We start from the raw sequence: 124,847 nt of genomic DNA, 5'->3' as shown, positions 1-124,847 counted from the left end.
GCCCCCTGCTAGCACACATCCCCAAGAACAAATCCTCTCATCACCAGCACAAATGATTGTTACCCCTCCCATTGTGTCCCCAGTACAATTTCCCCCTCCCACTCAGAAACTTACAAACCTAAGACCCCAGATGTGACAGTGGGGGAAACATGTTACAGGAAACATGACAGCAGCAGAGAGGAGGAGAAACCCCAGAGGAGGTGCTGACTGTGCTCTTCATCCTCCATCTCCACCCACCTGTCAGTAGACAAAAACCCTGTCAGATCGGGGCTGTGCAGGGTTTGATTACCAGCCCCTACCCACATTTTTTATGGTCTGGAGAGGAGCAGTCTAAGGAGGAGATGGGGTGGGTAATCAAACCCTGCATAGTTCGGATCTGACAGCATCCCTGTATCGATGAGTGCTGCTGTGACAAGAATCAGGAGCTGAAGGAGGGAAAGCATAGCCCACATCCCCTTCCAAGCTTTCTCCTTCTCTCTGCTGCTCTCCTCCTGTACAGCTCCAGTAACTCGCCATGCAGTGCCTCCCTCCCTCACATGTGCCAGGGGCAGCTGCCCCTCCTGTTCAGTAATGCACATATTATTTAATTTATTTTAATTAATTAAATAGTAAATATGTTTTATATTAATATTTTATCTGTAACCACTTTCAGCCAGAAGGTGGGGCACTATGCAATTGGAGGAACTCTGTGAGGGATATCTCTGCAGCTGTTGTGCTAAAAATAGACTTAAATAGCAGACGCTCCTCCTTTCTTTCTGAAAATTCTTGTAGCCTTGCTGTCATGCTGATCCACTGGCTCTGGCGCTAAACTTGTTTGGTGATTAGAAGTGCTGGCCTTAGTCTGACTTTCTAATATGCATGCCTGTTCTGGATCAGTGACTCAAAAAGTATTGAAGCCAGACACATACAGCAGCCCAGGACTGTACATATGCTGTGGCAAAAATTAAACTCCATGTTGGGTTTGACGAGCAGTACAGCCCCCATAAGTGACCCAATAAAATTATTGAGGCCACATATCAACCACCCTGCAGTGCGATGGGTTGGCTTTTTACAGGGTAAAACATGCGCTGAAGAGGTGACATATCACCTCTTCACTGCCTGCCAAACAGCTTCTGAAATGTATTCCACCAAGGATCCCTTTTTATAGGGAAAGCAAGGACTGCTACACATCAATCAGAATGAGCCCTTAGAAATAATATTTTCTTATGTTACCAGTCCTAATTTCACATTTTTCAGCAATGTATAAACAAAGTTATATTGGATTACTGTATCCCACCCCTGATGGGAAAAAGAAGTGTGGATGATAACGTAGCAGAGAAAGGCTGCCCTTCCAAGGGCTCGTTCACACGGATAGCCAGAGTGTGGTAAAATCAGAACCATGGTTTTACCGCCTGCCAACTTGAACAAGGGCATGCAACCACTTTAGTGTTAAAAGAGGCATTGAGGAGGGCATATATTGGATCCACGATTTCCAAAAGAGCGGCAATAATAGATGCAGGAGCCCTAATAATAAATTTGTCTTGATTGTAGTAGCTAAGATGTTAAAGGGTGGATGTCTGTAGATTTAATCAGATTTCTGCATAGAAGTCACAATAATAATAAACCAGATTCTGTAGTAGAAAGGAGTGACCCCTATTATAAAATACTTACTGGCCATGATGTGTGGTCTGTTCTTCACTCTTGCTGTACAACGATGCAGTGGTAAATTTACCAACACTGGTACAATATTTATATATTTTAGACCGTTTAGTATAAAGTTGTGAAAGTCGGTAGGTGCGTCTTTGGTTTTTATTGTGGTCTGCTACTGTGTAATATCTTATGGTTACTGAGCATGAAAGGGAATTAGCAAATACATTGAAGGAGATTAAATCGTTAATTTCCTTATGCAAGAATCTGTAAAACGATTTCCTAAATTTAGATAAACATGCAGGGATTATATAGTTTAACCAGTTTGCTACAGGGATGTTTTTTTTTTTTTTATTTCTCACACATGTTAAAATCTGAATTTTGGGCTAGAAATTTGTACAACTACATGATTTTCTCCAGAACAGTCAGTTCAGAGCTTCCTTTCTCAATCATATGATGCCTTTGGAGGAGATATGCTAATGCTAAACACAAGACACTTGTCCATAAAACTACTTCTTTAGCACACTCCTAGTTTATACAAGACAATCCCAAAGAAAATAAATAAATAAAAAAATCACGGGAACAGGAGCTCAAAATGCATATCTCAGACGCTCAATGGGAAAAAGCCTGTGTCTTTGCCCATAAATGTTCTTTGAGCACAAAAATGCAGGAAATCTCATACAAAATCCTTACACAATGGTACGTTACACCACAAAGAAAAAAGAGAAGCTGGTCTCCATCAGTTCCAGATACCTGCTGGAGATGCCACTCTAGCATAGGCCCATTTTTGCACATGTGGTGGACCTGCCCCCCCACCCCACCCCCATGTTTGATTGTTGGTAACAAATCATAAAATGGATTAAACAAATCACAGGAACTACTTTGGTCTTAGATGCAACTGCATGCTTACTGCACATAGACTCGTACCCCCTTGGTAAATACAAGAGATCACTGACTAGGCATCTCTTAAATGCAGCAAAGGCAATTATCCCTATACACTGGAAATCCACTTATGTCCCGACAATTATAGATTGGTGCACAAAGGTCAATTACATTTATACTATGGAAGAAACCTTAGCGATGCAAAAGGAATCTCCTTCCAGATTTCACAAAGCTTGGAGACATTGGTCCTTGTTTACTCTATCTGATGATTTCAATTAAGCTAACAAATAAATAATCTTAGAATCACTAACCCTTGCCGCAGGTGATCGTGAACTTTAGGATTTAGGATACCGTGTATGTAAAATATTCCTATAATTTAAGACATCATTCGAGGGCATGGAGAGAACGAGCAGCACTGTTTAAATAGCTAAGGCCCCTTTCACACATGCTGTCCGTTTGTCCGTTTTTCATCCATCCGTTGACGGATGAAAAACGGACATCAATGCATCTCTATGTAAAAACGGATGACAACGGATGATCATCAGTTAACATCCGTTTTCATCCACTTCCATCAATGTCCGTTTTTTTGAACGGATGAATGCCCTATTTTTCATCCGTCAAAAAAACGGATCGGACGAAAAACGGATGACAACGGATGAAAAACTGATGTCAACTGATGACAACGGATGACAACGGATGAAAAACTGATGTCAACTGATGACAACGGATGAAAAACGGATGAAAAACGGATAACAACTGATGAAAAACGGATGAAAAACGGATAACAACTGACGAAAAACGGATGAAAAACTGATGACAACTGACGAAAAACGGATGAAAAACTGATGAAAAACTGATACATTTGACGTGACTGAACTGATGAACTGAACGGACTGTATGTGTGAAAGGGGCCTTAAAGAGGCTGTCTGCAGGTGGGACTAACGAGGCAGGTAATGGTAACCTGGTGAGTCACTGTGGAAACAATCAGTGGCTGGTAAGTAACCGACAGTTGAGCAGCCTTGCACTGAAAGAAAAGAGTTGCTAATAGCTAGTAGGGATGATCGAACTGTTCGGGTCGACCATCGGTTCGGCCCGAACATTGGGTGTTCGAGGTTTGGCCGAATTTAGAACTTTTTGCCCAAAAAGTTCGGAATTCGGCAACCAGAACCGCCCAAAATGCAATGCTTCAGGAAATGGGCTTTACAAGCCCGTGATTGGACCAGAACCATTAGCAAAAGCCAATTGAGGGGGCATGAGAATTCTAGGAATGTGATTGGAGGGACTAGGGGGTCCCTAGACCAATCATTAGTGAATACATACATACATACAGTATATAAGATCGCCCCCGCCATATTCCTAGCATTGTTATACTGGACATGGAAGAGAGTGGAAGCAGTTCTGTTAATTTTACTTTAAAAGTGTAATTTAGCTATTTTTAGTGTGAGGAAAGGGATATCTAGTGTAGTTAGAGTGCTCCTTTACACTTAAGTTAGCTTCAAAAATTTAGTTTCTGTAGGGAAAGTGTTAAGTGTAAGGGGACCGTAGTGTAGTGTAGGGTTAACTGGCAGTGACTGCTATGGCAGGGTGACAAAACCCTTCCATAGCAGGGTGACCGCTATAGAGAAATGATCATTTCTCTGAATTGCTTCGCCACACCCATATGGCTTCTCACCAGCCAAGCATTTTTTATGCTGCAGGGGCTGCCACTGCCAGTGCTTTTTTGAGGACATGTTTGATGTCAGACATGACATCTGAACATGTGTATAGGGGGTATATATACACATATATGTCTGAATATATACCCCTAGACATATATAGGTGTGATAGTAGCAGAAATAAATGCTTGCGCTAAAGAAATCATTTACAGTAATATATTTCTGCTACTATCACACCTATATATGTCTAGGGGTATATAGTCAGACATATATGTGTATATATACCCCCTATACACATGTTCAGATGTTTTGCCTGCCTCAAAAGAACCCAAAAAAATGCCAAAAAAACGCTAGCGTCAAAAAAAAATGCCCAGGTGTGTTTTTGCTGGCATTTTTTGGGGGGTTTTGGAGGCAGGCAAAACATCTGAACTTGTGTATAGTGGTGTATATACACACATCCATATATTTATATACACACATAGACATATATAGGTGTGATAGTAGCAGAAATAAATGCTTGCGCTAATGAAATCATTTACAGTAATATATTTCTGCTACTATCACACCTATATATGTCTAGGTGTGTATATAAATATATGTATGTGTGTATATATACCACTATACACAAGTTCAGATGTTTTGCCTGCCTCAAAAGAACCCAAAAAAATGCCAAAAAACGCTAGCGTCAGAAAAAAATGCCCAGGTGTGTTTTTGCTGGCATTTTTTGGGGGGTTTTGGAGGCAGGCAAAACATCTGAACTTGTGCACAGTACCATGTTTTTCCTGACTGCAAAGAACCCAAAAAAATGCCTGCTTTGAAACCGGCAAGGTGTGAAAACCGAGGAGAGAAGCTAACCCCCTGAGCTGAAAGTTTTCTAATACATACAATCCTTTTTTTTTCTGGTTCTGGACATGCTACAGAGCTGAAACTTCACAGGTACACCTTTTAGACCCCCCAGACACAAAATCACACAAAAAAAGTTCTTAAAAATTGTCATTTTTGATAAAAAAGCCAATTATTGAAAAGATTTAAAAAAAAAAAAAAAGAGATTTTTTTATTTTTACTTTGGATTTCAGATCTGGGGGGTCTAAAAAGTGTACATGTGAAGTTTCAGCTCTGTAGCATGTCCAGAACCATAAAAAAAAAAAAAGATTGTTTGTATTAGAAAACTTTCAGATCACCAATATGGCTTCTCGGTTTTCACACCTTGCCGGTTTAATAGAAGGCATTTTTTTGGGTTCTTTGCAGTCAGGAAAAACATCTGAACTTGTGTATAGTGGTACTGTGCACAAGTTCTGATGTTTTGCCTGCCTCCAAAAACCCCCAAAAAATGCCAGCAAAAACACACCTGGGCATTTTTTTTTGACGCTAGCGTTTTTTTTTTGGCATTTTTTGGGGTTCTTTTGAGGCAGGCAAAACATCTGAACTTGTGTATAGTGGTATATATACACACATAATTATATGTTTATAGACACCTAGCCATATATAGGTGTGATAGTAGCAGAAATATATTACTGTAAATGATTTCATTAGCGCAAGCATATATTTCTGCTACTATCACACCTATATATGTCTAGGTGTGTATATAAATATATGGATGTGTGTATATACACCACTATACACAAGTTCAGATGTTTTGCCTGCCTCAAAAGAACCACAAAAAATGCCAAAAAAAAGCTAGCGTCAAAAAAAAAATGCCCAGGTGTGTTTTTGCTGGCATTTTTTGGGGGTTTTTGGAGGCAGGCAAAACATCAGAACTTGTTTACAGTACCACTATACACAAGTTCAGATGTTTTTCCTGACTGCAAAGAACCCAAAAAATGCCTTCTATTAAACCGGCAAGGTGTGAAAACCGAGAAGCCATATTGGTGATCTGAAAGTTTTCTAATACAAACAATCTTTTTTTTTTATGGTTCTGGACATGCTACAGAGCTGAAACTTCACATGTACACTTTTTAGACCCCCCAGATCTGAAATCCAAAGTAAAAAAATAAAAAATCTCTTTTTTTTTTTTTTTTCAATAATTGGCTTTTTTTTATCAAAAATGACAATTTTTAAGAACTTTTTTTGTGTGATTTTGTGTCTGGGGGGTCTAAAAGGTGTACCTGTGAAGTTTCAGCTCTGTAGCATGTCCAGAACCAGAAAAAAAAGGATTGTATGTATTAGAAAACTTTCAGCTCGGGGGGTTGGCTTCTCTCCTCGGTTATCACACCTTGCCGGTTTCAAAGCAGGCATTTTTTTGGGTTCTTTGCAGTCAGGAAAAACATCTGAACTTGTGTATAGTGGTACTGTGCACAAGTTCTGATGTTTTGCCTGCCTCCAAAAACTCCCAAAAAATGCCAGCAAAAACACACCTGGGCATTTTTTTTTTTGACGCTAGCGTTTTTTTGGCATTTTTTTGGGTTCTTTTGAGGCAGGCAAAACATCTGAACTTGTGTATAGTGGTATATATACACACATAATTATATGTATATAGACACCTAGCCATATATAGGTGTGATAGTAGCAGAAATGTATTACTGTAAATGATTTCATTAGCGCAAGCATATATTTCTGCTACTATCACACCTATATATGTCTAGGTGTGTATATAAATATATGTATGTGTGTATATACACCACTATACACAAGTTCAGATGTTTTGCCTGCCTCAAAAGAACCCCAAAAAATGCCCAAAAAAACGCTAGCGTCAAAAAAAATTTCCCAGGTGTGTTTTTGCTGGCATTTTTTGGGGGTTTTTGGAGACAGGCAAAACATCAGAACTTGTGCACAGTACCACTATACACAAGTTCAGATGTTTTTCCTGACTGCAAAGAACCCAAAAAATGCCTGCAAGGTGTTACAGCAGCGAAGCCAACCTCCTGTGCTGAAAGTTTTCTAATACAAACAATCTTTTTTTATGGTTCTGGACATGCTACAGAGCTGAAACTTCACATGTACACTTTTTAGACCTTAGATACTAAATCCAAAGTAAAAATCAAAAAATCTCTCTTTTTTTTTTTTTTAATTTTTCAATAATTGGCTTTTTTATCAAAAAGGAAAATTTTAAGAACTTTTTTTGTGTGATTTTGTGTCTGGGGGGTCTAAAAGGTGTACCTGTGAAGTTTCAGCTCTGTAGCATGTCCAGATCCAGAAAAAAAGATCATATAGGTGTTAAAGGAGGGTCCACATCCCTGTTCTACTGAAAAATTATCTTTTTTTTTTTCATGGTTCTGGACATGCTACAGAGCTGAAACTTCACATGTACACCTTTTAGACCCACCAGATACTAAATCCAAAGTCAAAATCAAATAATCTCTCTTTTTTTTTTTCAATAATTGGCTTTTCTATCAAAAATGACAATTTTTAAGAACTTTTTTTGTGTGATTAATAGTTAATGGGGCATGACCCAGAACCCTAGGCACTTTTTAGGGGCATTTATTGGGTTTTAGGGCTTAAAAATGTTTTTTTTTGATTACCGAAGTTCGGGTCCCATTGATTTCAATGGGGTTCTGAAATCCGGGCCGAACTTTCGGGAAGTTCGGATGTTCTGGCCGAACCAAACTTTTCAAAAGTTCGATCATCCTTAATAGCTAGCAGAAGCCCAGCCCTGACAGTGGTTCCCTCTCTGCTCGGCAGAAGCCACCATTTGATCCCATTAGGGAACTCCCCTGCAAAATTGGCCTTCTTGGTGACTATCACATCTCTCAGACATGTTTCAGAGTTATCAACCCTCTTATAAGCAGCCCTGTTCATTGTTTACAAAGATATGGTGGTGTTATTTCCAAAACCCTGTTTTCTCTTTAGTGTGGTCAGCCTTCCACCCTAATGAAAACCATTTTCTTCCTTCCTTATGCCCTACTTCTAAGTATCTCAAGGAAATTGCCCTTCATTCTTTGGACATAGTCAGAGCTGTGCGTTGAGTTATTTTGAGGGGACAGCAAATTTACACTGTTATACAAGCTGTACACTCACTACTTTACATTGTAGCAACGTGTCATTTCTTCAGTGTTGTCACATGAGAGATATAATACAATATTTACAACAATGTGAGGGGTGTACTCACTTTTGTGAGATGCTGTATATATGTGTTGCAAACTCAATAAAATATCAAGATTGTGCAATATTTCAATAAAGAAAATCTCTTGAAGAAAATCAATATAAATTCAGTCCAAAATCTAAATTTTACAGTAAATAAACTTCTTGCAGAATAAAGCCTCACGTACACTGGACGTTTGAAAACATCTACCGAACGCTGGAACTTGACAGCTAGTAACTGTTAAAAACATCTGTTTTGACACTTTTACATGCTGCATTTATGAGCGTTTGCGTTTAAAGGGTTTTTTACAGATTACCTCAGTAGACCCTCCCAAATGCCCACAATGCAGGTAAAATCTCTCCCTCTCTCTTTCACTTTTCCCCATTCAAAATGCCTACAAATGAAAATGCTTATAGATGCGAGTTACCACATTTCGACAGATTTACACTGTGTTTCAAGCATTTGGCGTTTCAAATGCCACTTAACTGCTGTCCTGAAAGCATTTTTTTGCTTTCAGAAAAATGCTTCTAACTTCAACGTAAACGTCCGTTTACCAGCTGCAGTGTACATGAGGCCTAAAATTTATAATTGTTTAAACTGATGCAGCAAAGAAAATAAAAAATGTGAAGGGGAAAAGAATATTTGACTTTGAATAATTGCTGACAATGACAAATATGTTCACATAGACTACATTTACACAAAAACTTTCAGTTCGTATTAGTTACACAATATATACAGTATATATAACTCAACAACAACTTTAAAATGAGGAGAGACTTGCCCATAAAGTGCTTTATAATCCCTGAGTCATACATCAATATTTAGCATTTATTAAGTGGTCTCAGGCCTGGTTCACACCTATGCAGGTTGTAGTTTGCATATTTCAGGTGCATTTTGCATTTTTTTAATACACATTTTTGATCCATTGAAGTCTATGGAACCAAAAACCAGAAAAAAAGTCCCTGGCCCTTTCCATAAAATGCACAGATGTGAACGTGACTCATAGGAAACCATGTTAAAAGGACTGTAGTGTGTTTCTGCAAAAATTAAAACGTGTTCTGCCCAGCAGACTTCTATTCAGTTTACTTGTGTTTATGTTGGCCAAAATTAACATGTTAGGTTTTCTTGAGTTACACCAAGCTAGTTATATGCAGATGGCAGGTGTCACCTACTGTTTCCATTCTGGTATAGCTTTAGTAGTAGTTACATATTGTAATCTCTTACAATATATTAATAAAGTTGTTAGGAACCAGTGCATTCTGGGAGAAATCTCTAGAGGAAGTGTGTCAGCCACCATTTTAAGAATCGGCAGCAAGGCATGTTTCTTCAATCCCTTGCTATCACCCTTGAGCGAGCTTAAAAAGTTATTGTTACCCCATTCTGTATTATAGAGCATTGTTTCTTTATTATATGCAGTTTTGTACTAATTGATGTTCATTTTATCAATTTGTAGTTTCACCTGGTTTGGTATAATAAATTTAGGATCAAAGAAATATTGTATCTGAAGTTTATGGAGCAGGAAGGTTTAACTCTCTGTCCTAGAGGCAGAAAAAAAACGCACTAAAAAATGTATAGGTGTGAACCAGGCCTTAAGCAGTAAACAGCATAAATCAGTAAATAGTTCCAAGCCGTAAACAATTTGAAGCAAGATAAGGCTTGGATAGGGAGATAAAAGAGCATATGCTCAATACAAGGCAACAGTGCCAAATTTGTATTGATTATACCAGTTCAGCTCCAAATACTCTAAAGCTGAAGTAGTTATTGTCTCAAAGATTGTTTTTTGGGGATCTGATACATCTATTGTGGAGGTGCCCGTAGCTTCATATATATTGGTGGGAGGTGCTTTGTACATTGTCGAGGGTGTTTGGAATTACATTGCAACCGGGTCCAAAACTCTGCTTGTTGGGTATTTTGGGGAAGGTACAGGTTCCTGAGATCACTAAACAGGCCATCCTGGGGGCACTGTTTCAAGCCCGGAAGTTGATCTTGAGACACTGGATCTCTTCAAACCCTCCCGACGGTCAAGGAATGGATTACTCAAGTGGAGAAAATGATAAGGTTGGAGAAGTACATTCATCAACATAGGGGAAATCTGGGCAAATTTGACAAGCTGTGGGCCCCCTGGCTAGCTATGCCGGGGTTGGCACCGATGGACCTGGTATTAGATAGGCTGCTGGTGGGTGATGGGCAAATGTAGGAGAAAACCTAAGTGAAAGAGGACGTTGATAACCAGGAGGGTGGATGGGGACTTGTGGGTCTCGACACTGCGGGTTGTTATTTGATAAGGCAAAAATATATATAAAAAAAAAAAAAGGGAAAGGTACTAATTATTGGTATTCTGTATAATTGCTGATTGGGTGTTGGAGGGAATTGACATCTGTATTATTTGTAAGCAATGAGGGGGTGTACCGGTCTTGGACTCTGTTACTGTTATGTTTTTTTATGTGAATGTTTAATAAAGTCTTTCTTGAGAAAAAAAAAGAAGAAAAGTTGGCAACCCAAGAGTTCCCAGCTAGACGGATCTTATAAAAAAAAAAAAAAATATATGTATATATATGGTTTTAATGTACAATAGGCTGCCCCTTCTCAGTTAAAGTTATTCAAGTTGTCATTTGTTTTTTCAAATTTTCCAACTAAAAATATAAATATCAATTAGTTGTGCAGTACAAATTTCTGACAAATATAGTGCAGCGTTACTGTACTGCTGCACTATATTTGTTATTAAAACAAATGAACAAAAATTCCCAGCGCTGCCCTAGCCTGTCTAGTGAAAGTCCAGTCCGGCTGAGAAAGGAAAAGTGCCTAGCCTCTGAAACAGGTTCCGATTGGTCAGTTCTACTTGAGGTCTTGACAGCGGTTCTCAGGCTCCGTGCAGCTTGTGCTTTCAGCTTTCTCCCTTCTCCGTTTGGCAAAGACTACTCCACGATCCTGTGCGGGATCCTTCAAACTGCCAATCCGGGCACAGACTGTCTCGCTGTACAATCCTGTGATTTTTATGTACACCTAATAAACCAATTTACAGTTTTGGTTGCTTTGCACCTGTCTCTCCTTCCCCTCTACTATATTTGTTCTTGTTTATATATATTTTAGTTTGGTGGAATAACTAAGGAGTGTACAGCTGCAACTAATTTATTTTAACACAGGTAGATATATTCTGGATCACGCTGCTATTCTATTTTATTTTACTTTATAGGAGTAAATGTAGCGCTGTTTGTATTTTACACATAGTACTCATTTTTGTCCTTTAACTGTTGAAAGAATTTTTTTTATTTTTATTATGAACTGTTATTTTATCTCTGATGGCTCCTTTTCTCACTTTCTTCAATAAACGCCTATTAAAACTCACAGTTAATGCCAACCTGAAACTAGTGTTCCTTTTTTAAATATCATTTATGAAGTGACTTTTACTGTTAAACTAGAATCACATCTCTGCATTTGGGGGTTTTGTGCGTGCAGTATATATATATATATATATATATATATATATATATATATATTATATCCTGCTTGATGCTTCTTTTATGCTGTCTCCTACAAAAACACACTTTTCATAAGAATGCTGATGTTAAATGCACCAAACTCAAACTGTCCACAAAAGTGTGATTAAAAAAAATATTTTGGATCATATACCACAGTTTAATGAAAATTTCACACACATAATGCTTTTGTGAATTAAATGTATTTGTCAGTTGTGATGAAAGAGAAAACAATGGCTTGCAGAGTTGCAGTCAAATTGTTGTAGTGCTCAACCCCAAAATGACCCAGGTTTCTCTGACTTGTTCAGAGGCTACCTGCCCTGGACACCAGCTCCAAGCACACAGACAAACACAGGCTCTGTCTAGTGGATTACCTTTTTGTAGATTTACTAAAATGATTAATGGGAGAGAGGGATGAGCGTGCAGGATTCTTCAAGTTGCAAAACAAAAAAGTTCAGGAGGACAGATTCAGAAGTACTGGTCTTACAGCAGTAGCCTTTGTGGGAGTAAGAGTGGATAGCCACCAGTTAATCTGAAACTCTTTGTGGCATTAATCCCTGATGCACATGCACACCTAAAGTCCAGGCAAAGGTCCTACTCACAATGTCCAAGGACAGCTGTTGCCCACCAGCTTCCAAGCAACACTCCTCAGCAATAAAAAGATCCTTCTTGCTTCTGAAAACATTTATCTCCTCCTCAGCCACCATCTGGGCAGCCCCCACCCAGGGATTGGCTGAGATGAGATAAGTATTCATAACTTCAGTGGCTGGCCCTCCTGCTCTATAAGTAATGTTCTCCAGCAAATGTGCAGATTCATTCAGGCCATCTGCCAGGCACATGCTCGGGCCTAGCAACAGCTCTCAGTACACAAGCTGCCTCCCAGGGGCAGCAACCCCAGGATTAAAGACCCTCTGACCAGGCCTCCCCAAACATGTATTTCCTCCACAGCCACCTCCTGGGCTCCCCCTCCCAGGGAACGGCCAAGGTCTGATAAATATTTATTATTTCAGTGGCTGACCCGCCCACTCTATTTCTGGAAGCTTCTTCCAAAGGCAGACAAAAGCAATCTAACACCAACCTTAGGGAAACCTTGCCAGATTTAGTAAATCGATTGCCACCCCACTGAGAACAGCAGAGCCCAAAAACTAAATTTATCTTGGCTAGGGCAGGGTGCTAAATTGTGACTGGCAAGTAATTTCATTCCTGCAAGGGCATGAAACTGTTTACAAATGTCATGTGTTTGCAGATACCAACTAATATCTAACTTTATCTGAAAACCTGTATTTCAGGTTTTCATATCAGCGTTGTTTTTTTTTTCTAGATTTATTGCCAACACCATATGACTGTTTGAGGTTACTGAATTTCATAAATATCTGTGCAACTTCCTTCATGTGACATGAGATTGATACAGTAGGTCTCATACTGCCTTGATTTACTTTTAATAGCCTGTGTTGTGTCAGGTCAATGAACAGAATTTAACAACATTACAGTCTGGTTTCTCATATCTCTATGGGACTCTGCTGGTAATTTATATTATGAATAATGTAACAGGAGGGACTGGAATGCACAAAGAGGGCAAGAAAATGAAAAACTTCCAGGTAGGAAGCAACAAAATGGGGAATTATGGTGGGAATATCTTGCTGTTGCAGTATCCAAGATATATAAGAAGACATAGACTGATTCAACTGACCAGGCTCTACCTATAACTAAAATCTATTTTTGGTAGACTGACTTAATTCCACATGGCTCACAACATTGATAATGAAAGACAAAGTGTCTTAAATAAATCACTTTGCAAATACAATAGAGTGTCATAACAAGGACAAGGCTGTGGGAAGAGTCTTTCTCTGGTGTCACCAATAAGGGGGGTATTGAATGCAGGTAGTTTTGACAAAATCCTTAGACGTATGTTCTCTCTACACATCCATCCCACATGAGGGTGGGTTAAGAGCAGTAGAGTACTTTCTTTCTGAAGCGGAATACATGCATCCGCCTCAGTCTGAATTTATATGCTCATGTACTAGGTTTGCGCTAGAAAGAAACTACTTCCAGTTTGATGGCTCATTTTATAGACAAGTTGCTGGCACAGCTCTGGGTGCTCATTTTGCGCCTAGCTATGCAAACTTGTTTATGGGTTTCTGGGAGAAATATTACATCTGGACCCAGACCCTTTTGGAAAGCATCTTGTTTATTATGGACGCTACATCGATGACGTGATTATCATATGGGATGGTGACCTCATTCAGTCTTTGAATTTGTGGCCTATTGTAACTCTAATCCCTATGGTATAAGTTTTACACATGTAGTCGATGCGCAAACGTTGGTGTTTTTGGATTTAGAGTTATCCTGGGATGTTGATGGAAATATCACCTCTAGGACGCACTTTAAGGAGACTGCAGGCAACTCATATTTACATTGTAAAAGTTGCCATTTACCTAAGTGGAAGGAGAATATACCCCATAGTCAATTCTGTAGGTTGCGTAGAAACTGTACAGAAGTTTCAGAGTACCTGGTTCAGGCTGATATATTGAAGAGAAGATTCTTAGAAAAAGATTATAGTGAGGAGCATATTGATGAGGCCATTGATAGGTACGCTATGGGTGGTGAGAGTAGAAGGATTAAGGGTAAAAGTGAAGAACCCTCTAATACTTTGTTCATTACTAGGTTTATCAACAATGGGCAGTCAAAAGGGCCATTCAAAAACATTGACCCATTCTTATGCAAGATTCTGCCCTATGTAGAGCACTTCCCACTAAACCTAAGGTAATTTTTAAGTGGGCTAGAAGTGTCCGAAATATTGTGGCACCTAGCCAAATTAAAAACAAGAAACAACTGTCAGCAAATAGTATCCCTCAGCTTCTTAATATGGTGGGTTCCTACAGATGTAGACTCAGGACGTGCATGACCTGCAACTTCATGCACCATGGGAAGAAGTACTTTACTGGTAAAGATGGGCGGACATTCAATATTCAACAGTTTATCTGTTGCAGCATGCAATTTGTTGTTTATGGTCTGCGGTGCCCATGTGGATTATTCTACGTGGGCAGAACAGTGAGGGCTATGAGAACCAGATTTGGTGAACGCAGCCGGTTCATCGAACAAAAGAAAGACAAACATAGTGTTCCCCGGCATTTTTGCCAAGTACATGGGGGTAGCACAGAGGGGCTAGAGTTATTTGGTATTGAAGCCATCCCTATGACATTATCAGAAGGTGAAAGATTTTCGCGTTTATGCATGCGCGAAACTTATTGGATATTCACGCTTAACTCTATGTCCCCCGATGGCTTGAATGAGGAACTGGAGGTTGGCACCTTGATTTGAAGTCTCATGTTTATATATCTTTAAGGTTAACGGTTCGTCAGCATACATATTCTCTTCTATTTTTTATGTTATTACATATACATGTGTGCATATGTGACCATTTATAGGCACTCAGTTAACTCATGTGGATGCGTGTTGAGATACACATGCGTACATGTACGGTTGGTGGGCGTTACACGCATATATATATATATATTTTTATATATCATGTAGTTTTAGGGCTGGTTCACATTTGTGCGAGTGCGGCGATCGCATGTAATTTGGATCGCACTGCTCCTTCATTGCATGTGATCGGATGTGCTGATGCGAATTCAGCCATACACTTTGTATGGCTGGGTTTGCACTGTATCCGCACCAAACACGCACATGACCCCCTTTTTTCCAGGGATCGGATCGCACAGTAGTTCACACTTGTGCGATCCGATCCTGTGCGAACTGTCAGTTCGCACTGCGATGTGCGATCAAACTCGGGGTTTCGTTAACATCTAATTGACACCCCCTGCATGTCGCGTGTGGCAGTGTGAACTGCCAGAGGTGCGTTTGCCATGCGGGAACAGGCTGCGGATTCGCGGCCTTCCCGCATCGCACAGGTGTGAACCGGGACTTTTTTTTTTTTTTTTGTTTATATACTTTTTGTTTTGGGTTCCACAGTGTCTAGTAGTTTTTATATATGTGTATATGTATTTTTATGGTACCGTATTTATTGTATTATGAATTTATTCATTAACTTTTATCAAAATTGTACAATTTATGGATACATATTAATGTTTTGATATGAGTGCCCTTGATTATAGGCTCGTTACTGTTATGTCCCTTTAGGAAACTGTGAGGGGAGGAGCCGTTATATTACTATATATATATGAGGGCATAAGAGTATTTGGGGTGTTGAGACCTGAAGAAGGAAGCCATGCCTCCGAAACTTTGTTTTTAGCAACCCCATGGATGTCATGTCCTGGATCCTGATCGGGGATCTCTCCTCTGTGTAACTGCACTGTCAGCTACAGTATCCAGCTCTTGCAGAGTGTGCAGTGAGCGGCTGGACCGTGCGCAGGCGCACTGCATTGAGCTACCTTGAGTCATCCGAGGTGGTTGCCTTAGCTGGACGTTATCCACGTACCACTGCGGGAACGAACAGCTGAGCCGCCGGCAAGGAGGAGAGTACCTTGCACACATCAGATCGGGGGATATCATTTCATGCATGACACTATACTTGTTTGTGAGTACCTGTTTTTATGGCTTTAATTATTTTTATTAAATGGTGTTACACTAGGGCGGTGTGCGCTCTCTTTCTTTTGTTTTCAGCCTACTTTTGACAAAATGAATCTCCTGTATAGTTCTTGTGCCAACATTTCTCAGCAGAGCCAGAGCTCCTGACTAGGAAGCAGAAGACCCTCTTTTCTCTTAGATACATAACAACTGACAACATTATCTGTTCAACTCAGCTGCCCATACAGACCAACACTATAAGGGGGCACTTAATGATACTGACCTCCAATGTAAGGGGTTACTTTTGCACTGACCACCAATATAAGGGGACACTTCTGCAATGATCATCAATGCGAGGAGGCCCTTCAACATGAACATAAGGGGACACCACTCACCCTCACTTACCATCAAGGCTAGAGGTTGCATCCCCACTGAGCACTAAGGTATTCACCTTTAGTTCTGTACTGACCACTAACATAAGGAGGATTTTCTTCTTTGGCCACCAATATAGGGAGCCACTAATGCAAGGGTGGACAGGTCACCAGGAGAAATGGGCACTTTACCACTAGACACCAAGGTAGGGGGGTACTTTACTGATCACCACTATAATGAGCTTTTATCTTACTGACCAACAATTTAAGGGGGCATTTCTCCACATAACATTATTGTAAGGGGAGACTTTTTCAGTGACCACTAAGTCAGGATCACTTTTTCCTTTAACCACCAATGTAAAGGACACTTTTTTACTGTGTTTATTTCTGGTCATTATTTCTCATTTACTTTCATGATTATTACTGAAATTTTTTTGCACCTTCCCCCCAAGTGTTACATACATTAGGTGTACCAACAATACAGTGTTACATTTCTTGCTCAGTTATCCCTGTGAACCCTTTTGTAGTTGCAATAGTAGCCTGTTTTAAAAGAATTAGTGAAATGACTGGCTGGCAGTTTTATGCTATGCAATTTCTCTAGCAGAGTTAGCTGTTCACAGTTTTTTTTTTTTTGCCCCATAGTTATTATACAGAAGAAATGCAGAAAGGCAAAAAAGGGCACTTCATACCACCACCAAAGCTCTACTCAGACAGTGGCTCTGAGTTTTAAATGTAATTTGAACTTTGCGATATGGCTGCAGAACAGCCTGTCCTCTAGGAATTCTATCTTTACCAACAGAGCTGTTTTTAGAGTGTGGAGCTTAACAGAATGGTTGTTTAACTTTAGGTAAATGGTGGGACGTTCCTTTGTCCACCTCCTATGTGCGTAGGTATTATTTGGTCCCTTGCAAATGTTAATTTTATTTTCAGTTAATAGTTTTTCTGGTATGTTATTCTATGCCATGTTGATACATTTTTCCATTAACCAGGTCCTGCTGCTTCTTTGGGGACCAAAGTCTCTTGGTGGTGGTGGTGGGGGGGGGGGGGGTTGGAGTGTGTAGCCTTGGTCTGCAGCACTGGCAGAAGAGGATTGGCTGCATTGGTCAGTTTGTCAGCCTTCCAATGATACTGCAGCTGCCCACATACAATGTCTCTCTCCCTCCATGTTTGCCATCAAGGAGTGGAGCAGCTGTGGGGAGAGAGTGCAGAAACAGATAAAGCACTGACCAGGACAGTATGCAGCCACAGGGGGAGCTAGAGAAAAACCACACCCATCTCCCAGGGAAAATATAGAAAGAGAAAGCTTAGCTGCAGTGGATTCTTGGATGGCCAGAGTCTGCTGAGAGAAACTATGTGGAGAATATAGTCCCCAGAGAAATTGAGTCTGTATTACAGATTGGTTTTGAGACTATATATCTCAGCATTACCAGAGCTTTGTGGGGAAAAAAGGAGGCACTTTTCTGGAACTCAGGACAGTCTCAGTCACCGTGTAGCAGGCTGTTGTCTGGTCATTTTGCCATAGTGTCAGGGACAAAGATGGGCTGAGTAGCAGGCATTTCCTGGTTTGAAGGAATGCCACCGTGGAGCCTGGTGTCACTGCTTTAACTTGGAGAGATCCTAACTGCAGCTGACATTGCACCAGGAGGTAGTGATAGGCTACTTGCCACATCCTACTTAGGGGAACAATATTGGTTACTGGGGACACTGTTCAGACACCTACACCCGAGTTCTGAGGGACCTAATCCTAAATACTCAATTGCCAGATTTGGGCCCAAATGCACTGGCCAGTAGGGGAGGGTTTGCCAAAATCTATCCTAGACCATTGCAATAGTATTGCCCCTTAGACAGGACCTCCTGTAATATAGGGATAAGGTGTCAGTCTATGGTCTGAGGGGGCTGACAACACACGAGGGGGAACACAGTGAGGACTCTATGTCTGCTTCAGAGGAGCAGGTAAGAGAATCTGAGCATGACGATCACCCTCTACAATTATCAGAAATGACCAAGATAGCAGCAGGTATAAAAAATACCTTTTCCATGGCAATCACAGAATGAAAGCAGAAATCCTTACACTGACTGAGAGGATCTCTGACACTGAATGGGCAGATGCCAAGAGAGACAGGGCTGTGGAGCATTTGGAGACAGTAATATTCTCACATTCTACACACCTTATGTTCATGAACAGACATTTGGAGGACTTAGGCAATAGGGGCAGGAGACAAAACATAAGAATCCGTGGCATTCCTGACTCAATTGAACCCTCCCAGACCAAACCGGCCTTACAGGCGATTTTCAATTAACTGCTCGAATGCTCCAATGACACTGCAATTGATTTTGTCAGAAAACACAGAGCTCTCAAACCAAAGCTTTCCACTCAAAGAAGAGATTCTTAGCAAAGCCAGAAGGAAGGATCAAATCCACTTTAACGACCATGTCATTACCTTATATCAAGACCTTTCTCCCATTACTTTACAAAACAGATGTGCTCTCTGCCCATTGTTAAACCAGCTCAGGGAGAGTGGGCTATCTTACCGTTAGTGCTTCCCTTTCACTCTGAATGCTACTTATAATGGGAAACAGTACTATCTGAAAATGCCAGACGAGATCCCCTTTTGTGAGCAACTGAATATACCACTGATTGATTTAGCAGAATGGTATAAGGAATTCCGCATTCCGAACCGAGTCATTACACCTCCACATACCCCTCAGGCTTCCCCGACCAAACCTCCCTCTTCCAAGAAACCAAAATTCAGGAAACGCAAAAGCCCGAATCCTGGTCACTCTTCTTGTATGACTAAAGGATCCAAATACAGAGATAACACTTGAATTGAACGTGACAATTTTCAGCATGCATTCTCTAACCTGGTAGAGAAATTTGATCATCCTTTTAGACTAATCTGGACTATGGATAATAGGGTATGATTGGACCCTATTACACTCATAGTTATAAGTTCAAAAGGTTACTACATATTCCTGTTAAAACTTTTACCCATCTTGGTTTCTACATTGCACTTCGTTTCGGTTCCTCTGCTGCCATCTATTGACAAGAGACCAGATGATAACCCACACAAGCTACTAAATACAGGTTAAGGTCTTAAAAGAAAGTTTTCCTTCCTATCATGGGTTGTCACCTCAGGGACACAGGCAAGGGATGATAAATTAGAAATTTACCATTAATCAACGGACTGCAATTAATGCTGAGTCACACAATACCGATGGATTATACCTTCTGAGCAATAATTCCATAAAACTTCCCTCAAGTATGGAGTGTGCCACCCGTAAAGATATTTGACTATACTTGCACCATGTTATTTGTCATAACTTGTAAATTTTTTCCAGCAGTACCACATTGAGACATACGTCCATTCAAGAGCCAGGACACGTACTTGCATTGTGAGATGGGACGGTGCCCGACTACATTTTGTTTTTGAGCACCATTCCCAGGGGGAAAAGGTCTGTACCCATATATGAAGACACCCTCATGGCCCAGACAGTCTCTTGGCCCCACGAGTGGGGGACGATTGACTGGACGGATGTTAGGTGAAGATATGTCTGAAATATCAGATATGCAGTTAATGATGGAAAAACTTCTAATGTTGAAAAGTTCTTTCTGGTTTTATATAGTTATAGTACTATCGAATTTATATAATGTATGTCTTTGCTGCCTCATCCGCAGTTCAACTGAGCACAGATCAACTACTTAAGCAACTGCCTATTCATTTAAGTAGTTGCATATTCATTTAAGTAACTGCTTATTCAATTCATGAACCTGGGTTCCTAGGATGGAGTCAGATGTGACGCAACCACTCCCCCACAGCCGGCTTCTTGCAAGTGTTCGTGGAGACGCCGCAACACCCGGATCTTCTGCGATACTATACAGATATACGCTGTTTCATGTTGTTTTACATGTGAGTGCACATCTTTGTTTTTAATAAATTTATTGTTTTATGTAGTTACGCTATGTCCCTATCATCATTTCTTTATATATGCCCATGAATACCGGACCTGAGTACTTGTCACACTTGGAGTGACACCTGGTGGATTTCCACATAATTACAATTAAGCCTGCAGTGGTCTATCCATTAGGTTGGGTGACCAACTCCTTCTGGTAAGCTGCTACATTGCTTCTTTTTGGTGATCCTTCACGAGTGTCCCTTCTTCTTATCCCTTGGTATTACTACGCGGAATAGGACCTGTCTGCTGGGACTTGTGGTTCCTTGGGTTTTGATATTCTTTTTGACACCATATATACTTTTTCCTCACCGTTTGGTCACCGTTTGATCTCAAGATTTATCTATTTGGTGTATGGACTATTGATTCGATTAATACATATGTTTTCAGTATTTTTGTCACTTTTATTTTGATGCACTAATAGAATTAAAATCACAGTGTGTTTATTACTATTTTCTGATTGCAAACCTTCAATATTATTCAATTGTTTTTGGTCATCAGCATTTTATTGTATGGTTTATATCAACATATCCTTTTTTTGATAGCGCTACACATATTGTATTTATAATTAATGAACCTAGCCTAAAGGCCCGTACACACTTGACGGAAATCGGACGAAATATCCTCCGATTTTTCTCTCTCTTGCTCAGTGTTCATAGCCGTTTTTAGTTGACAGTGCATAAATGTTCACAAAATTTCTCGTCCGATTTTTTTTTTTTTTTGGACATTTGTTCCTAGACTGCCGGGTCGTCAGCAACTTCAGAGCATGCGCGGTCTTTCGTATCCTATTTTTCACGGACGTACTGCATACACATTAAACAAAAATTAGTCGTCTGGGGACGGACGATAAAAATTTTGGTGTTTGTCCTTCCGTTTTTTTTAGTTGAAAATGTCGGCATCGGCTGCTGAAATTGTGTACACACTAGCCGAAAATCGTACTATTTTTCCTCGGACGGGAATTTTCGGCAGATTTTCTACAGGTGTGTACCCCACTTAAGGTCTGGAAATATGTAGAATCACATATCTTCTTCTGAATATTATATTTGCAGAGGCCGCGGGAGGTGATGTTGTATGTCCTCTAACAGTATTAGTACGGTGACAAATGCAGTTTACTTATCAGACTTTTCCATACATATCTCCTCCCACTACCCCCACAGGTAGCATCTTTGCTCATCTTATTAGGCTAGACAATTTACACTTTGTTACTCTCCACTGGTCATCAGCTGGAGACATTTGCCTATTCACAGTTTTCCTGCTGACAGATAAGAGTGAGAGCCTGTCTTATTGCATTAATTGATAGTATATTTGCAAATCAATCTTCTAACGGGAGCAACTCTCCTTTTTACTACCTTAATCTTTTGTATCATTTAATTTTCTTTCTAACTAATTTCACAGGCTCTCAGCACTCGAGAGCCTATTTCCACATCGGATATATCCATTCCGCAACCTCTGATCCATTTCGCAACCTCTGATCATGTCATACTCCTCACTGGGTAAGCAACCTTTTCTTATATCACATAATGTTAGGGGTTTAATATCCCAGAGAAAAGGGTATCATTGTTGAGAGAATTTGCTAAGTTGAAATAGTGTTCTTGCAGGAAACACATTTTAAAACAAGCGCAATACCCCAACTATAAAAGAATACCTGGTCACTTACTGACTCAAAAGATATCTCTGCGCTTCAGGAGGAGTCAGTTAATAACTGCAGAATTAATAGTACAAATTGCTGCTACTTAACCAAATAATGAAGATATTGACATCACGCCCCCAGTTGAAGTCGGAAATGACGAAACGCGTCGGGACGTGACCAGATGACGTATCCGGCATCACGTGGTACAGCGGAGGGACATCCCGGAACTAACTGGGCTAGCGTGGAGCTGGCTCGGCGTGTGTAGCGGTTGGTGTTCCCTGCCTTGCCTGTAATAGATGAAGTGCCTGCTTTTACACTACCATATGTGAGTGCATTTTATATATATATACCAATAAAGTGTGTTATAAGACGTTATTACACTATTGGAGCAATTCTTTTCTACATGTCATTTGGCTTATGAGGATTACATAGGAAGGAGTGGACAGCGATCATACAGCGGTGTGGACCATTTTATGTTTCCTGCTGATCCAGTATTAAACCCTGCGTTTTTGCTCATCTGTGAGAACATTTGAGCAACAACATCTGGTGAGTTGCCACTTCTCCTGACCCCTCTCTCGGCACTTGGTGGTGGTAAAGAGGTGATCCTGCTAAAACTTCACGAGCCTACGGATGTTTTAACCACTTGCCAACCGCCGCATGACTATCTACGTCGACGGTCAGCCCCTCACAGGCAAAGTGACGTAGGGCTACGTCACTAGCTTGTGAGGGTCTAGGGAGCGAGCGCGTGCCGCCGGAGGCGCGCTCCCGCTCCCGCATGGTCACGGACCCCCCCCGCTCGTGTGACCGGCGGACCCGATCGTCGGGGGAGAGGGAGAAAGTCAGGCAGCTTGTGTATTTTTACAGTAACAGTGCATATATATAGCACTGATTACTGTAGAAATGTCACTGGTAACCCCAAAAGTGGCAAAAATGTCAGTCAAGGGTCCGATCCGTCCGCCGCAATGTCGCAGTACCGCAAAAAAAATCGCAGATCGCCGCCATTACGCGTTAAAAAAAAACAACAAAAATGACAAAAATCTTTCCCTTTGTTAGTAAACGCGATAACTTTTGCGCAAACCAATCAAAATACGCTTTTTGCGATTTTTTTTACCAAACATAGGTAGCATAAAACAAATTGGCCGAAAATGTTAAAAAATTTTGATTTTTACATTTTTTTGGGGGGGAATTTCATATAAAAAAATGTGAAAAATATTGCTATTTTTGCAAAATTTTTTTGTTTATAGCGCGTGATCAAAAAATCGCACAGGTGATCAAATACCACCAAAAGAAAGCTCTGTTTGTGGGAAAAAAAGGACACCAAATTCGTTTAGATACAGCATTGCACGACCGCGCAATAGTCCGTTAAAGTTACGCAGTGCCGAATCGCAAAATACCCCCTGGTCAGGAAGGGGGTAAAATCTTCCGGGGCTTAAGTGGTTAATGGACTTTTTTTTATATATTTTAAAAGGACTTTGTGATATTTAGAGTGGTTACTGAGTGTCATTATTGTTGAGGACATAGTTCCTATGTGTCATATGTGGTCCTGGTGAGCCAATTCACATTGACTCTTGCGCTACTATTTTTTCATCTTCATGGCAATACCCCAACTGTTCAGTAAACATTACACACAGGCTTACCACTTCACTAATCACCTCAAAATCAAAAGGAGTAACAATCCTTCTTCACAAAAATGTGGGACTGGAAATTACTCAGCAGCAGGCTGACCCTAATTGAAGATTCCTTATTCTTAAAGGACATTGGCCAGGAACTCCCATTACATTAGCGAATGTGTACTTCCCAAATACAGCCCATGTTACCTTTTGTCAGCATGTTGTTGAGGAGTTGAAAGGATTTGCATCTGGATGGACAATGCTAGGAGGGGATTTCAATGTATCATTGAATTTATTACAAGACACGTCCAATGGTAAATCCAGCTTTCCATATAAGAAGCTACATAAAATAAATTCCTTTTTAGCAGAACTTACATTAGTCGACACCTGGTGTACATTCAATCCTTCAGACAGAGACTATACCTATTTTTCTCCACGCCATAATAAATTCCCCAGAATTGACTATATGTTTCTTACACAAAGGGATTTACCACTTCTGACAGATGCTAAAATAGGAATTAAAACTCCAAGGATATCTACTCTGAACCAAAACCCCAAGGCAAAATTAAAAATTAACAGCACTTTATCAGATCCAGTACACATACAAGGATGCCCACTCTCTCCTTTGCTCTACATCTTGACATTAGAACCTCTGATAAGAACAGTAAATGATTCCTCATCAATATATGGATTTAAGATAGGTAGTAAAAATTACAAATCTTCTGCATGAGCAGATGATTTATTATTTTTCATTACACAACCTCACATTACTATACCTAATCTGTGCAACGTTTTTAAACATTATAGCTATGTCTCAAACTTTAAAATAAACTATAAAAATCAGATCCATTAAATATATCTCTCAAAGCAGATACACTATCCTTCACCCGCACAAACTGCGCTTTCAAGTGGGAAGAGAAAGCACTCAAGTACCTAGGTGTGTCGCTCACACCAGATTTAAAATCCTTGTATGCCACAAATTTTAAACCTTTACTCCAAAACATAAACAAAGATCTGGAAAGGTGGACATGGAAATACTTCTCATGGTTTGGCAGGGCGGCAATAACAAAGATGACGATTTTACCTAAGGTATTTTATTTGTTCCAGACCATACCAATATCCATACCAAATAGTTTCTTTCAGGCCCTACAGTCAATGTTAAGGAGATTCCTTTGGGCCTCAAGGAAAACATGCATTAGCTTACTCCTACTTACACAAGACAAACAGACTGGTGGAATGGGCTTCCCCAACTTTAAAAACTATTATTACGCCTCCCACAGCACCAGAATCATAGACTGGAACTGTCATGCCGAAAATAAAGACTGGGTAGCCCTGGAGAATGAAACTAACGCAACCCCTGTGACTTACTCACCTAGGATTCCTTGGAAATCCTGTCCACCCACATTAAAGCATCACTCACTGATAGGTGCAACACTTAAGATATTCCAAAGAGTCATAAAGGAAACTGCCAGTTCATATTCACCAGGGCCCCTGACACCGCTAGGTTCCAACCCGGACTTCATACCAGGCTTCAAAACACAGACACAAGCTTATACATACAACTCCAAGCCACTTTTAGCTAAACATTGCATACAAAGAGGCAGAATGAAACCTTATACCACCTTAAAGCAAGAACAGGGTAGCAACGACATGACAAACTGGATGGACCAACAATTTCATAGTTAGATTTCTAACACACACAGACTCCCAAATTTTAACAGGAGTCTGACACCACTGGAAGCAATTTGCCTTGAGAGTTCTAAGATAGAAAAAAACTTTTCCCTGATATACTCCTGGTTGCAATCATCAAACATAGTGGGACTGAAGAGACATAAATCCCTCTGGGAAAAAAGCCTTGAATACAGAATTCAGTGACGAGCAATGGTTACAAACCTGTGTATTTGCCCATAAATGTTCCATTAGCACTCGCCTATAGGAAACCTCATTTAAACCCCTTACCCATTGGTACAATACCCCAGACAAACTCCATCAATGGTTTCCCAACACATCCGACAAATGTTGTCAATGTAGTCAAGAACTAGGCACCTTGTCTCACATATAATGGGAATGCACACTTATACAAACATACTGGCACAAAGTTATATCAACGATAAAATTAGTAAAAGAAACCACAATTCAACTGTCTATAGCCTGTTGACTTTTGCATATCTCAACTTGCACCATGAGGAAATACAAACGGTCTGTGACCAGACACCTACTTACTGCGGCAAAATCTTTGATTCCATGATTTTGGAAATCTACATATTCCCCCACACTTTTGGACTGGCTTCATTTTGTAGAAAATCTCTACGTGATGGAAGAGATAAGGGCCATAATGAATGAAACCACAGACAAATTCAACAAAACATGGAGGACATGGGTTACATTCAAGTATTCAAAAGAATACGAGGGAATCGTTAATGGCTGACATGCGATAATTTGATATATCTCAACATCATTAATTTTTTGCTGACGGCGTGGCAATATTAATGCCTCACTGCCATCTTTCTGACCACTCCTTTTCTTTACTTTTCTATACTCTATATTTGTTTGAGAACCATATAATTTATAAAATACAATGGAATCAATTACAAAACAAACACACGATTGCAGACCTCTGCACTCGTTGGTCATTTGAGGCTTACACACAGATTTATATAGTAATTATCTCTTCTCTTACTGTTAAATGTGCTCTTGTATATTAGTTTGATTGCTACCTTCTGCTCTACAATGATTGACCATTTTGTATGCTCTACATTGATTTACCATTTTGTATTTGATACAAGCGTTCTTCTATAACATTTTCCTGTTTATTACAAAATTCTTCTCAATAAACATTTATTGAAAAAAAGAAAAAGAAAAAAGGGGGCGTTGTCACCGGGTGACGTAGCCGGGTGGCCCCGTCCCTTGCCTATAAAAGAGCTGTCAAAGCTGAATATTGGGCATTCGGTGGGTAGCCTCTTAGGAGGCAAAGCATTTTTAATTGCTTTTCTATTTTTCAGATCCAGCGGGCATTGTGATTGATGAAGGATTTACATCGAGGGACACAATTTTTTTTTCTTTTTAATAAAGGACTTATCAAAAACTGTTTCCTGTGGTTTTACTTTTTTACACTTTTTTGGTGAATAGGCACGGGTACGATGTACTTGATACCTATTCACATGAAGGGGAGGGCGGGATCTGGGGGCCTCTTTGTTAAAGAGGGCTTCCAGATTCCGATAAGCCCCCCACCTGCAGACCCCCACAACCACAGCCCAGGGACAGGGACAAAGTGCCTTGGGGTGGGGGGCAGAGGGGGTGCTTGCTCGTTTCCCCCATTTACTGACCTGCCAGGCTCCATGCTCGGATAAGGGTCTGGTATGGACTGGGGGAGTATTGCCGGGAACTGACAATACATTACAGCCACAAGCAAGCAAGTTTAAATGACATTTTTTCCTTTAGAAATGTCAGTTTTGCTGTAGCAGGCTCCATATATTGTACAGATGCCTCACTTTACAGGCACATTAAGGGGACCCCTCAGGCACAATAGTTAAAGGAATTTTTCTTTTTTATTGTTTCACTTTAAGCATCTTTGAATGAATGAATGAACATCTTTGAACTTTAAAATCACTGCTCTTTTAAAAATGATTGTTTTTAAAAAAATGTGTTTTTGATACATGTCCCCCAGGGTAGTACCCAGGTCCCCATACACTTTTTATGGCAATAATTTGCGTATAAGCCTTCAAAATGAAGACTTGTGATTTTTCATGTTGGTGTCCCATAGACTTTAATAGAGTTTGCATGTTCGCTAGAACTTTTTCTCTGTTCGAGATTCTCTGGTGCTTACTAAAGCACGTATCGAGACTAAGTGTAGTTAGTTTGCGTGGTCCATAACAAATTGCTGAGCAAGTGACATACTAGCAGAAAGGGGGGTGCCAGTTATCCCTCTCCAGCCAAAGGTCAGGGTTGTGTTGGGACAAATATGCCCCAAAAGATATTGGTAACAGTGAAGTAGGTGAGGAAAGGGAGTGGGGGGTTGGGTCAGATCAAGCTCTGGAGGTAAGTATGGCGTCAATTCATGGCTGCCAAACTCTCTGGCATTTAAGAGCATTGCATAAAATATACAATTGAGTACACGCATGGTATGAATGTAATGTTATTATAACCAGGATTATGGATTTTGTGTAGAGTTTGAGAGCTGTGGGTTTATAAGCGGCAACTTTAGGTCAAGTAGAGCCAGACTCCAAATGTGCATTGTTTCTAAATGATTTTGCATAGTCAATTACGAGTCTGGTTTATGACCGCTATTAGTTCTTTGGTTTGATAAAGTTCTGCTAAATACTGTTTACAACAGGGTTTAATTAGAAACCTTTTGAACATCTACAGACCCTACTGAGTATGCATTTCAAACTGATCTGCCTGAGCTATGAGAGAGCAATTAGTCACTAGTGGGTATGTTTGGAAATTATCTTTTGCAGGGGTTCTCACATCATCGGATTACCCACAAAGTGAGTGTATGTGTGTGGGAGGGATGAGAAACTGAAATGCTGAGCAGCCTGTATGCACACCAAGCCTTGGGACTTATTTAAATCTATGCATTGTGATAATATGCCTTAGAAATACTTGATACTGCAATAAACAACAAAGCTCGTACCATGGTGTGGTGTGATGTTTTTTAAAAGACACCCCAGAGTACTACAACAGTTCAACTTAATGTTCCTGCATTGCAGCAAACCACACCACATACTTCAAAAAAGCGTTTACTCCACCTTTCTGTCAGTATGGCCATTTAAAAGGTTAATTTCAGGTAGCTTTACCAAAATGTTTAGCAGTTTCAGGAAGTTCTTAATAGCATCAGTGGTGCTATTACAGTGCCAGATTAAAAAAATAAATACTTCTAGTACATAGATCAATAGAAAGCTAGATAAAATCGGACTATATATATATGCCAAGTGGATCAACTGTATATATAGAGCAATGGTTATACTCCTGCTTGTTATATCCAATATATTATGAGGGCTTCATGTGTCAACACATTTCGCCAAGACATAGCTTCATCAGGGCGCATGAACCCAGCACCAAATGTTAATACCAAGTATTAACTGTGGAAATTGTTCACATGGAGGGCTGGAGGCACTGGTTAATTGCTGAAAAAATACAGCTCCCGTAGGGGTATATATGTGACTGGAAGAGAAGGCATGGATGGCTCTGTTTGATGGAAATTCCATAATATTGCGTTTCCCTTATAACCACTATAATGTGAATTCAGATTTTGAAGTCCCCTTTATGAATTTACTCCAATAGGGCCTGACCTCTTATATGTTATCCTGCTCTCCATCATCCTATATTTGAACATATAATACGCTATCTGGAAAAAAGTATAGAGAATTATCACTATTGTGGTGCCCTGTTTGGGCTTCCCCCTGTTTCTCCGATGCCCGTCTGGGAATCATGTACATTTGGTGCTGGGTTGCACCCAGGTAAGAAGATTATTATACTGTGTTCATGAGTCCTGATGAAGCTATATCTTGGTGAAAAGTGTTGACACATGAAGACCTCCTAATCTATTAGATATAACAAGCAGGAGTATAACCATTGCTCTAGAGATCTAGAGATATACAGTTAATCCACTTGGCACCAAAATAACTGTTTTTATAAAATGTTTCTGTTTTGATAATATGTATAATACAATTTATGATTTTATATAAGACTCCATGTTTTGGCATATATAGTCTGATTTTCTCTAGCTTTCTATTTATCTATAAAATACGGATGTTGGCCTAGGGTGTCACTTTTTTAATTTATTACCTAGTTCATAGATAAGAAAACTGAAGGTAATTAAGACCAGTTGTAAGTTGGCATACAGAGATAGGCAGATTGCCCATCTGTATGCTGTGTAGCAGGGCCGCATGTTTGCTGCTGCTTCCTCCTTCCCTCCCTACCTGTTAAAGCAGAACTAAACTACCAGTGAATGATTGTTAAAGCAAAGGTAAACCCTCCAATCCTTTACAGCCAAGGAAGCGGCTATCTTAGCTAGTGCTTGATTTGCAGTTGCTATGGCGCTACGCATATGATCCATTATGACATCAGTCATTGGATGGCTTGACAGTTCGGTTGAGAACACAAGCACTTGTGACAGTTACAATTCACACTATGTCTTGCCAGTAACTTTTTGGGGAAACAGGTGAATTCATGTTTTTTTTTTCCACTTTAAGGTTGCAGTTGGCTTCATAGCGGACAACCTCCTAGCAACCAGTGATGCTGACAGTGGGGAAAAACAAGATGGGGAAGCTGAGACACTAGTTCCCTATTAGGCCCACTCTCTTTGTGATTGACAACAAGCAGTGGGTAGATTATATAGTTAATAGAATACTTTTTGTCTTTTGGCTATGGATCCACCCACTGCCTGCTGTCAATCAAAAGGCGAGTAGACCTGATGGAGGACTAGTGTCTCTGAATCCTCATCATAATCTGCCCACCCAGCTTCAAAACTCCACACCACTTCTCTGTCTGTGTGACAGATGCAGCGGAAGGGAGTTCAGTTTCACCAAGTACGGAGTGTCTGTATGGACACTCCAGCCTCAGTATATCTTCATGCACAGGACTGCCCACAAATTCATGTAGCTATTTCCAATGGAGGCATGGTGATATTCAGAACTTTATGAATTCCCCTGACTGTGTGTTGTGTCATATAAAATAGTGCGTGTCCCAATTTTGCTGTGTAGTGGTGAGTGGGGAACCTGTTCAAATGAATATGCTACATTATTGCAGAGCAGGATAGTTTTCAAGATAATGTGAGTCAACACAGCAGAGCATATAGATAGGAATGGACCTTCAATGTTCAGCTTTTACTGGATTGTGTGAAAAAAATACATAAATGTGTCCTTCTGTGCCGGTGGTCATTTTGGTAAAGGCGGGTCTTTACTTTCTCATGTCAGAGCCTCTAGCAAGGAGAACAGAGAGCATCACAATAGTGACCAAACCTCACTCCAAGTATTTTATGGGTAGCAGCCAGAGGCATGCATGCCTTAAAGCAGATCTTCACTGCATCTGAGCAGCAGAGCATATAGATAGGAATGGACCTTCAATGTTCAGCTTTTACTGGGTTGTGTGAAAAAAAAATGCATGATTGTGTCCTTATGTTCCGGTGGCCATCTTGGTAAAGGCGGGGCTATACTTTTTCATGTCAGAGCCTCTAGCAAGGAATAACAATAGTGACTAAACCTCACAATAGTCACCAAACCTCACTCCAAGTCTCTTATGGGTAGCAGCCAGAGGCAGACGTGCCTTAAAGCAGATCTTTACTGCATCTGAGCAACACATACGAAAATACTATTCAATTCATTGTTAATAATAAAACTAACCCCCTCCCCTCCATCTAGTCATGTTTCAATGCTTTATTTTGTTGAGAAATCACTTTAAAAAACAACCCCCTAGCATTTCTGGCCATGGCCATCTTGAATAAGGGCAAATGATTCATTTAGCATATACTTCCTGGAATCCATATGCCCTTAGTTCATTCGTGCAGGCAGGAGGGTATGCTTAGCTGAGAAAACCCCCTCCTCCCCTCCTGAAGATAAAGAAAAAATAATCAATGTTGATTGGAAGAGTAAAGTTCCACTTTAAATCTCACACTGCAAATAGACAACAATGAGGCTGTAGGCAAACTCACATACCAGTAGGTGCATAACAATTTTTCATACAAAAGGTACCTTTTTCAGGGTACTGTATAAGCACAATCAACATTTGTATACATAACAAATCTTTATTTTTTGAGTTCCAATCCAATTAACAATAAAACATGTAAAAATGATACAGAGAAGCATTTTAAATGATATACTACATATATATTGTTTATTAGACTTTTATGTTGAAGCGTTCTTCATAATTGTATTTATTTTTTTATTTGTTTTAATCCTAATGTATATGTAGAAAACTTACATATAGCAGTAAGTCAATAAGAATATATGACTCCAATAAACATCTGGTTACATAAGAAGTGAAATGTCTCATAAACATATTGCCCCAACAAAGTCAACTACCAAGCCCAACATGTAAGTACATAGGAAAATTTCGAAAATCCGAAAATCCACGCCCAAACAAGGGCTCAATACCTGAGCCTATTAAAGTTTAGAAAGTCGAGAAAAATGGATGGAAGGATCTGGGAAGGGGTCAGGGAGGAAGGTAAGGGGAATGGGGGAGTGGGAAAGGGGAGAAAAAGAAAGAAAAAAACAGAGCAAGAGAAGGCTCTCCTTCCCCATGGAGAAGGAGGGGAAAAGACAGCAGTTAAAACTTTTCAAACCATCCCCAGTAAAGCATTGTGAAAATCTACTTTGGGAAATATGATTTACTCAAATTGTTCTTCATAATTTTAAACAGCAGATTCCTCCTATAAAATCACAGCTAACAAAATAATCATTTTAGCTTGATTTACTAAGGTGTAAAGTATAATAAATTGAACCTTTGTTCATTGTAAACATCCAATCATGGACATGAGAGGGGTGCTATTCTTTTGGGTTCCCATGCACATCATTGAATGTTTGTCTTCCCTTCATTTTACCTTAATTCATGTCACTTTGACACAACACACTTTCTTGGTATGTGCATTTTTGGAAAATAATAAAATATTGTGTACATTCATTAAGTAGATCTATAGGCAAAACCTTTTTTTTTTTTTTTTCATTTTGGATGGAGTAAGGAAGGATTATAACCCCTATCAGTTGCCCCATTGGGGAGATTTTCCATCGCTTCTTGTCTCAGTCATGACAGGAAGTTGGAGGATAGCCTTCCAAAGTGATGGTAATCTCTGGAAGTCACCAGAACTAATTTCCCTATTGGAAGATTTCCCCTCTATTTCTGTTTTGGTGGAGATTATGTTCACCAGGACAGGAAAGAGGGTGAATCTCCCTAATGGGAACACAGGCACCTGACAAGTGTTCTAATCCCTCTCAAAATGTTGGCCTTCAGTTATACTTTAAGCTAGGGATCGACTGATTATCCTCAAAGCCGATATATCGAGGGCCGATATGCACTTTCTCCGATATATCGTAATCGGCCCCGGAGGTTGCCGATATTTCAGAAAGTGCTTGTACCAGAGTGATGCCTGCAGCTAGAAGCATCACCCTGGTACTGGCATCCAAAGCCGATGGTCGGCTGTCTTGTAATGACAACCGATGTGGCTGAGAAGCCGCTCGGCTACCATTACAAGGAGCGGGAGGGGACGCTCCCGCCGCTTTCCGCGGCTCGCCCGGGTCTCCCGTCCCACAAAAGAGACCCGGGCAACCAGCCTACACGGCTGCCGAAGACCCGATCAAAGCTGCATTCGGCTCTGATCGGGTCTCCATGCAAAAACCCGGAAGTGATGTCATGACATCACTTTCAGGTACTCTGCGCCAGATTAAAAAAAATGACAGCATTCAAAACAGCCAAACTTGGCGTTTTGAATGCTTTTAAGTGCAGAGGAGGGGTTTGGGGTCTTTTACACCCCCAGATCCCTCCACAAGAGTACCTGTCAAGTAAACAAAAAAAAAAATAATAATTTTTTTTAAATGTACGAAAATATCGGCCCATATTGGCCGATACCAATACGCGATGACCGTGATGACCAAAATATCTGTATCGGCAATGAAAAAATTATATTGGTCGATCACTGCTTTAACCTCCCTGGCGGTATGATTCTGTCAGGAATTCTGTTCCAAAAGCGGTACAATTCTTTTCATGGAAATTTGGCGTTATGTATTATAGGCCTACAATTCTTAGTAATTACTGACTTAAACCTGACCAAAACAAGAGTCTAGTAGACATCCCAGATGTGATAAATTTGAAACACAAACACGTGAATTATAATTGAATCAATAATATTATTTTATTATTTAATATATAATATATATAATAAAATTATATTATTGATTATATATATATGTGTGTGTGTGTGTATATATGTATATATATATATATATATATATTTGCATATATATATATATATATATATATATATATATATATATATTTGCATATATATATACATATATATATATATATATATATATATATATATATATATATATATATATATATGCATATATATAATATAAAATGTGTTATGTGTTTTGTGCAACGTTTTTTTTTTTTTTTTTTTTGAATTTCCCTCCCTAGTTCCGCTCCCATGCAGCATTGCTGCTGCAGGGAACGGAACTAGGAAGTCCTCCTACCGACAGACGAGCGGCGGAGATCTCGCTGGCGGTCACAGCAATGGAAGATCATCGCTGGATCGCCAGGATAAGGTAAGAGAAGCTCCGCTGCGCTGTCTGCACGCTCTGCCATTCACCCCGAGCGTGACTCGGGGATACCGCTAATACCAGAAAATTCCTACCCCGAGTCACGCTCGGGTTTACCGCTAAGGCGGTTAAGCACTAAAATAGTTATATTATTTGACCTTGTACTGACTTGGTACATGGGAGGAGTAGGATTGAACTTTTAAACTGGGTAGAATGATAAATTACCAGAAGCAACATTCTTGAGGTTGTCAGATAGTATATTTTGTAATTCAGGCCGGGAATTTAAGATTCTTTTACCACAATGATCAGGAAACCCTCGATACTGACAGTTTTTTTGCAATCAACCACAATGTTTAATTGCTTGGATCCCGTCATGTAAGGCTTAAATTCAATTGTCACAGTTGTCTTCTCTTTGGGCTTCAGTGAAATTCTGCATCAAAAGACAAAAATGCTTTTAATTTTGGCAACATGTAACACATATTTTGTTTTAAAAAATAACCTAATTTTCAAGGAGTTTCACTTTCACTATCCTTGTGAGCAAGCCAGCAGTGGTGAAATGGATCAAGGTTGGTTTCTGGGTGTAGATATGATTATATGCAGTCAAAAAAAGGACATCAATTTTATTTGGGCACAGTGTCGCACGATTGCTCAATTGTCAGTTAAAGTGACGCAGTGCCGAATCGCAAAAAATGACCTGATCATTAAGGAGGAAAACCTTCCATTCCAGAAGTGGATAACCACTTCCCGCAAATCGACATACCTGTATGTGGGCTTGAAGACGTGGTTGTACTTTTTTTTTAGAGCCGGCGGTCGGCTTTCTGGAGATAACAACCGATGAGGCCGTTATCCCAGCAAAAGGGGGGGGGGGGGGCGTTTGGCACATCTGCTGGCTGGTTGGAATTCCAAACAAAGCCGGATTCGGCTTTGATCGGGTCTCTGACCATGTAACCCGTTAGCGACGTCACAGCATCACTTACGGTTTACTCGGCTGCCAATGGCACCAATTTAAAAAAGAACTGACAGTATTCAAAAATGCGGATTTCAGCATTTTGAATACTTTGAAGTGCAGTGAAAGGGTTTGGGGACCCCAGATCCCTCCATAAAGAGTACCTGTAGCTGCCTATTAGACCGCATTCACATTGATCCGACTTGGACCGCGACTTGTCAGCCTGATAAGTCGCGGTCCGTCACGCTCCCATTGTGTAGTACAGGAGCCGTTCTAATAGGTGCGAGACAAGTCGATCCGACTTAGAAAAAGGGTCCTGTACTACATCAGGGTGACCTGGAGGCGACTTGCATAGACATTGATTTTATGAAGTCCGTGCAAGTCGCGCCGAAGTCACGCTGCACGCGACTTCACAGGTCGCCCCCTAAGTCGGAGTGACCTAGTGTGAACCGGCACTTACTGTCACAAGGGAGGGATGTTTACATTCCTTATGACAGCAAAAAAGTGATCCGATTTATTTATTTTTTTAAACAGTGTTGAAAATAAAATAAAATAAAATAAAATAAATAGGAAAAAAAAAATGTTAACGGGCCCCCATTCCCGTGAAAGTGCACCAAACGAAACGCATACGTAAGTCGTGCCCGCAAATTATAATGGTGTTCAAATCACACATGTGAGGTATTGCTGCAATCGTTAAAGTGAGAGCATAAATTCTAGTAAAAGACCTGCTCTTTAACTCTAAACTGGTAAGCATTCAAAAATTTTAAAATGTCGCCTATGTAGATTTTTAGGTACTGTAGTTTTTCACCATTTCATGAGTATGCGCAATTTTAAACCGTAACATGTTAGGTATCTTTTTACTCAGCGTGACATCATCTTTCACAATATGCAAAAAAATTTAGCTAACTTTACTGTTTAAAACCGTTTCAATGAAGAATATTTTTTCCAAAACAATTGCGTTTGAAAGACCACTGTGCAAATACCGCGTGACAAACAATTTGCAATAACCTCCATTTTATTCTCCAGAGTATTTTCTAAAAAATATATATATATATATATATATATATATATATATAATGTTTGGGGCTTCTAAGTAATTTTCTAGCAAAACATACTAATTTTAACTTGTAAACAAAATGTGTCAGAAATAGGCTTGTTTCCTAAGTGATTAAATATGAGCGGGGGGTGTATTTTAGTACACCCCTATTCCTTTCTTTGGCAGAATCTATAAAGCTGCCCAGGCCACCCTGTTGAGTTGATGGGGCCAGGGATCGGGCCCGGTACAACAGGACCAGCTATACAGTCCTATTAGCGGCCCTGTTTACCAAGGATGAATAAGCACATTTTTAGCAAGTGAGATTTTGTATTGCAATGCCATCACAGGAAATGTTTGTTGCACCTTGGTGATGTGTCACCAGCAGCAGAATCACCATTGGGACATGAGCCTATGTCAGGGATGATAATTCTGCTCAGAAAAGGAGAGGATACAGATAAACAAAAGCACACACATCTCTCCATTAGAGGTAAAGCTGAACTAATTCAACTTCTAAAATATGGAAATATAGAAAATATACGCCCCACTTCAAAACTGAACTCTTCATACTTGGTTCTTTGACAGAGGAGAGACATTTGAAATGCACTTGTAGTTGAAACATGTAGCATGTAGCATGTCTTCAGCCCTGAAGAAGAGGGTGCCTTTCTATCCCTTATTTATGTTGTATGTCTTTATCCCTTAAAATGGGAGTGCATTTTTACCACTGAAACATGTAGTATGACTTTACCCCTGAAGAAGGGGGTGCATTTTTACCTTCAAAACATGATAGCTTTTTATCTGATGTCATTATTAATAAAATGTATTCAACCCTGGAAGCTTGCCTCCTCATCCGCTCTGTTTGGTGTTCTGCACCTCCAGTATATTGAAGGACTCCCCCAGGTAGGTCTTTTATATTGTGAGTAGCCTTTATCTGACCTCTCTTTTGGAATCCACAAACATGAAAAGCACTTTGCAAATGTATCCAGAGCCACTATGTACAGTATAGCCACAGAACATGCTGATATAAGAACACTCCTGAAAGTGCCATTACTTTATAAACAAAGGACCAAAACACCAAGGGGTTGATTTACTAAAGGCAAATAGACTGTGCACTTTGCAAGTGCAGTTGCACTCATCCCCAGAGGTAAAGGTCTGCTGATTTCCATCATCCAATCATGTGCAGGCATAAAATGCTTTTTTTTTTTCATTTTTCTTGCACTGATTGGTTGTTCTTTACATAGTAAAGCTTCACCACATTACATTTACTAATAAAAATTAGTGCAACTGCACTTGCAAAGTACACATTCTATTTGTCTTTAGTAAATCCACCCTAACTGTTATATTATGTTGAGTGTTTCAACTACAAGTGCATTTCAAATGTCTCTCCTCTGTCAAAGAACCAAATTGTGTACTCAAATATTAAATTACTATTAATTTTTCCTTTTTTTTTTACTAGCAAGTTTGGAAAAAAAACACACTTTTTCCTCATTTTACTGGGAGGGAGGGGCATTCATGGTCCCAAAGGTAAAGTGAGAGCAGGGCTGTCTTAGGGGCCCCAGGTGCATGGGGGCCCAATGATACTCTTGCAGTACAGCATACTTTCCAGCTGTCCCGAATCGGCTGGGACAGTCGCACTTTTTACTAAACTGTCCTGCGATGGTAGTGTTCCAGAAAGCATCCCAGAACCTGCACTGTGCCCTCCCGATCCCAGTATTGTTCCCTTCTAGCCCCCTTTACTGTGCCCTTCTGCTTCCCTCTGTACTGTGCCCCAAATGTTGATTAGGCTTTGATTTTTGCCATGTTTTCTTATTGTTTAAAATTTATTTTTATTTTTTGAAAGGACTAATAAATATATGTTTCATTCTATCAACTATTTATACTTTAATTCTTGGGAGAAGGTGCGTAAATTGGGACAGACTGGTAGGGGCTCTAGGTCATTACTTTTCCCAGGGGCCCATAATGCTATTAAGATGGCCTTGGGTGAGATCCTTTGTGGCCTCTCTAGAGGGTACTACCTGACCCAAAATTCTCACTTTGCCTTGCAATATGAAAACTCATGTACGGTAGATGTCATATATAACGGATCACTGTAGGTACATCATTCTACTTACTTCTTTTCAATCTGATCTTTAATGAGCCCACTGCCCTCTGCAAAAATTTCACAGTCTGTTAGATTCTCATTAAGTGGGTTGGTGAATGTGACTTCAGCACTTAGTGGATTATTTATAACAGCATCTCCGAGAACCTGAGAAAAAATAAACAATAAATATGGTTACTCATAGTTATACGTAATTATTACATAATAACGATTTTCTCATAATAAACCAATAAAAAAATAAAAAGTCCTTCATAGTAATTTTTTTCTCAGGTGAAACTAAATGTGAATAATTAAAGCTTAGCTCACAGTTGCAGAGTGATCCTGCAATGTAAAATTGCAGTTTGGCAACTAAAAAAAAAAAAAAACAAGCCTCAGAAGACACCAGTAGCGCCCCCTGAAGGCCTGTTAGCCATTGATCTCTTTTCAGAGTTTGGATCACTACAAATGAGAAAGAAGCCTAGGGGAGTAGTGGAGAGCACTGGCATCCAGGGGAGCAAAGGGTCGGGTAAATATAACTGTTAATAGATGCCCGCTAGACCTAAACAAGCATTAAACCCCTGCAGTGTGGTGGCAGCCTCACTACAAAGTGATGGGCTTCAAAGTGGTTGTAAAGGCAAAAGATTTTTTATCTGAAAGTATTCTATGCATTAAGGTTATAAACCGCAGCACCCCTAATACCTATCTGAGCCCCCTCTTGATCCAGCGATGTTGCAGGACAGTCTCAGCTGCCTGGGACTCTACCTCCTGATTGGCTGAGACAGCAGTGCAGCACTATTGGCTCCCGCTGCTGTCAATCAAGGCCAATGAGCCAATGAGGAAAGAGAGGGGGCTGTGCCAGGCCAGGCCACAGCTCCATGTCTGAATGGACACAGTGAGCAACGGCTTGGCTCAGGTGCCCCCCATAGCAAGCCACTTGCTGTGGGGGCACTCAACAGAAAGGAGGGGCCAGGAGACCCGAAGAGGGACCCAAGAAGAGGAGGATCTGGGCCACTCTGCGAAAAACCAACTGCACAGAGCAGGTAAGTATAACATGTTTGTTATTTTTAACAAGAAAAACCTCCAAGACTTTAGTATCATTTTAAAGTCTAATGCTGGCTATACATATAACAATAAGGGTCCTTTCACACAGACGATCCGATCTGATCCACCTGTCAGTTTTTCAGGCGGACCTGATCGGATGCTCCATGTATCCCTATGGGACATCGGATGTCAGTGGTGACATGTCTGCTGACACCCGCTGCTCTCCGATCGGATCCTGTCCTGTTTTCCATCCATCTGGTGGATGGGATCGGATGAAAATGGACAGGCGGTCCGTTCTCTTCCGATATCCCCATAGAGAACAGCGGGGATCTGACAGCTCCGTCTCCGCACACAGAGCAGAGACGGAGCTGTCATCTGCCTGCTCAGCAGGGATCGGCGGATCGATCCCCCGCTGAGCAGAACGGACTCCATCGGCGGTTGCGCCCCTTTTGAAAGGACCCTTAATGACCAATCAATCATAAATATTTTCATTTCAAATGGTTTCAAAAATATTCAGTCACTTAAATAATTAAAAGTTTTGATTCAGATGAATTTTTTTGAAGTGTCATCAGACAGTGAATGCAATAGAGAGGTGCAAGGTTGGAAAGGGAGCTGAGTTTGCCAGTGCGCAGGGCTCACTGGTTTCTCCTGAACTACAACCTCTATACACATGAAGACACCCCTGATTTTACTTTACTACCTGTGTGTGTAGTTCCTCCTGCTTTTCACTCCCATTACGAACAACCTGTCCAGTGTAAGAGATCAGCCTTGACATTCAGACTGGCTTTACCCCTATGTGTTGGTGCAAACGGTGCCATTTACGTAAATGCCAACGTGATGCACCTCCACATTATGCGCTTGCTGTGCTGTGTTTGAAAAAAAGGTGCAAATACACTTTTCTACCCACTCTGAATGAATGGCTGCCCTAACACGGCACATTTCAGCACACAACATTATGTACGCTAATGCAACGCACCAGAGCAGGCAGGCCCCTTAGGGATTTTACCTTATATATCAATAAGGGGTTATATATCTGAGTGCTTAAAGCAATGTTTTACTTACCTTAATGTTGAGTGATGGGTTCTTTAATGTAATAACTTGTAATACAAGCAGTTCCTCTTTCTCATCCCACTTACAGAGAGCTGTCACTTCTACCACCTTATCATCCAGGAGACTTTGTATATATTTGCTGTAAGGGATTTTGAATGGAACTTCTTTTTCTGAAAAAGCAAATTTATCAGTATAATCATATGGTTTATGCACTTTTCTGCCTTATGTTTTCTGAGTGCTGTCTCTGAGGCTTCATATTAAGGGGACTGTATATTTTGGATAATATGAGCCTGTCTATAGATCATTCCATTGACTTTTTGAATCTGTATACATAGTCTCCACCAACAGCAAGTGGGCAGGATAAAAAGTAAAGTAGCTCACCTCGGTCCTCGGTCGTTGGGGATTCGGCTCGCATTTTATGCAATGGGTAAATGCCCTATATCGGAACCCAAGAGCATATGTACACTACTCCGGCTTCCGGTCGGACTCCTTCCCCATTGAAAGAGGCACACGACAAGGCTGCCCCCTCTCCCCCCTCCTATTTGCCCTAGCTATTTAACCCCTTGCTATTCTTATACACGCTGATCCTAACATTAAGGGAATTGAGCTAGGGGGGCATCACCATAAACTCTGCCTCTTTGCGGACGATGTCCTCGTTTTTTTTACTGCCCCCCTGGTGTCGGTTCCTAGCCTCTTACGTACCCTAGAAATCTTTGGCTCAGTCTCGGGCCTCGTAGTTAATCCTCGGAAATCGCTAGCTCTAAATGTATCTCTCCCGACCGATGTCCATACCCACCTTAGGTCCTCACTCCCGTTCCCTTGGGCAACCTCGTATATCCCCTATCTGGGGGTGAACCTCACGGCTGACCCTGCAGGGCTCTATTCCGCTAATTACCCCTACATGCTGTCTACACTTACGAACCTCATGTCTAAATGGTCCTCCCTGCCCCTATCTTGGATGGGGAAAATCACAGTGATCAAGATGTCCATTTTACCCAAAATCCTGTACCTCTTTCGAGTACTCCCTGTTCCGGTACCGGCCTACTTCTTACGCATCTTACAAAAACGAGCTATGGACTTTATTTGGAGCAAATCTAAACCTCGCTTACCGAGATCAACGCTATACCGCCCACTAATTTGCGGCGGGCTGAGCGTACCGCATTTCGCCAAATATTATTGCGCAGCACAACTAGCTCAGCTCCCTAAATACCACGCCACGAAGGAAACTCCAATGTGGGTTTCCCTTGAAGCTGTGGAATGTGATCCATTATCTGTGGCCAATCTGCTCTGGCTACCACCCGCACAACGGCAGAACGTTACCAACCCAATCACGAAACATAGCTTGACCATCTGGGATAGACTTAGCCGACGCTTCCACCTGCAATCTCCTCATAACCCCCTACTCTCTTTTCTCCGCAATCCATCCTTCTACCCGGCCTGGTCCTCGCGAACTTCCTTCTCCGCCTGGACTAGTGCCGGCCTGATACGGGCCCATCACCCCGCGCACCTTCTGCCCATTCCCTACCCTGCGGGAAACTTACAATCTCCCCTCTGGGGAAATATTCCGCTACCTACAACTCAAACATTTCTTTACACAAGCTGCTCCGATTAGGGAGGATTCCGCCACCTTCTCGACCTTTGAACGCGCATGCAAAACTGACCCTCACAGACGAGGACTCCTCTCTGACCTCTATGCCCACCTCCTGTCAGGAGACCACCCCGCCCACATACATAGCCAAGTGGGAACGTGACCTGCACATCACACTTGCCTATGAGGACTGGATACAAATCTGGCAGGCTACCAAATCGGCATCCCCAAATATTGTTGCACTCGAAACAAATTACAAGGTCCTCACCAGATGGTATTTGGTTCCCGCTAGGATCTCTAAATATGTACCTCAGTACTCCCCACGTTGCTTCCGGGGCTGCGAATCCACAGGTACCAATGCACATATCTGGTGGGAGTGCCCTGTGGTTCAAGCCTTCTGGTCCAAAGTGCACGAAACTCTGTCTACCATGTTTGGCGTCCCTCTTGTCCCTGACCCGACATCAGCTCTCCTGAATCACAAGCCACCTAACCTTACACACCGTCAATTCAAACTTTACCTATATGTCACGACGGCTGCAAAGCAAACCATCGCGAAAGCATGGAAAACCCCCACGCTCTGTCATCCGGCTATGCTGCACATGGTTACCCAAGCCATGCTCCATGCTAAAACGGAAGCAATTTTGTTGAACACACTGGCCCCCTATGAACGGCTATGGCGACCCTGGATTGACCATTGCCTACCTCCTGGCCTTGACGACAGCCTTGTACTCACCTGATTGGGCGTCCTCATTACCGGCTCTCTTTTCCCACCTGGGCCCCTAGTAGGGTTTGAGGCTCCCTCCGGGCACCTGCTGTTACCCCCCCCCCCACTACCCCCCCTACTTACCCAACTTGCCTTCCGGCCCTGCCAACCCAGCCCCCCCCCCTCTCGGCCCCTGGCGTACCCACTTAAGAGCTATACCTTGGTTTTGGTTGAGACCCCTTCTGTGTTGGGGTCCTTTCACGCAGCGTGGCCTTGGCCACACCTACAGATTGAGCGTACCCTCATTACATCCCAGACGGGACGCCAGGCCGATCCCATATATGTATTGCATTTGCTAAATGTTGTTTGTATGTTATATACAGCAGTTTTGTATCTCAATGCACCTTGTTTTATCTAGGCATGCACCTACTATTTTCACTGCATATTGCTGTACCATGTTTATTTTGCCTTCAATAAAAAAACATTTAAAAAGAAAAAGAAAAAGTAAAGTAGCTATGTTTTTTTCATATATAATTATTAGTTATTGGGTCCGTAACTAAAGTGGTCTGTAGGTAGACAATGAAGAATACTTCTGACATTCTACATGTTCTGTGAATGGCACAGGATCTCTGAATCAGGGAAGGGTAGATAAGTAACCACCTCCTGACCGCCTACCATGTATATGTGTATATACGTCGATGTTAAATACCAGGGTTAAGGCAGCAGCTAGCTTCCATAACCCTGGTTGTTTTTTTATACAGCTGGCAATCCAGAATCCGATAAAAGTGGTCCTGGGGGGCGAATTCGCCACGGGATCACTTATATGGGCCCAAATTCCACGCGCTCCGAATTTAGGACTGCTGAGGAGAGTGTATAGGAGAATCTAACCCACCCCACCACCTGGGATAAGGAGACCACCGGAGGTGGTCACACAAGGGAGGATAAAGACAGGGAAAGGATCGAAAGGAGACCCTGACCTGCTATAATACCCATATGCTCTAACATGTGGCTAGAGGTGAGAGGCTAGCACACATATAAGTGTATGCACTGAAGAAGCACACACGGATTGGAGCACAATACTGAAGTTGGAGGTGGTGTTCATACACAGCTCCAACCGCAGAGCAACCCTGGAGAAATAATTCTTTCCACAGCACTTCACTACTAAAGACTTTATTGTTTGCACAAAGAAAGTTTAAGTTATTTATGGTTAATTATCCATTCATGTGCACAGATTTAGGCACTTTATATGCAATAGATTGCACTAAGTTGCTTATTTGCACAATATAATTTAATAGCACTTTAATTGTTTATGCACTAAGGGATTATACTGCACAATTGCACTTTTTCGTCCTAGCACAGCATCACATATACCAAATAGATGTGTTTATATATATATATATATATATATATATATATATAAGCATATTTGATACAATAGATATATATATATATAAAACGGAATTTTGGATTCGATTCACAGGAATTTGAAAATAAGGAGAATTGTATCTGTTTTGGTTTAGTACACTATATGTTTGATTACACAGATGCACTTTGATCCAATATATTTATTTACAAGCAGATGCGATTGAGGCATAATTAAGATTTTTAAAACTGTACTCAATACCTTAAACTTGACCTAAAATATATATATATATATATATATATACATCCAAGAGGAGGTAACACCTAGGAGCGCAGTACATTCTTTTATATATATTGGCCAATTAATTCTGTTTAGGTAACAGTTTAGTACTAGGAGCACCTAGATTTAAATCACCTTATTGTGGTAGCGCACGGATCATCACAATCTATTGCATGGTGTTTTGAATGCTTTCAAGCGCAAAGGAGGGATTTGGGATTTTATTGACCCCAGATCTCTTCATAAAGAGTACCTGTCACGTGCCTATTGCTGTCACAAGGATGTTTTCATTCCTTGTGACAGCAATAAAAATGCAAAAAAAAAGTATTAAAGCAACAGTGTACAAATAAAAAATAAAATAAATTAATAATAAAAAAAATAAAAAAAGAATTAAAGTGCCCCAGTCTCCCCGTGCTAGCGTGCAAAGGCAAATGTTTGCGTCTGTCCTGCCTGCACACAAACCGCAATCATCCCACACATGTGAGGTATCATCACGAACATCGGATTATGGGCAGTAATTCTAGCACTAGACTTTTTCTCTACATTCAAAGTGGTAACCTGTAAAGACTTTTAAAGTGTTGACTATGAATAGTAAAATTTACGTTGCTTGTCGCTGTTGTGCAGGCATGCGCAATTTTAAAGCTTGACATTTACTCGGTGTAGAATCATTGTTTATATTTTACAAAACAATTGGGTTATTCGTTGTGTTTTTTTGCATTAAAATTTTAAAAAGTGTATATTTTCCCAAAAACTGCATTTAAAAATGTGCTATGCAAATACCAAGTGACAAAAAAATTCCAAAACCCACCAATTTATTCTCTAGGGTCTCTGTTTTAAAAATATATAATGCTTAGGGGTTCTAACTAATTTTCTAGAAAAAAAAAATGATTTTGACATGTAAACAAAAAGTGCCAGAAAATGCCTGGTCTTCAAGTGGTTAAATACAACTGGAAAAAAATGTGTTAATGAAAATCATTTTCCAATGCATAATTATATTACCTTCTTTGGAAGACATTGAAATGGACACAGATTCCGTCAACAACTTTGTCATTACACTTCGGGTGTATCCAGTGATATTGGCATTAAAATGAACTGTTATTGTTTTGTTAGATGACGTTCCATTGGATAGTACGAATGTGAGATCAATATCTTGGCCAAGCTCTGGAGTTTCCAATTCTTTGAACTTCCCATTTATATCTTGTGCATAGACTGGTCTTACTCTGCTCATCCAGGCCAACTCAGTTGATTCTTCGGTTGATTCGCATATTTCTTCCTCACTTCTTTGTATGTTTTGCCTTCCATATAAATTTACTATGGCATTGTTGTACGCTTCTCTTTCAGCTGCAGTGCCTATTTGAAACATAAAATAAAACAAAAAAAATGAATCTACACAAATATCTGAAACCGTCCACAGACAGCACAGCAGATGTATATATCAGAGTAAGTGGGATGCTTTTATTAATGAGACAACCTACGCTGCCTAGCCACTTGCCGACCACCCTATAGCAAATTTACTGCTACAGGGCGTCCGCGCTGCACTGCGCAGAATCATGTATATACTGTATACTTGATTATGCACTTCTGGATTTTGGGCAGGGGTGTGATTTTACACAGCAGGAGCCAAACAGCAGGTACCGTGGACCCGATGTCTGCCGGAACCCTGTGACAAAACCAGAGTTTTGCCTGTAAAGGAGAGTAATAGTTATCAACAACATCTCTCCTGAAGTTTGAGGATTTGGTCTCACTTTACACTGTGAGACCTATAGCCTGTTGCCATGAAGTTTGTGACTCCTAAATGGTCAGAGCACACAGACTGTCATTGCAGGCTTGTCCTATTGTCTGTTTTGAGATGGAATGTATATTGTGTTAAAGTCTACCTGTCCCATTGTTAAATGTTAATGACCTCACATTGTTCTGTCCAGATGGCTATATAATTAGTTCAGGTAAATTCTGTTTCTGTATACAATGCCATCTGCATATGATAATGTAATCGGGGCCCTGACCTGGAGAGGGGGGGGGGGTGTCCCTGTGCTGTATATAAATTCTGTGTGACTGTTCAATAAAGAGTTTGTTTTTTACCTGTTCATGAAGTCTCAATTCATGTTTGGGGGAATGGGAGCTATTTTCACTTCTTGGTGTTACTCTCTTATAGAAACTATAGGACCCGTTACACACCCGCTGATCATTGATACACTGACAGAATGCCAGTCTACCTATATAAACAAGGTAGATTGTCATTCTCTCAGTAAGGAAGACATGGATCCTGTGTTTCTGGAAAGCAGAAACACTGATCCATGTCTTCCACTACTAAAAGCACGTTCCCCACTACACTGAAATAGTAGCACATAGCTAGGCACATAGTTAACCCTTTGATTGCCCTTGATGTTAACCCCTTCCCTGCCAGTGTCATTAGTACAGTGACAGTTTATATATTTAGCACTGATCACTGTAATAATGTCACCGGTCCCCAAAAAAGAGTCAGAAGTGTCAGTTAGGTGTCCCATTTGTCTGCCGCAATATCGCAGTCCCGCTATAAGTCACTGATCCTACCATTTCGAGTAAATACAGTAAATAAAAATATCCCATAGTTTGTAGACACTATAACTTTTGCACAAACCAATCAATATACGCTTATTGGGTTTTTTTTTTTTTTAACAAAAATATGTAGCAGAATACATATTGGCCTAAATTGATGAAGAAATTAGATTTTTTACATTTTTTGATGTGTTTTAGAGCAGAAAGTAAACATTTTTTTTTTTTTTTAAATTGTTGGTCATTTTTGTTTATAGTGCAAAAAATGAAAAAATATAGAGGTGATCAAATACCACTAAAACAAAGCACTATTTGTGGGGAAAAAAAGGGCATCAAATTTATTTGGGTACAGTGTCACACGACCGTGCAATTGTCAGTTAAAATAACACTGTGCCATATCACAAGAAATGGCCTGGTCAGGAGGGAGGGGGGGGGGGGGGTTGTAAACCTTCTGGAGGTCAAGAGGCTAGAAAATAACTATTACAGAATGGACAGTACATAATGTGTGTTTCTTTTTCAAGCTCTAAGGCTAATAAAGCCAAATGTAGCAAACAGCTGCAAACATTTTTAAGTCCAGCCAAAGGCATTAACATTGCACCAAACAACTAGCTTTAACAGTTCTACTGTCACTACTCTCCCTCCCCACCTACCTTTCTGGTAAGTTGTTACAGCCCCCTTCCTTTGCCAATTTCCCCATGCTCCTTGTTAGTCCTGTCAGTTTTTTTTGCCAGGACCAACTAAAAATCTTCTGGTCACTTTCCTGCTGTTAAAGGAATGCTCATCTAGCTCATTACTAAGGTAGCACCTCACCACAAAGTTCCTGGGGGCCTCTTTGCAGATCATACCTTCATGACAGCCCCTACAGATCTCCTCCTCCATCCAGAAACTGTCTCCTATTCTCTTCATTTGAGAAAGATTTCCTTGAATCATTGAACAGGACTGTGATGATAGTGAAGTTTGATAAACTCAAAACATTGTGTGGAAATCAGGGGAGTAACACTGAACACTGTACCAACCTAATCTTCTCCAAGAATCCCAAGTTGGTAACCAAGCTGGCAAATTTAAATCTCATGTCTGTGCAAGTTTTTCACCAGAGATGACACTTTCGAAGGAACACAGCCCAGCATAAATCCCAATTAACACAAAGCAGAGAAAGATAGTTGGAATGCGTGGTGTTATATCCCCTTTACTAGCAGACTCTGCAAAAGACCTGTCATAAATAGTCTGTTGTACACAGTCTAGGAGCATACACATCCCAAGTCTGTTTTTTTATTGTTCATTAGCTGAGCCAAACTGTATTCATAATCCGTAACTTCTGCTGTGATGGACTTTCCATTATAAAAAGTGATCACATTGATCTTTGGAAAGATGCTTATAAGTTACACAAAACTTTCCTATTAAACAATGTCAAAAAGGCTTATGGAACATATTAGAACTCCTAGGTGAGATGTACACGGTGTCTTCTATTTCAAGTTAAAGAAGATCTTTCATCTTGCATTTAATACACCATTTCTGTTGACATTTATATATATTTATTTACTGGACTCACTGTAATTTTTTGTACTTTTTTCCCTTTTACTCCATGTGTTGTTTCTGCACTTTCATGTATTTATATATGTAGCCACCTCTTGTGTGTGCTAGGTTGTTAGTATAGGTTTGCTAGAGTAGGCAATCTATAGTTAGCTCAGGACTAAACCTGAGCTGTGTGTAATCTGGGTCAGGTTACTTTAGGCTAGGGCTGGATGACTCAGCAGGCAGCCTCTCTGGTGCCTTCCCCTATTTTATGGGACATTGGAGAATGTTCTAGACATAGTGGGTGGAGGTTAGGAGTTGCTTGGCATATTTATTAGGGCCTCAGCCAATCCCCAGCAAATAGGCTGACAGGAGGCACATTTACCTTATAAATAGGCATAAGTCATGCCAGCAGTGGTAGTGGGGTGGAAGATGAAGATTTAGTGCTGATGAGGCTGTCAATGGCCCATGAGAGTGCACCCTAGTCTGGGGGGGGGTGGGGGTGAAATTGGGCCTGGGGCTCGGGGGCTCGGGGGCTGGAAGATTCCCTCTAAAACACATGGAGGAAACCCTTCCTGGAGGCACGGGAGCAAGGAGAAGACAGCAGGAGCAGGTCAGCATGTCTGGGAGATCTCCTAAGAGTCAGCCTTTTGGGCTGGTAAGTGTTAGTCTGGAGGGCAAGTGAAAGGGGCACCTGCAGCCAGGTGGGTTGGCATACCTGAAGAGGGGGAGCTGGAATTAGTAGCTAAAGTAATGTTGCAAACTGGACACTGAAATTCTATTACACATCTAAGGTGCCTTTGGTTCCTGCCTGTAATGGGTTTTCTGCTTCACCTGATTAAGTAACTGTCAGGCATTTAGGCTGGGTTAGACGTGGCTCACAGTATGGTCCGGTGTGTCCCTGTTCTCCGTTTTAGGCATGAATCAGGACCGGATTTTTGGCTGAATTCAGACCTGAAACAGAGCCAAAGACGCACAGGACCCCGGGGCAATCCGCTTTGCAGCCGCCACGGAGATGTGTGAATCGGCTCTATTAGGAGTCGGGCACTCTCTTCTGTCATGCAAATTGGATGCAGGGAAACTAGTAGTGTTCCAGTTTAGTTCTGCAAGGAAGTGTGCGCTGAAGGAAGAAGAAGCGCTGTGTATATAGACTGTATAAAGGAAGAGTTGTCCTTGAAGTTCTTGTTGAAGTCAAACGGGGAATCCCAGTACTTCCCATCCCTATCCAAGTTATTACCCTCAATAAAACAAAACAAAAAAACAAGGTCATGGACTGTTCTCTGATTCAAGTGTGCTTGTGAAGATTCGGTGTGCCTGGCTGTGCAAGGTGGAGGATCCCATTCTAAATGCGGCTTCTTAGGGGGTGCGCTACATATATTTATTGTGAATAAGGATTCACACTTTTGATCTATTTATCATTTCTTTTAAATGTAGTACTGCACTTTATTTATATAGATGTATGTAGCACTACCCTAGCAGGGGCCACTGGTGTGTTGCCTGGGTCATCCCCCACTTTTTGCTCCACAGGCACACGGTATTTCCCACAGCCAGGTACACTTTCACTCGTTACTTCAATAACCAGTCAAGGGATTCCTTTTTGTTGTTTTATTGGAGAACTTAGATAGGATTAGGGATATAGTGGCATACTTCCAAATGTAACTATTCACTCTTAACTAGCTTCCTTTCCTAGTGAAACATGCCTAAAGTACTTGGAAAGGCACATGCAGAATTCTTCACAGCAGCAACAAACAGTTTGGAGAACAGAGCAATGTCCCTTAGTAAAGTAGTGGACAGTTCTGGACAAAGCTCTAGGAACAGCTCTAGCCAGCGTTCTTGTTTGTGTGGACCCCAGCTGACTTTAGCTGGCTACACACTATACAACTTTTATACAATTTTCTTGTACAACTTTCCTTTAGATTTACCAAAACTGTATAATATGAGGTCAAACCTAAATACTTTCAATTTATATGCAGTCAGGTTGGCCCTTCTACTACATAGTTGAAGGTAAATCTAAAGGAAATTGAACAACAAAAGTTGTATAATGTGTATCCAGCTTTAGAGCACAAGAGGGTATAACTAGGGTACTCAGGGTGTCTGTGCTCACAAGGCTCCTGCAGCACCACCAGCAGCTTTCTCTCTCTGTGATACCAGACCAAATGCACTGTAGACTCTCCCTCTGCCAGCTATGGTAGGGCCAGGGTTGCCATTGAAAAAACTTCAGGCTCTTAGATCTCCCATCTGATGCCACATGTCAGTAATTTAGGCCCTCAGGGCGCCTCTCCTCAAGCCTGGTGCAATCCTCCCCAGGAATGACCTAGAGCCCATGTGCACCCTGAACATCAACACCAGCACCCAGCATGCCTAGGGGCACCTTCTCCTCCTATTGGCAAGGGCTGTATGCATATTCATACTGCTAATCTGCTCAGTCTAGACCTATACCCCAGAACCTTCCTAGGTTGCTAAGCACAGCCAGGGACCCTTAGACAGCATAAGCAGCACCAGAGCATTTACCTAGCTGTCTTTCTGTTAAGCAGAGAAATGCAACACTGTAATACACTCATCCTTGGCACCTACCTAGGGTGCTACACGTACATAATATAAATCTTAATTTTGTTTTAGAATATCGGTTTTCAGATCATGAAACAATGTGAAATGAAAATAAAGATGTATTTAGAATAGTTGGCATTAGGGGGGTGTCTGCTAAGCATAATAAAATACCCCAGCATATCTGTCAACACATCCTTGAGATTGGGTGTAATAAGATCTGCAACACCCTCTCCTTGGACAAAAAGAGCTGTTACATTTGTTAACTGTATATCTCGTCTTACCATTAAAAGTACGAAAAAATGCTGAGAGTCAGTTATGAGAGCCAATGACTCTGATACATCAAGTTATCCCTAAAGAAACCCACGTAGCTCGTGGGTGAAACACGTCGGTGTCAGCGCCTATGCATGCCCGCTACCCTGATCATGTTAGGGCCCTTCACCAGCACTCAGCCCTAAGTACCTCACCGTGAACCATAAGTGGATCCAAACTGGAAATCGTAAGTGATCGACTGGATGGCCCCTTGCTGGTTTGCACACAGGGCTCCACAGTGAGCAGTACATTTCCTGATACTCGACAGATGAACCCTTGATCTGACACTCAGAAGCAGTATGACATTGACGTCACCTCGGAACAAACCACTTTCTTCTCAAATATTCCAACCATGAGTTCCCCTCAGAGGGATTTGAAGCATGTTGTGTACAGATGAAGTAGTCTACATTCACTAGGTCACATAACTTAGCATACATAGAGTCATTACCTCGACTGGTAGGCAGGGATAGAACTGGTTGCTCTAAACTGCCTGGGGCATAAGCCAATACTTACCTTGCCACATCCACAAGATCCAGTGCCTGTTAATGATTGAACAATTGCATCACTTACTATCTAGAATACCGCTGCCAACACGGCTTTACCTATTTGCTTACCTGGCTTATGGCAATCTGTTGTTCCAACAACCCCTGAAATGACACACTAGCAAGCTTCTTAGCTGGAATTCACTACTGGGACAGCCATTCCCACTTACAGCGCCTTGCTTCATTAGTGATGTCAATGTATTTCTTCATTATTTGTGGGTAAAGGGCAAATAGAGAACCTGGAGGTCCCCAGTCAGGTACATGTAGGCTATTGTGCTGGTACCTTAGGGTTTCCCCGTACTCCCTTTGGCCCTATGTTTATCTTTTACAGCCATAGTGTTTGAGTGCCGGCTAGTTATGACCTCAATATGCGGACATACTAACATGATCATGTGTTCGAGCATGTATTTTTAAGTAGACAACGTTGTCATTTTTTAGGAACTACAATGTCCACCATCTATTGTTTATGTCACTATGTTATATTATTCTAAATAAAGATTGATGCTTTGGAGTACACCGCAGTCTGTCTCCTTTCCTCTTTTTGAGATACCGGCTACTTTGGGGCCCTATCCCCCACCCCAACCTTTTTCTTGATCAAGTTAATCTGACTCTGCAAGCGTATTGGACTCTGTGCAGAACTAGTGTTGGGCGAATGGTTTGGCCTAAGCATGAGTTCGGGCCAAACGTTGGCTGTTCGTCTGTTCAGCGAACATTCAAATTTTTGGAGGCATTCGACCAAACGTCCGCAATGCACTGCACTGCCCCGCAGTGCATTAATAGCCCTGATTGGCTAAAGCAATGAACGCTTTGCCCAATCAGGACACATAGCACTGTCAGAGCCAAGATTGGACACTGTCATGATGACTCTATCCAATCATGGCTCATTGCTCTTAGTCCCACCCCACACTATAAAAATATTAATTCCATAGCGGCCAATTGCAGTGTGATATTGGCATGGAGAGAGAGATAGAACAGGGCTCTGTTCAGTGCTACTAGTTAGTTAGTCTGCTATAGTGGGCTATTGTGAGTGTAATGTATCAGTTTAGTGTGAAGTGTAGTGTGAGTGTAGTGCGACCATTAATTTTTACTTTAGTGTCAATTTAGTGTGAAACTAGTGATAGTACAACCATTCATTTTTACTTTAGTATCATTTTATTTCGTCAGGCAGGTTTCCTGCAGTATATTTCAGTGCATTACTAGACGTTTAACTCAGTATGTTGAAATGCTTTAGTGCATTACTGCATAACGCAGTATATTTCAGTGCGTTGGTGCATGTTTACCGCAGTATATTTCAGTGTGTTATTATGCGTTTACTGCAGTATATTGCAGTGCATTAATGCATGTTTAATGCAGTATATTTGAGTGCATTGGTGCACATTTACTGCAGTATATTGCAGTGTGTTAGTGTAGGTTTCATGCAGTATACTGTATTTCAGTTCATTATTGCACCTTTACTGCAGTATATTGCAGTGCGTAATTGCATATTTACCACAGTATTTTACAGTGAATTAGTGTACCTTTAACGCAGTAAATTTCAGTGCAGTATATTTTAGTGGGTTAGTGCAAATTTAACGTAGTATATTGCAGTGCATCAGTGAAGTTTTACTGCAGTATATTGTGGTGTGTCAGTGGGAGTATGTCTGTATAGTGAATAAGTTAAAGTGCACAAAATACTACTTTCCATTGATTAAAGTGCATCCACGTACACATTTGCCCATCTTTGTTACATTTTGTTAATAAGCTCCCCATCACGTCTGGGAGGCCAACAAGGAGAGGCAGACATCCCCATGGCACTGTGAGGGGGCCAGCAGCGTCTGTGTCCACGGAAAAAGGTGGAAGTCGCCTGTCCTCAGGCAGGGAATTATTTCCTCTGTTTAATGATGTTGCCTGTGCTATACAGCCACTGCATGCAGAGGAGGTGGTGGACTGGCTTACTAAACCATTCTCATCCTCTTCATCCTCCATCACCCAAGAAGAGACTGGAACGCAGTCCACCGTGGGTGCCAGAGTGGATTATTCTCTCTCCTTGTCCACAGCCACTCCTGCCATAGCCCCAGCATCAGGCATGGAACATTTTGCTTTTAGCCTCTTGCTCCTTGACAATGCACAACCATTATTTGATTCAGATATTGGTTCTGAGGTTGAAGAAGGTAGGAACATGAGCCTACAGAGAGGGGAGAACACTGGTAAACAACAAATTGGCAGTCATTTTTCCCCCAGCAGCAGTGCATTGCCAAGTTAGCTCCAGTGATGATGAGGATGGAGGGAATGATAATGATGAGGTTACTGACACCATTTGGGTCCTGGATAGAGCAGAGGAAGTAAGTGAGGGTGAAGCACAACCCAACGAGCAACCACCTGATTCCACCAGATTGTGAAGCTGTTATCTCCTGGCACACTTCCCACAGCTCAGCTGTCTGGGCCTTTTTTTAGCACATGTGCAGCTGATCACACTGTTGCAATTTGCAAACTTTGCCTTAAGCAGATCAAGTGTGGCAAAAACACCAGCCATTTGGGTACCACATGCTTGACAAGGCATTTAACCTCCCACCACTCAGCCCATTGGCAAGAGTACCTGAAAGCCAGACAAAAGGGAGGCAATTTTGCTCCTCTTCACTCCTCACCTTTCTGGTCTGCCCCCTTCTGTGAATTTGCAGAATGTGCTGTACCACAATGGCAGGTTCCCAATCCCTTTTTGCACGTAAGGTCATTCCAGTTCTGTACCATCACGTGGAAGGCCATGTTGTAGCATCATTGGGCAAGGCAGTCAGCTGCAAGGTCCACGTCACTGCTTTGGTCCAGCATTCATAGTCAGGGACGCTATATTTTGTTCACAGCACACTGGGTAACTCTGCTTGCAATTCAGAAGGTTGCAGGACAGGGCTCGGTGCTGCAGCTTGTTGTCCTGACACGTCTCCATACAGCTAGTGGTGATGATGCAAGATTTGTTAGCTCCATGCCCTCCTCTTCCTCCTCCATGCCATCCTCTGCTGAATTGTCATTCAAGGGGCTATTCAATGAGTCAAGCTAAAAGGTGCATTGCAGTGCTGGTCTGTGTAGGGGATAGAAGCCAAACCAGAGCAGAAATTCATGCAGCTCTGCAGGGGAAGACCCAGAGGTGGTTCACGCCACACCGGCTGGAGTCAGGAATGGTGGTGTGCGATAATGTCACAAACCTCTCGTCTGCCCTTAGACAGTGCTGCCAAAGATTATGTGACAAATAAGAAAGCGTGTCTCTCCGCAGACTTCGGTAACCCCGGCTGACATTTATCAAAATTAATCAGTCCTGGATTAGCAGCAGCTATCAAGCATCATGGACACCCAAAGACCAATTTTCCACACCTGTTTGACAGATACATTAAATTTTAATTTTTGATAGCAAGGGCAATTCTTGCTTTCATCAAGAGTACCTCTATAGGGTTAGGGTGTAATTGCACCACTAACACCCAAAGCCCAATTTATTTGTACCTGTTTGACAGGTGCATATAATTTAAATATATTTTATGGCAAGGCCAATTCTTGCTTTCATCAAGAGTACCTCTATAGGGCTACAGTGTGAAGGCACCACCAACACCTAAAGCCCAATTTTCTGCACCTGCTACTTCTATTCAAAGTCTGCAAAAGAGACACCAGACTTTATCTAAAAAAAACAATTATCTTGGCTTAGTGTACTATAATTTGGCTTCTTCACATAAGGCTGGCTCACTGTGGTGCAAAACTTTGTTATTTGTATCCAAAGTCTGCCAAAGAGACCCCAGAATGTTTTTAAAAAATCTCTAATCTTGTTCCGAGTGCACTAAATGTGGCCTCATCATAAAGACTGGCTCCCCAAGCCATAGTTTACAAAATAATGAAAGCTTGCAGGAAAATTAACTTAAATTTAATTTTTTTTCTTTATACATATATATGTATATATATATATATATATATATATATATATATATATATATATATATATATATATATATATTTATATCAGTTTTCCTGGGGCAGGTTCTATACACAGACCCCCGTAACCATTGTTTGCCCAATTACTTGCATATAAGCCTTCAAAATGGGTACTTGATTTTTTCAGTTTGTGTCCCATGGACTTTAATGGGGTTTGTTATTTGGTTCCGAACTTTTGTGATGTTTGAAAGTTCTGGCGCGAACCAAACCGGGGGTCATTCGGCCCATGTCTACACAGAACAAAAGACCAGGTGAATAGAATTAAAAGAGTTTTTAATGGGCTATCAAAACCATCATACATTTACTTCTGGGCATGGAAGGGAGAGTTACAGACCTTTTATGAAGGTCAGAATTGCGGCAGTAGGTGCTGGTAACGGTAAATGTTTCAGTTTGAAATACATAGCTGTGGCTAGTGTGTTTGTGTGTGTGTGTATAGAGTAGGATATGAGAGTGTAATGGCCACAAGGATTTCAACTACATAGTATGTGGCCAAAAGTGGCCAAAAGCTGAAAGCACTCCTCAAGTTGAATGTTTTGGAAACGTTACAGGAATATTACAAAACACAGTCTTACCTTCTGCATATTTGTAGCTGGAAGTAACATCATTACGATTTCCAGAGCCAACAGCCTTTGTGCTGGTAAATTTTCCAACGGAGCTAGTGTTGGTCCTGATTCTTTTAAAACGATCTTCTGTCTTGTAGCGGGTCCAGGATATCTCATCTGCATTCACCTCAGAGAATACAAAAGGACCGTCATACTTTAGCTGAACATCTCCTGCCTTTACTGCCTTCACTGATGTCGGTCCAAGTCGATAAACCCCTAGAGGAAGAAACAAGTAAAAAATATTTTATTTTCGCTCGTAGACAAATTTTGGAGATGATGTAACATGCAATTAAAATCTGAGTTTGTTGAAATATATAAAAGTGTATCTAAATCCAAAAACTAAGATGTAAAATATTGTCGCTTACAGGTGGTTAGATGTGCTTATGGGTGTCAGTGGATAGGTTTGGTGGCTGCATTCATTTCCTGGTGGCTGCATTAGTTCCTTCTGCTGACACTTCCTGTCCCCTGGTATCTACACTCATTTCTCAATTGTATCTAAAGATAGAGCCAGGGGCGTAACTACAGGGGTTGCAATTACAACCGGGCCCCATGCTCCAGGGGGCCTATGCGGCTCCCCTGTACACCTAGATAGGAGGGGTGGTAGGGACAGCATGTAGGGGAAATTACTGTCCTCCTTTTGCCTCCTGTAACTGCAGGAGGACAAATGGAGGAGATTGGTTCCTCTGTATGCTGCCCCCACCACTCCTCCTTTCCAGTTCACTTGTGTTCTGCTGTCTCTGGGCCTCTGCGTGCTCACCTGCCCCCCCCCCCCCCCCCCCCACCACTGTACTCCCTTCCCTCTCCTGCCGGCTGCTGCAGGGGATGTGTCATAATAGAGAACTAGGAAGGGGTCGGTAAATATGTAATTTACCAGCTCCTTCATTTTCTGGATGGACAGAGTCATAGTCAGTGACATTGTAAAAAATGGCCCCAAGATGGCAGGAAGGAGGCCCACTGCACAACTTGTGAAAGGGTCCCGCTGCGGGACCATAATAAAGGGCCCCGCAACGAGAGTAAAGGGCCCCAAGATCAGTGGGAAGAGCCCCAGGCTTGAAGGGAAATGCACCGGCCAGGGGTCCAGGAGTCCTTCATGGTTTCTTGTACCAAGGCCCTAAAGGTTCTAAGTTCTCAACGCAGGCCTAACACAATGACAAACTAAAATCCATTGTTTCCAATAGGTCAAGTTCAAATCAGTGCACCGTGTTTATGTACATCGGGTGAAAAATAAAACACACTGCACAAGCATAGCGCAATGCTCTGTAATACATGACGCTGGGGTTGATTTACTAAAACTGGAAAGTGCAAAATCTGATGCAGCTCTGCATCATAAACCTGCATGTACATTTAAGTGGATTGAATGTGCATCATTGTGCATTTAATGCAACCCATGTGTTGTGAATCTAGCATAAGAGAGACAAACCATTACTAAATAGAATTTGGAGAAGGATATGAAATCAGGTTATATGAAGCAAGTTCATTCTGTTTCTCTTCCTTAGCTTCTACCCCGCTACAATACTGTATAGATAAGTAAAGTAAAGCTGAGCTGAAGCAAAGAAAAAAAAAAAAAAAAGACTAGCATGAATAGCCTATTAAAAGATAAAATATCCAAACCAGCTTTTGTGGCAATATTCAGCTTCAGTACAGATGTTTCCCTGCAGTACTTCTTTTCTGCCACTAGATATCCTCAGTCTTACATCCAGTATTTTTCAGCACACTTCTTCTGAGCCCAGGTTAACCTGCACCTACCCCAGTCTGTGACTGGACAGTGAAAGGAGAAGTAGCCCAGTGATGAGCTCATCAGTTTGTAACTATGTTTTCTGTACCAATCAAGCATGCTTCTTGCCAGCACATGAACTGACTGGCTCCTGGTGCTGCTTCTTCCTCTCACACGCCAGCCATGCTGTACAGTGACTACAAGTAGCTGATATTAGGTCAAATACATTTACCAATGTATTAATGATTACACAGTTGCATGTGGCTGTGTATATCTGCCTAGAGTTCAGCTTCAATATTTTTTGCTTTTACTTTCTATGGACTTTTTGTTTTCTCCTTAAATGAATATTGTATTAATTAGGGGAACTTTACTAAAACTGGTGCACTCAAAGCCTGGGGCAGCTGTGCATGGTAGCCAATCAGCTTCTAACTTCAGCTTGTTCAATTAACCTTTGGCAATAAAACCTGGACGCTGATGGTTTCTATGCAGAACTGCACCAGATTTTGCACTCTCTACTTTTAGTAAATAATCTCAATTGTCAGATAAAACTGCAAATGAAAATGTGCTTATTCACCCTGATACATCTTTTAAGATGCTTCAAGACCAAATTTTCATATACTGTTAGCGCTATATACATCTTGTATAATAGTAATAATAATCTAAAATTATTAATTAATTTAATCTAAAATGTAAAAAGAGATTTTAGAGTACATTTTGTGTTTTTTTTTTATGTCTATATAATTTACTTGTCACACCAACCAGAGCTTTTCTCTTGTGGGGTTGCATCCAGAACTTGCCATCCATTATAAAAGGATCCTATATCAGGTCTGGTGAACCAAGCCTCATTCCATACATGAAAGTTCCTGTAGAAGACAATGTAAGAAGTCATGTTCATCATTTTATGAAATGTAAACATTAGCATTAGAGTATAGGGATTTACAGTAAAATGAGAGTTCATAGAAGTACATGGTAGATTTTAGACAGCAGTCAACTTAGGCTAAAAATGCTACTTAAAATTCCCACCTACTGATATTTACCTTGCCCAGGTTGAAGGCCCAAGGGGAAAAAAAAACAGTATCTTTGGGTATGGGCATGTGACCTTTTCCTGTTCAGTTTAAAGTGAACCTGACACAGTCTTAAAACACCTATAAAGTAACAAAATCACAGCACCTTGTGTAGCTAAGCTGTATCTGAGCACCACAAACCTAAAACGTTTATTTCATTAATTTTTAATATTCAAAGCAAAATCACTCATCAATCAGTAGATAACAGGTGAGTAAATCAGCATTTTCAACGATGTGTGGAAGACAGGAGGTTGAGCTGATGATATTGGCATCTGCTATGAGTCTGACTGTGTGAAGCAGTCTTCAAATGTTTCTTGTGATATATGGTTGATAAATATTACTGTCCCATTTGAAGTAATCCAAACCATATTGTCAGTGTCCATTAAGTACCTGTCCCTCATTTCTTTGGTCACCCTATGTCCCTAAGAGACACACGGTGACTTCCACAGAAGAGGGGCCTAGGGGGCTGAGAGAGGGATATCACAACCTCTCTAAGATAAGCTGTGTTCCATGGACCCCCCAACCAAAGTGACTCCCGTCACAAGGACAAACAGAGAGGGTGAATCTCCCTAAGGGGGGGCACAGACAGCAATTAAAACGGACAGGTGTTCTATTCCCTCTCCACTCTGCCCAAAGCTAATGGGAAGTTTTGTCTTTAGTTACACTTTAATGTTGATTGAGATAGTTTAGCTACCCTTCAATAACTTTATTAGTATCTTTTGCTGGTATCTGCATCTCTATTGAACCCTTTGGGCTCCAGAACCACCTTGGGGTCTCGACTTCTCCACAAGTCAGGTATAAGGCTTGGCCTTTCCAGTGCATTGTCCTGTCGCTGTCATTTAAATGTCTTTTTGCCAAAGTCTCTACGGAGGGGTATACTTACAGGAGTCACACAGGTTGCAATTGCGACCCAGCCCCATGCTCCAGGGGGGCCTGTGCGGCTCCCCTGTACACATGGATAGGATGGTTGGCGGGGGGGGGGGGTCTGCTGCTGAAAGCCGCCTTCCTCTCCTCCCCCTTCCACCAGCATTCAGCTGCTGCTGGAGGAAATTGGAGGGGATCGGTCCTTCTATATACCACCTCCTTGCCCCCCTATCCAGGTCCTGCTGCCCCTAGGACCCTATGTGTTCTTCTGGCCCCCCTTATCCCCCACAGCGCTGCCAGATTCTCCTCACCCCCGGTTGCTTCAGGGAATGTGTCAGGATGGAGAGCAGGGAAAGTGCCAGTAAATACAACGTTTACCGGCCCTTTCCTCCTCTGAATGGACAGAGTCAGTGACCATTCAAAACGGAGGCATAGTAAACTGTATTTCCTATGTTCATTTTGTAAATGAACAGGAAGCTCGGTACAGATCTATTCCTGTCCATTTAATCTGTGCAGCTGAGGCTGCAGAGATGGTGATTGAGGGGAGTGTCCTCAATCCCCTTTCTGTCTCAAAGGTGGAACATCAGAAGTCTGTTTAGACCCCTGATATTTTACCAAGCCTCCCAACGGGGGGCGCATGACAAGTCGTGCCCCACTAACTGCAATTGAACTATTGTAATCAAGTCGCTCAGACTTAGAAAAAGGTTCCTGCACTACTTCTGATGCGACTTTAATACGACTTGCATTGACTTCTGTTAAAGGTGGAAAGAGTAGAAGGGAAGTAAGCAAAGTCCTCTACACAGATTTTGTGATGGAGGAGAAGTTGGGGGGGGGGGGTAAGTATTGGTCTGCACACACACACAGCCTGTAGTGGTGTTAAAGCTCTCTTCCTCTATACTATAGTGACAGCCTGGCAGTGGCCAGTGGGGCAGCATGCAAAAGAACAAAGGAGGCATTGGCTGCCCGGATACACGTGTGTAAAATATCTATTCCAGGAATTCTTCTTTAAGGTTGGTGCTTAGCCAACGACTCCTGTGCTTCCACAGTGTACACAGCTTGAAACTCCTAAGGAGGATGGCTTTATAATTATTAGCACCTCATAGTTTTATTGGGAAGGCCTCTATTTTCTACTGTATATTACATCAAAGCAAGCAACTCTAACATAGAGACAGAAATTCAGATACAATGGTTATTTTCTCACAATTCAAAGCAATAAAATATAATATTGATGAGAAATTAAAAAAAAAACAAAATCATATCTTCTCTTGACCAACTATTCATTCATTCATTACCAAACACTGTCATTTCCTCCTAGATTGTTTCCGTCTGGATCAAAGAAAGTATCAATACTGAGATTTTCATCAGTGTCATGAGCAGATGAAAAATTGGTGACAATGCGATTGGGAATTCCCAGGCACCTCATTACTAAAAGAGATCAAAACATGATGATTGTACATTGTTGGCTTGTTGTGCCAGATATAGATAAGTAAGAAATGTATGACAACCAATCATAATCCATATTTCAATCATATGACTTTAGTAAACCCACATTCTGATTTTTTTTTTTTTTTCATGAGATACTGCTCTTTAGCATTATTTTTTTACAGTGCTACGGACAGATATGTTATTTGGGGATCATATTGGCTTTTGTTATCATCAACCCAGTATGTCAATTTGGGTATTATTTTTTTTTTCTGATGCTGTTGTTGAGGAATTAAATGTACCTGTGCAGAGCACTCCAGCAAAGACCCAGCACTGTCCATATCGAACTGGACCAGATTTTGCCCACTGTTTCAGTATGGCCACACTTCCTGACCAGCTCATAGGACTGCGGCCATCAGCATAATTCCCATTCCACCTTCCAACAAGCACTCCATTGTCATCACTACTGTTAACCTTTAAAAAAATAAATAAAGCACTAATGAAATCGTAACAACAGTACAACAAAAATAAAATTACCTTGGCAATTCATGTAGGTGTACAAGAGGAGGGGAATAACTTCCTATGCCTAGAGGGTTCTAGAGACTCAGGGGTCAATTCACTAAGAGGTAAATAACAGCCAATAAAATGCGGTAAAATAAGGCTTGCGGTAAATCAGTTTTGAATGTGCAATTCACAAAGGTCATTTCCTGTGGGCAGAACCGGGCGGTGTATAACTTCTGCCACTATGTCAGGCCTGATGGAGTGCCAGACGGAATGGGAGGAGAGGCCAAGCATAGTGGATTTAATGGAATGCATGGTAAGTCTTCACAAGCATGCTCTCGTTGCAAGCTCTGCATAAAACATCCACCTTGTACACCACCACTTCTTACTACATGCACGCCACCACTAGCAAGCTCTGCATGCCCCATTGCAGCAATACTGCATCCACCGTGCACGCCACCACTAGCAAACTCTGCATGCACCATTGCAGCAATACTGCATCCAGCATGCATGCCACTCTACATGTACTTCCACAATGTTGGCATATGTATGCATGCAGAAGAATGTTCACTGCTGCACCCTCTATGCACTGCAATGATGCACCCTCCATGCACTGCATACTCTGTATTGACCAATGCTATTATTCATGATCTATACATGTAACCTACTGTGTTTTTTTATATTACAGATGCAGCAGTCTGCAAGTATGGTATTGGAGATGCCATGCAGTACAGTCAAGGTACAGAATTTAATGTTGTTAACACTAACCTATCTAGCCCTGTATAGAAAAAATCTGTATACTTACCTTTTTTGAAGCCGATCTGACCTGATCCTACACTGAGCTGTCAGCTGCGGCTTTGATGTGGAGGCAGGTGCAGAAGACACATCCGACAACGGAAACCCCATAGTATCTCTATGGGTGACGTCCCTCTGCATTCATTTCACAGCCGTTGTCAGCCGTGTCTTCTGCAGAGCTTCCACCGCTGGAGATCGGGTCGGATTGGCTTAAAAAAAGGTAAGTATACTAATTTCTTCTTTACAGGGCTAGAAAGGTTAGAACCTGGAGATCTATTGATGCAGGGATTTTAGTTTTAAGGTGGACTTATACTTTAAGTATTTTGACAATTTATTTTGGATAATACCAATTTTATTTCGATATTCAGGGTCTTGCACACAACTGAGTCAGGAGACTTCTCTTCCAATGGTAAAGGTATACTTTGCACATTCCCCATCCCCCCCCTCTCCCTCTCTCCCTTTCCCTCTGTCTCTCCCCCCCCCCCTCTCTCTCTCTCTCTCTCTCTCCTTCCCTTTCCCTCTCTCTCTCCCTTTCCCTCTCCCTGTCTCCACCCCCCCTCTCTCTCTCTCCCTTTCTCTCTCTCTCTTCCTCTTTCCCTATCTCTCCCCCCCCCCCCATCTTTCCCTCTCTCTCTCCCTTCCCCTCTATCTCCCTTTCCCTCTTTCTCTCCCCCTTTCCCTCTATCTCTCTATTCCCCCCTCTCTGCCCCCTCTCTCTCCCCCTCTTTCCCACTCCTCTCTCTCTTTCTCCCTCTTTCCCTCTCTCTCTCCCTCCCTCTTTCCTTATCTCTGTCTCTCCCAACTTTTCTCTCTCTCTCTCCCTTTCCCTTTCTCTTTTTCTCTCTCCCCTTTTCCCTCGATCTCTCTCGCTCTCCCTCTTTCCCTCTCTTTTGCTCCCCCCCTTTCCCTCTCTCTATCTTTTCCTCTTTCCCTCTCTCTCTCCCCCATTCTTTCCCCCTCCACTGTCTCTCCTGCCCTCTCTCTCCCTCCCTCCTTTCCCTCTCTCTCTCTTTCCCGCTCCCTCTTTCTCTCTCTCTCTTTCTCTTTCTCTCTCTCTCCTCCTTTCTCTCTCTCTCTCTCCCCCCTCTTTCCTCTCTCTCTCTCTCCCCCTCTTTCCCCCTCCTCTCTCTCTCTCTCTCTCTCCCTCTTTTCCTCTCTCTCCCCCTTCTTTCCTTCTCTTTCTCTCCCCCTCTTTCTCTCTCTCTCTCCCCCTTTCTCTCTCCCCCTTTCCCTCTCTCTCGTTCTCCCTCTTTCCCTCTCTTTTGCTCACCCTCTTTACCTCTCTCTTCCTCTTTCCCTCTCTCTCTCTTTCCCTCTCTCTCCCCCTCTTTCCCCCTCCTCTCTCTCCCTCTCTCTCTCTCTCCCTCCCTCTCTCCCTCCCTCTCTCTCTCCCTCCCTCCCTCCCTCTTTCCCTCTTTCTCCATCTTTCTCCCTCTCTCGCTCTTTCTCTCTCTGTCCCTCTTTCCCTCTCCCCCCTCCCCCCATTGTCCTTTTTATTTTTGTAGACCTTTAGTGAATTGACCCAGTGGACCCAGTAGCATGGAGCCTTCTTTGCTAAGAAGGTCCACTTGGGTCTGGGTGAACCCTGGGGAGAACTCTATAAATCATATTAAAAAAAAAAAAAAAAAACAACCATGTAATATATCAGGTTACCAGTTTTCTTTTAGTAACCATTTTCTTCATTTTCATTTTCAAAAAATTTCTGCCAACGTCAACTTGTTTTTTTTTTTTTTTTCCCACTTTTCAAACAGATATAACAAAATGCTTTCAATTGCATAATTTACAGACCAAAAAGTACCAAAAAAGATAAGTTAATTATTAAAGTTTACATATCCATTAAATGCCAACTTCACCTTTTCTCTAAAAAATATAAATACAGATACAGTACAGTACAGCATATTTACAGAAAAATGCATTATACTGAAAGTACAAAAGAAAAGTAGAGGAAAGTCTATACTGAGGTATGGAGTTTCAGTTAGAGAACTGGAGGATGTGTCAATAAACTAAAAGTGCGGTCATCACCACACTTGTGTTTTATTGAGAACTGCAAGTCTGTCTATGTTCAAATCTGACAGCTGCGGAGGGGGAGTCAGGAGGGGCTATTTTGGTGGCAGTGGTAGTGGGGAGGGTGGGCTGGTGCTTGGAGCCATGTTACACCCTATTATGGGTGTTACAGGGTCCTAAAGTTGGAATTAGCCTTTAGGTGCCCGGTGCTTCTTTGGCCTTTCTTTGTGATTTGAATAAATAATATTGCTGCGCTAAGTGAATACACATAAAAATAAATAAATCGCTGGTGTAACAAAAATAATAATGTGACCATAAATTAGACTAATGCAATAAACATTAACTGATATGAAGCAGAAAAACGTGATATTAAACGTCCTAATACCACAGTGCAAGTAAAGTAACACAGTGATCTTGTGATAAATAAGTCCCAATACACAGTGCAACTAAAGTGACACAGTGATAAATGAATAACCAAATCTTTATCTGTGATTAAAGTGCTGCATGCTTCATTCCAAGTGATCCACGTGAAAATGGTAAGATTAGCAGCTCACCTCAAAGGAAGACTCATATGAGTCTAAACTGGCATACAGGTAAAAATCACAGTTGTCTGGTAAGCCCTCCTGCCACCGCCTCCAAACAATCTTTCAAGTTATGTATGGCATCGGTAAAAGACATAAAAAGGAGATCTAGTGCTCTCTGTCTTAATTAGGGGCTATTTATTCAATATGCTGAAACCGCACTTACATTATATTGCACTTGACGAAATCGATGACGCAACGCGTACGGGGGAGGAGCCTGCACGTCATTACGCCGATCCCGGAGGTACCAGGAAGTGTCCGAACGCTGTAATAGCTGGCACTGCTCAAGTGCAATATAATGTAAGTGCGATTTCAGCATATTGAATAAATAGCCCCTAATTAAGACAGAGAGCACTAGATCTCCTTTTTAAGTCTTTTACCGATGCCATACATAACTTGAAAGATTGTTTGGAGGCGGTGGCAGGAGGGCTTACCAGGCGACTGTGATTTTTTATCTGTATGCCAGTTTAGACTCATATGAGTCTTCCTTTGAGGTGAGCTGCTAATCTTACCATTTTCACGTGGATCACTTGGAATGAAGCATGCAGCACTTTAATCACAGATGAAGATTTGGTTATTCATTTATCACTGTGTCAATTTAGTTGCACTGTGTATTGGGACTTATTTATCACAAGATCACTGTGTTACTTTACTTGCACTGTGGTATTAGAATGTTTAATATCACGTTTTTCTGATTCATATCAGTTAATGTTTATTGAATTAGTCCAATTTATGGTCACATTATTATTTTTGTTACACCAGCGATTTATTTCTTTTTATGTGTATTCACTTAGCGCAGCAATATTATTTATTCATTACCATAGGTGTTTTGTGTTTGGCACTGATTGTTTGAAGCTTTGTGTTCACCACTTGCACATATATAGGGATTGCGCTGATTATTTTCATTCTTTATTGTTTCTTTGTGATTTGATGCTACTCTTCTGGCTGATTCTTATTTCCTATAATAAACTTGCCATAGAGGAATCAAAATTTTTATGGCTGAGTAGGGACTGGCCACATTTTGTGCGGCTGTCCCTGTTCAACAGGAATCAACCATTTAATTGACTTCTGCCGAAGGACAATTTATAGGTTACAGCTGCTGATTGGGGTGTTTGACAGTGCTGAGTCCCACTGTCAGAACACTAGCAAGGGGGGGGGGGGGGAGTGGTTTCTCCATCTGCCTTCCTTGTGTGGATGGTGGAGTCTGTTCATTTAATTCCATTGTGCCCTCTGGCTGAACAAGAAAACAAGAACCATCTATGGTCAGCTGTAGAAACTTGACTATATTACTGGGAAGAACCACTTCCATGCCAGGGTGGGGTGGTGTTAAGTGATAAGTCCACTGAGAGATAGCTATCTAACATTGAGGTTGACATCATTCTCAACCACATGCACAGCTTAACAAGGTATTTTAAATCTGAAACCTATATGCATGATAGATTACTATCTTGGATGGATAATATGAAGTATCTGCAGCTTCACCTAATCACAGAGAAGAGCGGGGTGGGGAGTGGGGGGTTAAAAAAAGAAAATCTTTTACATTACAAGGTTATTTTAAAAAAGAACAGTACAGTTCAAGATGGGATCATCAGTTGAAAAATTGGCTTGGAAATCAGTTATTGGTGCAACCAGTTATTGATTGCTGTATGCTTCTGTGTAGAAGGAACTGATATCCTGAGGATAATATTGATAGAGGTGGAGTACTGTCCCTAAAGCAACAAATTGGTGCTGATTAACATTAAGATAATTGATGTCATATTTAGAACCTTGCGTGTTTTATTACATTATCTACACTGAATATATTGAGTGTTAATGTGTGTTTCAAACTTTGTGGAAACAGTTTAGGGAAAAAAATTTCTGTTTCATTATGACTGTACTGCTGTGCACAAAGCCAGGTTCATAAAGACATGCTTAGATGAGTTTTGTCTTAAGTGGTCTGCCTAGAGCCTTGACTTCACCTCTATAAAATACACCTTTGAGGTGAACTGGAATACCAATTGCAAATCGAGTCTTCTCATCCACTGTCAGTACCTGATCTCACAAATACACTTTTAGGTAAATGGGCACAAAGCCCTATAAACACACTCTAAAGTTCTGAGGAAAGGCTTCCAACTTCATATCAATCCCTATGGTTTTGGAATGGGATGTCGAAAAGCCCATAGAGATATGATGGTCAGGTGTCCACAAGCGTTTGGCCTTATAGTAAATAGCTTATTTTAATCTATTTTGTTGACCTAACAGTTGAACCAGAATAGTTTGTTTAAGTATATCTTGACTTACCATTGCACTGCACACTCTTGAGACTTGTTTTGGATCACCAAAAAGTGATATATCTACCAAAGTTTGTTTTTCCAGTATGAGCAAACAGATTGACAAAATTTCTTCTTCAAACTAGATGAGAGACAGTATATCATTTTATTGACACAGATACTTCTCTGAGATACGTACATTACTTACTCAAATACGGCTGACAGAGACTATATATTGTTTTTTCTTGGCTGATTTTCACATTTACCTGTCTATTCTTAGTCACTATCTGTTACTTAGGCTTCCTGTTTACAAAACTCTATAGTTCAAGCTAAAACTCCCACATGACTGAAGTGATCAGAGCAGTGACAGATCTCCCTCCCTGCTGCCTTTCCCTGCTCTATACAGACTTTACATTAAAGAGAGACCATCTGAAAGCAAACACCTTCTGCTGTGCTCTGTCTTTGAAAATCTCACAATGGTCTGTGACATCAGTAGGATACTGTTGACATGCTACGTCCTGTTCAGCACACATTTAGATTGTTTTCAGTGGAAAATCCAGGTCTTGGTAACATTTGCCCTATTTAACCTCCTAGGCGGTAATCCCGAGCGTGACTCGGGGTTGAATTTTCATATCAAGAGCGGTAACCCCGAGTCACGCTCGGGGTAGAGTTGCAGAGTGCCAGTGGAGCCTCCCTTGGCTCCCAGAAGCATTCCACTTACCTTGTCCCGGCGATCCAGCGATGTCCTTCGCTCCGATCGCCGGGTGACCGGCATCTGACTTCCTGGTTCCGTTTCCTGCGAGCAGAGGCGGCGCACGGGAGCGGAACTGGGCGGGAATTTTGAAAAGTGAAACTAAATAAAAGAGGTGATACAATGTAATCTGATAGGATTACACTGTATCACCACAGATCACCTCAGATCTGATATTACAGTGCCCCTCTCTTCAGTAAATGTGATTTGTGCCCAAAAAAAAAAATATATTATGGCATCAAAAAAGCGCCAGTCTAAACCGCTTTTGGACCAGCTGAGTGACAGCGGCAGCGACAGCGACCCAGAGGTGCTCGCGGAAGTGAGCGATAGCGAGTCATGCGGTGATTTGTCGTCCGACACTGACACTGACACGGATCTGGCAAGTGAGAACGGCGATGACCCTGACCTCAGCGATGTGCGCACTTGGTGCGCTATTGATTGCGATGCGGACCAGGTAGCGCCCCCAAGATTCCCCTTCACCGGATCACCTGGGATGAAGGTAGATGTCGAGCGTGACAATCCTCTGGCCTACCTTCAATTATTTCTCACTGAGGAGGTAATTGAATTAATTGTCGCCGAGACGAATCGCTACCAACAGCAGCAATCCGCAACGCTGCATGCCAGGCTTTCCCGAAGCAGAAGGTGGGAACCGGTAACGAAAGAGGACATGTGGCTGTTTATGGGACTCCTCTTTCTTCAGGGGTTGGTGGGGAAACCGTTCCAAAAATGGTACTGGACCACCAACAGGTTACTGGCCACACCGTTCTTTGGGACCGTGATGTCTGAGTATCGCTTCTCCCTGATTATGAAGTATTTGCACTTCACAAACAATGAGGAATTTGTTGAGGCCACGCATCCTGCGCCCAAACTGAAAAAGATCTGGGAGGTATGGCAACTTATTGTGGGAAATTTCCAGCGGACCTACGTGCCAGAAAGGGACATCAGCGTGGATGAGAGTTTGATGGCCTACAAAGGTCGCCTAAGTTGGATTCAGTACATCGCATCAAAAAGAGCACGGTTTGGCATCAAATCATATATGCTCTGCGAGTCATCCACGGGGTACATATGGAATTCCGTAATTTACACCGGCAAAGGCACTAAATTCAACCCGAGGTACAGCGACTATGGGATTGCCACATCATCCGTCCTGACACTTCTTGACCCCTTGCTGAACCAGGGATATTGTTTGACGACGGACAACTTCTATACCTCCCCGGAACTATATGATGTTTTGCTACAAAATAGAACCGACGCATATGGTACCGTTCGGCCTAACCGTCGAGACATGCCATCTTTTTTTGCCAAAAAAAAACTAAAAACCGGAGAAATGGTTGCCTGGCAGAAGGGAAAGGTGATGGCAATGAGATGGAGAGACAAGAAGGATGTGTGTCTTATGAGCACTGTTCACACTACCTCCACTGCCACGGTCCATACAAAACGTGGGACTGATGTGCTGAAACCACAGGTCGTAATTGACTATAACAAAACAATGGGAGGTGTGGACAGAGCCGATCAGGCCATGACCTTCTATCCCGCTGTACGAAAACAGCAAAAAAAATATTATAAAAAAATATTTAGACATCTTCTGGAACAATGTCTATGGAACGCTTACATCCTGCACAAAGCCAACAGTGAAAACCCTCTTGCTCATTCCGAGTTTGTCTGGAAGGTGGCTGAGCAGATTTTTGCAAAGTACCAGACACCATCAGGAGTTGAAAATAGACCTGGACGTCGCGCTGTTGACGTGGTCAACCCAGAGCGTCTGACCGGCCGTCACTTTGCAGACTATATTCCGCCAACTGCAAAAAAGGCAGCACCAACCAGGATGTGTGTTGTCTGCTGCTCGAAACGCGATAGGAATGGAAAGAAAGTCCGAAAGGAAACTAGGTTCCTATGTCCTGACTGTGACGTTGGACTTTGTGTAGTTCCTTGTTTCAAGATTTATCACACGCAGCATTTGTATTGAATTTTCTTTCTTTGACAAATTTCCTTATTTACTGCATTATTGAATAAAATTACATTATTTATGAGATTATAATTCATGCGTTTGTGTTTCAAAATTTATCACATCTGGGATGTCTACTAGAGTCTTGTTTTGCTCAGGTTTAAGTCAGTAATTACTAAGAATTGTAGGCCTATAATACATAACACCAAATTTCCATGAAAATAATTGTACCGCTTTTGGTATGAACTTCCAGACATAATCATACCGCCAGGGAGGTTAAAGTGGAAGTGTAGTTCACGTTAAAGCATAAAAAAGCACACAGTGTATTTGTCTGGGTAAATATGTTTATAAATAGATATATGGGAACTGCCTTGCCTTCCAAAGGATTTTATTTATGTCATTTTATTTCTGAGAGTTACATAGCCCTATCACATAGTATTGCCAACCTAGAAACCTGATCTTACTTAAGGCCCGTACACACGTACCGATCGTCGGCATACAAACGTCGGCGGACGAAAGATCTGCCGATTGTACGCTTGTTAGTATGGTGCCTCCGACAGCTGTCTGCGGACAAGAGTCTTTCTTGCAAACATTAAAATTTTTGTATGCCAACACCAGAACGGACGATTGTTCGCCAGTCAGTACAGAATTCTGCCGACAGACCGCAGATTTGCAAGACTGGGCATGCTCAGAAAAGAAAAAACACAGGGAAAGTTAACCGTTACATGACATCACTTCTGCAGTCGGCTGTAGTCGGCGGACAAAATTATTGGGCAGTCTTTGCACTTTTCAACAGACACCGACATCCCGGGGAGAAAAGACGAACGTTTGTATGCCGACGATCGGTACGTGTGTACGGGGCTTAAGTTGAGCAACAGAGCTAGGTCATCTCCCAACAACCAGCCTGTGATTATACAGCAAAAGAGCAGCAACAGACTGATGGGGTAATTTCACTGCTTTCCTCTATTGTCAGCATGTTCCCTGTTAGCACATGTGAATGCAGGACACTTGATTGGCCCCAAGTCTTGTCTAGACCTCTCAGAGACTGCATGCTGCTATACAGGAGATCAAGTCAAATGTATGCATTTATACTAGCGGAATTTAAAATATATAAAAAAAATGCATATCTGCATTTGCTGCTGTCTGTTTTCCCTGAAGTTCAGCTTTAAAGCGTATCTAAAGACAAAAAAATAAACATTTAATTGAATGCAGCTTACCAGACCTTAGATGTGATGGCTTAATTCGTTTTTTTTTTTAAAGCTTTTTTTCCCTTTTAGTATCACCTGGTAAATCGCCAAAAACATACTGCCAGTCCCAGGATAAAAAAATTTGGTCTTTTGTATCAGGACAACAGAAACCAGGTAGGACTATGGAACCCCAGCCCTTCCCCTATTGCAATAACTAAAAAGGGCATGGTTCTGTAGTCATTAGGGAACAATGTAATTGATAACAATCAGTGCAAGCAGTGGACACAGGAAGGTACTGGTTCACAAGATTTCTGGAAAGATCAACTGGTATTTTTTTTTAATGTATCAAACAGATATAACAAAAGATTTTCAATGGTACAGTATATTAAACTGACCACGAGAGACCAAATAATGGAAATTTATTGTTAGGATTTATTTACAAAAAGAAAGTTTAAGTTGTCCAATAGCTCTTTGGTGATGGTGTTACACTTTTCGGTATTTAGAGGGTGAAATATTCTTGATATGAATGAATTTAGTACCTTTGTGTCAAAGGATGAGTCACACATCTTTATATTTTTTTAGGAGCTACAATAAAAATTGGTCCAGAAGTCTTGAAGATATTTAAAGAATTTCCCATTTTGTAATTTAATGTTATTAAGAATAAATTCTAGGGGTTTCAGGTAAATGTTATATCAATACTTTTAATTTTATACATTTCTGATGTTTTTTTTAACTTTGTGAATGTAATGTTTGCTTGCTTAATGTTTGCGTTTGCTATTGGTTTTGATTTTTTTTGTTAATAATCCATGTAGATGGAAGCGGGTGGGTGTCATCACTGCTCTCCCTTATTAACTTCTGTGTTATTTTTAGTTTAAGCTACTGACTTCTGTAAACAACAAAGAACCTGGAACATGAAAAAAGGAGAGCAGGCCTCTACAGTACCTTCTGGCTATACAGAATATTGATATGCAATAATTTAAATGAACAATGTTTTTTAAAAATGTATTTTCTTTTTTGTTCATTGAGGACCACGGGATTTGGTTTGTAATGGCTTCTGCAGGCCTTTGACACTGGCAATCAAAACAAAAAAATGAGAATAACCCCTTGCATTTTTTTTTTTTTTTTGCTAGTATCCTTGGAGGGTGGACACCTTTTTTTACTGAGAAGTTTTACTATTATTACTAGCCTTTTTTATTTTCCTTAAGATTATAATTGTTTGAACTAGGCTCTTTATGCAGCTATACACAGGGCCGCTGATAGGGGAGGACCACCAGCCCTCTTGTAGGGGGCCCGAGCACACAGGGGGGCCCACACAGAGAGGGGGATTAGTGATGGACAACAAATTCAGAAATCTTCCTCCAGCACCTGAATCTGATCTGTCCCTCTCCCTGCTATCAGCTTTTATCTGTTGAGAAAGAAACAGTCGTCCCTCACTAATCCCCCTCCCTTGTGTGGGCCCCCTCCCAGCACTTATCTCTGCTCAGGAGTTTATTTGTAAATTGTAACTTTGTTTCTCTCTCTCTCTCGGTCTCTCTGATCACTGAGCTCCAACTGCCCAGCCTGTATATTTTTCTCATCTCATCTTCTTTTTTATTTAACATAGTTTTTTTTTTTAGATTTAGCAGGAATTATGCGAGTTATGTTATATTTGTATCTGATAATAGTGATTTTGTTGCAATTTTAGCTAAATATATCTTTAATATTTTCTTGGGGGGGCCCTGCCAGGTAGTCTGTACGGGGCCCCACATTTTCTAACAGCAGCCCTGGCTATACAAATCAGTGTATCCTCAGCAGTAGCTTTAGGTGGTACTTTGATACCCCAGGATTGGATGGTTGTGGTACCTGCCTAAAATATGAGTGTTGGAGTGTTGTATGCACGCACTGTTCCCACTATTCAAAGTGAGGTAGCAATTTCAGAGCACAAAGACAAGTGGAGCAGTCCCACTGTACTGGGTCCCTACAGCTCATCATGATCCACTACCATAGGGAGCCTGCAGTCCTCCCTCTCATAGGCCTGACACAGACAGCCTAGAATGTTGTCCTCTGATTGATTCCCTCCCTTTCTTGGAGTGTTCCTAAGCTTTATTCATAGGTGTGCGCAGCCTATTGCATTAGGGTGTGCACCCCAAATTTATTAAAACATGGATGGTGTTAGTAGGGCAGCAGACTTGTCAGTAGGGCAGAGGTTGGTGTCAGTGGGGCAGTGGACAGTGTCAGTCGTTTTTTATTGTTATTATTTGATTTTTTTTATTATTTTTTTACTATTTTTTTTTAGAAGCCCCCTTGGCAGGTTTTTGGTGAAATATCAGCAGAGGCAATCTGCACCATACGGGGTGATTAGGGTGTGCCCAGGCACACCCGGCACACCCCCTGCACACGCCTATGGCTTCATTGGGTGTGGCCCCCTCCCTGCCTTTATTCCAGAGAGATTTCATGGAAAAAAGGGCAACTTTGATTGCTGACTGCATGGGCACAGGGGTTCATTCTACCTCAACCCCTTCCCACCCAGAATAATTTTTTGACCTGCCTGCAGCTTTAGTGGCCTCTGAGACTTTTCCTTCAGAAGCTGTATATGACAACAAGTCTCAAAAATCCTTGCCAGATGACATTGCCCCTGAGGAGTCGCAGGCAATTTACAAGCTTATGGAGATCATCTCAACTCCTATTAAGGCGATGCATGTCACCTTAAAAATTTAAGAACAGCCAATAGCTTTTACTAGAACTGTTACTAGTCTGGGATCTCCTTCTTCTAGATGTAATCTGGGAAATTTGTGCTAAACTTTTCACACCTCCATAAATGTTTTGCAGCCTAATATCTGTCCTTAAGAAGTGGGCCATTCCCACCAGTGACCCCGCAGTGTTATATTTTAATAAATTGCTGGCAATTCATTCCTGTAGAGCAGGGATATGCAAACTGTGGCCCTCCAACTGTTGCAAAACTACAAGTCCCATCATGCCTCTTCCTCTGAATGTTATGCTTGTGGCTGTCAGAGTCTTACTATGCCTCATGGGACTTGTAGTTCTGCAACAGCTGGAGGGCCACAGTTTGCATATACCTGCTGTTGAGCATGCACCAGTGTTTAAGAAACTCATATATAAATGGAAATTCTTTTAAAAAAACCTGTACTGCAGCCAGTGCCATCTTTAATATTGGTTGGACCCTGGGCAAACATTTTCTTGCCCCCCCCCCTACTGGGATCAGTGGCAGTGCTGGGGGAGATAGGATCAGTGGCAGCGCGAGGGGTGAGGGGGGGTTAGAGAGATACAGGGGGTAAGAAAGAGATGGGAGGTGAGAGAGAGGGGTGAGAAGAGGGTTGAGAGAAATTGAGGGGGTGAGATAAAGAGAGAAAGAGGGGTGGGGGGATGAGAGAGGGGGGTTAGAGAGAGAGAGTGAGAGATGGGGGGTGACAGAGGGGGTGAGAGAGACAAAAGGAGGTTAGAGAGGGAGGGAGAGAGTGCGTGAGAGAGAAAGAGAGGCAAGGGTGAAAGAGGGAGAGGATGAGAGAGAGAGGGATGAGGGGGTAAAAGAGAGTGAGAAGGGGTGACAGAGAGAGAGGGAGAGAGAGGGGGTAAAAGAGAGTGAGGGGTGGGGGGTGAGAGAAGGGTGGAGAGAAAGAAGGGGGTGAGAGAAACAGACTGGGGTGAAAGAGGGGGGGGGAGAGGATGGAGGAGAGAGAGAGGGTTAGAGAGAAAGAGGGGTGAAGGTGAGTGAGGGAGAGGATGAGAGAGAGAGAGAGGTGTGGGGGATGAGAGAGGGGGTGGGAAAGAGGTGTGGGGGATGAGAGAGAGGTGTGGGGGATGAGAGAGGGGATGGGAGAGAGGGGGGATGGGAGAGCAAGAGAGGGGTGAGAGAGCGAAGGGTAGGGAGGTGAGAGAGTGGAAGTGAGAGAGAGAGGGGGTGAAAGAATGAGTGGGTGAGAGAGAGGGGAGGTGAGAGAGAGAGGGGGGAGTGAGTGAGAGAGAGAGGGAAATGAGAGAGAGAGAGAGAGAGAGAGAGAGAGAGGGGAGAGTGGAGGTGAAAGAGAGAGGGGGTGAGAGAGAGAAGGGGGTGAGAGAGACAGAGGGGGGTGAGAGAGAGTGTGGGGAGAGAGTGATGAGGAAGAGATATGGGGAAGAGAGGGGGTGAGAGAGAGAGTGGGGAGAGAGTGATGAGAGAGAGATTTGGGGGAAAAGGGGGCTGAGAGAGAGGGATTAGAGAGAAAAGGGGGTGAGAGAGACAGAAGCTAGTGAGAGAGAAGGGGGTTAGAGAGAGGGGTGAGAGAGAGGGAGGTGAGAGAGAAGGGGAGTGAGAGAGGAGGAGAATTAGAGGGAGGAGAGAGAGTGGGGATGAGAGAGAGAGGGGTGTGGGTGAGAGGGGGGATGAGAGAGAGAAGGGGTGGGAGAGAAAGAAGGGTATGAAAGATAGAGAGAGAATGAGAGAGAGAGGGGTGGGGGATGAGAGGGAGAGAATGAGAGTGAGAGGGGGGTGAAAGAGAGAGGGGGTGAGATAGATAGAGAGAGGGGGGGCTAGAGAGAGGGGCGTTAGAGAGAAAAGGGGGTGAGAGAAACAGAACCTGGTGTGAGAGAGGAGGGGTTGAGAGAGAGGAGGGAGAGGGGAGATGAGAGAGGAGTGGAGGTTGAGAGGGGTGGGGGGTTAGAGGGGGGGATGAGAGAAAGAAGGGTTGAGAGAGACCGAAGGGGGTGGGAGAGAGAGAGAGGGGGTGAGAGAGGGGGAGAAGGAGAGACAGAGAGGAAGTAAAAGAGAGAGGGGGTGAGAGTGATGAGAGAGAGTCCCTTCTGTGCCCCCCCCCCCTCCCCATGCCTCCCTGTCCCAGTAGGTATGTGTGATGCCCAGTAACTGACACGCCAGCAGCAGGCAGGGTCTGTTCTCGTTCTTGGTGATGAGGGGTGCTCTGCTCCTTCCTCTGCTCTGCCATCCCTGGCTGCCTGCGTTCGCACCCATCCTCATCTTCCAGGCCCCTGGTCAGCCTGTCCTCCAGTCAGCTGTTGCTGTTGATGTCGGAGCTGGGAGCAGAGAGGAGGTTGGAGGAGTTCAGGCTCTGGCAGGCGTCACGGATGCTACGCCCGCTGCTCCGCCTGCTGCTGCTTGACTTTCTGGGGGTCAGATCAGTGGAGGTGGTGATGTTCTCCCTCCCAGGCTGTCAGTCCTAGCCACCCTGCCCCTGCTCCCACCGCCACTGGACCGGGACTCTCCATGACAAGGGGCTCAATTGGCAGCTGCTTTGGGCCCCACAACAATCACTGGACCCCGGGCAGCTGCTCCTTTTGCCCCACGTTAGAGATGGCCCTGATTGCTGCCTGACATGCCAAACATTATGGAAATAGTTTCTACTCAAAAAAAGGGATCCTTTTTCTAATCACCCTCTTTGTAGAGTGTTAAAAACCCATGCTAGCTGCACAATTTTATTGTGAGAACAGGTTAGTGAATGAATTCCTTCTAATCTCCTGAAGGAGTCTCCTATCTGTAAACATGCAGACAACTCTGGGCCTGAAATGTTGGTCTGTAAAAAGCTTGAAAATGCATCTTCTGCATGTAGCATTCAACTCTAGTTAGTCTACTAGGCTAAATTTTTTTATTTTTTTTTTGGCTTCTAGGTGAGCTACTAGGCTAAATGTATTTATTTATTTTTTGTTTTACTGCAGTCAGTGCATTCCAGTATATAGGGCAGGGTGAATCAAAAGACCAGTATGAATATTTATCATGCCCCAGTCAAACCATCAAAGGAGGCATCTAGAAGATGGTTAGGGAGGTGGTACGTGTTTGGGAGGCCTTTCCAGAGTGTTCTTTCTCTGCTAGGAGAGTTCCAGTTCTCCTGGGGCTGCTGACCCAGGGACAAAGCTAGTGAGACAAGAAATTGCAGTCTGGGCCTCAGCGGGTGCCAGGCAGATGGCCTGGAGAAGATTGTTAATATATTTTTGCTGGAGGGTACTGTCCTGAAGTCTGGCTCAGGAGAAGGCTTTTTCTTTTATCTCCCCCACTGACAATCCACCTGTAGATGCTGGGTGACAGACAATTCCTGGGACATTGTGAATAAAGACCTTTCTGTGGACTCTTGGGGAAAGGAACTAAGTGCCCAAGGATGCTATATGGACTGGGACGTATCTTATAGATATACTGCCCATACCATGTTACCTCCAGGAAAGTCTGTCTAGAGAAAATTAGTGAGAAGTTGTCCTTCTGTTATTACTGCTATTGTTTGGAGTATCCTGGTCCCTGAACCCCTCTCCTGTTTTAAGTTACTCAGCAATAAATTCTAAAAAGACAGCTCCTAGACTGAGCCTGTATCGTCTGTGTACATGGAACTGTGCTTGTGACTGGCAGTCTCTGTACTATTGTGTGAGACTTAAATATATTCTCAAATGCCCTTTCAGGGATGAGCACTACATGCACATTCCCCTTGATGGTCAGCATCTGTTCAGAGCTTTACTGGATGTCTTTATCAAGAATGTCATTTGAAATTAAAATACTCTCAACCCAGCTGAACATGCCTAGTCCCCAAGCTGGAAAGACTCAGTTTCCCCCTTCTGAGGCCAAAAAGAGTTCCTTTCATTGCTTCTGGGCTTCGACCTCTAAGACCAAACCAAAGCTAAGAGCTCAGTTTCTGGGCAGAACTGTCCAGCTTTGCCCTTCATTACATTCCAGGCATAGACAATTTGCCGACAGACTTCTCCAGCCACTTGTGTCTGGATTCAGGAGAATGGGCCCTATATTCAAAAGTGTTCAAAGACCTGTGTCAAAGGTGAGGGATCATCACCTCTGTCAGGCATTTGTCTGAACTGGTGGCCTTGTCCAATGAAGAATGTTGTCCAATAAAGAAAACAGAGATAGAATAGTGTTGAGGCCTAGAGCCTCTTTCTTTCCAAAGGCAAATTCAGCCTTTCTCCTCAACCAGGTAATTTAACTTGTATCTCTCTATGTGCCTCCAGTACATCAGAAGGATATTTCCCTTCATTATCTGGAAGCATTTTGTGCTATACAAGCCTCCCTTGCAGCCAATTCCTCCACTTGAGAAGATGATAACCAAGTGGTTCTGGGGGGTATAAGAATTTGTGGTAAGAAAGGAGATTTAGGGGAAGGACATTTGTGCTGGAGAGATGGAATTTTTGGATAAGGAGGAGAATTTGTGCTATAAGAGTGAAGTTTGGGGGGGGGGGCAATTAGTGATAAGAGGGGGATTTGGGGGGAGAGGATTTGTTCTCAGAGGGGGGATTTTGAGGGAGAGAATTAGCGCCGGCAGATGGGAATGGCAGGGTGAGAGGATTTGTGTAGGGGGGGTTTGTGCTGGGGGTGGGGTGGGAGATGACTATTGTTAGGAGGTGGATTGTGGGAGAGGGTGCTAAGAGAGAATATTTAGGGGAAGGGCATTTGTGCTGGAGAGGTGGAATTTTTGGATTAAGAGAAGGATTTGTACTACTAGAGTGAAAATTGGGGGGGGGGGGGGGAATTAGTGACAAGGGGGGGGGGGTTTGAGGAGAGAGGATTTGTGCTCAGAGGGGGGATTTTAAAGGATAGAATTAGCGCTTGCAGAGGGTATTTGCGGGTGAGAAGATTTGTGTTGGGGGGTTTGTGCTGGGGGTGGGGTGAGAGATGACGATAGCTAGGAGGTGGATTGGGAGAGAGGATTTGAGCTTGGGGGTGGAATTTTGGGGGAGGATGATTTGTGCTAGGAGGTGTGAAGTTGGGAGGGGCAATTTGCACTAAGAAGGTCAGTTGGGGGGATCATGCTGACAGGGGGCTTTGGGGGTTGAGAGGATTTGTGCTTAAGTGGATCATTTAGGGGAATGGTATTTGTGCTGGGAGGTAATTTTGGGAGAGGGAGAAGATTGAGTCCTGCGGAACGGATTTGGTGGGAATAATTTGTGCAGGGGAGATTTGGGGAAGGAGAGGACTGGTGTTGTGAGGAGAGAATTTGCACTTGATAAGGGGGGTGAAGAGACACGTTGGAAAATATTTTCATTGATCAGTGGCTGCAGCCAATCAGCTTCAGCTGCTGATAAAAAATGATTGTATTGAGGTTTATACATAACTATAAGACAATTGCTTGTGGCACAACAATCAAAGCATAATTTACAAGAATGCTTTTGTTTTATTTAGCCATGCTTCTTTAAGCCCCTCCTACTGTTAAGGTAATGTGGCCACACCCACTACACACACCACATTACTATTTTACTTGGGGTGCCCAAAAGTGCCCCAGGTCTTTTACAATCCTCCTATTGGGCTTCCTTGCTGATTGTATTTCCGTAGCAGTTGAACCTGAAATAATCAGTGTAAGCAACCAGGGGAGCCATGTTGAAACTCCCTTGGTAATGTGACAGTGCTCAGGCCTAGAGATTGGCTGCTGGGACTGAGCAGTTCCAAAAAGGAGAAGATCACGTGCTTTGCCATAACCAGAAGCTCACGGTACTATTGCCAGCTGAATCTAAGGAAAGAACAGCAGGGGAGCACTGGCAAGGTAACTATTAAAGCATACCTCCCAACCATCCCAGATTCCGCAGGACCATCCTGAGATTTCAACTAAATCCTGGCATCCTGCAGATCCAGGCTGGAGTCCCAGAGCCCAGTGTTGGAAAAAGTTCCAGGACTTTGTACCGCTAATTCACCAAGGCTTGCATCTGGGATGCCCTTCTTGGAGAGATTTGCTTATGCATACTTAACAATATGGTACGTTTCACACTGACAAAAGAAAAAGACTTTTCTTAAAGTCTGGGGTCACCTGTCCCATGTTCCAGCCCCGTTGACCAATGTAGTTATTATTCCCGTAGTATATAATAGTGTTGTCACTTAGAACATATTCCTTTCGCTCTGATTCATCAGCCATATAAACATCATCATCTAAAAAAGAAATCACAAGGTTAGTATGTTTGACATATACAGTAAAACCTTGGATTGCGAGCATAATTCGTTTCGGAAACATGCTTGTAATCCAAAGCACTCGTATATCAAAGCAAATTTCCCCATAAGAAATAATGGAAACTCAGATGATTCATTCCACAACCATTTATTCATAAGTCCTTCAGTTTATAGTCCATATAAAAAGATTGTAGCAATGTGATAGGTTGTGTAACCATTAAATGTCCATCCAAAAATAGCCGCTTCCACAAGGTGATTAGAAGCAAAATCCAGCAGGAGCTACAGGGTATCAAAGAGAAGAGAGGCGCCTCTAAGTGTAGCAATATGGTTCCATTTAATGAATGTTCAACATTTAGCAACTCACATGGTTGATGAATAAAACAGGCACATCTAAGTATGCAGGCATCCGGGGTAAAGCTGTCCACATAGACTATCTTCTGCACCGCCGGCTGCCAGTCTGTAATCCTGACCGGGAACACCACCCTGGAGTAAAGCGATCTGAAAGCGAGGGGCAGCGTGGAAGGGATGATGTCGATGGCGGTGTGGAGGATGGTCTATGTGGACAGCTTTACCCCGGATGCCTGCATCCTTAGATGTGCCTGTTCCAATCATCAACCATGTGAGTTGCTAAATGTTGTTCCTTCATTAAATTTAACCATATTGCTACACTTAGAGGCGCTTCTCTTCTCTTTTATACTCAGCTGTGACTTGAGGCTACTTGTATATCAAGACATCGCTTGTATATCAAGTCAAAATTTATTTGAAAATTTTGCTTGTCTTGCAAAGCGCTCTTAAACCAAATTACTCTCAAACCAAGGTTTTACTGTATATATTTAGTATATTTCATGTTCATCGTATGATACACAGTATTTTGGAACTTAATGCTTTGCAGCAACATTTATTGGCTTGTAAAGATAGGCTAAAGCCTATCTGAAGTCCATTTCAGTGAAGCCATGGGGCTTCAGCCCCATTCACACCTAATATCCCCTGAGTGATCTCTGAATGCTAGTTTTCGCACATTTTTTTGCGCATTTTTGTACATTTTTGTGCAATATACACCCTTCTTGGGTGTAGAGCTTTACATGTTTTCTTATCATGCATTTTGGCACATTTGTTGGGTGTTTTACTGCACACAAACATGCACGCCTGCTTGCAGCATTTGGGGTGCATTTTTGGAACGTGCAGATGTGAATGCAGCCTGAATCTTTTCTTCCAGTGGTAGGGGTGGGCAGTTTTTCAACTTGCTCTCAACAACCCTTACATAATAATGTCTGAGCACAGATCAGTGCAACACTACTTTTAGCCCTGATGTGATGACATCTCACCGGAGTTGGTCCTGGACAACCTGGTCTTGTAGGAAGTGAGCTGAATGACATTGGCCATCATCCAACTTAAGACTGCTGGTAACTAAAGGTAGAGTATTGCGGAGGAGAGATTAAATAAATTGTGCATTCATGGGATTGTGACAGGCTCGTTATGTTAATTCATCTGGTGAGTTTCCACTGCATGCGGGGAAGATGGAGTGAAGCACCGAGATTTCATGTTTGCTATCATCCCAGGTGTTCTACTTCTTTCTACTTTTTAAAGCATTTGGATAAAGTACTGCACTATCAATTTTTTCTGTGGATTTTTTCACTGTATGGTGGAGAGACACAAGCACTCATCAGTAGCAGCAAGCTCCTTTTGGAGACCCACCCAGGTATCTTCATCGTTACATAGAGTCATTTGCATTTTTGGTGAGTGGCTATATATTTTTGAATAAGGACGTTCACATTTGACACTTTATGGACTTTTCTTGGGTATCATAACCCTAATGTGGACTGTTGCTCTGTTATTAGGTGTATTATGAGTTATATATGAGCGCTGCATTTTTGTTGTATATATTTTAATGTTTTTTCTGAATGTACATGCCTCTGTAGGTCAGTGTAACTCCTTGGCATGCCTTGGTTCCAGGACAGACTAAGTTTTGTTTGTGTGCCAAAGTTACTTCACCCAGAGCCGGCCAATCAAGATAGCTAAAGGTACCAAACCCAAAGAAGACCAGGAAGAGATATCAGAGCCAGTGGGGGAGCTCAAAAATATTTTTTTCTGGAGTGGAGGTGAGCTTACAGACTTTAGTTCCATGTTAAAGCGGGAGTAAACTCCCTTGGTTGATTTTTACCTATAGGTAAGCACAGGGCTCTTTTTTCTCAAAGAATAGGTGCAGGAACCCCCCCCCCCCCTTTCTGTCACTGCTTGTCTTTACCCCCTACCCACCTCCGAGCACCAACCCTTGGTTCCACCCCTTACTCTAGCACATTATGGCTTAAACTGCCCCGGCCGGGCCCGATAGTTTTTTTGCGTTCTCAGCAAACATTAAATAATTTGAATAGAGATTTGAGAAGAACTAGATTGTTTTCTTTACATTATTGGATGTTTTAATTGAACATAGGCCAACTTCTTGTTACTTTGAAAAACAGGTCTGTAGAGTGCTCCCATTTAACCAATCCCAGAAGCCAAATGTCGAGAAAGCACCTGGTTTAAAAATCATTGATTAGTTGCCCACTCACGACATTTATACCTAGATCAGTGTATCTTTTAATGAGTTAGTAATCTGTAATAGGTTACTCACTAAGCTCTTACCGTTGGCCCATGGGTTGAAGAGTAGAGTAAATCCTGGCAGCTTATGGGATGTATATCCTTTAGAGAAGAAGCGGACACTCATCTGATAAGATCCAATGATAGCGTTAACAGGAGGTGTGATCTGTACAACCAGAGAGTTTGAGGTGGTAGAGTTGGAAAATGCCCTCCATTTCCCTTTAGCAACTGTTTTTTTCGATAGAGAGAACGTGGCTTTTGTTCCTTTGGCAACATTAGGGGATTTCCCTTAAAGAAACAACATCATATATACAATAAATGTATGGTATAGCAAATGTTAATCTCTCTATTCCAATCCAGAGGGGCTAAACCTTACCTAGAGATGGCTAAGCATTACAATGAGAAGGATGGGCGAATAGTTCAAAAATGCTTATTTTAATTGTTTTTATCATATTAAATGCTTTTCATAGTTTTAATATATTAATAAGGGCTTTAGTTAGGAATTATCAGCATACAGTTCAAAGTGCCATCATTGGTCAGTGTATTGGGTAAAAAATTGGCACATGTACATAGAATATGAATTCATTTCTATGCAAGGCTTTGTATCTCTGGATTGCAGAATAGCACTTATCTTTTACCGTAGCATATTTTGCTTTCCAGTGTTTTTAAGGCCCCTTTGGCCCATGACATGTTTTGCATGTGAACAGCCTAAACCTTGCTACATATAACAGTCTCTAGTTTGCAATTTTTTTTTCTTTCTCCAGTCTATCAAAATGCATGGGTCAGTGGCAGGGGGAGCAGTAAAAGAGAAAAAAGAGGATTTAGTTTTTGACCGTTCACAAAAAGTCAAAATTTGCATATTAGTAATAGTCTTATTTAGTTGGCATTGGCTGCACATTATAGAAAAAGAAGGGGTGCCTTTGGAGCAACTGGTAGAGCAAATTATTACAATGATAGTATCACATTTATATATTTGGGGAAAAGAACAGTTCATTTTACAGAAGTCCATTGAACATGATTTGTATCTAAACTGGCCACATAACCACAATCAACTTTTAGGCAGATCGCAAACCCAGTGCTGTCCCTCTGCACTCTGTGGTTTATGTAAACCCGATCACTAAAATCCTATATAATTTTAACCTAAAGTAATTTCCATATTTTAAATCTGCAACTTTCAATAAAATAATAGGTGGTAATCCTGCCAAAATTTGGTACCTTCTGCTATGTGGTGACAATGCTGTATCCCCTGTCTCATAGTTTTTCTGCATGCCACCTTGTCAACCATTTTTTCAACGGAGAATACAGGTAGCTTTGCTGACACACATTGCACAGACATGAACTACAGCTGTCACCAACAAAAAACCTTCCCTGAGAAATGCCATGTAGCCATCACTGAAATGCAAGTACACATGAAGTGCCTGTAAAGAGCCTGCGGGAGATCAGCAGCACTGAGATGCAAAAAAATTATAAAAAAATGCGAAAACAAGTATTTTATTCAAAATGGCAGTTGTTTATGAAGCTACTTTAGCAAACCTAAATTAATTTAGTTAGAGCTTTAATCTACTTTGATTACAAGTTGTCTCCTCTTTGACTCTATACTCTTGCAAACATAAAATTCATGCATATGTGTTAGGCAGTATTTTATGAAAATAATTTGAGTATGATAAATGGAACAGCATTGCTAATAATTATTTTAATTTTCATGTAACGGTTTGGAATTTGTCGAACGCATATTAACTAATAATCAGAGATGTATAGTAACTAAGTAGAACTACTTCACTACTGTACTTAAGTACCGAAAGGCGGTATCTGTACTTTCTTGGAGTATAATTTTTTTCTCCTACTTCAACTTTTACTTCACTACATTTTTTCGATGATTTCAATACTTCTACTCCGATATTTTTTTCTTGTGCTGCATAGTTACTCGTTACAATTATAAAAATGACCACTGCCAGAACAGTAGATGGCAGGTTTCATGAAGTTCAAAAAAATGTGTATAATGTCATGTGTAAGTGTCGGTTCACACTATGGCGATCGGACTTTGGGGGCGACCTGTGAAGTCGCGTGCACCGCGACTTCAGCGTGACTTGCACGGAGTTCACATAATGGAGGTCAATGCAAGTCGCTCCGATGTCGCCCCGAAGTAGTACAGGAACTATTTTCTAAGTCGGAGCGATTAGAACAGTTCCCGTAGCACTGAATGGACCGCGACTTGTCAGGCTGACAAGTTGCGGTAGTGTGAACCGGGACTAAATCAGCACATACGAAAATAAATGCTACTGTATGTATAAATAAAATGGTCTACATATCTGCTGTTAAGGGGAAAGAGAACCTCCCCCAACCAAGGAGAGTCACAAGCGTACATAGACCTTTTTTCAGGTAAGAGGCTGATTTTGCTTTTTTCACTGGAAGTTGAGAGCACAGGTTTTGCAGTTTTGTTTCACTGGAAGAGTCTATTTGGATATTATTTTGCACTTACCTTCATCAGTCTGCACCTATTATTTGGAATAGCACCTGTTTGATTCCTGCACCTTTGAAAATATATTCATCTTGTTTTGTCACATATATATGGTATTATGGCATTATATATATATGGACTTTTTATTGACTTTGATTTCATACACTCTTCCTTTATTTCATTATTGGAATATATTATTGTATATCACATTGGTTTATATATGATTTTGCGCACCAATAACCGGTGGAGAAAAAAAACATGCAGGGAAGAGAAGGAGGGATGCTTTAAAGGGGAAAGGGAGGGACATACTTTATCTGTTTTTGTTTACAAAAAGTTACAGCCAAAGGAAATGTGATTGTCCTTTAGGTTAATCATTTGAAATAATAAAAAACAATATGATGTTCAAACTTTTGACTTCTTTCTTTTATAATTACATAACACAGTACTTGTACTTTGAGTAGCAATTTTTTTTTGAAAACTACTGGTACTTTTACTTTCAGTACTTGAGTAGCAAAATTAAAAAAAAAAAACTACTTGCAATACTTAAGTACAAAAAATGTTGAATACTTTAGTACTTCTACTCAAGTCACTTTTTGATAGAGCACTTCCACTTCTACTCAAGTCACTTTTTGATCGAGCACTTGTACTTTTACTCAAGTATGGGTTTCGAGTACTTTATACAAGTGTGCTAATAATGCACTCTGCATTTAAATCCCAAAATGTCTTACCTGTTTCAACATCAAAAGTAACATTGTCATTAGTTTTCAGGGCTCTGTTGAGAGAGATAGTCATCTGAAAGGCTTGTCCTCTTCGTACAATGAGCTGCTTGGAGATATAGGCACTGGTGCGATGGTCAAGCTTGTTCTTTGCCGTATGAAGATCAACACTTTTCACATAGAGCATGTCTGGGGAAATATATGGCAACATTTAACATCTAACCTTGTCTGTATTTTATCCTATGGCTATCTCCTCTCCAAGTCCTTTTTTAACAGCTAGAGAAAAATATATAGATGGTGCTTTATCAACCAATTAGATTCCAAATGTTGTTTTTATCTTTCAGGTCAAACATGAAAGCAAACCTCTCATTGACTAACCTCATTTATTTAAGGCTATATGTAATTTAAAACAAAGTGCATTTATCCCTTTCCCCTAAACCAAGAGTCTCCAAACTTTCTAAACAAAAGGCCAATTTACTGACCCCCAGACATTGGGGGGGGGGGGGGTCACACTGACCTCAGAGAATCAACAATACCCCAGGATCAGTGGGACTTAATAATGCCTCAAGCTTGCAAGTTTAGTGCCTATAGTCATTAGCAGGAGGAATAATGCCCTATCATTGGTATTAGTGGGAGGAATAGTGCCCAATCATTGGTGTGTGGAAGGAATAGTGCCCCATCATTTGTGTTAGTGGGAGTAATAGTGCCCTATTGTTGGTGTCAGTGGGAGGACTGGTGCCCCATCGTTGGTGTCAGTGGAAGAAATAGTGCCCCATCGTTGCTATTAGTAAGAAGACTTGAGCTCTATTATTGGTATCAGTTGAAGGAATGCTGAATCATCGTTGGTATCAGTGGGAGGAATAAGGTTCCATAACTGTTATCAGTGGGAGGAATAGTGTCCCATCATTAGTATCAGTGGAAGGAATAGTGCCCTATCATTGGTATTAGTGGGGAGAGAAGGGAGCATCAGTACCTCCTTTTTGGTGTCATTGGGAGGAATGGTGCCCCATCGTAAGTGTCAGTGGGAAGAATATTGCCCTATCATTGGTGTAAGTGGAAAGAATAGTACCTTTTTGTTGTTTTCTCAGAGGAATAGTGTCCCATAATCAGGGTCAGTGGAAGGAATACTGACCATTATTTTATTATTCATGTAAGTGGGGGAAATAGTGTCCTATCATTGCCCTATCGTTGATGTTATTGGCAGGAACAGTGCCACATGTCATTGGGAGGAACAGCTCTCAAAGGGCCAGTTAAAGGGAATCAAAAGGCCGATCATAACTGCCCTAAAATAATCTTTTTCACCTACCCCCTTCACAAATGCATCCCGATTCCCAAGGCCTCCGCTATTGGTGCACATCCAGTGCTACAAGTTTCACTGTTTTGGCCACACCTGCACATTACAGCCCAAATACTTTCATAGAGCTGTGCAAATAAACTAAAGAAAAGAAAAATGACCAGTTTTGACCCTAACCTTTTCCTCTTATACGCTGAAAGAGACTGCAGAATCCTCATAATGCTAAGATATTAGGTGCTCCACTCCATCAACACACATTGTACAAAGGCTTTATTAACATTAAAAAATGCACGCAAACACATACCCTAAATAAAACAGTGAAAGCAGATACAAACTCGCTCCCCTTTAACTTTTCCATAAGTGTAGTTCATAGCATGCATGCATGTGTAATCTGTAAATGAACTCAGAAGTATCAGAAATCAATGTATTTCAAACACTTATATGATAATCCTTTTTAGATTTAGTAAGCACCATCAAATAAAGCTATTATCTGGTGAAAAAAGTCCAGAATTACTTCCAGGGCAGTTCATATATCATATCACAGTTATTGTAACATCCATTCCACAAGATAACTAGTAGTTCCCAACTTCCCCCTTCCTCTTCCCAATGTAGGTTTCAGTGGAAGTGTCCCATACATCCGATGGGGCACAGTGGTCAGGAGGAGGACATGTACGTTTATGACCAACCTGGGTCATGCCCAGAGTGTCAACTCCCTATAGATGTTACAAAATAGAGAGAGAGACCACCACACCTCTCTCACGCAACAGCTATAAAGATGATAATCCTCTTGCTAGGATAGTGAAGACTTGCATTGATTAAATATGCATTACAGTCACACACCTGGGGTATCCACCATCTCAAGCCAATAGGGTGACTAAAGGTTTTTCAAAACATATTTGCCCCATAAAATTTCAAAATAGTTGTCAGTCCCAAATGATAACTTCTTTCAGAAGAGGGGGGGGGGGGGCAGCATATTGTAGTTTAAAGTCCTACCTGACTGATTTTGCCAGCTCCACTCAGCTTGCCTCTGATGCAGCTGTTTAAAATACATTGGTTCCTGATACTTTTGAGTTAATTTAGAGATACAGTGTTTACACATGCATGCATGATATGAACTACACTCATGGCATAATTGAATGAGGGGGTGGGTTTTATTTGGGTTTTTTATGTGTTTGTGTGATTTTTTTTTTTTTTTTTGTTCATAAAGCCTTTGTACAATGTGTGTTGGTGAAGTGAAGAGCTTAAAGTGATTGTAAAGCTTGAATTTCTTTTTTTTTTTTTACTTACCTGCTCTGTACAATGGTTTTGCAGAGATCAGTCCTGATCCTCCTCTTCTCGGGTCTCCCGCTGGCACTTCTGGTTTCTCCACCCCCCGCAAGTACCCCCATAGGAAGTTGTTTTCCATGGGGGAACCCATGCATGCTGGATCCTGAGACGGACTGTTTTACATCTATTCAGAAACACAGCCTGGCTTAGGTCAGGCTGTGCATGTCTGCCTTGGAAGAAGAGCTGCTGCATACATGCACAGCGCTGGACTGAGATCAGGCTCAGATGAGTATTTATGGGGGCTGGGGGGGGAACCACTATTAAAAATGTTTTAACCTTAATGCAGAGAATGCAATAGGGTAAAAAAACTTTTACCTTTAGAATAACTTTAATCTGTTAGCATTTCAAGGATTCTGCAGTCTTTTTCGGATAAGAAGAAGAGGGTAGAGTCCAAATTGGCTCATTTTCTTTTCTTTCGTTTATTTCGGCCGTCACTAAATGGCGGCCCGCGGTCCACTGGCGGCCCGCACGATGCTTTCACCCAGACCGCGAGGCCGCCTCCTGTATTCATTCAATGGTTTGCTGGGACTGCGGGTGTCCCAGCAACCAGTGACGTGCTGTGTGTGCGCTGCGGCTCCCGGACGGTGTCCTGTCGGGCCGCGAGTAGGGGCGTGACGTCACGCGCGCGCCCCGCCCCCCGCTCCTGACTGCGGCTCCCATTCAGCCAGGCAGCGAGTTGGGGCGTGACATTATGTGCGCGCCCCGCCCCCCTGCTCGCGGCTTCTGGCTCGGCTCCTGGCTCCAGGTATGTGGAGCACAAGGGGAGAAAGCAATGTGGTCATAGCTGCACTTAAAGCTGATGGGAGTTTTTTAAAGTCTGCCGATTGATGGGCATATTTTGTAGTGCTCATTAGAGTGCCCCATAAAAAAAAATGTGCCCATCAGAGTGCCCCCTAACATAAAATGTGCCCATCAGCATGCCCCTTATTTTATGTTAAGGGGCACTCTAATGAGCATATTTAATGTTAAGGGGCACTCTGATGGGCATATTTTATGTTAAGGGCCACTCTAATGGGCATATTTAATGTTAAGCGCAACGCTGATTTACACGTTTTGTTTTGCCCATCAGAGTGCCCCCTAACATAAAATGTGCCCTTCAGAGTGCCCCCTAACATAAAACGTGCCCATCAGAGTGCCCCTAACATAAAATGTGCCCTTCAGAGTGCCCCCTAACATAAAATGTGCCCATCAGAGTGCCCCCTAACATAAAATATGCCCATCAGCGTGCCCCTTATTTTATGTTAAGGGTCACGCTGATGGGCCTATTTTATGCTGGGGGGCACTCTGATGGGCACATTTTATGTTAGGGGGCACTCTGATGGGCACATTTTATGTTAGGGGGCACTCTGAAGGGCACATTTTATTTTAGGGGGCACTCTGATGGGCATATTTTATGCTAAGGGGCACTCTGATGGGCATATTTAATGCTAAGGGGCATGCTGAGGGGCATATTTTATGGTAAGGGGCACTCTAATGGCCATATTTTATGTTAAGGGCAACGCTGATTTACACGTTTTTTTTTTGCTCATCAGAATGCAACCTAACATAAAATGTGCCCATCAGAGTGCCCCCTAACATAAAATGTGTCCATCTGAGTGCCCCCTAACATAAAATGTGTCCATCTGAGTGCCCCCTAACATAAAATATGCCCATCAGAGTGCCCCCTAACATAAAATGTGCCCATCAGCGTGTCCCTTATTTTATGTTAAGGGTCACGCTGATGAGCAAATTTTATGCTAAGGGCATATTTTATGTTAGGGGGCACTCTGATGGGCACATTTTATGTTAGGGGGCACTCTGATGGGCATATTTTATGTTAGGGGGCACTCTAATGGGCATATTTAATGTTAAGGGGCACTCTAATTGGCATATTTTATGTTAAGCGCAACGCTGATTTACACGTTTTGTTTTGCCCATCAGAGTGCCCCCTAACATAAAATGTGCCCTTCAGAGTGCCCCCTAACATAAAATGTGCCCATCAGAGTGCCCCCTAACATAAAATATGCCCATCAGCGTGCCCCTTATTTTATGTTAAGGGTCACGCTGATGGGCCTATTTTATGCTGGGGGGCACTCTGATGGGCACATTTTATGTTAGGGGGCACTCTGATGGGCACATTTTATGTTAGGGGGCACTCTGAAGGGCACATTTTATTTTAGGGGGCACTCTGATGGGCATATTTTATGCTAAGGGGCACTCTGATGGGCATATTTAATGCTAAGGGGCATGCTGAGGGGCATATTTTATGGTAAGGGGCACTCTAATGGCCATATTTTATGTTAAGGGCAACGCTGATTTACACGTTTTTTTTTTGCTCATCAGAATGCAACCTAACATAAAATGTGCCCATCAGAGTGCCCCCTAACATAAAATGTGTCCATCTGAGTGCCCCCTAACATAAAATGTGTCCATCTGAGTGCCCCCTAACATAAAATATGCCCATCAGAGTGCCCCCTAACATAAAATGTGCCCATCAGCGTGTCCCTTATTTTATGTTAAGGGTCACGCTGATGAGCAAATTTTATGCTAAGGGCATATTTTATGTTAGGGGGCACTCTGATGGGCACATTTTATGTTAGGGGGCACTCTGATGGGCATATTTTATGTTAGGGGGCACTCTAATGGGCATATTTAATGTTAAGGGGCACTCTAATTGGCATATTTTATGTTAAGCGCAACGCTGATTTACACGTTTTGTTTTGCCCATCAGAGTGCCCCCTAACATAAAATGTGCCCTTCAGAGTGCCCCCTAACATAAAATGTGCCCATCAGAGTGCCCCCTAACATAAAATATGCCCATCAGCGTGCCCCTTATTTTATGTTAAGGGTCACGCTGATGGGCCTATTTTATGCTAAGGGCCACTCTGATGGGCATATTTTATGTTAGGAGGCACTCTGAGTGGCACATTTTATGTTAGGGGGCACTCTGATGGGCATATTTTATGTTAGGGGGCACTCTGAGTGGCACATTTTATGTTAGGGGGCACTCTGAAGGCACATTTTATGTTAGGGGGCATTCTGATGGGCATATTTTATGATAAGGGGCACTCTGATGGGCATATTTAATGCTAAGGGGCACGCTGAGGGGCATATTTTATGTTAAGGGGCACTCTAATGGCCATATTTTATGTTAAGAGCAACGCTGATTTACACATTTTGTTTTGCCCATCAGAGTGCAACCTAACATAAAATGTGCCCATCAGAGTACCCCCTAACATAAAATGTGCCCATCAGAGTGCCCCCTAACATAAAATGTGTCCATCTGAGTGCCCCCTAACATAAAATGTGTCCATCTGAGTGCCCCCTAACATAAAATATGCCCATCAGAGTGCCCCCTAACATAAAATGTGCCCATCAGAGTGTCCCTTATTTTATGTTAAGGGTCACGCTGATGAGCAAATTTTATGCTAAGGGCATATTTTATGTTAGGGGGCACTCTGATGGGCACATTTTATGTTAGGGGGCACTCTGATGGGCATATTTTATGTTAGGGGGCACTCTAATGGGCATATTTAATGTTAAGGGGCAATCTAATGGGCATATTTTATGTTAAGCGCAACGCTGATTTACACGTTTTGTTTTGTCCATCAGAGTGCCCCCTAACATAAAATGTGCCCTTCAGAGTGCCCCCTAACATAAAATGTGCCCATCAGAGTGCCCCCTAACATAAAATATGCCCATCAGCGTGCCCCTTATTTTATGTTAAGGATCACGCTGATGGGCCTATTTTATGCTAAGGGGCACTCTGATGGGCATATCTTATGTTAGGGGGCACTCTGATGGGCACATTTTATGTTAGGGGGCACTCTGATGGGCATATTTTATGTTAGGGGGCACTCTGAGTGGCACATTTTATGTTAGGGGGCACTCTGAAGGCACATTTTATGTTAGGGGGCATTCTGATGGGCATATTTTATGCTAAGGGGCACTCTGATGGGCATATTTAATGCTAAGGGGCACGCTGAGGGGCATATTTTATGTTAAGGGGCACTCTAATGGCCATATTTTATGTTAAGAGCAACGCTGATTTACACGTTTTGTTTTGCCCATCAGAGTGCAACCTAACATAAAATGTGCCCATCAGAGTACCCCCTAACATAAAATGTGCCCATCAGAGTGCCCCCTAACATAAAATGTGTCCATCTAAGTGCCCCCTAACATAAAATGTGTCCATCTGAGTGCCCCCTAACATAAAATGTGTCCATCTGAGTGCCCCCTAACATAAAATATGCCCATCAGAGTGCCCCCTAACATAAAATGTGCCCATCAGCGTGTCCCTTATTTTATGTTAAGGGTCACGCTGATGAGCAAATTTTATGCTAAGGGCATATTTTATGTTAGGGGGCACTCTGATGGGCACATTTTATGTTAGGGGGCACTCAGATGAACATATTTTATGTTAGGGGGCACTCGGATGGGCATATTTTATGTTAAGAGCAACGCTGATGGACACGTTTTGTTTTGCCAATCTTTCTGAGTCATAGCAAAGACTTCAGATTCGGACCTCGGCCCAAAGAAAATTTTAGCAACCGGACCTCCTTGAATTTTAATTCATTACCCCTGGTTTATTTGCACTTAACTTGAACAGTTACTCCCCACTCCTCGGAATATTCAACTTATATAATTTGTTGGACCTAGAGGATTTTAGGTTTATTTTGTTTTAATAGAGCTGTGTACTGAAGCTGGAGACAAAAAGAGACAGCTATATAGAAAACTATGAGGCTGTAATGCACAGATGCGGCCAAAAAAAAACACCAAATATTGTGGCCACTGGTGGAAAGGGAAGGTTGGTTGGGTTAAGTCATAAGTCATGTAAAGGGTCAAAAGGGATAAGTGTACCTTGTCTTGAATGCACTTATTCTTGGGGAGACACAACAGAAAATGAGAGGACATCTAATCATCCTTTAGACAGTTGTCACTACATCAGAAGACTCCCCCTCTCTTTCTGTTCCGGTGACAACTGTAAACTTTTAGATTTCCCATTACTTTTTGTCCTGGTAATAATAGTCACCAGAAATACAAGCAAGGATAAATCTCCCCAGTGGGGTCCCAGACAACAACAAAATCTTGAGAGAGGTTGTAACTCCTCACCACTATATCCCAAACTTAAAAATAAGTTGAGGCTTTTTTTATATACATTTACATAAATATAGTCAATTCCCTTTATCTAAAAAAATAAAAGAATGGTATAGTTTTATGTATAGTATATACCATTTATGTTTGTGAAAGGTTCCTCTTTTTTTATATATTTTTTAAATTAATAAAATAGTAAATATTATATATGAATATTTTATATTAACTATTTTCAGCCAGAGGATGGAGGTCTATACAGTTGAAGGAACTCAGTGAGGGATCTTTCTGCAGCAATTGTACTAAACATAGACTTGAATAGCAGACACTCTCCCTTTCCTTCTGAGAATTGTGGTAGCCTGGCTGTCATGCTGAGGTGAGTATTTATAGGGAGCTGGGGGGGAACCACTAATACATTTTTTTTTTAATTAATGCAGAGAATGCAATAGGGTAAAAAAACTTTTACCTTTAGAACAACTTCATTCTGTTAGCATTGCAAGGATTCTGCAGTCTTTTTTGGATAATAAGAGGAAGAGGGTAGAGTCCAAATTGGCTCATTTTTCTTTTCTTTAGTTTATTTGCACTTAACTTCAACAGTGGCTCCCCACTCCTCTGAATATTTAACTTATATCATTTGTTGGACCTAGAGGGTTTTAGGTTTATTTTGTTTTAATAGAGCTGTGTACTGAAGCTGGAGACAAAAAGAGACAGCTATATAGAACATTATGAGACTGTAATGCACAGATGCGGCCCAAAAAACCCACCAAATATTGTGGCCACTGTTTCGAGGTAAGTATGCATTGATGGAAAGGGAAAGTTGGTTAGGTTAAGTCATAGTAAAGGGTCAAAAGGGATAAGTGTACTTTGTCTTGAATGCACTTATTCTTTAGTATATAAAGCCAGAACATCTTTGGTGGTAAATAGAGTAGGATATGGTTAAAAGCGCTTTTTTTTTGTGTCATGTTGGGGAGACACAACAGAAAGTGAGAGGACATCTGACAGTTGTCACCACTCACAAGAACTCCCATGAGAAGACTCACCCTCTCTTTCTGTTCCAGTGACAACTGTAAACTTTCAGATTTCCTATCACTTTCTGTCCTCGTAATAATGGTCACCAGAAATACCAGAAAGAATAAATCTCCACCAGTGGGGTCAGACAGCAACAAAATCTTGAGAGAGGTTGTAGCCCCTCACCACTATATCCCAAACTAAAAAATACGCTAAGATCCTAGCTAGCTTCGGGTTTGGCCCCAACTTTGTCTCATGGATTAAACTTCTTTATGGGAATCCTACGGCTAGAGTCCGCACTAATTTATCCCTGTCGGATAAATTCCCTCTACTGAGGGGCACCCGACAGGGATGTCCGTTATCCCCGGCCTTGTTTGCCTTGGCTTTGGAGCCGCTCGCGATTATGTTGCGGGCGGACCCACAACTCCGAGGCATTAAAGTGGGGGTTATTGTAGAGAAGCTGTCCTTATATGCAGACGACACCTTGATTTATTTGGCTGACGCTTCCACTTCATTACATAGGGCCCTACAATTATTCGACATCTTTGGTCGTTTTTCAGGTATACGTATTAATTGGTCTAAGTCTGTCCTTTTTCCACTACACCCATCGGTACCTTTAATTGATACTCAGACACCGTTGAAATGGGTACAGGATATGGTGTATTTAGGTATCAAAGTGGGTCCAACATTGGATGTGTACCAGCAAAATAACATCGACCCTTTAGTTTCACAATTAAATAAAAGGTGTGCGTCATGGCGCATGCTTCCTTTGTCCCCGGTTGGTAGAATTAATTTATTAAAAATGAGTTATCTTCCGAAATTTCTGTATTTTTTTCGTAACTCCCCCATTGATATGACTAGAACCTTTTTTTCGAGATTAGATAGTATGGTAACAACTTTTGTATGGGCCGGGCGTACTCCACGAGTTGCAAGGCGCACGTTATATCTTCCTCTTGCAAGAGGAGGTTTAGCGTTTCCTAACTTTAAGTTGTATTTTTGGGCGGCTGTACTGGTCACGGTCCGGTGGTGGTTCTCCCAGCCCAAAACTAACTCCGCAGTTACATTAGAAGCAGCATTGCTGGGTTCCTATGCGGCCCTTAGTAATCTGGTTTTCCGGGGTGAACGGGCACATCCTCAAATAACCAGTCTGATGAAGACGGTGCTGCGGATATGGTCTCGGGCGCGGGTGATATATAACACACCTCTACATATATCCCCCCACACTCCGCTGTGGGGTAATCCTAATCTAATACATTTGTACCAACTTCCTGATCCCCAGGTATGGGCTGCCAGAGGGATTGTGACCATGAAACATGTTATTAAAGATGGAAGACTTCAAGGCTTTGACGTTCTCCAGTCTACCCACTCATTGCCTCCCACTATGGGGTTCCGTTACCGCCAGCTTAGTCATGCTATGCGGGCTCAGTTCCAAGACCCTGTTGTCTTGGAATCAGACCCTTTGGAGAAGATGCTAACTTTTAAGGTAATAGGTAAAACTCTCTCTGCTATATATTATATACTCTCATCAGATCATAGTCAGTCTCTTGAGAAAACCTATAATAAATGGAAGGATGACATCCCAGACCTGACTGTTGAAGATTGGGAGGAGTCAGTTAATAATTATATTACCTCAATGATAGCGGCTAGGGACAGATTTATACAACTCAAATTCTTACACAGAACATACTACACGCCGCAACGTCTTGCTAGGATATATCCCAGGAAGGATCCCTCGTGCACCAGATGTGGGCATGAAATTGGTACTTTTCTACACGTTGTTTGGTCGTGCTCTGAGCTTGCAACCTTTTGGAAAGCGGTGACGGATACTATTGGGGAAATTTTTGACACTATGATTCCTTTGGACCCAAAGGTAACTCTACTGAGTAACCTTACAGAAGTGGTTGGGGATAAATATGCTAAAATGTGTATTATGTATACCCTGTTTTATGCCAGGAGAGAAATCCTTTTGCGATGGAAGTTACCTGAACCTCCCACCCGATCAACCTGGATAGCTGCCGTTACTAAGACACTTCCATTCTACCGTTTTACATACGGTAGTAGGAACTGCCCAAAAAAATTTGATAAAGTGTGGTCAGCCTGGATTGATGCTGTAGGCGTGCCAATGTCACCTGTTCCATAAGGACAGAAGCAGGAACTTATTAACTAATTGATGATATTCTATTTTTTTATATATATTATATTTTTTATATATTTTTTTTTTTCTTTCTGCCCCTAAATTGGTTTATTGATATTCCCCTTCCCTTCCTCTCCCAAATTTTTTTTTTTTTTTTTGTGTTTTTATGTATGGATAATACTTTTTTTTGTGCAGAGTAATGTACTGTAGTTGTAAATATTTGTTTTGTTTATATGTCTAACAATAAAATAAAAATTTAATTGTGAAAAAAAAATACGTTTAGGCTTTTAATATACATTTACATACATATAGTCAATTCCATTTATCTAAAGAATTAAAGGAACGGTATAGTTTATAATAGTAAATATTGTATATGAATATTTTATATTAACTATTTTCAGCCAGAGGGTGGAGGTCTATACAGTTGAAGGAACTCAGTGAGGGATCTTTCTGTAGCTATTGTACTAAACATAGACTTGAATAGCAGACGCTCTCCCTTTCCTTCTGAGAATTGTGGTAGCCTGGTGTAACGTAAGAAATAGTTGCACCGGAAGTGACGAGGGTATGGAATTTTTATGGGTATGGTTTTTTCACGGAACAACGGCTGTCATGCTGATCCATTGGCTCTGACCTTAAACTAGTTTGCAGATTAGGAGTACTGACCTTAGTCTGATTCTCTAATCTGCATGCCTGTTTCGGATCAGTGACTCAAAAAGTATTTAAGGCAGATACTGCCAGGCATCTAGCATTCCCAGAAGGAGGTTAGCAATTGCAGCCCTGTAGTCCACTACAGGTTTCCTTTACAATTATATCTAAAGCCAGATTTTTATCACTGGAGCCCAACATCCCTCTGTTAACAGCATCCCTTTTAGTCCACATTCACACCTGCTTGTAGCAGGAATGCATACGGATCACTTTTCAAAAGGGCAGCAATAATAATAATAGACACACAAGCCCAGACAGTGGAAGTGTTTTTGATTGCAGCTAAGAATTTTAGGTTCAATATCTGTTGGTTCATCAAATTTAAACAGATTGCTGCCTGGAAGTCACAATAATATAGTAGGTTCCACAGTAGAATGGAGAAACCCTTATTATTAAAAAAATACTTACCAGCCATGATGTGTGGTCTGTACTTCGCTCTTGCTATACAAAGAGGCAGTGGTGAATGATCAATACTGGTACAATATTTATACACTCCAGATCACGTAAAATAACATTGTGAAAGTTGGTAGGTGTGCCTTTAGTTTTCAAGTTCGTTGTGGTCTCCTACTGACCTATGTGATATGGTTACTGAGCGTGAAAGGGAATTGGCAAATACATTCAAGGAGATTAAGTCACAATTTGGCTTATCTGAAGCAAACTTAAATTTAGATAAACATGCAGACTTATCTACCAAAAAATGTAGTTGCCCCATCATTTAGTTTAACCAGTTTGCTACTGGAGCATTTTTTTTTTTCATTTTTCACACACTCTATTAAAATCTGCATGTTTGGTTAGAAAACTACTTAAAACCCCCAATACATGATATGTTTTCTGAAAGCCGAGGCCTTGTAGAAAAAAAGGTAGTAGTTGCTGTTTTTTTATGCTACACAATTATCAAATGTTTATTTTCAGTAAAATATACATTAACATAAATTTTTGTGCGCACAAACACAAAACAATCTTTTTTTTGGACAAAAAAAAAAAAAAAAAGACGAGTTTATGTCAAACAAATGGATATCAAATATGTCAAGCCTCAAAACTACACCCGTGAAACAGTGAAAGATTACCTAAAATTAACGGTAAATGAAGGACCTAGAATTTCCTAAGTGTGGCACATGTGACGATGCGCAATATGTGGTACACAGCTGTTGTGTACATGCAGGTGCACACTTTGCGTATATATTTGCACTCGAAAGGTGTGCAGGGGAGGGGGCTTTTAATTTTTTCTTTATTTTATTATTTTTTTTTTTTATAAATGATACCCTGATAAACGTAATAGCATTGAGTAGGTGACAGGTACTCTTTATGAAGACATCAGGGGTCTATTGGACCCCTTATAGCTTTCCTGCCTCCTGCTTCAGCTGATGGAGCATAGACTTGTGCCATTCACTGAATCCTCTAATGTGATCTACAGCCACCCAGATAACTTTTACCTAACTTCCTAAGTGTGCATTACAGAAAAAAAAATACAAAAAAAAAAAAACAAAGCACTTTAGTTAAGAGGACTACAGGTTTAATACTGTTTTGGTAGCTTAGAAGCTGGAAGATGGCATGGTGCCAGCTGGTGTCAGATAGTGAGATGGTGACATTACTCCCACTGTCAAGCAAACAGTGTTTGGGCCTAATGATTGGCTTCTAGACTCAAGCAATGTTATTTGAGAGAAGGACACATGTTCACCCATACCCCAGATATTTGGGATTTGGGGGGGAGCGCTGTCAAGGTATTATTATTATTATTATTATTAGTGGTTTGGGGACCCTAATTGCAAGGACACTGTCACATTTCCCAGAATAGGCAATGTGGCAGTTTTTCTTTAAGAGTTAGTTTAGAGAAAATTAGCAAAATGTATTGTAATAATCGTACAATACACAGGCAGAAAATTCATAGACCCTGGGTTGAAGGGCGCTACCTTCAGATGATTGGACACTGGCAAAGCTTTTGGACTGCAGCTTGACATTGCATGCTATTGCTTAGTCTATCTTCTACTAAGACTCCCAGATCTTTCTCCATTCTTGATTCCCCCAGAGGTTCCCCTCCTAAGGCGTATTTTACATTTATGTTTTTATTCCTCAAGTGCAAAACCTTACACTTCTCCACATTAAACCTCATTTGCCACGTAGTTGCCCACTCTGTTATTTCGTTCAGGTCATTCTGTAAGATTTCTGCATCATGATGTGAAGTTATTGCCCTGCTTAATTTTGTGTCATCTGCAAAAACTGAGATTGAGCTAATAATCCCGTCCTCAATGCTATTTATGAATAAATTTAACAAAATTGGTCCCAGGACTGAGCCCTGGTCCCAGGATATTCACCACACAAGAGAGACACGCTCTATCTATTTTATCTTTGCAGGAAACAAATTTTATTCTGATTCACTCAGTTGAAAGCAATATACTGTAATCTACAATTCCACTCTACATACACATCCTTTTCTTGAGGAGTCGGTATACTAATATTTATAAGGTGAACTTTTTCTGCATAAAAGTTCTGGCTGACAAGATTGGCAGATATGTATTTCTCCTTTGGACAATTGATGGTTTGAAATATATTATTACTAATATACAGTATATATCCCTCCACACTTCTCTTCACAGGTTCTGAGATGTCTGGCATAATATTTAGCACTATATCCTGATACATCTGCTTAGCAATGGGTGAGTATTGTAAGTATTTAGATCTAACCTTGATGAATTTCCTACAACACACCAGTGGTGGCTGGTGCTTAATTTACTTGGGGTGGCAGCCCACAGCCCCCCAGCCAACCAACCACATACTCCCCATCGCTCGATCGCCTGTCAGGCCCCCCGCCAGCCCCTTCACTTACCCCATGCAGGTGGCGTCTTCACCCCTGCCTCTCCTCCGGAGTCCTGTAGATTCTCCTCACAGCCAATCAGGAGTTAGAATCGTGGCCAATCAGGTCTTAGGATTCCCGGCCAATCGGGACTCTGGACCCGCTTTCTGATTGGCCGTGAGGAGAAACAAGGAAACATTAGCGAATATTATTCGCTAATGTCACACAACTGGGTGGGCTTTGGGTGCAGTGCTCTACAGCCCAAAGCCCACCCTTTTTAAGCCAATTAGAGCCTCTGGCTCTAATCATGTGCTTCTAAAAAAAACAAAAAAAAGACCCATTGGAATCCATGCGTCCGGTGCCCTCTGCATGTAGATTAGGGGCCGAGTGCTTGGATTAGGGGGGTGGCACTCCGGCGTCCTGTATGTACGGGCCGCCACTGCAACAAACCCTGTACAGGAATCAGGCTCATAGCTGAAATAGACTTGAGAGATGTTTGGAAGGAACAAACTAGGCATAGAAAATGTTTTTCATGCTACCTTGTGTCAGGAACCATGAATCAGACTGAGACAGTAAATGCAGTAAAATCACACCTTTAATGTAATGGTAAAAAATGGTACAGAACAGTAAACGTAGTCAAACATAAGCCAGGGGTTGGAAGCCAAAGAGAAGATAGCTGCTGCGAGCCCAGCCCTGGCACTTTGCTGCACAGGGTGTACTGTCCCACATAGACTTGGGGCTGGGACATTAAGTGTTAATCCTATCGGTTGTCAGGGCCTGGATTTGAACCCAGGGTTGCTGCTGTGTGTGGCAATAACTCTTCTTGCTAAGATGCTGGACATCTCCATTCTGATCAGTTACACAATCTTGCCTTGTACCTTGTTTTTCTTGGACCTTGAACTCTTTGCTCCTCCCATGAACTTCCTGATTTAATCCATGTCACTGCACTTCCTGTTTGCCAGAATATTGTGCCCTCTCCAGCCAATATCACAGTTCTGTCACTCCTGCTGCCGTCCGTACCTTCGCTACCAATTGTTACTGACCTTTCGCTTGTTTCTCTACTATGCTTGATCTTAACCTGCAACCACTTGTTACCAACGTTTGGCTTGGTTACTGACTATGCTTCTGCTTGATCCCTACCTGCTTTATATGCTACTGAACCCGGCTTGCTCACTTTCTGGTAGGGAGATCCTGAGGACTGACACCTAATACGCAGCGAAACCCTTTTCCAGGAGCTCTGGTGAATAACGGTTAGTACTTAGACCCTGCATTTCAGGTGAGCCCACATCATCCGCTGGGGTGTCCTACTTGTATACCTGTCCTGCTGGTTGGTGTGAGTCTCCCTACTGATATAGCAGGACGCCGAGTCTGACTCCAGACTGTGACATTGGTTATCTGTGTTCCTGGAACAAGACTCTAATTTAGACAACGTACTTATTTTCCTAGAGGAAAACACCAATACAAAATCTATATTTATTGTCTACAACACCTTAAAAGTCCTTCTGGGAGGACATATAAAAGGAGTACCAACTATCAAACATACTACAGGGGAATGGGAAAGATTAATAATACAGGCAGTCCAACAGTCAGAGACTAAAGCCGGCCATACATGGATCAATTTGGTCAGTTCAGAAGGGACCGAATGGATTTCGATATATGTATGGGTAGGATGGTTGTACAGAAGTCAATTAAGTGGCACTATATCTCAGGCACAATAAAAACTATGCAGAGATCAATAAATTGGAGTGGCTCAATTTATGGCATCTATATAGTATTTGTACCAGTTATATTATTACAATGAACTTAAACCCTTCACTTTACTAAAATCTGAATTTGATCTCCCTAAACAACAATTCAATCATTACTTTACTTTGTGGACTAAATACTGCTTTGGCGCTCATTTTAGCACTTGGTGTAACGTTTGTAGTTAGCTACGTGTGATATACAGGTCTAGGGCCATGGTTCATTCCTATGGTTTCCAGACCCTGAAGATCCCTCCATGGGAAAGCTCACTGCGACAGGTGAACACTGCGACAGGTGAACCCTGGACCCTTACAGGGAACAGCGATGTGGTAAAAGGTAAGACAGGTTTGTCCTGTTATTTGACCATGACTCTAGATTTATAGCAAGTATGAGACTTAATATACTTACTACTTGCATTACAAGTATTAGCGTCTCTTGAATAGCATTCTTTTTTGTTACTCATACTGACTTTACTCATTTACTGAGTATTTAACATTTTCAAACTTGGCAGTAAAATTTCCACCTTTCAGAACTTAATGTCAGGGGAATGACTAGGTGTTATTAGGTGTTACATCACACCATAGGTTACGCTTTTATCACGGCTTCTGCATAGAGCCCTTATAAAGTACTCAGGGACTTCCTTTTGCCCTTTTGCCAGGAGCATAGTCGACACTTGGGTTGCTGGGTATCCTTCACCAGGCACAATTACCCCATTTCTGTATCATACTCTATGAGTACATAGAAACATAGAAAAGTGACGGCAGAAAAAGACTCAGTAGTCCATCGAGTCTGTGTATGAATAATTTGCTAAGGTGCTAAAAAATAAATTAATATAGTGCTTATTATGTCAACCATTAAACAGGAATACCTTGAGGAGGCTGCAGCTGATTATGAAGGTATAATTACCTTGTGAAAAGTGATAAAAATAAAGTAAATCAGCGCTGTTTCCACAACCTTGTAACTAATAAATAGTCTATACATCAACATTACTAATAAGGTGAAATAAATAATACAGAATCAATGCAATCAATAAAAAATATAGTGCAATACATAAATGAATATATGGAGTCCTTTGGTGCTTTAAAAAATGCCAGTGCTTGATGCATGCTAAAAGAGAATCCAAAGTGCCACTCAGTGCTCCCCCCCCCCCCCCCCCCCGGGGCCCCACTCACCAACAATATGTTATAAACAGTATATAGTGCTTCCTCCAGCACATAGAGTGTAAAGAGCTCTCCTTTTTTCAAGATTTTTCTCAAGGCTCAGCAGTGAGATGGAACCAGCAGTAATGCTTTCTTCTGCACAGTAAGCGGTTTAGGTGTCACTCTCTCTCCCTCCGTTACCAGCTCTCAATGAGATGTTTTAGAAAAATCAAAGAGGTTTCCATAGTGTAAAATTGTATGGTTTATTAAAAGATAGAAGGTAAATACACTTACAATATAAAAGATAATGCCAGGCAGTATAAATGTGGTGGATGCTGCTGCAGCGTGCGTACCAAACACTGGTTATGACGTCACTTATCAGTCCCTGCTTTACGCGTTTTGCCCGTCCTACTAAATTGTCCTTTCGTGGAATGGATCGGGTAGACAGACATTGGAGGGGGTACCAATATGAAAAGAGCCATTTCACAGAACGAGACTAAATGGATATACCAACTCCAAAGTATGACACCTACAGGGTTAAATATAGAACTGTATGTGAATTGCTTTATTAATGATTTCTGATCAAATAATGTTTTATACGAATAATATAACTACATAAATTTGTATTTGTATTTTTAAAAAGGTTTAGTTAAGAATATAGATCTACAGTATGTTTGTTCCAAGCATGTCTGAAGCCATTTACTGTTGACAGGCTCACTACCTCTGATAGAAATTGATTTCAAGCATCAACTACCCTTTCAGTAAAAAAATACTTTTTAAGATTGGTTTTGAATAGAGTTGAGCGAACACCTGGATGTCCGGGTTCGGCGGTTCGACCGAACTTGAAAAAAAAGTCCGGGTTCGTGAACCGAACTTAACCCGAACTTTGCCCCGATCCCGAACCCCATTGAAGTCAATGGAGACCCGAACTTTTGAGCACTAAAATTCCTCTAAAACAAACATGGAAAGGGCTAGAGGGCTGCAAATGGCAGCAAACTCATCTTAGGAGCATGGCAAGTGCTCTGCAAACACATGTGGATAGGGAAATAACTTAAAATAACATAAAAAACATAAAAATAAAAAATATTCATCTTGAATAGTGTTGAGCAAACACGGACTGTATTATTCGTGTTTGTACCGAATAATTGGATTTTTGTTACCCGAACACGGACACTTTACTGTATATTCGGGTAAAAATCCGTGTTCGGTCGTTTTATTTCCGGGTTTTGCATGCTTTGGCGCGCTTTTCATGGCAGGCTTTCAACAGCCAATCAACAAGCGTTTAACTGGTGTGCCTAAGCCATCCCAGCCATGCTTGCAAATGTATCAGTAGCTGTGATTGGCCGTCTGAAGCATGTGACCAAGTCTTTATAAGTTCGAGGCAGCGCCGCAGCAGCGTCATTCTGCTGCTTAGATCAGGGAGAGAGCACACATCAACGTGCTGGCTGCTGATTAGGGACAGACAGGCAGGAAAAAAACATTTGTGTCCGGATAGAATTGAGGGACAGGTCGGAGTGTTTTAGGCAGGGCGAGTTGTAGGCATTTTAGGGAGAGGCTGCTGCTGATTTTTAGGGAAATTGTGTTCTACAAACTACAATCGATATTGCTGTGTGGGGTGGGGTCTGCACTTAGTCCTGATCTACGATCTCTTATCAATCCTGTTAGGGATAGAGTCTGCTGAATTTTAGGGAAAGTGTGTTCTACAAACTACAATCGATATTGCTGTGTGGGGTGGGGTCTGCACTCTGCACTCAGTCCCGATCTACGATCTCTTATCAATCCTGTTAGGGATAGAGTCTGCTGAATTTTAGGGAAAGTGTGTTCTACAAACTACAATCGATATTGCTGTGTGGGGTGGGGTCTGCACTCTGCACTCAGTCCCGATCTACGATCTCTTATCAATCCTGTTAGGGATAAAGTTTGCTGATTTTTAGGGAAAGTGTGTTCTACAAACTACAATCGATATTGCTGTGTGGTGTGGGATAGGAGATAGGCAGGTGTCAGTGATCCACATCCATTTTGCTGTGTGTGGGCTGCAGTGAACACAATCTTTTTGGGGTGCAGTGAACACAATCTTTTTGGGGTGCAGTGAACACAATCTTGGTGCAGTGAACACAATCTTTTTGGGGTGCAGTGAACGAAATCCTTTTGGGGTGCAGTGAACACAATCTTTGTGGGGTGCAGTGAACACAATCTTTTTGGGGTGCAGTGAACAAAATCCTTTTGGGGTGCAGTGAACACAATCTTTGTGGGGTGCAGTGAACACAATCTTTTTGGCGTGCAGTGAACAAAATCCTTTTGGGGTGCAGTGAACACAATCTTTGTGGGGTGCAGTGAACACAATCTTTGTGGGGTGCAGTGAACAAAATCCTTTTGGGGTGCAGTGAACACAATCTTTGTGGGGTGCAGTGAACAAAATCCTTTTGGGGTGAATGAAAGCAAACTTTGTGGGGTGCAGTGAACACAATCTTTTTGGGGTGCAGTGAACAAAATCCTTTTGGGGTGCAGTGAACACAATCTTTGTGGGGTGCAGTGAACAAAATCCTTTTGGGGTGCAGTGAACACAATCTTTGTGGGGTGCAGTGAACACAATCTTTTTTGGGTGCAGTGAACACAATCTTTGTGGGGTACAGTGAACACAATCTTTGTGGGGTGCAGTGAACAAAATCCTTTTGGGGTGCAGTGAACACAATCTTTGTGGGGTGCAGTGAACACAATCTTTGTGGGGTGCAGTGAAAAAAATCCTTTTGGGGTGCAGTGAACACAATCTTTGTGGGGTGCAGTGAACACAATCTTTGTGGGGTGCAGTGAACACAATCTTTTTTGGGTGCAGTGAACACAATCTTTGTGGGGTACAGTGAACACAATCTTTGTGGGGTGCAGTGAACAAAATCCTTTTGGGGTGCAGTAAACACAATCTTTGTGGGGTGCAGTGAACACAATCTTTTTGGGGTGCAGTGAACAAAATCCTTTTGGGGTGCAGTGAACACAATCTTTGTGGGGTGCAGTGAACACAATCTTTTTGGGGTGCAGTGAACGAAATCCTTTTGGGGTGCAGTGAACACAATCTTTGTGGGGTGCAGTGAACACAATCTTTTTGGGGTGCAGTGAACAAAATCCTTTTGGGGTGCAGTGAACACAATCTTTGTGGGGTACAGTGAACACAATCTTATACTTCTGAAGATTTGAGGGTGCTGCCTGTTCCATACTCCTACTCCTCATCCATCCTTTTAGGGGTACAAACAATAGTAATTGGGGCCTAGTGTGGTTGTGTACGTGTGAGATACATACACTTTTTTTGATCATATTTCCTATTCCGCTATTCAATAAAAACCTTTGGGGATCAATTAAATTGCGGGATAGTCTGTGTCGGTACGTGTGAGATCAACCTTTCCAAGTTTTTGGGGTTCATCTCATACTTCTGAAGATTTGAGGGTTCTGCCTGTTCCATACTCCTCCTACTCCTCATCCATCCTTTTAGGGGTACAAACAATAGTAATTGGGGCCTAGTGTGGTTGTGTACGTGTGAGATACATACACTTTTTTTGATCATATTTCCTATTCCGCTATTCGATAAAAACCTTTGGGGATCAATTAAATTGCGGGATAGTCTGTGTCGGTACGTGTGAGATCAACCTTTCCAAGTTTTTGAGGTTCATCTCATACTTCTGAAGATTTGAGGGTGCTGCCTGTTCCATACTCCTCCTACTCCGAGTCCTCATCCATCCTTTTAGGGGTACAAACAATAGTAATTGGGGCCTAGTGTGGTTGTGTACGTGTGAGATACATACACTTTTTTTGATCATATTTCCTATTCCGCTATTCAATAAAAACCTTTGGGGATCAATTAAATTGCGGGATAGTCTGTGTCGGTACGTGTGAGATCCACCTTTCCAAGTTTTTGAGGTTCATCTCATACTTCTGAAGATTTGAGGGTGCTGCCTGTTCCATACTCCTCCTACTCCTCATCCATCCTTTTAGGGGTACAAACAATAGTAATTGGGGCCTAGTGTGGTTGTGTACGTGTGAGATACATACACTTTTTTTGATCATATTTCCTAATCCGCTATTCAATAAAAACCTTTGGGGATCAATTAAATTGCGGGATAGTCTGTGTCGGTACGTGTGAGATCAACCTTTCCAAGTTTTTGGGGTTCATCTCATACTTCTGAAGATTTGAGGGTGCTGCCTGTTCCATACTCCTCCTACTCCTCATCCATCCTTTTAGGGGTACAAACAATAGTAATTGGGGCCTAGTGTGGTTGTGTACGTGTGCGATACATACACTTTTTTTGATCATATTTCCTATTCCGCGATTCAATAAAAACCTTTGGGGATCAATTAAATTGCGGGATAGTCTGTGTCGGTACGTGTGAGATCCACCTTTCCAAGTTTTTGAAGTTCATCTCATACTTCTGAAGATTTGAGGGTGCTGCCTGTTCCATACTCCTCCTACACTGAGTCCTCATCCATCCTTTTAGGGGTACAAACAATAGTAATTGGGGCCTAGTGTGGTTGTGTACGTGTGAGATACATACACTTTTTTTGATCATATTTCCTATTCCGCTATTCAATAAAAACCTTTGGGGATCAATTAAATTGCGGGATAGTCTGTGTCGGTACGTGTGAGATCCACCTTTCCAAGTTTTTGAGGTTCATCTCATACTTCTGAAGATTTGAGGGTGCTGCCTGTTCCATACTCCTCCTACTCCTCATCCATCCTTTTAGGGGTACAAACAATAGTAATTGGGGCCTAGTGTGGTTGTGTACGTGTGAGATACATACACTTTTTTTGATCATATTTCCTATTCCGCTATTCAATAAAAACCTTTGGGGATCAATTAAATTGCGGGATAGTCTGTGTCGGTACGTGTGAGATCAACCTTTCCAAGTTTTTTAGGTTGATCTCATACTTCTGAAGATTTGAGGGTGCTGCTTGTTCCATACTCCTCCTACTCCGAGTCCTCATCCATCCTTTTAGGTGTACAAACAATAGTAATTGGGGCCTAGTGTGGTTGTGTACGTGTGAGATACATACACTTTTTTTGATCATATTTCCTATTCCGCTATTCAATAAAAACCTTTGGGGATCAATTAAATTGCGGGATAGTCTGTGTCGGTACATGTGAGATCCACCTTTCCAAGTTTTTGAGGTTCATCTCATACTTCTGAAGATTTGAGGGTGCTGCCTGTTCCATACTCCTCCTACTCCTCATCCATCCTTTTAGGGGTACAAACAATAGTAATTGGGGCCTAGTGTGGTTGTGTACGTGTGAGATACATACACTTTTTTTGATCATATTTCCTATTCCGCTATTCAATAAAAACCTTTGGGGATCAATTAAATTGCGGGATAGTCTGTGTCGGTACGTGTGAGATCCACCTTTCCAAGTTTTTGAGGTTCATCTCATACTTCTGAAGATTTGAGGGTGCTGCCTGTTCCATACTCCTCCTACTCCTCATCCATCGTTTTAGGGGTACAAACAATAGTAATTGGGGCCTAGTGTGGTTGTGTACGTGTGAGATACATACACTTTTTTTGATCATATTTCCTATTCCGCTATTCAATAAAAACCTTTGGGGATCAATTAAATTGCGGGATAGTCTGTGTCGGTACGTGTGAGATCCACCTTTCCAAGTTTTTGAGGTTCATCTCATACTTCTGAAGATTTGAGGGTGCTGCCTGTTCCATACTCCTCCTACTCCTCATCCATCCTTTTAGGGGTACAAACAATAGTAATTGGGGCCTAGTGTGGTTGTGTACGTGTGAGATACATACACTTTTTTTGATCATATTTCCTATTCCGCTATTCAATAAAAACCTTTGGGGATCAATTAAATTGCGGGATAGTCTGTGTCGGTACGTGTGAGATCCACCTTTCCAAGTTTTTGAGGTTCATCTCATACTTCTGAAGATTTGAGGGTGCTGCCTGTTCCATACTCCTCCTACTCCTCATCCATCCTTTTAGGGGTACAAACAATAGTAATTGGGGCCTAGTGTGGTTGTGTACGTGTGAGATACATACACTTTTTTTGATCATATTTCCTATTCCGCTATTCAATAAAAACCTTTGGGGATCAATTACATTGCGGGATAGTCTGTGTCGGTACCTGTGAGATCCACCTTTCCAAGTTTTTGGGGTTCATCTCATACTTCTGAAGATTTGAGGATGCTGCCTGTTCCATACTCCTCCTACTCCTCATCCTGCCTTTAGAGGTACAAACAGTAGTAATTGGGGCCTAGTGTGCTTCTGTACGTGTGAGATACATACACTTTTTTTGATCATATTTCCTATTCCGCTATTCAATAAAAACCTTTGGGGATCAATTAAATAGCGGGATAGTCTGTGTCGGTACGTGTGAGATACACCTTTCCAATTTTTGGGGCGCATCTCATACTGCCGAGGTTTTGAGGGTGCTTCAGTCTGCCTCCTGCCTGCTCCTCCTACTCCTCTTCCTCATCCTGCCTTTAGGGTACAAAAAATTGTAATCGGCGGGGCCTAGTCTGTGTTTGTACATGTGAGATACACCGTAATATAACATTTTTCCTATTCCGCTATTCAATAGACACCCTTTTGGAGTGTAAAAAATGTAATTACGGCATAGTCTGTATCGGTACGTGTGAGATACACCTTTTAAATTTGTTTGGCGCATCTCCTTCCCCCGCCAAGGATTGCAGGGCGCTTCAGTTTGCCTCCTGTTCCCAACTCCTCCTACTCCTCTTCCTCAACCTGCCTTTAGGGTACAAAAAATTGTAATCGGGGCCTAGTCTGTGTTTGTACGTGTGAGATACACCGTATTATAAAATTTTTCCTATTCCGCTATTCAATATACACCCTTTTGGAGTGTAAAAAATTAAATTACGGCATAGTCTGTATCGGTACGTGTGAGATACACCTTTTAAATTCGTTTGGTGCATCTCCTTCCCCCGCCAAGGATTGCAGGCCGCTTCAGTTTGCCTCCTGTTCCCAACTCCTCCTACTCCTCTTCCTCATCCTCCCTTTAGGGTAGAAAAAACGTACGTGTACGTGTTCGATACACAGTTTTTTATCCTATTCCGCTATTCAATATACACCCTTTTGGTGTAAAAAACATTAAATTGCGGCATAGTTTGCATATTTGACTGTGAGATACACCCGTGCGATACTGTTGTTGTTTTGTTCCGCTATTCAATAAACACCTTTCTAGGGCAAGATCTTAAATTACAGAAATATGAGGAGACCGTCAAATAAGGGCCGTGGCCTGGGTCGTGGTGCTGCTGGTAGAGCTCCTGTTGCAAGAGAGGACTTGGTTGATCTGTGCAAGCTACACGCACAAGTGAAACACCTTTCTCAGCTGCGAGTAGGCGACAGAACCTTACAGCAGTATTTGGCAGGGCCTAATGCGCCTCTACAAATGTTGAGGCCAGAACAAGTACAGGTGATAGTAGATTGGGTTGATTGACAGTGCCTCCAGTTCCTTCACATTGTCTCCCACCCAGTCTTCTGCTGAAAGGTCAGAATTGGCACCTGCAGCCGATGTCCATCAATCTTTCACCTCACCCCCTTGCAAATCAGCCAAGCAGTCTGAGCCCCAAGTCATGCAGCAGTCTCTTCTTCTTCTTGATGACTCTGTTAGCATGGTTTCCAAGGGCCATCCACCTAGCCCTGCCCCAGAAGTGGAAGAGATTGAGTGCACCGATGCCCAACCACTTATGTCTCAAGATGAGTACATGGGAGGACCATCGCAGCACTTCTCGGATGATGACGAAACACAGGTGCCAACTGCCGAATTGTGGAGACTGACAAGGGTTGCAGGGGTGAAGACTGCGTGGAAGATGATGTTGCGGACGATGAGGTCCTCGACCCCACATGAAATGAACGTGATGCAGGTGACCTGAGTAGTTTGGAGGAAGAGGCAGTGGTCGCACAGAGCCACCAGCACAGCAGAAGAGGGAGCAGGGTGCAAAAGCGGAGCGGCCGTGCCCTAGACACTACGCCTGCTACTGCCCAACACAGCAAGGGACCGAGCACACCAAAGCCAGCTCAAAGGAGTTCCCTAGCGTGGCAGTTCTTCAGAGAGATCCGATGATGAAGGCACAAAGTGCGGAGGATGCTGGACTTTCTTCACTAGTTCTTCCAACTTTGTGCCTTCATCATCGGATCTCTCCACACACTGCTTATTCTCTGGGGAATATAAGGTGGTTTTAGGGAGTAATAAATTTTGTGTAGTCTATGTTTATGCCTTTATATATTTGATTATATATTGGGCTGGCTTAACCCGGAACTAGCATATGTAAAGTGTTTCTGTATAGGCCACAGAAGAAAGAGGGTTAATTTAGTCAGCAGTAATATCTGAGGCTCTTGGTGTGTTAAACATAGACATTTTATTGATAAAAATATTGGGGTTTAGTAACACCCGTGCAAGATAGGATTATTGGTGAATACAATCAGTACATTAACAGGAAACAAGATAGACATGACAAAAAACATAAAGTGACAGATAACCGGCCGGCATATGGTGAATTGCTTCAAGTGATATACAAATATATAATCATGCGCTTAATAAACCTAAATGTTCTTGAAGGGGTTCCTTTTGGGCAATCGGTTGCCGATTTTTTTTTTTTATCTGTGTATGGGCAGTTTATTGTTATTTGGTTGCTCCGAGGAAATTGCTGGGAGTGGTTTTATCCAAATATCGGTGGGATGGCTGTGGGATATACCGCCCGAGATTTCCTTAGGTGGGACAGCAGGATTATATGTATTATCGTTAATAATGGATGAAATATTCCATTAAGAGATATATCTTGCAGGGATAAGGTAGTGGTCAAGTATTTACTTCTTGATTACTGACGGTTGTGATGCCGATGTTTTACCCCTGGTAGGTCGGATGGTCCCCGGACAGGTAGACGTTTTCTGCTCCATTCTAAGCAGTATCCTACCAGACAGGGGTGAAGAAACGGCAATTCGCCGTCAATGATCTCCAGCAAATCATTGCATAGTCCCCGGACAGGTAGATGTTTTCTGCTCCAATAGGCTACCTGGGTAGAATGCAAATGTACCTTCATATCTATATGACAATTGCCACATATCTGTAAAAGCAACATCCGACCTACCAGGGGTAAAACATCGGCATCACAACCGTCAGTAATCAAGAAGTAAATACTTGACCACTACCTTATCCCTGCAAGATATATCTCTTAATGGAATATTTCATCCATTATTAACGATAATACATATAATCCTGCTGTCCCACCTAAGGAAATCTCGGGCGGTATATCCCACAGCCATCCCACCGATATTTGGATAAAACCACTCCCAGCAATTTCCTCGGAGCAACCAAATAACAATAAACTGCCCATACACAGATAAAAAAAAAAAAAATCGGCAACCGATTGCCCAAAAGGAACCCCTTCAAGAACATTTAGGTTTATTAAGCGCATGATTATATATTTGTATATCACTTGAAGCAATTCACCATATGCCGGCCGGTTATCTGTCACTTTATGTTTTTTGTCATGTCTGTCTTGTTTCCTGTTAATGTACTGATTGTATTCACCAATAATCCTATCTTGCACGGGTGTTACTAAACCCCAATATTTTTATCAATAAAATGTCTATGTTTAACACACCAAGAGCCTCAGATATTACTGCTGACTAAATTAACCCTCTTTATTCTCTGGGGAGGATTGTCCTGAATCCAGTCCCTGATCTGGAATGGTTGGAGGTTGCTTGTGAAATTGGACTTAATGAGCATCATGTGTCATTCTGACAGCAAGTTTTGATATGGATAATACAGAAAATACCAATGGAAATGTTTATGGCCATCCTGGGGATTTTAAATAAGACAGCGGACATACGTGGTCAGCGGAGGGGACTACCGATATCCGACCAGCAGAAGGGACATCCACTTAGGAGATTTTTCCTGTGCTTTTGATATATACCATCTGGTAAGAGGCGAATTTGCGTCATCTCACAGGGTGGAATTGCAGTGGAAGTTTTCCTCCTTTCCAACCGGCTACTTTAAGTTTTATTCTGCACCTTACCATATTTATTCAGGTAAGGAGGAAAGCCTGTCGGTGGTGGGAATCACTGTTTATATCACTGGAAACATCACTTGAAGTTGATTTCTCACATCCTTTCACAATACACATTTGGTGAAGATTATATTAATTGGACTTTGTGGACTTATATTGGTTTTTGCACCTTTTTGGGTTCCCCATTTTTTCAATTGGATCACGTTCACCTTTGGTTTATACACAATTCATGTGATTTGATTGTTTATTTATTGTGTATATATGTGCCAATATGGTAATTCATTTTAGCACTCTTGTTTAGCGCACCTATTTTTTCAACATTCAGTTTGAAAACTGGCCTGTTTGGGTGAAAAACCACATACCGCGCAGGAGTTGTGGAGGGGTATTGAACTGCAGACCGATGAGTGGTTGCTGCCAGTGAGCCTCAAGCCTGGCCTGGTGGTGTGCGATAACGGGCGGAATCTCGTAGCAGCTCTGGGCCTAGCCGGTTTGACACACATCCCTTGCCTGGCGCATGTGCTGAATTTTGTGGTGCAGAGGTTCCTTAGAAATTACCCCGATATGTCAGAGCTGCTGCAGAAAGTGCGGGCCGTCTGTGCGCACTTTCGGCGTTCTCACCCTGCTGCTGCTCGGCTGTCAGTGCTACAGCGTAACTCCGGCCTTCCCACTCACCGCCTCATATGTTACGTGGAACTCCACCTTGCACATGCTGGTCAGACTGTACGAGCAGCAGCAGGCCATAGTGGAGTTTCAGCTGCAGCACGCATGCGTGAGTCGCTCTGCTGAAAAGCACCACTTCCCCACCAATAACTGGGCCACCATGCGAGACCTGTGTGCCTTGTTTGCGCTGTTTTGAGTACTCCACCAACATGGCCAGTGCCGATGACGCCGTTCTCAGCTTAACTATCCCACTTCTATGCCTTTTTGAAAAAACACTGATGGAAGAGGATGTGGCACAGGATGAGGAGGAGGAGGATGAAGGGGTAACATTTCCAAGGCTTTCAGGGCAGTCATTCGCAAGTGGCTCAGAGGGTGGGTTCCTGCACCCACAAACGCCAGGGATACAATTGTCCAGCAGGGGAACAGTTCTGGAGGATGACGAGGATAAGGAGTAGGAGATGGAGGAGGATATGGAACCATGTTCACAGCAGGGTGGCACCCAGGCCAGCTCATGGCCATCACTGGTGCGTGGCTGGGGGGATACGGAGGACACAGAGGATACACCTCCCACAGAGGACAGCTTTTCGTTGCCTCTGGGCAGCCTGGCACACATGAGCAATTACATGCTGCAGTGTCTCCGCAACGACCGCTGAGTTTCCCACATAGTAAGTTATGCTGATTACTGGGTGGCCACCCTGCTGGATCCCCGTTACAAGGACAAAGTACCGTTCTTAATTCCCTCACTGGAGCGTGATCGGAAGATGCACAAGTACAAGCACACGCTGGTAGACACGCTGCTGGTGGTATTCTCACCTGACAGCAGGGGCACAGTGGAAGTACAAGGCCAAGGCAGGGGAGGAGGAAGAAGAGGTCGTCAACACTGCCAGGGCACCGCCAGCACCTCAGAAGGCAGGGTCCGCATGGTCGAAATGTGGAAAAGCTTTGTCAGCTCGCCACAACAAGCAGCAGCACCAGCAGCTGATATGGAACGTCTTAGCAGGAGGCAGCATTTCACTAACATGGTGGAGCAGTATGTGTGCACACGCCTAGACCAGTGGCGGCCTGTGCATAGGGGGCACGGGGGCACCCCCCCCCCCCCAAAAAAAAGGAAAGAAAAAAAAGATTAAAAAAATAAAAATAAAGTTTAAAAAAAAATAATAAATTCCCAGGCGCCGGTCTCAGTGGTGGCTATGGGGGGTGGGGTTTTACAACATCTTCTGGGGCGTAACCTGGGCACAGGTCATTGCGCTAGGACACTCCCACTTTCATGATATCCTGGCTGTGATTGGTCCAGTCTCCAGCCTGGACCAATCATCATTCAGGACATCCGATTCCTGACCGCGCTGACGTCGCAATGGGGGCGGTGCCGGTGCATGCGTAAGTCACGCACCGTCACCACACGATCTCCTTCCCGCCGGACAGATGGATCTGAAGAGCCAGAGAGCCTGCCGCCGTCAGAGAAGACAGAAGAGGACTCTCGACTCGAGGAGGAGAGGAGTAGCGCCGTGAACGGTCCGCCCGATCTCCGGACCGTCACCTTCCTGCCGCCCGGATTGGTTCCCGGAATCCCGCCGCCGTCAGAAGAAGAGGACTCGAGGAGAGGAGCAGTGCCGTGGACGTCTCGCAGGCAGCCCAGGAGAGCAGGTAAGTGATTGAAGCCGCTGCAGCGCGATGCCATGACCTGTGACCTGACTGTAACCTGACCTGTGTAAGATTCTGGTACCTTTGGTACCCTTATTGCCCATTTTCCTTTTTATATTGCGTCCCACCTTTTTAATTAGGTGGAACGCATATACCTTTAAGCCGGATGACATCATCGCTGAGCGCTGCTCTGAGCGGCTATTTCAATCGCCGGCTTTCTCTCTCACATTGTTTGTTCAATGTTACCGCATGCTCACAAGCCTTGTCTCATGTTGCCGGAGCCTCCAGCTATTCTCTTTACCTGGAACAGCCCGGAACCTCGCTACTGATCCCGTATCTCGCTACCGGATCACTCCCTCACTACAGGACCCCTCTACCTACTAACCTTACTAGTGATAAGTACCCCACAGGGGATTCCTCCATAACTAACTTACACTATCTACCTCTGCACATTAAGGACTGTTACTATCTATGCATACTTCTATCATCTGCACTGTTACATAGATTGCTAGATCTTGAGTCTACTACCATCTATCCTTGCACTGGGTTAGTCTATCCTGTATATATCATCTGCTGTCCTCACCACCTGTTACCATACATGATCACTAACCTATCTGCATTCTACCTATTACCATCTACTACTCTCCTGAACATTTCTATCAAGTGCTTATCATTGCTGTCACTGCTCACACCTGTCCCTTCAGCACATCACCTCCATACTGTCATATACATCCCATCACTCCAGGAACATCTTATTGAGTGTGTGTATATCTGTATGTTGAAGCAGACAGGCCCACAGTGATGAGTCTGGAGAGTTGGATCTGGTGTTTCAACACATCTCTACATGACTACTGAGTGGAGATTCTGCAGCTGCAAATCCAGCTTACTATAAAAATGCAGGAGCGTTACAGATTGAATGAACCTTAAAAATGGATTCAGCAGAATTACCCACTCAAGTGACACAATTAACACAACAAGTAAATGCATTAATACTTGCTCTTACTGAAGTAAAAGATGAAAACCAGACTCTGAGACAGCAGGTAACCCGTCTCTCACAGCTTACTGCTGCTCAGCCCCCTGAACCTAAAATAAACCCTCCTCTAGTGTTTACAGGTGATCGCAAAAAATTTCGTGAACTCAAAAACGCATGTCAATTGTTTTTTTTTGCTAAAACCTCGTACTTACCCTACTGATCAAATTAAAGTTTGTACCGTTATTTCATACTTAACGGGTGATCCACGGGCCTGGGCAGACTCTCTCTTTGAGAAAGATGATCATCTTCTCAACTCCTATCCTTTATTCCTAGTGGAACTCGCTAGCTTATATGAAGACCCTAATAGGCAGAGTACTGCTGATATCCAATTGAGGGCTTTAAAACAAGGAAGGAGACCTGTTGAAGACTTTGTAGCAGAGTTCAAAAGATGGACCCTTGATTCAGGGTGGAATGATACATCTCTGCGAACTCAGTTCAGACTCGGGTTATCAGAAGCCGTTAAAGACGAGCTCGCCCGAGCGGATTTACCTGGCACTTTGGATGCCTTAATACAACTCAGTATCAACATTGACAGGCGACTGCGAGAAAGAAAGGCTGAGAAAATGGGAATGCAATTGTCTAGTCTTTCTCGGATTTCGGCCGTTGACCCTACTACCATGGAGGTAGGAACCATACGCCCACCTTTATCAACTACTGAACGAGCCAGGAGAAGATCCAGAAACCTCTGCATGTACTGCGCATCCCCGGATCATTTGATAAGCGTCTGTCCCCTTGTCTGCAAAAAAGAGGGTGAGTGTTCACATGTCTTGCTAGGGGGATTAACGACTTCCTTTTCTAATCCCTATCTCTTTGTTCATTTAACATTACAGTGGGACCAGACTAGGATTACCACCAAGGCTATGATCGACACAGGATCTTGTGGGAACTATATCGATACACGTTTTGTTACTTTAAATAAAATACCTATTATTTCAAAACCTAAACCTGTCTCTGTTAGTTTCATTAATGGTATTCCGTTATCTTCTGGTCCAATCACCAATCAGACACAAGCACTCCTTGTCACTGCTAACGAGTCTCATACGGAGACTACCACTTTTGATATACTATCTTCACCCCATTTTCCCATTATTTTGGGACTTCCCTGGTTACACACACATCAACCAACCATAGATTGGAAAACACGGACTCTAACTTTCCCTTCTCACTATTGCGAGATTACGTGTAACCTCCCATCTTATGGAAAGATCCTCTCTGTGGTAGATGAGATTTCACCACTATGCTATCAAGATCTGTCCGAAGTTTTCCTTGAGAAAAATGCTCAAGTGTTGCCTCCCCATAGGGATTATGATTGCACTATCAATCTACTCCCTAACAGCAAATTGCCTTTCGGTCATGTTTATCCTCTTTCACAGGATGAACTCTCTCATCTCAAGGAATACTTGGATGAGAATTTGACAAAAGGGTTCATCAGACCCTCTACTTCTTCCACAGCTGCAGGACTTTTCTTTGTCCGCAATAAGGATTCAAGTCTTAGGCCTATTATCGATTATAGGCAATTAAATACCATTACGATAAAGGATCGCTATCCTTTACCGCTCATCCCTGAACTCATTGAACAAGTGCGTGGGGCTACCTACTTCTCTAAATTGGACCTAAAAGGGGCATACAACCTAATCCGAATCCGTGACGGAGATGAGTGGAAGACAGCATTCAGAACCAGATACGGATTATTCGAATATCTTGTGATGCCATTCGGGTTGTGTAATGCTCCCGCAGCTTTTCAACGGTTCATAAACGACATCTTTAGAGACTTACTTGATGTCTGTGTTGTGGTTTATCTGGACGATATACTTATCTATTCTCGATCTTTGTCTGAACATATAAAACATGTAAGACTTGTGTTATCCAGATTACTCGCACACAATCTATACGTGAAATTAAAAAAATGCCTATTTCATAAAGAAGAAATATTATTCCTAGGATACATCATATCCAAAACCGGAATCAAGATGGATATGAGCAAGATATCCTGTATTCTGGATTGGCCTATACCAACAACTCGTAAGGCATTACAGCGATTCCTTGGATTTTCAAACTTCTATAGGAAGTTCATCAAGAACTTCTCTGCTATTGTGAGACCTCTCACACAACTTACAAGTATAAAGAAACCATTCAAATGGTCAGAAGAAGCAAATGGAGCTTTCCGCTTGTTAAAATCAAGCTTTACTTCTGCTCCCATACCACGCCATCCAGACCCATCCCTCCAATATATTCTGCAGGTAGATGCGTCAAACATGGCAGTAGGAGCAGTTCTCTCCCAACGACCAACAAATACTTCACCACTCCACCCAGTTGCTTTCTTCTCTAAATCACTAAGCAGCCCAGAGGTGAATTACCCAGTGGGTGAAAAGGAGTTGCTTGCCATAAAACTGGCACTGGAGAATTGGCGACATCTACTTGAAGGTACCCGATTACCAATACTCATATATACAGATCATAAAAACCTTCAATACCTCCAGACTAACAAAACTCTTTCCCACCGGCAGGTACGATGGTCATTATTCTTCCTAAGATTCAACTTCCTAGTGACCTACACGCCTGCAGACAAAAATAAAAAAGCGGATGCGCTATCACGATTAACCGAAGATAACTGCGCCGAAATCCCTTCTATTCCTATAATACCCTATGAACGTATTATTGGTGTTGTTCGTTCCCTGAAGGAAGAGATTTTGCACAGTATAGGATTGGATTCACCTCCACCACAACTAAGTACTGATGCAGAAGGCTTCCTCTATTACAACGACAAACTCTACATACCCCCTACTATGCGCACCAAGATCTTGGAGTTATCACATGATGTGCCTATGGCAGGACATATGGGTATGACGAAAACCCTTAATTTGCTTACCAGGCAGTTTTGGTGGCCTGATATGAAGACGTCTGTACAAAAATTTGTTTCTTCATGTGACATCTGTGCAAGGTCCAAAATTGACACTACAAAACCATCTGGTCTACTCTGCAGTCTACCAATACCCCAGGTTCCATGGGAAGTTGTGTCCTTAGACTTTATAGTAAAACTACCACCTTCCAAAGGATTTAATACCATTCTAGTGTCAGTGGACCATCTGACAAAGATGGCACATTTCACTGCTATTCGCAGACTACCTTCATCTAAACAAACAGCAGAACTACTAATGAAACATGTGTTCAAGTTACATGGAATTCCAAAGACTCTTTTATCCGACCGTGGTTCACAGTTTATCTCCAAGTTTTGGCAAGCTCTATGTCAAATACTACGGATTGAGCGAAAGCTCACTTCTCCTTACCACCCTCAGACCAACGGACAGACTGAAAGAGTCAACCAGTGTATAGAACAATATCTGCGTTGCTACACATCATACCTACAGGATGATTGGGTGGACCTCCTCCCTCTGGCGGAATTTGCTTATAACAACGCAACCCACAGTACTACTAAGCAAAGTCCGTTCTACTTGAACTATGGGTTTCATCCCACACTTCTTCCACCACGCATCCTACCATCAAGTAACCCAGTAGCCTCGGATTATCTTACCCAAATAAAAGACTCTCTGGGTTTACTTAATACCACCATCTCACACGCTCATAGTCAACAAAAAAAGTACTACGACCTTCGTAGAAGACCTTCTCCGCAATATGCTATTGGGGACCTCGTTTGGCTATCGACAAAAAATTTAAGGTTAAAGATCCCTAGCAAAAAGCTTGGACCTTTATTTCTGGGACCCTTCCCAATTAAGAAACTCATTGGTAAAGCTGCAGTGCAACTCACCTTACCGGCAGATCTCAGAATACATCCCATCTTTCATGTGTCGCTACTGAAACCACATGTTCCTAACCAAGGAATAAGGCCTACCATCTTGCCTCCACCTCCAATACAAGTTGAAGGCGGAGAAGAATATGAGATTAAGGAGATTTTGTATTCTCGTATCCACAGAGGAAGACTCCAATATCTCATAAGATGGAAGAACTATGGACCCCAAGACGACACCTGGTTGGATACTTCTGATGTTCACGCACCTAGGCTTATACGAAGGTTTCACTCTAAATACCCGGAGAAACCAGTACTATAGGCCTTCCGGAGCCGGCCTTATGGGGGGGGGTACTGTAAGATTCTGGTACCTTTGGTACCCTTATTGCCCATTTTCCTTTTTATATTGCGTCCCACCTTTTTAGTTAGGTGGAACGCATATACCTTTAAGCCGGATGACATCATCGATGAGCGCCGCTCTGAGCGGCTATTTCAATCGCCGGCTTTCTCTCTCACATTGTTCGTTCAATGTTACCGCATGCTCACAAGCCTTGTCTCATGCTGCCGGAGCCTCCAGCTATTCTCTTTACCTGGAACAGACCGGAACCTCGCTACTGATCCCGTATCTCGCTACCGGATCACTCCCTCACTACAGGACCCCTCTATCTACTAACCTTACTAGTGATAAGTACCCCACAGGGGATTCCTCCATAACTAACTTACACTATCTACCTCTGCACAATAAGGACTGTTACTATCTATGCATACTAATTCTATCATCTGCACTGTTACATATATTGCTAGCTCTTGAGTCTACTACCATCTATCCTTGCACTGGGTTAGTCTATCCTGTATATATCATCTGCTGTCCTCACCACCTGTTACCATACATGATCACTAACCTATCTGCATTCTACCTATTAACATCTACTACTCTCCTGAACATTTCTATCAAGTGCTTATCATTGCTGTCACTGCTCACACCTGTCCCTTCAGCACATCACCTCCATACTGTCATATACATCCCATCACTCCAGGAACATCTTATTGAGTGTGTGTATATCTGTATGTTGAAGCAGACAGGCCCACAGTGATGAGTCTGGAGAGTTGAATCTGGTGTTTCAACACATCTCTACATGACTACTGAGTGGAGATTCTGCAGCTGCAAATCCAGCTTACTATAAAAACGCAGGAGCGTTGCAACCTGTGACCTGACCTATGACCTGACCTGTGACCTGACCTGTGACATGCCCTTACCATGAACTGTGACATGACCTGTGACCTGACCTGTGACATGCCTGTACCATCACCTGTGACATGCCTGTACCATCACCTGTGACATGCCCGTACCATGACCTGTGACATGCCCGTACCATGACCTGTGACATTCCCTTACCATGACCTGTGACATGCCCTTACCATGACCTGTGACATGCCCTTACCATGACCTGTGACATGCCTGTACCATCACCTGTGACATGCCTGTACCATCACCTGTGACATGCATGTACCATCACCTGTGACTTGCCCTTACCATGACCTGTGACATGCCCTTACCATGACCTGTGACATGCCCTTACCATGACCTGTGACATGCCTATACCATCACCTGTGTCATGACCTGTGACATGCCCTTACCATGACCTGTGACATGCCTAAACCATCACCTGTGACATATATGTACCATGACCACCCTGATCACGATCACCTTCCGTTCCCGCCCGCTGCAGAGAGAGGACAGGAGAGCGAGAGCCGCGCCCGCGTGACTTGAGGTCGGGACTGAGCTGACTGAGGCGAGGCGACGGAGTCAGATCGGAAGTCCGCAGAAGAAGTCGAGTGTGAGTGAGTGACCGTCCCTACCTCTACCTGAAGGCTGCCCGGCAACGGTAAGTGAATGATGCCTCGGGGGGGAGAGGGCGGCCTGCACACTGTCCTGTCACTACATTGGGGGCACACACGCTGATCTCTGCATTGGGGGCACCATGTACGCTGGTCACTGCATTGAAAGGGGGCATGTACGCTGGTCACTGCATTGAAAGGGGGCATGTACGCTGGTCACTGCATTGAAAGGGGGCATGTACGCTGGTCACTGCATTGAAAGGGGGCATGTATGCTGGTCACTGCATTGAAAGGGGGCCTGTACTGTGGGGTTTGTGCTAGGGGGCCTGTACTGTGGGGTTTGTGCTAGGGGGTCTGTACTGTGGGGTTTGTGTTAGGGGGTCTGTACTGGGGGATTAGTGCTAGGGGGTCTGTACTGTGGGGTTTGTGCTAGGGAGTCTGTACTGTGGGATTAGTGCTAGGGGGTCTGTACTGTGGGGTTTGTGCTAGGGGGTCTGTACTGTGGGGTTTGTGCTAGGGGGCCTGTACTGTGGGGTTTGTGCTTGAGGGGTTTGTGTGGGGTTTGTGCTTGAGGGGTTTGTGCTGGGGGGTCTGTACTGTGGGGTTTGTGCCACTCTCAGTCAGTGTATCCCATAATAGGGTGTCTCTCACAGTATATCCCATAATGGGGCCCCTGTTCCCTATTATGGGATATACTAGTATTGATGGACCCCTTAATATGTGATATATTGGGAGAATTTGTTCACACAAGCAAAATACAGGGGACAAAATGGGTGGAGTATATAAGGGGTGGGGCTTCTGAGAAATGGGATGGGGCAAAATGGAAGGGCGGGGTCTTGCGCCCCACCATTTTAAAACTTCACCAGCCGCCACTGGCCTAGACGTACTGAATGACGGGTCTGCCCCCTTCAGCTTCTGGGTCTCCAAGTTGGGCACATGGCCTGAGCTTGCCCTTTACGCCTTGGAGGTGCTGGCCTGCCCTGCAGCCAGTGTATTATCTGAACGGGTATTTAGCACGGCTGGGGGCGTTATCACAGACAAGCGCAGCCACCTGTCCAGAGCCAATGTGGACAAGCTCACATTCATTAAAATGAACCAGGCATGGATCCCACAGATCCGTACCTTGTGCAGAATAGACATGTATACCGGCCTTACCCAGCCATTGCTGAATTTGATCTTTTTTACTCTTTTGGGGTGTACCCAAATTTAAAAAAATGTTTTATTAAAAACCAAAACCAGTGTTGGCTTCCTCGTCCTCCTACTCCACTGCTGCCGCCACTTCCTCCTACACCGCCATATCCACCGCCACATCAACCTCCTACTCCATATGGGCCTTGTCCTCCTCCTACATCATTCAAGATGAATATTTTTTATTTTTCTGTTTTTTCTGTTATTTTAAGTTATTTCCCTATCCACATTTGTCTGCAGAACACTTGCCATGCTCTTAAGATGATTTTGCTGTCATTTGCAGTCCTCTAGCCCTTTCCATGTTTGTTTAAGAGCCGTTTTAGTGCTTAAAAGTTCGGGTCTCCATTGACTTCAATGGGGTTCAGGATCGGGACAAAGTTCGGGTTAAGTCCGGTTCACGAACCCAGACTTTTTTTTCAAGTTCGGTCGAACCCGCCGAACCTGAACATCCAGGTGTTCGCTCAACTCTAGTTAAAAAACATTTTTTTTTTTCATAAACTGTTATTTTATCTCACAAGTTGATATTTTATCATCATCTCTAATGGCTTCTTTTCTTGCTTTGTAACATCAACCTGAAACTAACAGCTTATTACAGAGAGAAAATCCCTGGGATAATGTTTGTAAAGTACTTTTTACAGTCAAACTAGATTTATATCTCTGAATTTGGGTGTGTTTGGGTGCAGTTTTTTTTTTTATATATTCTGCTCATGCTTCTTTGATGCCATGCCTGCAAAAATACACTTTTGATAATAATATGCATGTAAAATGCCCCAAAAAATGCATTGCACTGAAACTGACCACAGAGATGTAAACAAAAAATAATTTTTGACCTTATACCACAGTTTGATGACAATTTTACACACATAGGGGTTGATTTACTAAAGGTAAATAGATTGTGCACTTTGCAAGTGCAGTTGCCCCAGAGCTTAGTAAATGAAATTAAAGTATAACTATAGGCAAAACTTTTTATTTTTATTTTTTTTTAGATTTGGATAGAGCAAAGGAAAGTTATAACCCCTGTCAGATTTTTTGTCCACTATCTGTGTCCCACTGCGGAGATTCCCTTCACTTCCTGTCTCATATCCAAACAGCAATTGAGAGGAAATCCCTGCAAATTAAGGGAATTTCTTGGGGAGTCCCAAGTAACCAGAACTAGTTTCCCAATTGCAAGATTTCCCCTCAATTACTTTGCTGGGGACAACCCAAATTTGGGGTTTTCTTTTACTTTAACTTTCAATGATAACAGTAAACGGGACAAATAGAGGGTGAATTTTCCTTAACCTCCTTGGTGGTAATCCCGAGCGTGACTCGGGGTTGATTTTTTCTATCAGGAGCGGTAACCCCGAGTCACGCTCGGGGTAGATGTGCAGCGGTGTTCTCTTACCTTCTCCTGGCGATCCAGCGATGATCTCTCATTGCTGTGACCGCCAGCCGAGAGTCCCGCCGCTCCTTCGTCCTCCGTCGGTGTGATCACTTCCTAGTTCCGTTCCCTGCAGCAGCATTCAAAAAAAAAAAACGTTGCACAAAACACAAACACATAACACATTTTATAATATATATATATATATATTATATATATATATATATATATATATATATGCATATATATATATATATGCATATATATATATATATATATATATATATATATATATATATATATGCATATATATATATATATATATATATATATACATATATGCATATATACAGTGGCGTAACTAGAACCTTCAGGGCCCCGATGCAAGAAACCATAAAGGGCCCCCCGG

The 124,847-nt window shown here is 42.2% G+C and overlaps 1 protein-coding gene across 1 annotated transcript; it reads right to left on the bottom strand.

The window, feature by feature from the left end:
* Positions 1–34,136: 34,136 nt before the first annotated feature.
* LOC309567157 (protein-glutamine gamma-glutamyltransferase E-like) lies at positions 34,137–97,822 on the bottom strand. The gene is made up of 13 exons (XM_082272504.1): positions 97,693–97,822; positions 85,763–85,939; positions 82,622–82,864; positions 79,863–79,981; positions 67,297–67,407; positions 61,438–61,609; positions 61,006–61,138; positions 58,545–58,648; positions 56,042–56,287; positions 45,079–45,429; positions 40,162–40,319; positions 38,093–38,226; positions 34,137–34,432 (listed from the first exon to the last, which is right to left on the bottom strand). The coding sequence occupies exons 1-13, from the start codon at positions 97,697–97,699 to the stop codon at positions 34,285–34,287; spliced, it is 2,103 nt and encodes a 700-aa protein (XP_082128630.1). The 5' UTR covers positions 97,700–97,822; the 3' UTR covers positions 34,137–34,284.
* Positions 97,823–124,847: the final 27,025 nt, after the last annotated feature.

Source organism: Pelophylax lessonae (assembly GCF_965119305.1).
Source record: "Pelophylax lessonae genome assembly, chromosome: 11".
Classification (NCBI taxonomy): Eukaryota; Metazoa; Chordata; class Amphibia; order Anura; family Ranidae; genus Pelophylax; species Pelophylax lessonae.
Note: the sequence above shows the minus strand (reverse complement) of the source record. Positions and strands in the feature narration are given on the sequence as shown.

What these genes read in the sequence shown, in the direction of transcription:
- LOC309567157 (XM_082272504.1), bottom strand. An exon ending in CTTCAACCCATGGGCCAACG is followed by an intron (nt 79,982 to 82,621) that starts GTAAGAGCTTAG and finishes TTTCTTTTTTAG; the next exon opens with ATGATGATGTTTATATGGCT. An exon ending in ACCCATCACTCAACATTAAG is followed by an intron (nt 38,227 to 40,161) that starts GTAAGTAAAACA and finishes ATTTTTTCTCAG; the next exon opens with GTTCTCGGAGATGCTGTTAT.